Source organism: Colias philodice, chromosome 7, assembly GCF_061535455.1.
Source record: "Colias philodice isolate Cphi_HAF_F1 chromosome 7, ilColPhil1 Martin Lab GWU primary, whole genome shotgun sequence".
NCBI lineage: Eukaryota > Metazoa > Arthropoda > Insecta > Lepidoptera > Pieridae > Colias > Colias philodice.
The window spans coordinates 6,361,148-6,505,326 of NC_143092.1; the positions used below are offsets into that span (position 1 = coordinate 6,361,148).

At 32.8% G+C, this 144,179-nt stretch overlaps 1 protein-coding gene and 7 non-coding genes across 8 annotated transcripts; 2 read left to right on the plus strand and 6 right to left on the minus strand.

Moving 5' to 3' along the window:
• Window positions 1-41,748: 41,748 nt before the first annotated feature.
• Window positions 41,749-79,718, minus strand: LOC149487113 (uncharacterized). Its single transcript, XM_089697357.1, has 4 exons — window positions 79,231-79,718; window positions 45,725-45,784; window positions 44,262-44,336; window positions 41,749-44,173 (listed from the first exon to the last, which is right to left on the minus strand). The coding sequence occupies exons 1-4, from the start codon at window positions 79,357-79,359 to the stop codon at window positions 43,175-43,177; spliced, it is 1,263 nt and encodes a 420-aa protein (XP_089553483.1). The 5' UTR covers window positions 79,360-79,718; the 3' UTR covers window positions 41,749-43,174.
• Window positions 79,719-89,714: 9,996 nt separating this feature from the next.
• On the minus strand, window positions 89,715-89,786 carry TRNAA-CGC (transfer RNA alanine (anticodon CGC)). The gene has a single exon. It is a non-coding gene; the product is annotated as a tRNA-Ala (tRNA).
• Window positions 89,787-96,620: 6,834 nt separating this feature from the next.
• On the plus strand, window positions 96,621-96,692 carry TRNAM-CAU (transfer RNA methionine (anticodon CAU)). Its single transcript has one exon. It is a non-coding gene; the product is annotated as a tRNA-Met (tRNA).
• Window positions 96,693-96,765: 73 nt separating this feature from the next.
• On the plus strand, window positions 96,766-96,837 carry TRNAM-CAU (transfer RNA methionine (anticodon CAU)). The gene has a single exon. It is a non-coding gene; the product is annotated as a tRNA-Met (tRNA).
• Window positions 96,838-101,267: 4,430 nt separating this feature from the next.
• TRNAM-CAU (transfer RNA methionine (anticodon CAU)) lies at window positions 101,268-101,339 on the minus strand. The gene has a single exon. It is a non-coding gene; the product is annotated as a tRNA-Met (tRNA).
• Window positions 101,340-101,426: 87 nt separating this feature from the next.
• Window positions 101,427-101,498, minus strand: TRNAM-CAU (transfer RNA methionine (anticodon CAU)). Its single transcript has one exon. It is a non-coding gene; the product is annotated as a tRNA-Met (tRNA).
• A 79-nt stretch (window positions 101,499-101,577) lies between these two features.
• TRNAM-CAU (transfer RNA methionine (anticodon CAU)) lies at window positions 101,578-101,649 on the minus strand. The gene has a single exon. It is a non-coding gene; the product is annotated as a tRNA-Met (tRNA).
• An 83-nt stretch (window positions 101,650-101,732) lies between these two features.
• On the minus strand, window positions 101,733-101,804 carry TRNAM-CAU (transfer RNA methionine (anticodon CAU)). The gene has a single exon. It is a non-coding gene; the product is annotated as a tRNA-Met (tRNA).
• Window positions 101,805-144,179: the final 42,375 nt, after the last annotated feature.

The window sequence follows — 144,179 nt, forward strand, 5'->3', positions numbered from 1 at the left end:
TTACACTTCACGCGGGAACAGCGTAGAGTAAACAGTATTTGGCGGGTTGAGGTGTGAAGACCACCATTGGATTTAGAATAGAGTTGGATACTTCTGCTCGTACAGTCAGCAACGAAAGTTGATTAATTATTAAACCGGATGAATAAAACTTTGAAAATCTTATTATTCTGAGTGCAATCTGCATGTTCCGCCAGTTATATAATATTTTGTGCACACATCTTTAGTAGAAAATTAGAAGCTGTGTGAAATGCTTGTAAACACGGCGAAATTTTTTCTTAATACACAATATAACGAGATTTTCGTTTATAGAACTTTTAGTATAAGAAAGCATCACTTTATCATCAAACAAGAGATAGTCCATTAGTGAACATAGAAGCGTCTAATTGAACTATAGGTATGGCCTGCAGTTATTTCTATTACACTGTTAACAATATTAGCTCGAAATACGTGCACAGATCGAAGATCGGATAACGTCGATCAACACGTCGGATTAGTTGGGAATTAATTAACTAACTTATGTGAGAATATCACAAAGACCTTTAGAAAGTTGTTATGCTAGGTCGAGTGACATGAGCGCTGTTAGGAACAAAAGTTTCATAATTTTGTCCGACCGTGTAACTCATTTTGGTTACACGGGTCTTTATTAAGGTATATTGGACATCTGCCCTTCGAGGAATTGTTACAATTGCGATGTATATTATATTAAATTATGTATAATGAAGGGACGTATGAAATTGTTGGTATGCGAGGTATTTTATTGTAACAAAGTATAAAAGAAATAGGAGTTTGGATGTCGAATTGAGTCGAATTCAGGAGTTGGTACGTAAGATGGCCCTTTGATTAATGATAGAATTAAAAATTCTTCGTTTTCTTGAAGGCAAATAGTGAGCACTTTTCACTGAATAAATGCATTTATTTTACGACTACAAAATATATTGCAATTGATTGAATTGCATTGATTGAATTCTTTAGAACAATTATTATCGGTTTATGTTATAGCATTCGCAAATCCGCTCTATAACCGGTCTATATTCCTGGAACGTGTTTATTTTCCGCTAATATCCAATTTCCTATAATTCCATAATTTTAGTTTTCTGTTCAAAACAATCTACATATTATAATCCCCGAAATAAATATTAAAAATATTCTCTTAGTTTCAACACGATCAAATTGATCGATGTTTTAAATACTTTGTATTGCATTTACAATTACATACTATGTAGCCCACAGTTATTTATTTATGAGGTATCAGGCTAGGAATTTTTAATATAAATATTATCTGCGTATATTCGTTATAGCAGAACATAAATAAAGCGGTTCTGATTACGATGACCTCAGGCTAAACAAAACACAATTACACTGGGATGATTTATAGTGTTTGCTTTTAATAGTCGAGAAGCTTAATCATTAATTTGTATTTGATATAGAAAAGTAGAGATATGTTTGTGTGGCCCGTAAGCTTTAGTACGAGTGAGGCAATGTTTGTTTAAAAAGATGTGAGTAACATATAGATATACCTACATGTAGGCTCGTAATTATCTTGAATCAAATTATATAGTTCAAATATCATTCACTATTTTGTAAAAATGAACTTCGACGTCACGTTATTTTAGTCTTTTAATATTGCATCCTATTGCAATGTATAGAAAGGGCTTTATTTTACGTAATATCAATGCTATCAATTATTTCTGGCTAAATATCGTCATTTCACTGATAGTGATATCGATCTATTGTACCAATAATATTTCCATGCATTAAATCCATTTAATTTTATATATAAGAAGTATAATATGAAGATTATTCAGTCAGAGTGATTCAAGTAAAATAGAAATGAGTGGACGCTGAATTTTTATAACGGATTCTTCATAATAGCGTATCTTTTAGGGACTTCAAGTAAGGGTTAATATAAAGGGCATTTGCCCCACTAGATACGGTCGGATTAACCCTAAATTAGACGAATGAAAAAGAAAAGGAACGCTTGGGTAATTAAAAAACCAATTTGCCAGACACATCAGTGTAATAAAAGAACAACAGAAAGCAGGGTGAAATACAAAAGCTCGGCCAATTATTTTCTACGTCTATGTAAGTAAGCTTTAGTAGTTTAATTTTGTCGTTACATAATTTACCTTAGAGTATTTTTCGTGGACGACGCGACGGCTAATAAAATTATTAGCGAATATCTTTCCTTGGAAGTATAATTTTCACGAAGGGTAATAAATTCACTGGTCACCAAATTAAAAATAGGGAAATGTTGTCTGCTATACAAAAAAGGGATTACGTTTTACGGTTGTTTATTATCTTCATGATTTTTTACAAAAAGGCTGGTGTCAAATTATGAACTTATTTTGTACAAAGTTTTATATACCTATAGAAAAAGCTTATTCAGGTATTATGGCTTAATCTTCACATTATCCTACTCCCGTAATTCTATAAATAACAAATCGATATCTGAACTTCAGACAATTTGAAATATAAAAATATTTTCGAAAAATGTATATTGTATAACGATATTATTTAGTTTATCGCAGAGAGTATCGTTTCCACAGTGAAGATAATGCCTAAAAATCGTCCTTTTTATGTTACAGCTGTCTCTGGATCGTGTGATGCGTGGTGGAAGTCACCACTGCCCATGAAAATTTGTAGAAGTAATAAATAGTTTGGAAAATCCAAAAGTGCACGCCTCATAATTTTTTTTTAATAATTATTTTTTAATTATTATTTTTGTTTATTTAATAACAATTAAACCACATCGAATCAGACCCTGAAAAATGAAAAGGTTCTATTCCTGAGCATACTCAAGCGTAAGAGAAAAAAAAAGACTCGATTAGTAAAGTATTTCGGTCGCTATTGTGTTAACAAGAAAATCCTCACACGGACGTCCAAGAAAGAACTTTTTTAAACTGTTTTTTAACTAGTTTAAATAACAAAAATGACATCAAAAATATCATGAATGTTAAAAATAGTGTTTTTTCTTAATATGTGTGTGTATGTATTATCTTACAAGTGCAATGTATGATACATAAAGACATTTTAAGTTTGAAAAATCAGATGTTTTGCGCGAAGTGACAGTAGTACCCACCTCAACGCTTCGCTTATGAGGCGTGCAATATATTGCCGCTTTAAAATTATGAAGGAAAGATTGACGACAGGAATAAAGAACTGGGAAGGGTAAGGAAAAGAAAAGTCTTCCAGCTGCCCAATTCATCTTAAGAAACACAGTGGCATTTGTGTATTGGACACTGATTATCTATAGAAGCATGATGTTCTTCGCATGATACGAACTGCTGGTCCAATTTGTGCGGAAGCGTGCGTACCACTTATATTATTTAAAATTAAAAAAAAGATTTTTAAACCTTACCACCAGATTCATGGAATTTATTTATTTTCCATGGAAGTTGTAAAATTAAATGAAATTTTAAAACATTTCGTATATATCAGGATATTTGCGGAAGAGTGAAAGAAACATACCCAACAAATTATATAGTGATTTATAACCCTTTCTAATATAATTCTCTAAGAAGCCGCTAACCTAGCGACGGCCTCCAACTGTGAACTAGGTGAACTACAAATAATAACCAGGCACCCTGTGGTATTTATTCTATTGTTTTCGTGAAATTGATTATATTTTGTTCATATTTTATAGTTAAGTATGGATGGTAATAAGTACATATATGGATACTAATAAAGTTTCTGAATATTTGTTTAAATTCATGAAATATAGTTTTTTTACATCTTTTATACAGGTTTTAATATTTCCCAAAAAATTACCAGAAACTGGAATTTAATTTTAGTAACAGGTATCTGGCTTTAATATTCGGCACTAAAAACTACGTCTCATGAACACAATAAATAGCGACCTAATAAATATACCAAGAACAATAAATTACACTTATAAATCCAGAACCAAATTAGTTCATAGAATTACAGCGATAAAATATAACAATGAAAATAACAATTCTATCCATGAATCATTTAAATCACGTAAACGGCCTACAATCCTGTTGTGAGCGATTGCCTAAGTGCTAGGACCTAAACAGATTAAGGACGATTACTGTCACATATATGCGATTGCCTAAGTGCTAGGACCTAAACAGATTAAGGACGATCACATATATCCTCGCGCTGGCCCTCGCGGCGTAGGGGAGCGTCCCCCGGGTGGCGGATGGGGGGATGGTCGGTAGTACAGCCTAGCTACGCTACCGGCTAAGTCCGATGGACTCGCTGACCAACGATGGGTGTGGTCCTCCAGCAATATGGGGGTTGTGCGGCGGGTTAACACCCCTCCCACATAAAAAATCTTCGTGTTACGAAACCGAGAACGAGAAAAAGAAAACCCGATCCCAAGAACGACGACTCCAGGCATGGCATAAAGGATTTACGAATAGCTTCATGGAATGTCCGCTCCTTGTTTCGCCCGGGTGCCATTTACCAAGTAAATAGTGAGCTGCGTAGATACAGTGTAAAAGTAGCCGCACTTCAAGAAGTAAGATGGCCGGGCAAAGGGGAGTGTAATATTGACGACAAAGCGATTTTATTTTATAGCGGTAATGACACTGGACACCATACACACGGTACTGGATTCATAGTCGCCAAAGATTTTATCCATAATGTCATTCGCTACGACGCTGTATCTGATAGAATATCAGTACTTCGTATTAGAGGTCAATTTGCCAACATATCCTTAGTTAATGTATACGCTCCTACAGAATTAGCGGAAGACGATAATAAGGATCAGTTCTACGAACAGCTTGAATTAATATACGACCAATTACCGAGCTACGATGTTAAAATAGTACTGGGGGATTTTAATGCCAAAATTGGACGGGAGAATATATATGTCCCAACAATCGGAATACATAGTAAGCATGTGCACTCTAACGACAATGGGCTAAGACTAATAAGTTTTGCTTCAGCCAAAGCCATGGTAGTCAAAAGTACTATGTTTCCGCACAAGGATATTTATAAGGGAACTTGGCGATCCCCGGACGGACACACCATTAATCAGATCGATCACGTAGCGATTGATGAGCGTCACAAAAGAACCATTGAGGATGTAAGAACTTTCCGCGGGGCAGACTGTGACAGTGATCATTACTTGCTGGGAATAAAACTGAAGTTTAGAATAAAATCAGTAACAAGACATTCACAAACTGCAGATGATAGAATTGACATAGACAACCTAAAATCACAAAATATTAAAGAAAATTTTCAATTAGAATTAAGTAATAGATTTAAAGATTTAGATATTAATGATAGTATTGACACAGTTTGGGAAAATATAAAGAACACCGTAAAAGAAATTGGGTTTAAAGTATTAGGAAAGGTCAAGAAGAAAAAGCGGAGGAAGTGGTGGAGCCAAGAGTGTGAAGATAAAATGCAAGAAAAACGACACTATAAGGTTCTGGCGGAGCAAGATAGGCAATGGATTGGAAAATACATGGAATGCGGGTTACAGCTCAAGAAAGCAATCAGAAGAGCCAAAAGACGGCATTTTGATGACCTCATTCAAAATATGGAGTCATTTATACGAGCCGGTGAATCAAGGAAATTCTATCAGGAAGTCAAAACCACAAAAAAAGGATACCAACCAACAACCCAAGTACTGGAGGACGAAAATGGTGACCTCATTACTGATAGAGATGACATCAAGATGACATGGCGAGAGTACTTCCAGAACCTACTTAACTGCCCACCTCCTCAAGCTGAAATAATCAGGGAGACTGAAGACAACAAGGAAGATGTACCTGCTCCCACATTTGAAGAAGTGCACAAAGCAATTATGCGGCTCAAAAATAACAAAGCACCAGGTATTGACGGCGTGCCTTCCGAAATATGGAAGCAAAGTGGAGCGGTGTTTCAATCCAAGTTGTACGAAGTCCTTAGAAGGATATGGGAGGAACAGATACAGCCCAAAGATTGGAATACAGGGATCATCTGCCCAATTCACAAGAAAGGTAGCAAGAAGAAATGTAGCAACTACCGCGGAATTGCTCTGCTGCCAACAGCATATAAAATCCTGTCGTACATACTGCTGGACAGACTGGAACCCTACGCGGAAAAAATTCTCAGTGACTATCAGTGTGGGTTTCGTCGGAACCGAAGTACGATAGATCAGATTTTCCTCCTCAAACAGATCATGGAAAAGAGGTGGGAATATGCTCAGAGCATGCACGCGCTATTTGTGGATTTCGAAAAAGCTTACGACAGTATCGATAGAGGCGCCCTGTTCGCAATTTTAAAGGAGCTTGGAATTCCAACCAAACTGGTGGACTTAATAAAAGTGGCGATTGGAGACAGTAACATGCGAGTGAGAGTAGGCAAAGAACTAACAGAAGAGTTTGCGGTTTTTACCGGATTAAAACAAGGCGATTCTCTGTCGCCTGTGCTATTCAATTTGGTACTGGAATACATCCTGCGGAAAATGCTTGCATTGGACTGCGGAGTGCTACTAAATGGAAAGCATAGGGTAATTGGATATGCAGACGACCTCGCATTGCTTGGTGAAAACCGTGACGAAGTTAGCAAAGCCGCTGAGATCTTGAAAGAAGAAGCAGAAAAAGTCGGACTAAAAATAAATGTCAAAAAAACGGAATATCTCCACATGAAGCGCTATAGGGACACACGAACTCAGCGCCAAAACCTACAGGTTGGAGATACAACGTACACGGGAGTAGCTAGCTTCAGATATCTGGGTTGCACGATAACTGATACACACACCAGAGAGGAAGAAATTAAAATCCGCATCCAAAATACCCTCAAGTGTGGTGCAGCATTGCATAAAGTGCTCGTGTCCAGGCTTTTAAGTAAAAAAACCAAACTGCGGATATACAAGACGGTTATAAGACCAATACTTACATATGGTTGTGAAGCCTGGACCCTAACCCAGAACGAAGAGCGTAACCTTTTAGTTACCGAACGAAAGCTTCTTAGGAAGATCTTTGGTCCTATCCAACAAGAGGATGGAAGCTGGAAAGTCCGTAAGAATGCCGATTTAGAAAAACTCATGGCCGAGCCAAATATACTTGGGGAAATAAAATCACGACGCCTGCGTTGGCTCGGGCATGTAGAGCGAATGGGTGAGGAGCGAGGTCTGAAGAGAGCATACTTGGGTCGTCCGTCGGGCCGACGGCCAGTTGGTCGACCCAAGTATCGCTGGCGCGATCAAGTGGAGAGGGACCTGAGTAAGCTCCAAGCCAATGACAATTGGCAAGAGACCGCTCAGGACCGGGGAAGGTGGAGAGTTCTCGTCTCGGAGGCCAAGACCCACTTCGGGGTTTCAGCGCCACAGGAGTAAGTAAGTAAGTAAGTACTGTCACATATATTATCTTGTAATAGTTTTGATACAAACAACAAACCTAAAATGATTACGTTTAAGAAAATATCACTTAGACGAAGAGTGATTCTTCATCTTGTTTTGAAATACAATTGCGAGATAAGGTAATGCTAATTTTTATCGCTTAAAATCTAACTAAATTGCTAAGGAAAGAGTTTGTTTACAATTCATGTTTTGTTGGATTAGTAAGCGAGAAACATTTCTATCCATAAAACTCAAGTTTCATATAATGCAATTTTATTCAGATTTCCAATTATGCGGCCTCTCCGTGTCGTCTACTCAACTGTATAGAATATATTAACTGTATAACACGATTTATACCATACGATAGCTTGAAATATTATGGTAAGATCAATTGGAATCGCGTCGTTAGCGTCAGAATGATACTCTAAAGTATTTTGTTCTAATAAAATACTATCAGATTATATCTACGTAATCGATATCACGATCACCCTTTTCCCCAGCGGATCATTGTGGACCATAATTAGTTTTTGTCACTTCACATCGACAATCCTGTTTGGAATCTATGGCTTAGACCCCACCACTTATGACACAAACCGGCTCTTATCAAAGAGAATATTATTTCAAACGCCCCTGTCAACCCCGATGGGCTTTTGGAACCCTAAATCCAGTTTGTTATGAATGAAATTACAGAAATCGAATAAGGTAAACACAACAGAGAGCCAACAAAAGCTTGCTCGAAAAAAATCTAAATTGAATTCAAATTGGTTTCGTCGGGTATTAGGGATAGCCGGGGGGAATTTAAGATGCATACAATAATACAGGCGTAGTAATAATTTAAAGTAGCATTTGTTAGGACGTGTCGGGCCGTGGACGCTACGAGATCGAATCAAAACAGAATCATAATAGATTGTCGCTTTTTGTATAGGTACAGAAGTGCTTGCGCAAACATTAGTTATACGCGATTGGGGATAAAATAAGCAATGTATTTTCTTTTAATACAATTTTATTGGTTTTGAATAGATGTTTATTTAGGGAGAGATTATGTAAAAAAATCGACCACGATATCTGACAGTATGCAACTTTGCTCCAGTCATGAGCATACGAGCCAGATTTAGAAATATAGGTACTGAAAGCCCAAGGCAACATAATCTTATGTTACCTTGGGCTTGCTTTTCCGTCTCCCTTTAACAAATATCTATTTGTAAAGGGGAGACGGAAAAAGATCAGACAGGTTTCACAAAATTATATCCTGGACTATAAAGTATATTTACTAAGAGAGGTCACTTAATGCGGGAGAGTATTCCACTCTCTTTTATAAATTTTACCCACATGCACATCTCTTGATGGAACATTAAAGTTGTTAGTCTTATTGCGATTTAGTAGATTCAAACTAAAAGGCTGAAATTATTTAACGCGTTCAAACGACGCGAGTTCGCAGCCAAAGATCAACAGGTATGCAAATAGTACTTTAAAAATGTTCACTCCGATGCAGTATTTGAAAAATTGAGGGATTACTTACTAGTTAGAGCATTAACTCTGAAATGCACGGGTTACCTGACAGAAAGCGTTGTGGTTAACCGCCCAAAACGATTTGACTTGACTTCAACTTATTTTATAACGGTTTTGTTGAATTGAATTTTGCGGTTCTTTATTTATTCTCATGTATCGGAAGGAAATTTAAATTCGAGGATTACTAGTAACCTCATAACTCGTACCCTTTGTCGTACTAAAGGAAAATAATGTAATTCTGGCGCCGTATTCAAATATTCAATATAAAGTATCCTCTTACAGAGCGCAATAACAGTAATTTTTTAAACTGTAATAAAAGTATGACGGTAAAAATAAAAACATCGTAACTGATTGAATCCAACTACTCCACTTCTTATAATGCGAATAATATCATTCGTTTCAAAATGAGCTTTATTATTTCTACTTAAAGTCATAAAATAAAAAATACGATGCCATTTAAGGATTCGCAACTTAAGAATGATATTTACAATTATTTCTTTAGTGTACATTAAAGGGGATTCTGCAATGAACTAAATAACCAAGTAAGGTAGCGTCTCTGTGCTCATAAATAACCTTATCTCTTTAATAGCCAATTTCAAGAGCTAAAAGATCGTTAAAAGGAGGAACCATTAGCGTAATCATTGCTATAACGTCATACAAACATGCAAACTTGGAAACTATTTCATTTAGACTTTAGAGTGTTTAGTCCTATTTTTATTGGTTTTCGTTGGGGCGTGCTTAAATGCGATATTAAATCCACATTTAATTAAAATTCTTTGCCGGGCAGCGTAATTGCGTTTTTCATTAGTTAAAAGCAATATTTATTGTATCAAATATTATATTAATTTTCAACTTGAACTAAATGGAAAGTCCAAACCAAAATACCATTGATACATTTTATCAATCACTATACTATGGTTCGATTGACCTAAAAATATAAAACCATCCGTAAATGAAAAAACTTCATACGCAATATTATGATTTAATTTAATCTCGGGTGAGTATTATTAAATACTGGTGATGTTTTAGCAACGTTTTACATGAAACTTGTTTAATGGATTATGCCTCGTTTATTCAACATTTTCGTTTGTTTTTGAAGTGAAAACTTCTTTAGCGGCGTTGAGCACTTTTTCTGTAATGGGTATAAAATCTTAAACTCGCGTCAGGACACGTGACCTGATCGAAAAAGCGTAAGTCGGATACCATTCCAAAATATCAAACATGCTCAACGTTAATAATCAAGTTTTCACTTCTGCCGGCACTCCCGGAGTGCAACCCGTCTTTTTTTTATGGACTAGAGCTGAACATAACTCTACACGAATGACGAAACATACATGAAACTACCCCTAGCTTGTATGATGCGTGAAAACATAGAGACAGGCCATAATATAACAACCATAATGGTGGCTCTTCTGAATTCCTGACTAAATAAGTCTTCTTAAATAACGTATGTTATTACTTTACCTCTACATTGTATACTAAATCTATATAGCCTATTTCCAACAATGTTCTATTCTGCAAACTACTAAATGCATCAATACCCAGCTGGTGTGAGCACTGTACTGTATTTTTATTTGTTCCTAGCCTTAATAAATAAGATTTATTACTGCTCTGGAACAGCTTCGATCGCGCTACAAGCAATACGTGGCGTCACGTACATAGTACATCGGTTTTCTACGACTGACATGTGTCTTATTCAGAACTGGCATTTCCAATTTTAAGTCAACGTGTGTTCTTTTTAATAACTGGTAACCCAGTATGCAATTAGTGTTTACAATGTACGATAATTTTTGGCGGTTTGGTAGAATAAGCTGGGCCGTGGTGTACCCATCTAATGACGTAATTAGGCACAAATAATATATTTTAATTCAGATGTGATACGATTTTGATATTAACACAAGTTAGTGATGAAGACTTTTTCAAAATATGTAGTGATTTAGAAGGATTGTTTGAGTAAATATATAAACTCACAGGGTGATTTCCGCTTATACATCGAGTACCTTTACCTTTATTTTAGTATTGGATAATATTACGAAGTCAATATTATTTCGTTTTGGGTTTACTATTGGGTATCGATCATGCTTCGACACGAATTGAGTCACCTTGCATATAAAGCTTACACGTTTATATGGATTAGTAAAGTGGAGTGATTTGTGTTATCTATTTTAGTATATTGATATTCGTCGTATAGGTAACAAATTGATTTAACATAAAAACTATATGTATATCTTATAGGTACTTCATAATTAAGCAAAATTGTGAACCGAATATGTAAAATTTGCGAATAAATTTTATTTTATTTTTATTTTATAATGAAACCTGCATCCTTCCATAAATAATATATCTAATGTCAGTCAGTCATAGTCTGCTTTAATGTGTTACGATAATTAGTTGTTAATAAGGCAATTAAAAAAATATAGTTAGAGGACGTAAAAGTATCAATAAGAGTTATTTAAATTATAATACATATAAAGTGATTTCGTATTCAATACACCTTTCACATTTGACACACATTTCTTTGTGACGATAATGTATTAATCGATATTTTTCTTTTACGAATGAAAACAGAGGAACCCATTTTTATGTAAATAAACGCATACTATAATTTAACATTTTCATTCCATGTCCAAAAAGCTTTAAATTTATATGACCTTCATATGTGTAAATAAATCTTATCTGTAACAATTAGATTAACGTGTTTGTTATATGTATTCATGTTGATTTCGTGTTTATTAGTTCTAGTATCTAGGTAAATAGGTCATCTATTCATCAATAGCTTGTATGGATCGTAATAATGAAAGGTTAGACTAATATTCAATATCTATATATGGAATCGTTACTAACCCAGATTACACGGTGGATTCCATGTCAATTGTAATTGATACCTTATGGTGTTATTGTTTTGCTATACAGAAAAATAGTATAAACATTTACTGTACAATTTATATTAGAATATGCCACATTTTTTTAAACAAAACTCAAATTACAAAAATTTACCGTTTATTTTTTTTTCAGGAACACAGGCTCTATGAAGCTGAGAATGAAGGCAAAATTCATCCGTGCTACTCAGGTTCTTCACCGAGTAACTAGTAGTGATGTGGATAATGATTACGTATTTTGTATGATAAAAAATGTTTAAGATTTTAATAAAAGTACAAAATTCAAATATTTTTTTAATTGTATTAATATCAATTTACTTTCCAACATTAATAATATAATCATCAAAGAAATACTATCTATTAAGGCGTGTAATTGTTGAATTGTGATTTAGCAATTTGTCGTGACTAGTCAACAGCGACTGTGAAGACATTGATTTATTGAAACAAGACTTGCACGGCGACACTTGACTCTTGATATTAGTGTTGAAGTTAAACATAAGAATATTATAATGTATTTTAGGGGAGTAAAGAGAGATGATTTGCAATGGGCGTGGAAAATTTTTCTTTATTCACAAACATTTTGAGATGTTGGTATTGTTCGCTCTATTTATGTTTTATTTATTTTTCCACTCGACTATAGGCCTTTATATTTTATCTTTTAATCCAAATTCATCCTTGTTTGCGTATAAGACTTATAAATAGCCATCCAGTTTTTTAGAAACTTTCACGTTTATTATAAAAATATTATATCCCCAAGTAAAAAAAAATTGTGGAAAATTTCCACCCATCACCCATTCGCTCTAATCAAGTATTTAATACAAAATTCTGAACCAGAACGTATCCTTATTAGAATCAAATCAAATCGAAACCCACACAGATTCTAATTACTTTAGGGAAAGATAAATATTGAATAAAACGGAATCATATCTAATATAACCAGTGCAGAACTCATTCCCTACAATGTAAATATTTCTTACCTAATTGTAGCATTCATTACTCTTAGCAGAACTTTAGACATAATTGGCTCGCGTGCTATTTGCAATTTGCTGCGACTTTCTGATTTGAAAATTGAGTTTTTATTACTTCGCGAACTTCAGTACTAGACATTCTAGCCGCAATAGCGTTTTCATCATAATCTTCAAATTAGTTTGTTTTACTGGGTAATAAATTTAAACTTTCATAGCATGAAGTGTGTAATTAACAACTTATGTTTGAGTTGGGGGCTTTAGTTTCTCTAATCACTGTCATAATGAAGTTTTGTTCTAATCTTGCGTATTGTTCTTTTGCTATTTAACAAATGAAGTTAAGAATTACAAAGTAATTAAAATAATAATATAAACCATAACACAGTGATTTATCCATGTTTCTTTTACCTATATCGTAACTGCGAAATATGTAACTATATAATAATTACAATGAGGAATTAAATCCGAGAAAAAATTGATTTCATTGGTTATTGAAGTGAAAACTTCTTTAGCGGCGTTGAGCACTTTTTCTGTAATGGGTATAAAATCTTAAACTTGCGTCAGGACACGTGACCTGATCGAAAAAGCGTAAGACGGATACCATTCCAAAATATCAAACATGCTCAACGTTAATAATCAAGTTTTCACTTCTGCCGGCACTCCCGGAGTGCAACCCGTCTTTTATTTTAAATTTTTACACGGTCATTGAAATAACATTAAAGTTTACTACTCTACATAATAAATTATTTAGGTACTTGTTTTCTATTCTTTGCGTCGTAAACACGCCCAACCACGCTCGTAAAAACTCCCATGCATAAGCTATACATTATTAATTCCCAATGTACAGAAACGCTTCGACCTGACCCAGATTATTCCAAGCATTAAGCAGATACTGTACATAGAACTTGAACTATGAAATACCATACGTCAAAATCAGAAATTCCACTTTGCCCGCATCGGTTAACCGCAGCCACGGGCACAACGTATACAATACTACGCCTGACGTCTCATAACTAATGCAATAAATTATTATTTCAATATCGCATTGTGGTGGGTGAAGTCATTTCACTATACAAATTAAGATACCCTCTCCTTTTTAAATCTCAGGATTTTGACAAGATCTTACAGTTAAAAGATGATAATGGTAGAGAAACATGTACCTATCTATATTCGGTCGTTCGATTCGAATTCGATTGCGATGTTTTAAATGTTTCTTCCTTTGAACAAACTCAATATTTTTCAAAGAAATCAATGTTTCTGCGGTTTCTACGGAATCAGAATTGAACTCAAATTTGTTACGTCTAAATAAATAAATATAAAAAATCAATAAAAATACCACAGAACCTTATCTCTTTAATTTACTTTAAAATCAAAACCTAGTTTTATAATGAACATAAATTTACAATTCCAATAACTATAACCCCTTTATGGTATCACTTTTACACCACGGTGTCCTATCATTATCATTTATTCACAATAAAGCCTATATACATTAGATTGAAAGCCCCATTTCGTCCCAATAACATTAAACATAAAGCATCAGCAGGGGGTAACTGTGTCACCCTTTATATTCTTTTATGAGCAATTTACAAAAAATCTAACGCCGATTGCATTTTTTCATCCGACCAAATATTGATTTATCGTTCAATTTCTTTTATTGTTCGGTTGTTATACAAATACCTGATGTATAAAAATTTACAGTTTTATAATTGTTATATTGGACGTTAAATTTGAATTAATATTTTCATTGGCAATATGGGGAATAAATCATCGATGTTTACTAAGTTACCTATTCTAAACATCTAATGATAATAAATTAACTCAAAGCATGTGCTAAATTAAAACAATTCTATCTTCCTCGTCTCCTATGCTTTTTGCAGACTTTCATGTAAATGTTTAATGCGGCTAATATAGACATTTTACCGCACCAAGTAGGTATATTATATTCGGTAAAGGATTCTACAATGGCATTAAGATCATCCATAAACCATTTGATCTATTGCAATTATATTAAACTATACAAGTTTTTGCTCACGCCAGAATTTGCCATTTCACGACATTTCTGCATAATCATTTATTGAATAGGTCTTTAGTTCTTCACAAAGATATATGGATAATTTATTCAATAGTTATAATACTATAAGCAGATTTTATTTTAATAAACTCGTTTCTATGATATCAGATAATATTCGGATAAAAATGTCAGAGTAAAAACGTTTTTTGTTGTGGCCATCTTTGTACTGATTTGATTAAACCCTTTTCTAGGAATATCCCAATTACTCCCAATTCTTAAGAATTATTTTCTTTCCTAATATCATTATATTACAACGTAGGACTAAGAATCAATATTTAAAGCCCCACATTACAAAAAATGATATTAAAACCCGATATTATTGGCAACGTTACTCTATAACCCATGAATTATTCCATATACTATATTATTGTTATTTGATAGTCTACAGGAAAATTATCCTTAAGGACAAAGTCCACAATAGCCATATAATTCAGTAAGTGAACAACAAAATATGCACAGAATTACATTACCACAATCCAAGCCTCGGCAGCTTCCGAGGGATGTAATAACAGCAATTCGGCAACGCCAGAGGACCTCTCAAACGAGGTAGCTTCAGGAACTTATTATTATTACTGGTCGTCATTCCCTGTTATTTCCATCATTGCGTGCCATACTTGAATATTGAACAAATTGCTTGTCTCTATAAAGTGAAATTCAGTTTATGAAACACCCATTTCGCTTTGACGTCTTCTTTGAGATGTTAACTAGCTTATTTAGATTATTCAAACGTTACGTGTTCCATATTCATCTGTTTAATATTATAATTTTTGGCTTTGTATTTGTTTCCACTCGAATTAGGATAATTAGTTGAAAATTTTAAACACTTTAAAAAACCAACTGTCCAGATAGAGCACGCAGCCACTAAAGGGCTAATTATTAATCATTCACCCATAACTTTTAGTTCATAAAAATACCTAATCAAACATTCTTAAATATGCTGTTTAATATATTGATAAATTGTGATGAGTATCATAGCGTGCTATAAAATTAGCGTACATTAGACAACTTGTAGAGAAGTCAAAGTGCTGTATAATGATAACAAATAAACCTAAACATCACATTAATGTTAAATTTATGTATCGCTATTAACGTGATGAACGGTGTAGGGTAAAACTCATAAAAGTTTAACACAAGAAAGTTGAAGGAGCTAAGAGCCAGGCTATCAATCATGCTATCAAAAAGCACCTCTCTATAATATTTATTATGATAAACATCGTAAGAAACTTTATAAAGGTTTTTGACAGGTCATATTTTTGGTGAATTCTCGTTAAAGTTACTGCAATCTTTTAGATTTAAATAATTCACAGTGTGGTTAACGGATTTTACTTTATAGTAAAATGTTCGTATATTTAGCGGAACGCTTAGCATATTGCATACATGAAAAGATGCATTATTTCATAATATGGGACATGGATGAGAATTTATTTTAGGTGTGATACCTCAAATGTAGAAAGGGGTTATGCTTTAATACACAGTTTTAGTCAAAGTAACATTAAACATAATATAATTCACATTATTAATTATTGTCAGTAGTCAAAACTTATAACTTTCAGTATTTTATATAATAGTGAGACCGTAAAATCTACAGTGAAACTAACGGCAACATGTTTTATGTAAAATCATAGCAGAAGAGAATTTGATAACGTTTATGTAAATGAAAGCTGTGCTGTCTTTATCATGTAAATGTTTAGATTTTCGTAAGATTTTACAATATAAATGTATATATTCAATGGTAGGTCCTTATCTTAAAATAATCTTATAATTCTAAAACATCTTGTTATTTTTAATGGAATTTCTCACAGATATTGGATAGAAGTAAAATTATATAGCCCTAGGGCAGAACTCGGCTATTGAAATTCACAAATTCAAATTACTTTGTGACTAACTTTAACACAATCGCGTCTTGTACTAAAACACAACTTTGTATAAAGTTCCTTTTTTAATTTATTCCTATTTGTTATTTTAGGTATCTGAATAAACAAATAGCTTTTAGGATTCTTGGTATCAGTAATAATTGCGCTCGTGTAATTTTTGTTTGACCGAAGATCAGGGAATCGTTCTTAAAATAATAAACCTTGCTGAAATAATATTTGGAGGAATGTGAATCCACCATTGTTACGCAATTATATTAAATATGATAATTGTGAAAACATGTAAATGGACATTAAATCACATTTTACAACAGCATTTCAAATTGCAGGGTAAAAAACATAACAATTTAATATTTATAAGGACATTGATGTCAAAAACTGCAACATCCCGTCTGAGAGCGAGACCATATAACAATTATGTTCAGCCCCAAGGCCTGAGCTTGATCAAAAACCCCTTATTAAGATATCTTGGTCACATCGCCCATTACGCAATCTCGTAATTTCTCTGCTTGTAAGGGCGCGTTCACAGTTAACAAACGCGTGGCGATATCAGAGTTTCCTACAAGTGCCTGAATAGGAATTAGTATTTTTAACATGTTACCGTCATATAAAAAGGTTTCGAGTGCGATTTATGACTCATAAAAATGAAATATTTCTAAATTTCTAAATCTAATAATCTAAAGTTTTCATTTTTCTTTCGCTCTGTGAAATAGAAATTCTGTCCCTGGATAAGGTATGCATACACGTGTGAAACGCTCTTCTTATTAAAATATTATGTACTAGCGACCCGCCCCGGCTTCGCACGGGTGCAATGCTGATACTAAATACACTACAGAAAAATTGTGAACGTTGTATAGGTATAAAAATATAGCGGCCCGCTCCGGCCTCCGGCATCGCACGGGTATAAAATACATAGCCGGGCGGCCGCAAACGCTACGTCCTGCAATTTTTAAATCTGTAATATCTTCGAAAATATTCACTTAAATCATACGGTGTAAAGGGCCATATAGATCTATATTAAATGAACAATGTATCCATGGTATTTAATTGGTTAAGGATTAATGCTGTATTGGTTAAAATCGCTTCGAAAATTAGCCATTATTTGTCGTAAAAAGTAAATGACAAAAAAAAGTTATTGTGGGTTATCCATAAGAGATAGACATATACCATCGCGGACTTTTCTGTAGACCTTTTCAATGTGTATAATACTTAGTACATTATTTTGATAAAACTCGTAGGGTTCAGCCTGCGTTTGCAATGTAAGCGGAATAAATGTAATTTTTTACGACATCACATTAGAAACCTCAAAAATAACAGTACTTCTCCACTACTTAATGGATCTTATTATACATATAAACCTTCCTCTTGAATCACTCTATCTATTAAAAAAAACCGCATCAAAATCCGTTGCGTAGTTTCAAAGATTTAAGCGTACAAAGGGACATAGGGACATAGGGACAGGGAAAGCGACTTTGTTTTATACTATGTAGTGATGATAAAGAGTTTTCTGTATCAAATATAACAATGTGAGCGTGACCTTATCAAACAATGCCCAAAAATTAGCGTGAAAATCTGCTATACGAGTCTGTTATCTAAATCATCATGATTCACGTCCTTTAATGTTTAAAAATGCTACTGATTAAGAATTTATCTTCCCATCTTGGTTATATAAATTAAAAAAAATTGTAATAACCTATTATTCGTTCAAGAAAGTATTGAAATTATAGTTAAAATTTTATGTGTGTGACAAAACCATGGTGCTGAGAAAAATCGATTACATGACATACGCATATTGATTTGACTAATAACACACAAGCCGCCTCATATGCATTACAATGTAATAAAATATCACATACATTAATCATACGAAAATTAAACTATAGTTACAACAATTTCATAGTTGACATGTTGCGTGCTCGCCCCTGTCAGACGCCCAGTCAATTTACATCAAATTATATCAAGTGTCATTAACGGATTCCTATAAATTTTTATTCCAGGACACAACAAATTTGAATCATAATCCGATGGGAATAGAGAACAAAATTCTTTAAATTGCACACAGGTCCCAACAGGACGCAATTTGAATCGCTACAATCTAAAAACTGCAGCAAAAACCTGGTCCCACGAAAATGGAAGCCACAGATGACACTGAGGTGACTTTAATGACAATTTAATAGCTTCGCCTTTACTGTTAGAGAGAACATGTAATCAGCGCAAATGATAAGATCCCATTACAGCAAGCTGCCGTTTTTTCGATGAAATAAATCGTTTCGTAGAAATTACCGGCCTTATAATTTGGGTAGGACAGGCATTAGATTCTCTATAAGGACAAAATCATCTGTGTTTATAAAAAGCCGATTATTGTCTCTTTAGCCTAAGGATCCACAGTAATTGCCATTATCAAAAGGTCAAACGTGCTTTGCTTGATCTTTGAATCGAATCAAATTCCTCTTGGTCCATGCCGGGCGCTCATTTTATTAAACCACCAAGATGCGCTTCATAAAACTAAAGGATTCTAAATGTAAGTGTCCTTAGAATAAATTTCTCGTTAAAATAATGTTAGAAGGTATTCTCATAGCGGTGCGCCATTTGGAATAATGTCACATTTTATGCTTTAAAAAGTCTGATAAAAGATTTTAGGACAGATACTTGACGTTTTATATTCACTCCGAGTTTTGCTTGTCATGCACGGCGCTCTCTTTAGTATGCAGGACCGGTGAACACACTTATTAGTACGAAAAATCTCAGGAATCTCCCTTCTCTCGAATATGCCGAAGTTTTAAAGCTAAATGTTGTCTGTTCGAATTTCAAACTTCGCTTGTATCTAATGTTTAATACATAGCTGATATTGCTTTTGATAAAGCGGTTTAAACGAATCTGAAATTTAAAGTGCTATGGAATACTAATGCTTTCGGTTTTGCTTCCAACGTCATAAATATTAAGGTAAGAAACAGAAAAATGTGTATTTACACTGTTTTAAATATCAAAGATAGCGTAGTGGATTTCATGTTTAATATTTTTAGATCAGCGTTACATAAATTGATGCATAAATAAATTGTACATGTCGAATCAAAACAAATTATTCAAATTCGACCCTCATTGTTCTATGATGACCTACAATTTTTTACTTTCGTACATCATCGGTCTTGTTACTTCATTGAGAACACAAAATGTTAATTCTATCTTGTCGCATTGGCGTCGTATTGTTGTATAAAAGTTGCCTTGACCCGCCTCTTTTAGATCACATTTTGAATATTAATGACAAAAAAACTGATTCTCCTATAAAAAATGTATAAGTACCGGTTCTTATCGTTAGGTATTATTTGATAGGTCTATAGATATGGATCTATCCCGCATTGATTTATGGACATGATTTACAACGTATTGGTTGTTGGTGTATACCTTTTCTTTGTATAATTTTAATCCACATTGGAAGTATTCCGCAATGAAACGAACTCATTCCAAGCTCTAATTCCCAACAACAGTTCCACAACACTTGTCTTAAACGAACGTGCTGTTATAACAATTGTTTCGCCCGCAACAGTTCAGAATTACTGGAAGCCACACGTTTCTACCTTTTATAATAATTTAGCCGATAATGTGAAAAATACGTGCCTTTCGCCGTCTCGGAGTTACGTGAGTGGCGGGTTATTGGCACTTATTGCTCTCCAATGAACCCAAATTATAATCTTAATGTCGCTTATTTCGTCGACTCTTATTGCTTAAGAAAACACAGCTGCTGTTTATGTTATTCTCATCGGGATAATACAGTTCTGTATAAATTTTCATCTAGCCAGAAAATGTTTTTGTTTTCTTTGTTTATACTGCTCGTGTAAACTATTTCTCGTCTCTTGTGTATGCTGCTTCCAAATCAATGATCTGTGTCTGCACAAGTGTAATAAATTGTTCGAATGAAGATGATAAAACATTTCATATCTTGCAAGTCAAACGAACGCTGAGGTAGGTAGTCAGTACTTGCACTAAAATGGAATATTTCAATTTATACATTAAAGATTGACTTCTCTAAGCACTCAGAAGTGTCGATCCAACGATAAATCAATGATAAATGATGGTATTGATAAGTAACTTCGGAGGGGCACTCCAATGTAGGAAATATCATCTTTCAATCATATCTGCAGCAACTCTATTTCATTTACTGACGCACACAACTTCTGTTTGTAGATAAATAAAATTATTATTCCATTGGAAACCTTTAACTTTGGTTTAAGAGAAGTGATTTATCATACGCGCTTGGTTGCAGATACGGTAGAGCTGAGATGGGCATGTGTGCGTTAAATTATAAACAGCATTGTAAAACAGGGATATTACGGGATTTAATGGTAGTCATAAACAACGCGGTAAATCAATATGTTTTGTTTTTTAATAAAATGTACGGATATTATAAATTTTGTTGTTTTATGATATTTTGTACGCTGCTCTTTATTTAGTGGAAATATTCAGCGATATTTTATTTAAAACGTTTAAATATATTTTTGAATTTATAAAATTGTGTATTATAATTTAATTTATATCATTATCGAGTTTCAGTAAAACTGAAAACCATATCAAAATTTTATTATATTCAGGATTTAATCCCCGATTTCGTTTAAATTACCTCATGCATATACGAGACATATTACATAATTTATTAACATAAGTTTTGTTTGTATCTTTGAACATAAAAACACAAAATATATCGCATCTCTACATCTTACTCAAATCAAATCGCTTATTCGCATCAGCGATTTGTATTGGAAATCTTAGAAATATGACAATAAAGTATCGTACAATTTATTCAGAAACAATAACAATGAAAACGCTTTAACCGTCGGAAATTCTATACATATTATAACATGATCGATTTCAATTTATCTTTATAAATATTTTATGTCTATATTGTATAGGTATAATTAGCATAGATAAGCAATTTATAATCATATAAACCAACAAATCTAATACAAAACATGCCATATTTATTGAATAATGTTTTGATTATGATTACATTATTAATATTTTATTTGCAAAAAATATCCTGGACCTGATCGGATCCTGTAGTAGGTACTTAAATGTTCGGACTACAAAAATGCATTTATTAATAAAATTTAATTCCTTGTATTATGTTTAATTTTCTTTAGATTATACGCAGTGTTATCTACAACATAATATTATAATAAATAAGTATTAAGTAGCCTATATCGATAATCATCAAACGTCGACTCAATCGCCATCCTGTTCCTTACAAAAATATTTATCACTATTTCCTCACAATATCCACACTGTATTTTCCCGAATGTTCTATACATTTATGTATGCGCGTATATTAGAATATTCTACAGTTTTGTCTACAAAAATACTGCATCAAATACATCTGTAGCGAGCACATCGAATACGGCTAATGCATAAAATATGAATCGCCTCTTTGAATTTGTCATAACATAAAATTATGTCTCTCAAGTTTTTATTTTAAAGCTCTGGAGATTTAACGATGTCATGTTTTTCAACTGAGGCTATTGTACGATTCTTTGTTAATTATAGCGGCTTATAAAATATTAATTTTAAAATAGAATGTTCTTGAGAATGCGATAGAATTTGTTTTTTCTTGTGCTGTTAAATATAACTAATTGAGTGGATGGAATTTTAACTTCCAATGTTACCTATTTAATTAATGAATTCAGTTATTCTAAGAAACCTTGATATCAATTCAATCACAGTAAATTAAAAACGGCAAGATAACACCTCTGTTACTAAAAGTTGGATAAAAAGTATCCGCTTTCAAAATTTTTATAATTATTATTATTCACATACTTTCATCGTCAATAGTTTTAATATTTTTAATCCGTAATTTATTTTAGTTGTATCAGCAACTAGCACCGTGAAATAAAAATAAAAAAGAACAGGAAACCACTCAACATCTGTGTAATTACGTGAACCATGTATTTATTTTTGAATTCGATTGTCTTCACGACCATTCCGTAATTGTTTTGTAAGCATTGTAATTAACAATTATATTTTATGTTAAAAAATGAGAATCCACAGCACACAGGCTCTGCTAAGTGGCTGCACTTTGCTGATTTTTATTACTCATAACTTTTGACTGGTTATGACAAGCTGACCGTGCGCATGCGCTTTATTATCCCTTATTATTTCTTCAATAACGACAACTGAATTAATGAATCTTTGTTCTCTCGTATCTAATTTAAGCTGATCGCGCTCAAACTGCTATTTATACTTTTCAATGATAATTAAATGTGAATACTACATCGATGTAGGTATACAGCAAAAACATTCGAGTAGTTTTTTGTTATTTTCGAGAATAAGGATAAAATTGTTTCACGTGCTCAGAACTCTTGTATTCAATGTAACGAATGCAGCAAATTAGCTGTTGGATTCCGTTTGCTGTCATTTTCCTCGGCCGAATCCACATAGGCCGACTTACTTCGCGCATTAATTGCCTCGCCTCGCGAGGTTCTCGCTTATGTGGACAAGTCTTATGAAAGATACCTACAAAAACAGAAACATTCGATATAAAAAAAGCATAGTTACGTACCGTAGGTTTAAAAAAAATCTAAAAATATATATAATATGTGAAATCTAAAAATAGAGTCAAGTGTTGAAGGAAAAAACATTATTTATATATTCTTTATATCGACAATAAAATTCAAAATCTATGACCATTGTAGTGCTCAGAGTACTAACTACTGAACAATAGGTACTATGGAATAGGTATTGCAGGTTTTAAAGCTTCATAATATAATAGCTAATTAACCTGCCATACGTAAAATGCCAACTGAGTAGAAATATTTTATCGCTCTACTTCAATTTCTAAGGCGTGGAAAAGAATAGTTATAAAAGTTTTAGTTCAGTAAAATTCGTAATTATTTAAATTAATAATAATTGCTTTAAGAATTCATTTTATTTTTCTTAGTTTGCAGGGTAGCTGTGCCCCGCGGTTTCACTCGCAGTGCTCCGCTCCTGTTGATCAGCGTAATGATAAAGCTAGCCTTCCTCAATAAATGGGAAATCTTACACCGAAAGAATTTTTCAAATCGGATCAGTAGTTACCGAGATTTATATTCGCTTTCTTTTATGAAGGTAGAGAAAAAAATACATTATTATCGGATGCCAGTTCGTAACAGTATTTATCCTTAAAGTCACTTGCATATTTCTTTGGAAGTATGTCAGCTTCCGATTTCTAACAACAAACGTATTCAAAGTAAAAGCTATTTGTGGTAAACGCCATTCAATCCATGTTATTAAACACCATTGACATTGTGGGAATCAATAAATACAAACCTTTGGAAAATTACGCATTTCCAAGCATTCAATCATATTCAACAATATTTCTATACTACATTTATTTAATTTGTAAATTACTTCGAACAAACAGAAAATTTTACGGCTAATAAAGACGTTTAAATGTTTTATGTTTGTTTAGAACTCGATATTAAAAAAAATATAGATCGTTAATTTTCCATACTAAAGGTAATTGGTTAATAGAACCCTTGTTTATACACGAGTCACTAGTTCTTCAGTAAATTATGAGGTAAAACTATTAAAACGTTTGAAATATAGAGGTTCGATTAAGCTTGAAGAGTAAAAACCGGGCAATTAATAATTAGTGAAACGGCAGAGAAGTTATATTGACCGCATTCGTCGTAAAATCGCTCGATTTACGTAGTCATTAACATATTGGTATGGGCTAAACTATTCTATTTCGTATAAACAAAACACAAAAAAACCGTGCTTGCATGGTTAAAATTTTATGTATCTTTAGTTGTTGAAAGTTTATTTTAGGTTTAAATGGTGTAAAAGTTACGAAACAAGTTGTTTTCGTGGTGGTGAAAATGTGGATTGTATTGTTTTGTTTTAATAACGTATTCACCATAGAAATCTAAATTTGTTATTTAGATTTCTATGGTATTCACTATTATTTATATTCCTAAAATGTGAAGTTAGCACAATTACCTTGTCAATTGCAATTATGATAATGGAGTAATACCCTATACAATAGAATTAATAATTTTACTCATTTCAATATTCATCGATTCGTCACTGTAAAAAAGTTCTACAAAGGAGCTTCCGCATATTACGCCATTATTACGTCACTACATTGTATAATATTTATCAAATCTAAAGCTTGGTGTTTTCACGATTTATTTATAAAAAAATATACAACGGTTTATATAATTAATCGTGACAGTGAGTCCTGCCGACTCACGACAAAGAAACAAAAAACAGACAAGCGTGACTGGAGCAGTCAATGCAAAAATGAATTAAATCATCCGCCTTAGTAAATTTTTAATTTAGGTTACAATTCTAACCCATAGTTTTGATAATTAGGGTAAAATTATTGGAAGGTGAAGCGTTTTTTATCGTTGGTATTGTTTTGGTCGAATTAGTCTCGATTGGCTTCTTTCTAGTTTGCGAAAATAAAAACTATGTGGTTTTGATAAAAAGTCAAATCTTCTGTAATATAAGTTTGCGTTTTATAAGGTTTGGTAATGTAAATGTTATTATGTTTCACGAGCTTAAAACAGAAGAAGCCTTCTGAGGAAACATGATCCATAATCATCTTTTGTAGGTATTTTGGGTTACGGTTAGTATTCATTCCACGTTCCTTTTACGGAATCCCAAAAACAATTTGTAAGAGAATCGTCTTAATAACAAAATCCGGTCATAATGACCTTCGTTTTCTTATAATGGCGTACGGCAACTTTTTGATCGATTTCTTTGATAGAACAAGAACTATATTATAATAAAATTGATTACTGTCCATTAGTTTCGGTAAGAAATCACGTATCTTGTGTAATTTAATACTCGAATGGAGTAGCTGGGCTTTTTATTGGTATTTCTCGTATTTCATTACTTTTCCGAGTATGGTCTTGATTTATGTTTGGATAAATATTGTTTTTTCGAAGCTTTATTTAAAAGTGTAAAACGAGTAGACAATTATAGTACATCGTAATGTTGAATAAAATTATGTAAGTTATAATATTATGTTGTTAAGTATTGAATGAACGAAACTATACCTACTATACAAATATAATAAATAAATAAATATAATATAATAAATAATTAAATATAATATAATCAATAATTAAATATAATATAATAAATAATTAAATATAATATAATAAATTTAAGTTACTCTTTGTAGTCAGCTGTAGGCTGTAGCCTCAGTTCTTTTGTATTATATTCTACTCTTACTCTACTTTCATTATTCCTTCTTTCGCTAAGAAGTACATACATACCGTTCCCATCTAAAATTGCACACATTTTCAGCTACATACCTAAATAGAGATTTGCTTAACATTTTAAAACTAAATAAAACCATTCAAATAGAAACATTCCAAGGGGAGTCGTTTAACCAAAATTTGTCCACGAGTGCACGTAAAAAGTACAAAGTCAGTTGTTACCTTTAGCGCAGTGCCAAAAACCTACGATCTTTTGTCATCTCGTCACGTGCGAACGGACTATCTTCACTTTTATTTTTACCAGATCGAATGAAAAACGTGCCTTGAACAAACAAAACTGAACTGTGATGTTTCGCTGAGAAAGCTTCACGAATTTTTCAGGTCATAGATATTGGTTAGGGAATTATTAAAATATCTAATCTAGAACAGTTGAAAAATAAAAAACAAGACTTTCTTTTCAAATACAGTGGTTAACGTAGTACGTACTATTTTGTATGGAGTAATTGGGTCATGAAGGTACACACATCAAATTGGAAAAACCGCTTGTTAGTTGTTAGGCTAGGTCAAATAAAAATATGAGTTGAAAATTCAAAAAATTGAATATTTTAATACTCGATTCGCGCGATGAAAGCTTTCAAAGCTCACAATTAAGCGTAGCTGCAATGGCTAGTGGAGGCGAAATCCCCTCTAACGCTATCGTACTAGCCCTAATCCTGCACTGTATCTGAAACTACTAAAATTTCATGTATAACAAAATAGTTAGGATTAGACGCGATCACGTACGAAATTGCAAATATTTAGGGCATGGCTTAGTTGACCGCTGGTGAGGTAGCGCTTTGCAACCGTGAGATTTCGTTTTTGTCAGCGGTTAAAGTGTATTCGATTGTGTAAACCTTTACGTATAAGAAACCTATAAAAAATGCAAAAAAGCTATCCAAACGATATAAATTTTTCTTATTAATATCCTAAGAAGATACCGACATTATAGGCATTTATCGTTTTGAAAACTTTGTGCAAAATGTTGAGTAATTACACAAAATTGAACATAATTACAAAAGTGAGACGTTGTACGAAATATTATAATTCATAGCGGTTGTAATTGAATTATGAAATTGGATAAATGGAACAAATTAGGGCGTTGCAAGCCAGTAGAAACGTCAATTTATAAAGATCAGATCGAGATAAAGATTAACTGTTGGAATTCGAATCGTTGGAGCAAGTGCTTTGCACAATGCTGTTATTTATAAGAAAATACTATACAATCATCTAATCTATTTTTATGCAATTTGGAGAGATAAATCTAATTATTTGTGTTCGTAGTAATTGACAGACTACACTGTTAAATAAACGATCGGGGTCAGTGAATCACGAAAACTTATCTATGATAAAAAATAATATTATAATTACGTTTACTCATTCGATACATCTAGATAATTATTTTATGAACGAGCTTTTATAAGCATCGAGCTTTTATATCATGCACGGGTAAGCGTATTTCCAAACTATACATAGCCAGAACGCAACCATAGGAAACTGCTCGTGTATACTTTGGAATGCTGTTTTTAAGTTTGTTATTACAATATATACACGGATTTTGCGTACTGATCGCGTATACTTTGTAACGCGGATGCTTGCTTCTTCGTTCCAAACTATACACGATCAGTACGCAAAATATGTATAACTAAATATAGCTATTACACCACTTGCGCTTGAGCGAAATAATAAATATACATATAGGCAATCAAAGACTTGTACAATGTACAGCTATCTATCTACTTTTATTCTTCTTGATTGATTCAGTAAAATATGGAATAAAAATATTATTAGGTAAGCTTAGAAAAATAAATAGGTAACAGATATATAAGGGTTACCTATGGGTTAGGTTAGGTTCGTGTTTTTTTAACTATACAAAAAGAGGAGCCCCGCTTCGCGGGGCTCCGTCCCCTCGCAACCGTCTTCTTCTGGACTTAAAGATTCTTTCATTTTAGCACTATTGTCAATTGTAAGTCGTGCAGTATAGTCGGGTACGAAGACACAAGCATCCTCGATACAAAAAATATACGATCAGTACGCAACATTATATACACAATACACATGCATTTTAATAATAGATTTCAAAACAAAAATACAATAATATAAACGCGAGCAATGGAAAGACGCCGCGCTTACTCCGAAACATACACGATTAGTCGGCATGCGTACTGGCGCTGTATATTTTGGAGCGCTATTCTTACTTACTTCACTACAAAGTATACGCGAGTATTTGCGTACTGCTGTTGTATAGATTGGAAGAACTTTGTAAAAAAGTTATTTCCAAACTATACGTGATTAGTTTCACACCGTTGCGTACTGGCCTTGTATAGTTTGGAAAGACGCCACGGGTAAACCTTAATGATAAATTATTTAAATTTTTGTAATAAATAATAATAAATTGAATAAAATTATAACTACATTAATAATCTTGAAAAATTTGGTTAGCAATAAAACTAGAAAATTCATGCTATTATCTCCAATCTAATTTACCTTCGCTAAAGCTACGTCCACTAACAGATAATGCAAATAAGTGTCAACGCCAATGCATCTATCGAACAAAAATCCCCCGAATTCCCATTCCGATGATTAATTTGTCCTTTCTCTGCATTTGTACAGATTACGAATTCATGGAACGGATAAAGTCATGCGTCAATCAGCTTAATAAGCAATTCAAATTCTGTTTAATCCTATCACTTTGATGCATTATGTATGCAAGCTCACCTCAACACAGAATATTGTTAATTCATTATCTAATGTTATTTTGTTAATGTTCGGCTCTAATTAGAGTTGACAGTCTGGATAAACAAGCGTGGTTGATCGGCATAACAGTTTAGTCAAGTATTAAAATTGAAGCTTTGGGAATCAATTTTAAGTGTATATTTGAATTAGCATTGTAGCTAGTTTGTGAGTGTTTAGTTCCATTTACGTAAATCCATACTAATATTATAAATGCGAAAGTAACTCTGTCTGTCTGTCTGTTACTCAATCACGCCTAAACTACTGAACCAATTTGCATGAAATTTGGTATGGAGATATTTTGATACCCGAGAAAGGACATAGGCTACTTTTTATCCCGGGAAAATGACGCAATCCCGGAAATCCCACGGGAACGGGAACTATGCGGGTTTTTCTTTGACTGCGAGGGCGAAGCCGCGGGCGGAAACCTAGTAACTAATAAAATGAACGTAACTCCTTTTAATATGTAATAAGTATAAAAGAAAACATGACACACACTCTACCTAAAAGTAATGAAAGTTGTATACAATGCAAAAATTATAAAACACCAAACTATTAATAGTTACATTAAACTACCTCATACGATAAAACAAAGAATCCTTACATTAGCCACTAGCCAGCTAATCATAAAACGCTACTAAACTTTTAATAGATAATAAAAGCTCTTTGTCGCTCGATAATGTATAAAATGATGCAGCAAGCAACGTGATAACATAATTACTTATATTACCGGAGAGAGGACATTGGCCGCTCCTTATAAATCACTGGTTCCGACAAAGCCGAGTTTCGAGATTGTAGTGATTTTTAATTCGCCTTTTTTACTTCTGGTGTTTTGTGTACTCGAGTAATTACTAAATTGAAGCATTAATAGCGGTGCGTTGAACTAGCGGTTGAAATATAGATAATTGGATTTTTTACCATCTGTGTGAGGTTCGGTGTTTAAAACCTCCGAATTACAAGGCGATTAATCGTAGGTAGCAATCATCGCAAATTTTAAAACTTTGATTGTGGAATGTTATTAAATAAAATTATTAAAATTGCAAAAAATAACTAACCAACTTTAATAATTGACTAAATTATGTCACGTGTATGAGTTATCATTAACGGGTATTCACTAATATCTTGATTCAATATGTTTGAAACATAATAACGTTGATGTGATACACACAGTAAGTCGCTTGATTACATATCAAATTGATTTTAGAATATTACATATCGATATTCAATAATGAGTTATTTAATGATAAACAACTTGCCAATACTATTTTTCCCCAACAATTCAAACATTGTTGTATTTATAACGAGTAATACAGTTTAATATCAATGCCTGAAACTATATTGTAATAGTTACGAACCTTTATAGCTTAAACAGAATCGGACATTTAGCAAATCATCTCGCGCCGTGATGGGTTAGGGCCTAAGGTGAGAAAGGCTTCCAAGAACAACTAAATAATACTAGTAGATTAGCAGGTACATATTCACAACTAGTTTCTTGGTTATATCAGTTCAACCACGCACAATTACTTTGTAGAATGAGTTTTCCTTAGCGGTATTTTCAAATAGGTACCTACAACAGAATAACATTTTTAGTCGAAACGTCAAAACGTCGAAAGTCCTCCTTCTAAAACAAATTATTTCAGAAAAAAATAATTTGTTTTAGAAGGAGGATAAGGAGAAGGAGAAGGTTCAATGTAATCTTATTTTAAATGGTCGAAAATTTTGCAAGAAAATTAAAATCTTGTGTCACATTAAAAAAAATATACCTACCTATCACAGAGTGGAATAAAATGTGTAAATACTTACTTTATGAAGTATATTATGTAGGATTTCTTCTGAAATAAATGTTTGAGAACAATTATTGTCAGCTATGTGATTGTTTATCAAAACAGAAGCTCTACTTACTTGGTATGAAACTAAAAGTCACCAAACTTTCAATTAATTAGTAGTGGTCTATTATCTGAATTATAGACTACTATAGGTAGAGGAAAGTAACCAAATATGGAATACCATTTTGTTTTTGGGATATAAAAATAAAACTTTACATAAATTAAATCAGTTTATTGTTTTTACTGGTCAGTCATACATCTATAAGTAATAATTAACAGCCTTTAACGAAATATATCGGTAATGAAATTAAAATCTTACACAAAAAACAAAATCCCAAATGAGTAACCAAATATGGAATAGGTACCCATATATGGAATATAAGCATAAATCAACATAACAATAACAAAAATGTAATGAATATCTTTGAGATCAATTAAATGAATGTAACATATTGTGATAAATGAAAGAAGTTACGTAATTACTTGCAAAAGTCACAAATCCAGATCCATCTGGACCAGCACATCATAATGTGTTCAGAGCCACACATCAAGCATTTACTTCAACTTTCTCCACTTTAATCCATGGAAAAAAGTCTTGAACAGAACCTCCTGACTCTGCTGATGCATGTATGTTACATTCTGCATCTGCAGAGTCAGAAGGCACTTGGTCCATCAACTCATCATGCTCCACTACCTTCATCAAACTGGATAATGTCTAGTTCCTCAGAGCCTTTCTTCTTCACTATCATCCTTATTTTTCTGCGATTGTTTGTTTCTCTTAATAAAGTTAATAACGTTGAAAGAAGAAATAGAAATATAATGATGAAATAAAGTTGTCCTAGGGACTTGGAAATCCTGTGCCGCTTTCAAATACCCCATTTTCTTTTCCCGGACGAATTTTATAGATTGTGCCGTTTTTTTCTTCATCCCAGATTTTTCGTTAGGTTGATTATGAACCGGACATTCTAAAAACAAACATTACATGCAGTTTAAAAAAAATAATAGCAAGTTTATAGTATTCCATAATTAGACACCGACGAATGTCCATATTTGGATTTTTATACTCGTTCAAACGCTTCTAAATATTTTTTCAATTCACAATATTTTTAAGACAAAAGATCACAAAATGGTGAAATAAACATAATACCGATATACTAAATAGTGTAACACTTATGTAAACAAACATAATAGCCGGTAAATACTCATTTATTACTTACCTTAAAAAATTTCTGCATGGCAACAAAACAAAACACCCCTGCCACACGTAAACCGTTCACGCAACTAACTCCATGGTGTTAGTGCGATAATTAGTACACCAAATGAAACAGAAGATGGTCGAATGTTGCGATTCATACTTATAGTCTTCGAGTAATGAAGGAATTCCATATTAGGATACTATTCCATATTTGGTGACTTTCCTCTACTTATAAACAATTTTAAACGTAAAACTAATAATCTACACACAAATAACATATTTAAGCACATAATTTTTCCCCGAAATTCGATATAAACCAGTCAATTACTGAGTAAGATATTCACCAAAACTGTATACAGATGAGCTGTCGATAACTCAGTCGCCTGACAAGATTGGCATATATTTTGTCAATGTCGATCTGCGCTTCACGAAATCCCATTTTTTCAACGTGAATATCGAAAAAGGCAATCTGCTTTGATCCCTTAAAATTATATTAATTGTCCCCTGTAATTAACAATACTAACGCATAGATAATTTATACCTCTACCTAAATTATGCATCGTTTTATCTTATAAATCAGATTTAAAATCCAAGTAATGTGTCGTGCATTTTGTATGACTTGAGCCTTATTTATTATGAATTGCAAGTAAATGCATAGAGCGATAGCAACCGGCTAACCCCCGGGCGTATTCCGATAGAAAATTATTAAGAAAATTAAATGATCTACTGTGTACAGTATACAGATATGCCAATTACTGATAATATCTGTGTTATGTTGAAAGTGCGTGGGCTAGACGGCGTTTTCCTCAGCAATGTTTTTATCCGCGGTGTAATCTCTAGTTTTGGTGTTAAGTTGGTGTGTCGTTTACATAAACATCGGTCGAGCATTACATCAGCTTATTACAGCCAGCCTACGCTGAGGCGTATATTATGCAGTTTACATCAATAGCTTTAGAATAATCGTCTTGTATTTCGATTAACATAGGAGTTTGCATAATCCTGTAAGTGCATATTTGATGGTTCATTTTAAATCATATCCCGATATAAATAAAGTTTTGATGCACGTATTGGACGAGAAAATCGAAAGATATAGACAATTTGTGTTGGATTTGCGAAACATGGAATACTTTAGCGTGGGTACGATATTTGATGAGCAAAATGTTCACGTATTCACAGCACTTATGTAAGCTTTTTATGCTTTAAAAAGTTTATGCGTTCTATTTTTTAAGATTGACATTGTAAAATATCATTACAAAAACTTACAGGAAAAAAATACAGAAACGGAGGAGAGATAGAGAAAAATAACATTTTTAGTAATAATTCAATAGTGGCAATATATTAAAGAAACAAATTTTAATATGATGTTAATAAAACATCGTAAAACAAACACTTCCTTCATTCAGAAGCACATGCATCTGTCAATACAAAACATGTTTATATGCCTCGTTTCCTCCTCATTATTGTATTATACATTTACAACTATATATTTTTATTGAACGCAGTTCCGTTCCGAATCCGATTATTCCCTGCCCTTTAGCACAGTATAAAGAGAACCTTTAGTTTGCGACATTTGATCGCTTGTTAAATTAAACATGAATCGCCATCGAAAAACGACCACGCCTCGACACGCGGGCCACGGGACCGCCTACTACGCCCATCACTAATTATGAAAACCGGTTGTAAATGCTGTAATTAGTGACCTATCCACGCCACCTGTTGGTCGTAGTATAAGCGTTCAATAAAACGTTAAAATGCCCCATAACTTATACACACTATTTAACCATATTTGACTTTGAGCAGCTTCAATAGAGCAGTCTTTGTTTGGCTGATTGTTTGTTCATAATTTATGTAAATAATATTAAGGACAACAGCAATCAAGTACTATTTATTGTAACATGTAAGAAAAAAAAATGAAATGTTTTTATTTTTTCTAAATTAGGTTTTTAATGGGTCATTGACCTTAGAATAGAGTAATGTTTGACCTTGAAATACTACAAAATGTGTACGAATTAGCCTGTATTCAATAAACATCAGCTATTTGTTCTTCTCAAATGCAGCAAATACCTTTATTACCAGTGAGTTTTTTTAAGACATTAATATTCCATAACCAAACACAATTTATTATTTAAACAAAACGTGGTGCATACTTAAAGTATTGCTCGAACAATTTATAAAAACAAAACATTAATTAAGCATAAGCTCGAGGTGTAAAATTACCGTAGGTCTCCACATCAGATCCCTATCTCATATAATTTGATATCGGCAAACAGCTATGCATTTTGAGATAATATGCTTCTGAGAAATTATTGATTGATTGAGCCGACTGCTTATACTCCAAGCTCGTGAATGCGTCTTCTAATTGTGCCTTATGGATTTGAATTTACTTATCTCGGCTTAGCTCTTGGTATACCTAATAGTGCTTGCGAAATCTGTGACTTAATGTACGAATATATTATTGCATTGCGAAATAGAAGGGATTTGCTCGGAGGTTCTATGCCTGTAATACCCTTCTATATCTATGTTATATGTATACGTAATAACAAAGATTTATCGGTATATTATTATAATTTATCAAAGACTACTGTGGACGTTGTTTATAATAAATAATTGAATATATCCCATTTACCTACTTAGTTTCAAATATTTTACAAAAAGTACGGTCTAGAATTTCTCAAATGTAATACCTACTTTTGTTATTCACTTGATCAGTTAGTACTTCTTAAGCTCTATAAAACGTTGCCTCCTTGCCTTGAACTCAAACAGTATTACATATATTCTATGCATAATGCATATAATATGTACTGTTCAATCGTTAAACAGTAATATATCTTCTTATTTTCCTCATGCAAACTTCTAATGGCCCAATAAATTACCCCACAGAAAGTATCGACTGCAGGTGCACGTATCTCCTTATAATAAACGCTCCTTAAACAGTACGTAAGATACTGTAAGATAAAACTAATTCTTTTAATAGATCTTAAAATCAATATACAGCCAGCGGGCGAGGTATAATTACAGTAATTACACTGAAGACAAATATTTACCACTATTTACAAGGTGATGTTTAGCGATCGCCCACGCGTTGACAGCCGCATATTACAGTACGGCAGTGGGCACCTCCCTCGGGGTTTTCGCAGCAAATAAAACAAAGATAGCTTCGTGAGTGCAATTAGATACTTCATTACTTATAAGTCGTGATAAAACTTTAGGCTCGGCATCAAGTATTAGTTTGTTGCTACTTTTGTATGGTGCATTTTATAGTTGGGTAGTGTTCGTGACTGTTGTTTTCCGTTTTAATAAATCGTTGTGCAAACAGTCAATAATTTGGACAGGTTTTCTTTTTTTATTAAATTCTGCATATCATAAAGGCAGTCAAAAATTATATGTAGAGGCGGTCTTAGATTTAACAACCGTCATTTATTTATGCATATTTAAGAATATCATGTAGAAGTGAAAACTCCTATAAAGGCATTTTCTTTAGATTTCTGAACAAACCATAAAGTTCTGAACCATTAACTTAAAAATAGACGTATGAGGATACAGAAAAACTCCCTAATTTTTAAAGCACTCTATGGATTTAGCTCTTCATCGCGGTGATATCTACCTTTTGTAAGTGACGATTGAGCAGGGTTCACTTTCTTACGGGATGTGGGAATGTGTAGAATTTTTTGTAAAAAAATTTTTTGTTGGGTAGCAAACAAAATCTGACATCTGTTTGCATAAAACTGAAGCATCTTACCATCTGCTCTCTATCAATACGTGTATAATACATATTTGTAAGACGAATTAGAAAAAAAACTCCAACCAACCCAACCATATTTTTCATTTTTAAAATAATCACTAATGTACATACTATCTTTACAGGTACAAATTGGTGCGTGAACTTTTCGATGCTTACACATATTCACCGGGATCTAGCAGAACTGGGTCTAGCAGTGATTCGCAGTTGAAGATACACTTATGTAATTACGTTTCGAAGTGGATTTGAAGAATATTTATGGAATAGAGAATATTGTATAATAAGTTTAATGTATTGGAATATAATATAATGAAGTTTCCGTTGAAGCAAATTTTAATTTTAGTTCATGTTTCGAAGATCAGTTTTCAATTCGTAGAACTATTTGTTTGATAGCCAGTAAATAAAGTACCATAGGCCTTTTACGCGACAATGCAATATTACTTATGTTTTTGGATCGAAGGAATGTAGACAATAAATATTATGGGGCTATTATTCTTGGTATTTTGTACTGTATTCATAACGCATCGAATAAACCGGTTTTAATCCGGTTTTAACGGTCAACTTTACTGCAAAATAAAATTTTAAACGGTAGTCTGAAAAACAGTAGACGACTCCATCATAATTAAACCCGTCATAATATTTTTATGACATTTATTAATACCCATGAACAATAAAAAGATCCTATAGTTTATTTTATAATTATAAAAGTTTGTATATTTTAATTGTTTATGCTATTAATAAATAATTAGTTTAATAATCAAGATTGAATTCACTTTGAAGTAAATAATAACGTACTCGATTATATCTAGATTCTAGTTTCTTTTTCAGCCCGGTTTAACCCAAAGTTGGGTATAGGCCTCTTCATGTGCACGCCATTCCTTTCTGTTGGTCGCCACTCGCATCCACTTCCTTCCCAAGATCTTCACTATGTCGTCAGCCCATCTAGTAGGCTGACGGCCAACTTTTCTTTGTCCGGTCCAAGGACGCCATTCTAGGATTTTGTTGGTCCACCTGTTGTCACTTAATCTGCAGATATGTCCCGCCCACCTCCATTTCTGCCGAGACACTTTGAGTGCTATGTCTATAACTCCAGTTTTCTTCCTTATTGTCGTATTTGGAACTCTGTCTATCAATGAAATCCCGAGAATAGCGCGTTCCATCGACCTTTGCGCTACTTGGAGTTTATTCACTAGGTGTTTGGTTAGTGTCCAGGTTTCAGAGGCGTACGTCATTACTGGAAGAATACATTGCTCAAACGTTCGCCTCTTCAGGAAGGTTGGTATTTGTTTGTCTTTGAATACATCTGATAGTTTGCCAAACGCTGCCCAGCCAAGTTGAATGCGGCGGTCTACTTCCCTCGTTTGTGCATTCCTATCCAGCGTAACCATTTGACCCAAATAAACATACTCTTCTACTCTGTCGATGTTCTGACCATGTATTGTGATCGCAGGTGTAATGTTTTTGCTGTTACACATAAATTTAGTTTTGAGCATGTTCATTCTTAATCCAATAGCTAGTGAGGCATCATGTAGTTCTTCGAGCATAACTTTTATATCGTCCGGGGTTTTAGCAAACAGAACGAGGTCGTCAGCAAATCTCAAATGCGACAACATTGACCCGTTGATGCTAACGCCTTTTTCAGACCACTCCAACAGTTTAAAAACGTCTTCTAGAGCAGCTGTAAATAGCTTGGGAGAAATTGTATCGCCTTGTCTTACACCGCGACCAACTGGTATTCGGCGAGAAACTTCGTGCAGCTTTACTTGGAGGGTTGCACCTTTATAAATCTCCTTGAGAACTTCCACATATCTTGTGTCTACCATGCATCTTTGCAGTGAATGAAACACAGCCCAGTGTTCTATAGTGTCGAACGCTTTTTCATAATCTACGAAAGCAACACATAGATCCTGATTGTACTCCACACACTTTTCAATCAACTGCCGCACTACAAATATGTGGTCGATAGTGGAGAAACCACGACGGAAACCTGCCTGTTCTATTGGCTGTGCAGTATCAAGTTTGTTGGCTAGACGGTTCGTCAGAACTTTAGTAAATAGCTTGTAGGTATGGAGCAATATGGATATTGGCCTATAATTATTGAGTTGGGTTTTTTCCCCTTTCTTATATATAAGCGTAACCAATGCGTTTTTCCAAGGTTTCGGTGTAATACCTTCCATTAAAACCTGATTGAAAAGCCTTTGAAGTTCTAGCAAAGCCGTTTTGCCTCCTAACTTTAAAAGTTCCACAGGTACACCATCTTCACCTGGAGCCTTTTCATTTTTCATACTTTTAAGCGCCGATTTAATCTCATACAAGCTTATGTCTGGTAGATCTTCTGTAAAGTGACGTATCAGTTTAGCGCGTGGGCATTGAAGCTTCAGTGGCTCCACTGTTCTGGAGGTGTACAGTTTTTCGTAGAAAGTGTTTCTAGTTTATATCGTTCCAAATAAATATGTTCATTTAAATGTTTGAAATTTTATTTTTCCCAAAAATCCTATCCTAACACTTCACAATCCTAAAACTTAACTAATACAAAACAGTAAACACCATAAGTGTGCCAAGGTTCAATAAATTATTTAATGTATGATCAATTATTAAATAAAAATGGACCTTATACACTTTCATAAAGATAAATCCTACAAAAGAATAGATAAAGCCATCCATTGTAATAATAATATTTAAATACTTTTTAATGTAGACACGTGTTTCCAATTTCCATAGCAAGTACTTGTTTCACAAACAGTATCACAGTGAGTACACAGCTTAAGCCTTTAGAACTAGGCTCATGAAGGAAAATAACTATTGCCATTCTCACATTTAATAATCGTATTTCTTGTGAAGCTTGAATAATGTTCTAACAGTATTTGTACTGTTGTGTTCCGGTCTAAGCCTAAGATAATGTACAGTAAACAGTACCTAATGCTAATTATGTTCCGCTTCTTTATTTGAGCCAACCTTTATTGTTGATAATTACTGTGTAAGTGCAATGATTATGCAGAGAATATTCTTGTAATTATTATGTTTTGCTTGTAGTGAACATAAGAGTTATTTTTATGAAATGTTAATTTATTAGTTTAATTTTCTAATAGGTATATTAATTGTTTAATAAATTAAGTAAAGAAAATAGTTTTACTGCACGTCAGTTTAAAGTCTAAATGTTACTAAACTTCAATTTAAAATTATATCAATTCGAGATTGAATTATTTGGCCACAACAACAAAAAACAATTTCTCAGTAGGTATTTGTAATAAATAAATACAGCACCCTTAACAATGTACACCTATCGCTACATCTCATCCGCACGTTAAAATAGTCTATAATATTTATCACAACATTACAAATATTGCGAGCAATCCAGCCGTCATGAATCCCATGATAAATGCACTTCGCAAATACTGAGCATCCACCTGACACCCTTGACAGTCACTTGTACCAGTAATTGCGTAACGTATGTTTCCGACATCGCATCACAGGCTCGATGGTCAGGCTCAGATAAGTCTGCTACGGTTTGAGACGCTTGTCAGATTCGAGCTCAAAACTGGTGCAAGAAGGTAGTATCCCTAGCCTTAATCTGACTAGTCCTTAATATTATAAATGCGAAAGTTTGTTTGCTTTTTATTTTTCTTTCACATTGCATTTACAAAACAGGGAAGCACAAATATCAATATTTCTTACGTGTCACGCAAGTGTGAGATTAAAAAAATTACATTGTAATTAAAGTAACTAATCATTTTGTTATTGTAAATCATATCGTCGAACGGTAATATAAAGCAATTAAATTAATCTCTTAAGTACTTATATTGCAAATAAAAGTAATAGTCACTTAGCGAGACTATTTCAGTGCTATCAACACACGTTAACAAGAACTGTCTTATACCATGGTCCAGCAATTAAGATAAAATTGACATAAAATATGTGGATTGCGTTTTATATCTAAAGCCTATCTCTGGAGGAGCTGGTAATCGCCGGGTTATCCTGTACATTGGTTCTATCGTGTATACAACTTATCTAATAGTGGATCGCTTGTATGTATCATATTTATCTGTTTGAAAAAGCGTTTGCGATGACACAGTATCGCCGATATTGTATGATTCATGTGTATTACGTGTGGATATTATCTGCTGGACTATCGGGCTATTAATAAAGCCGATCTGTTAGCCATTTTGTTTCAACCCCACAAATGAATATAAACCTACTTTAATACATAATTACATTAGTAATATTAGTAAAAGCTACGATATGACTAAACGACGATAGCTAATTACGAATGTAGCGAATATACCTATATTATTATGTGAATAAATATATCTACCCGATGGTGCATAAACCATATATGTAGAAAATATCTATATTTTTATAAAGACGCATCATTTCATGCAATATCGAAATAGACAAACATTAGTTCGAACTGAAATTTTATTACTCAAAGAATACATTGCATTTTCCCTGAATATTCTAGATTAAAAACACGATCCTGAAATTGAAAGCCCAAAATGGAAAGTTTTCAAAGCTGTCCAAAATTCAAACTAATATTTGAGTCCGCACATAGTAAAAGTATTCCCAATTAAATATGCGGCAAAAGAATTCAAATTTGAGGGACTATTGAACACGAAAGTTACATGGGGAACCAGAAATGTGTTCAAGTTCTGCAATAAATCTTAAAAGAATGCTTTGGCCGCTCCCGAAAGGATCCTTGTGGGAGCGTTCACCTTCTATTTTCCCGTTATTTATGAGCAAATGCTTTATATGACCGTGGACGAAAAAAATAACTAAAATAGACATACGTACTGTATATCATTTCCAATACAAACATCGCTTTTGTTAATGAAAATTAATGGCTGTTAGTCGATTTCAAAGACTTATCTAAATTGATTTTATAATTCACCTTCGATTAGAATAAGTAAAAACAAAATCTCGATATCTAATCTCGGAACTTGATTTATGGGGATAGGAACACGAATTTGGTCTATTAAACTCCGAACGCGCGGGTTATCTACCGTTTACACGTAATTTATAAAAGAGCTTCCTTCCATTTGCATTTTCGAATGACCTTCATAATCACATTGTCGGTGGCTCACGCCGATTAGCTTAATGGATTTCTCAATTTAATGTATCCTTAACTCTTTAATTGGCTTTTAAGAAGATACGACCCAGTTTTTGTTGGTACGTAAGCGGCATGGGTACATTCTTGGAAAGATATTTTGTCATAAAATTGTAAAAGCAAGTTTGATTTTAAAGCTTATATCGATAGTTAAATGGCAAGATAGGTGGTCTTTGACGGCGTTTCCAGTTGATTGAATATTTGTGATTTTGCTTGCCGAAATGTAATCTAGTATTTTTAGGTGGTCTTTATATTTAAGCTTCTTTAGTTGTGAAGTGCAATGAAGCGTTTTAGCAAAATCATCATAAGATTCTAGTCAATGCAACTAAAACACTGAATATTAAATTCAAAAGAAAAAAATATATACACATACCAAAAACGATTGTTAGACTTGTTACAAAATACCAAAATCGTATTATAATCCCCAGATTTTTCCCTCTACAATAAAACAAGCAAAGCCCCGTTTCTTTAAGCCATTTTAGGATAAGTATTTAAGTACGTCTGAGTCTACAATTAAAGGGGTTCCGTATAACGTGACGTTTTGTTTGACCACCGAATGTTGACAATACGTTGACGCTAATCCCAGAACAATGGTCGTTTTATCCCAGCCTGTCAAATGATGCCCAAACGCATTCCCTTCTGAGTACCGTTAAACCTTTTAGTTAATATTCATTTTTATTTTCAATAAAACATTGTGTGAACTTTTTTTAAAATGTGGTTTTCAATAATTCTTGTAACTATTAACTCAATGCAGAAAGGAAAGAAAGAAAAAAAATTCTACTCGACGTAAATTCTATTAATTCTTTAGGATTTCTACTAAACAACCGCTAAATCTGTTTGTCAATATTTGTTCATAATAATTATATTTGATTACTGATTTATTCTCGCTGTAGTGATTAGCAAATTGAATATAGTGTAATTAATATTATGCCAGTATAAATCGCTTTGTGTATTAATAGCTCGGCCATATTCAACATAAATTTAATAAATGATCACTTGCTCTATATATTTTCTCTTTTTCGTAATTTTTATTGTGTATGTGAGAATCTGTGATTATTATGCTATCTTTATAAGAATTTAGTTACGGTGTGAATGAATATTAAATTGTGAACATTATAAATAGAAAGTCATGAGTACAAGTTACGCCTCAAAATCTACTTTTCTTTCTTTAAAATATCTATTTGTTGTTTTAAATATGCTAATAAAATAATGCCAACCGTACTTTAAATTCGATTATTCTGTTCTTTCTTATACGTTTCAACATTATTAAAATTATTTTTGAAAAGGAATTTCAATAACATAAGTAGGATCAAAATGAAAGAGAAGATATAATTTGGCAGACATATTTATTTATACTTATTAAAGTGTAGCTTCATCAATTAGCAACTATTTACAAATTCGGATGAAGGTTAAAATAAATTAATTTAACTAAGCCTAACTCTAATATGAATTTGGTCATGGGAAAACCAAAATATTTGTTTACAACACAAAATACTTTTGGCTTTTAACTTTTCACGCTACGAAAAAACAAGATAAGTAAGTACATGTCAAAGCTAACATCGACTTTAAACAAATTTCTACAGCAACAATACAAGGAGTAACTGACCGGCTAATCTAAACGATATGAGTATCGTTTTAATATAGTTATATATTAAAAACTCGGTATTAATATTAGATAAATTTTCTGTCGCCTTCAAGAAAAATATACTTTCTCTGGTACAATTTTTACAATAGATCCTTCATATTTACAAACACGTACAAGTATTTATTGCTGAAGAAGAAGACCTATATATAGGTCCTATATTAGGACGTCTATTCTATTGAAACGATGATAAGATCCTGATACTGATAAAAGGTAAGAATAGTGTTGTTAAGGAAACACAAACCGAAGGTAGGTCATATTTATAAACGAATTTATTACAACGTAAATTTTACATTTTAATGACTTATAAAACAACTAATGTGATAAATAATTCGAATATATAACACCGGAAACAATTATTGTACAAACTTTAAAGACGTCATCCATTTTTTCTCATTTATCAAATTACCAATAATATTTTAGTACTAAAGTACGAGAGTAACTAAGTATATACATAATATTTTTTATTCAGTAATAAGACTGTTTGACTCCGGCTTTACCTTCGGTTTGTGTTTAATTTAACACAGCTTTATTTATGGCATATCAAACACGTTTAGCAGAAAACCATACCGCAGCGTAAAATCTCTACGAACCATAGACAAAGTTAAGAACAGCACGTAATATTACATAGTCTTTGATTTTGCACACGGCACAATACAAAGAAACGGTGCAAATATTTAACACCTATAAAATATTTACAACACACAAATTCAATTATTATTCATAAAAAGATATATCGCTTAGCCTTAATATATTTACATCTAAGATTCCTGGTGTTGTCCTTACTGTGATTTCATAAATACATTTATAAGTACAATTTTTAAATTTACAATTTTTCTAAAACTACATACAAAATTTATATAGTATGATTTTATAGTTGCTGGTACAGTGATTTTCAACGCACAGAGTAATATAAATCACAAAAAATAAAAGTCACAGATATCCGCACCACCACAACTCTCACAAGTTCAAACTAATTTAATTTTATCACATTCGAAAATCCTTGACTTACTGACATTAGCACGGTTGCATCTACTCTTCAAACTATTAAGTCCATACTCTTTAGGAACTGAATGCCCGATCTTCTATTGCCAACATTTCATAGCTATGACGTCACACTACGACATCCCTAGAAGCGGGTTCGTTAGTGGGTGTTTCTGGAGCTAGTACAGGTTGAAAACAATGAGAAGTAGGTGTAAAATCTTCCACTAATTTTCTCTTTAGAACAGACGAGGATCCAACATAGACGTTGGTGCCTGGAAATGTACCGCGCCGCCGTCGCCTCCAAATAATAGCCGCTAGTACAGCTAATCCAAAAGCAACCATTGCGGATAAGCACCCAAGGACTAGCTCAGAGTCTGGGGCCCTCTCCGGGACACGCTCTCCTCTCATTGAACTTACAAGAACAGACATCAGTCGGTCACCTTCACTAACTTCGACATCTTGAACGCTTTCAGTTGAAACACGTTGCGCACGACTTGTATCAATTGTCATCGTTTCCGACTTTTCATTATCAACACCGGGTGTACGAGAAACAAGTTCTACTTGGATATGATAAATGGTATCGGGCCATAAAGATAACGTTACTCTTGTAGAATCTGTGAATAGATTTCCTTTTAATCCACCTCCATCTACCTCCCACGTTACAAGATATACACCTCTTGTTATTCTCGGTTCCCATGCGATTTCACCAATTACAAGAACTTTTTGGTGAATGAGTGAAATTTCTTTTAATATCCATTTGTGTTCATCGTGATTAGATGTGTTGCTATCATGAGCAACCCAGGTTTCATCTGGGCTGTAAATTGTAACGAGTCCTAGAGGATCGACTACCAGTACACGCAGTAAAGCGCCTTCGTTATTGGAAGGTACTCTGGTGGCTAGGGCCTGCGTTTGAATAATTTGCCTCCACGGGCCTTCAGCTGCTCGGCGCATTACGACATACACGAATGGGGTAGGCCTGGAAGCTGCCCTTGGAGCCGGCGGGGGCCAGCGAGCTAGCGCACCGCTCACTCGCATCACCCCTTCGCCTTTTGTGTGGATGACAGGCTGGGTCTGGGAAGCTCTTGCTGCTTCAGCGTGGAATTCACAAGCAACTTTGCAGCCAGGGAACTGTAAAAAACGACCCAATTAGTACATTGCGAAATATTAAACTTAAACTTAAACGTAACAATTAAAACATTAATATAAAGATACTTACACAAATGTCTTGTTCATCACAAACTGCTCCCCACACTTGATAGTTTGATTGAAGTAATTCGCAGTTTTCCCAGCACTGCAACAAAATATTAAATTAGTTTCTATTCAGGAATACAAACAACATTACATGAATAATACAGAAAATGATTTTTTCTTATTCATTTTTCTAAAGTCTAAAATAATTATCACATCAGCAGTTATTTCCTCTTGAGTATTAAACAAAATAACAGGTCTCTGTCAAATTGTTAGGTATCGGATAGCTTGCGCGTCGCGTGTTGATACGATCGTCTGTCATTACTTTTGGAATTGGGACACGCTCCCGCTCGTTACGACCAACAAAACGTTGAAAAATAGAATTACTTTACCGACAGCCGCAAATACAAAGGGAATCTTTTAATAACATTTGGATCTGCGTATTTTGGTTCATAGAAACTGTTGTAAACCTTTTAATATCAAAGCATATTATAAGACCATTTCGAGAGACTTTCTAGTTATATTATTGAGTTACGGACTGAACGAAGATTAATTAATCATAAAATAGCTTACGTCGATGACAAATATCTCTCATTAGTGTAACAATCGCCAGCGTTCGGGTGACGTGACATCTAGTAGAATCCCTGTGATGGCTAGCTCAAACATTTGTCATTGGAAACACTCATTAGTTGGAGTTGACGTTAACTTGACGCCCACTCTCGCCTCAGTAAGCTTTAATAATTATAAGAACCGGCAAACCCCGATTATTAATTACTGCTATTGACAAAACGTTCTGTCGCTTGGAATCCGCGGTGCGTTTGAAGTTAATTTTATTGATTTAACTAAGTTATGATTGAGTTGCTTTGACGGCTTTGCGTTTGTGCGCGACTTCTGAGTACGTATAATATATGACACTGCCAGTAAAATATTACTATTTGCTGATCCGCTAAATTGGTTAGTGGAGTCATTAAAATGTTACGATTGCTTTAATGTTAGGGAGTAGTTCGGTTAATATAAGAACGTAATAAAATCTACGTTAATGTCAACGCATAACGATTATTGACTGCGGTAATTTTATTGAGTAACTAGCTACATATTTTGCAACTATGAATTGCAAATTTACTTCGAGATACACACATGTTGTTTATTGGGTAAAAGATGTAAATAATGATTTGTATAATATTTAATTCTAGTAATACCTACTAATATATTCTAGCCAAAATGTACTTTCGTTTCTATGTTTAATTTTTTAACAGGCTTGGTTGATATATCCATGCGATTATAAGAGTTAACATTATATTATGCATTCAGCCTTTTACAAAGAAAATTATGGAAACAGTTGGTCAACAAATACTGCCGACGCCGGCAGCTTAACTCTTATAGCGACCACAGAAGCAATTCAAGCAGGCTTATTAATTATGATTAATGATGCGTCTCCAGTTTTAAAAATAAAAGAATAATACTATCTTCATTGTTAAATTTAATACATACCATAAAACAGTCGGGGCCTTGCAAACACGATGACTCCCCACCGGGCCGAGGCGCCGCAAACTGCGAACAAAACATTCAGTCGGGTTAATTATCTTTTTATATGCATTTTATTTAGGGTTATGTGTTAAAATAAATCCAGTGAAATGGCCAAATCATAAACGTAAAATAAATTAACGTTAAATTGAATCTCCAGGTAAAACCATCTCGTGTTACAATTGCAAATTAGTTTGATGGATTCAATGGTATTCGTTGCTTTGGTACAAAATTAAAGCAATTACAATAAGATTAACAAATAAACAAAGAAAAAGGTAATTTTATCTTTAATTTGAGTATTAAAAAATTGTTTACAGCCTATAACTATAATTGCATATTTGCAGCCAGGACATTTCCATACCAACATAAAATTAAAACGCATAGCATTTCGAAAAGCATACTTGTCGTGAATCATTCTTCACTTTCCCTTAGCCTTCACTTGTAGATAATTACATATAATTTAGAGGCATACATAACAATATTCAACAGCCATAATTGTCATATTTCAAACACGACATGTAGAAAATTATTTAGTAATTGATACAAATGTATTGCAAACATTAGAAACGCAGCGCATTCAAAATTACAAGTAACTTGACATTTATATTAAACATACCATTGAAAAGAGATTTATTATTGAAATGTGCATTATACAGTATAATAATTATTATCATAAAGTGCCAGAACGATATGGATTTCTGAACGTGAGCACAATGAATCACATTTCTTTAGGTCAGCGAAAAAGCACTTCCTAATACTATTTTGTTCTTAAATGAAAGTTCATCCAGACTTTTGTCATACTTATTTATGTATTTTGTTATCGATCTTTCATGCTGCTTGAAACATAATGTGTATCTATTAGGTATTCGAATAATTTTATCCAATAAATTTGATTTAATGAAAAAACGCCTGCCTAAAATATAATATTTCAATTTCATAAACATTTCGGCTACAATTTCTCTATTAGGTAAAAGCGTCGAGAGAAGGCAATGCACTCATACAAGTATATGATACAGTTTATCCTTACATTCTAACCGCAAAGTGCCACGACTAGCCTTTAAGTCCGTCTTGCGGTTTTATCTTTGAGAAGATGAACTTTATACAACTCACATAAAATAAGAACCCTCGAGTTCCAGTGTTTCAAACTGACGAGTATCTTGCGTACAAACAATACTCCATTTCAGTTGTTTTAAACGTACGTAAACTTCTTACATAGACCTCAATAGAAATACGAAATCGCTTTCAACGTTTTAATAAAACATGACATTTTAATGAATGGAAAATTTCTAAACAACCATGCTCACAATCAAGGTACTGTTAATAAAAGTTGCTATAGCCATCGCGTCAAGTATTGAAATTGTTTACAAAAAGTCTATTGACTCCGTAATGACTATTCAATACCAACAAATACAAAAACATAATGAACTTTCGAATTCTTAATTAGTATCGCACTTATATTTAAACTATATAAAAATGAACGTTTAATTATTCTCAGAACGAATACATTACTCGTTATCTAAGACGAGAAGGTTTAATATGAGAAAAAAGTCAGTAATGTATTTGATAACAGAAAGGCATCTGCCTACCGTCGTCGTTTTAATTGCTTGATAGGCGGTGGGGACAAAATGGGATACAGTGGCATCCATCTTGTCAAAACCATCAACATGATGGAGAGTTTTATAAATGCTTTTAAGAAAGGTCACGATGACTTGGACCGTTTACATTTTTTTCTAACAAATCGTTCAGAAGTCAACGTGAGTTTTGAATTTAGAATAATTAAAGTAAGCGTTATATTAGGTATTCATCTCTAATTGGAAAATAATAAAATAATATCATCAGTATAAAACTATCATTGTAGAGTCTAGACTCTAGGTACAATCACAACTCTCTGCAATTGCATACTAATGCATGTAATAAATCTGTCTATATGAAAGTACTGTAATGTAGGAAAAAATTCCTCTTGTAGGTCACTATCATTGCAGCTAATGACGCTAATGTCTACCAGTGGCCATCAAACGAGTCCGTCCGTTATTAGATGTAATCAAAGTAATTTTTCACACAATTTATTTTTTTCGAGCACGATACTACGCGACCGATGTGTTATTTCACGTCAACTAATGATAACAAAAAATGTACGAGAGCGCTCATGCTATTTATAAAGAAAATTACATTACCTTTTTTTTAGCGTGGAGTGGCAAGCAAACAGGTCATTGTGATGTGTAAATATAATTCAAGAACATTAAAGATGCGAGCGTAATGATAACACATGACAAGAAATACGTATTTCTGAAATCTCGAATGCCTTTTTTGCATTTTTACTTTCTGATTTCCGTCGCGATTAAAATTATCTTTGTTACGGAACAGATCTCATTAAGAAACAATAAACAATTTCACTTTAATAATATCGTTTGACATTTGCTTTGCCATCAAAAATGCGGCATAGAGATAAGCGATCGACTTCCGCCTTTCCAAGTACTCGAACTGAGAACTTTTAACCAATTCAATTATTACCAGTATTGTATCGCACGACTCGAACAGAACAAAATATGAAAGTTAAACAAAACAAAAGTGATGAATACACTTCGGCACAGCAAAGGGAAGTAAGTGAATAATGAATGACGGTGATCGAAATCAGTGTGGTGTGGCCGAATGGTATATTTATGTTAGATGCCGACTCAGATTACCTTTGTTCATCAAACATTTATTGAGTATTATTTAATTAATCTTCTATGTTTGACTTGGCGGACGACGCTCGAGAAAAATGGTTTAAACATTTCAACCGCTCTTGAATTATGTAATATTCATTTAAGTTTTAGATTGCTTTAGGGATCTTAGCTGCGCCCGTCAAAGTTAATATTCTAAGTCATCTATTAACGTCGTTAAAGGAACAAAATGTATACGGTACATTTTTAAATGGTTCAGGATAAGGCAACACTTAAAATTTGAAAGCCATTAAATATAATCGTTTATAGAGACCCGGGGCTGTACTCGGAGAATTAATCGATCGATGTGCACACACGGCCGTTTACAATCAATCTATCAACGTTTATGTAACGCGTAACTACTGATGATCTTCATTTATCATTTCGTTTTGTGGGTAGCTAGCGCTCTTGGGGGTCAACGAGGCCCGAATGCCTCACGGAACGTGCTAAGCAAATGTTCAAATAGTTCCTACATACTGATGCGTAAAAGTAATTTATGCCGAACAAGATATGGCATGTCGCCAATGAAATCTTTTTGCGCTGAATAGTTTCGCGATGGAACTTATCTAGCTTAATAAAATAAACAATTGTATATCTTGTGCGGAGATATGGGTGGGAACGTTAAACGTATAACAGCCTCGAGTGAGCAAAAACATCATGAATTATGATTTCGCATAAAGATAAAATACAATCTAAGCTAGCGCGCCAAATGGCGAAGAAAAAATGTAATTTTCTCGTGATACACCGACCGCGATGCTACCTCGAAACAAGGTTCTCATTCGTTTGATATAGAAGGGCAGGAACCTTTGTACAAATAATGATACCGACGATGTATCTAATTCAAATTATCATTTTATAATTTAAATGTTAATTCGAATGTGATTGTTTGGTTTCCATTCCGTTGTTTATCTATGTAAATCGAGCTAGTATAATTTCGAAGATTGTGTAACATCGCTTCAAATGATAAGATGTGGAATTAAAATAATATCCTGCACTTTAATAATTGTTCAAATTTGATTGATTGTTGGTTAACATTGTGTAATGTGTAGCGTAAATTAAATTCAAGCACGATACGAACGAGTGTTTCTAAAATAGAAAGTATTTTATAGGAACAAGGTACCTATGTATTAAGTAACTGAAAGGAAAGGTCGTTTGTATGAACTCTAACAGGATTTGGATCCCCATATACTAGTATTAACGTCTTACAAACTCGCAATAAGACAGTTATGTGAAAATATACCTATATGAAATTTTCAGTACCAAGAGAATCTTTCTTTACTTGCCTATAAATTTGAGTATTTTACATAAATTTATACTAAAGATGTACGTTTTAAAATGGTACCAAAATTACCTAGATGTAGGTAAAGCATGTAGTACTAGGTACATGATAATATAGAATTGTAAGTATTGTATAAAATATGTCCCAAACCTCCTAAGGTATAATTCTGTTCCTACCAAAATCTTTTACAAACAATTGAAACGTAAAGTATCTACAAATCCGTTCCAATTTTTCAACGACTAAAAGTGTTCAATATAATAGACTTAACTGATTTGAGAAATCCCTTGTAAAGTGTACTTAATGTGTCCTATACCGAGCGTACGCCACTTGTTATTTTATTTGATCTAAAGGTAAACTCTATTACCGAGAGCGTTTTTACAAGTAGAAATTGAATTACTGGTCCAAACCGTGTTCTTACTCGAAACTAGGTTATTGGATATCGAGTCGCTAAAATAAAGTGATAAATCGTATTCGGATACGTATTTACTATTTGAAGTAACTGGGAGTTTATTTGACTCAATTTTATATATAGAATATATTTTACAAAGTATATTTTTAACGCAATGTTTTATGTTATATTAAGCAGGCTTTTATCATCACTAGCCTACTACATAGTCATAACGACTACTCTTGAAGAAATTATCAAGATAATTTTCCGATAAATCTCGTCCTCACAATTACTAAAACCATAAAAAGCGGTCAATTCTGTCCAGTCGTTCGCAAGATGATCTTTCATACATGCGGTACTTGATTTTTATTTTTATCAGCGAAACCTCAGAGCGCAGAAACGAATATGACCGATTAATGAAATATACGTCCCCGTTAGCAATAAAAGATGACATCGACATCATTAGTCCCCGGCATGATATGAATTTTTCATAAAATATGAACTGGTACCCGCTCGCAGTACGCAGGCCAATCGTATCGACATGGATTCCTTTTTCCCTACTTTTTACACTCCAGACCCTTACAATTTTATCTCGCGAACACGGCCATAAAATGTCATTCGATATCGTAGACGTGTGTAGGAATTCATTAGTGTATCGCAACAAAGCGACGAACAATGATAGTATCGAACAAAACTTGGATAATATTTATATGTCTCTTAATAACGATCATAATGGCGTTTATCAGTCCTGAATTATACACATCCTGCCAATTTGCTTCAATACATTATAGCGCCATTAAGTTTTTATCGCCGAAGCCGTTTTGACCGACCGTATGTAATTACAATCCCGATAGACCTTTAACTATCTTAAATTCTTCGGTCCAAAACCCACTTTTATTATAAAAGGATAATAGATGCGTTTCAGATACGCATTACATGATTGGCACCTTTGTGCCCATAAATTTACCTGCTATATTACTATTAATTAGGCAATTACGTATTCTAATAAAATCGGTATTTAGTAATCTGTGTATAAATAACGAATACATTCATAACCCACATTTAGGTTGTTCACGCAGAGGAAATCGGAAAGCTCTGCCCACTACGGGTGCGAAAGTGTTAAGCGTTTAAATCAGGCTGAAACTGCGACGCCATAAATGGGCACAAACACGTACCAAATTTGATCATACAGCGAATAAATTAAATACGAACACAATCAAGGATTAAATTACTGCTTCATTCAGCATCCCACACAATTGCGCGTCGCGACACATACGCGACACTTTGCCGCAACCGCCGCGGCCGGGCTCTATGTACGTAGGTGCCTTAACATATAGTATTGTAGCACATTGTGTGACTCTGCGACCGCATATAAATGCGCTGAGAGCAAATAAAACGGTGCTATAATTTCAAATCATACGGACAGAGAATGGGTGTGGACGGCGCTCTCATTGTGTGGAAATGATGTAACCACTATTAAAAGTGTGGGCCGTATCCCCTTGAATATTTCTTGCAACGAAGACGTAGGGTCATATCGGCATTTTATATCTCGCTGGAGACAATAGCATACATTTCCAATAAGAAAACCCGCTTCAAAAACTAAGTGGTCGAGTTGAATTTCTAACTCCCATCGTAGCAATTCATAATGTTATTCCATAAACAAATACCGCCTACGCGCTTTATTATTCGAATAATATGTATATTACATCCAATAATGTCCCCGAAATATGACAATATCTCTTAAGGCTTATACATGCGCTAATAACCTTGACCATACTTGACGGATCTCAAACCTCTCCCGCTGCACCTTCTTTTTTCCTCGCATTTTGTATTTAAAAAGATACCAATCAGTGAAACAAAAAATCCTCGTCAGGGACTGTTGTGTAACTGATAATTTATTAAACATAAAATTTTCAGAGCTCTAAGTCAGCAGGTTACGAAGTTTATAGAGTATTTGCGGAAAAATCGATGACCACGGCACATTTTTTTTCTAGAAATCTATTAACTTTGGAAAAAATTCCTCGCGAGCAATTAAAGATCAAAGACCATCCTATTTTATATATTTTTTTCGGTATTGTGCTTTATGTTGTACCAGACTTTATAGAGGTTGAACATAGTCGAAATTGCCGGGTAACGCCTTAAAACACACAATCAAAAGGCTGTATTCGACATATTTTTATAGGTGACATGCTGTCACACGAGACACGGTCTATAAATTAATGTAGTTTATGTAAAAACAAACGGTCACCTTTAAAACACACTTTATAAGAATATTTATTAGAACAATTCTTTATCTAATTTATAACCAGTAACTCGTGATCGGGCTCAAAAAAAGACAGGAATATTAAAACAAAAGCGATGACGATTTCATTGCAATTTATATTCAGAGCACTTTCATAGATAAAGAGAATTATTCAGTTCCAAATTATTAAATCCTTTCATGGCTGCCTCGATCCGAGTATATTTCTATAAAATCCCAGTCACAAATCTGTTACTTTTACGAGAGAGACTAGCAAAGGATTACGAGAAACTATTATGTTCCGGTTAAATTCCAAGAATATTCCCAATGTAAAAACTTCTTTTGTTGATAAAAATCTAGCAAATGTTGCAGACGAAGGATATTCAAATATCTTTTTCGTATTTTGTGTTATTAGGTTTCTTATAATATCTAACTATTTACAATGTTAATAATGTTGAACTTCCTAACCGTAGAAACTATAAATATATCAAAATCACATCTCTATTTACTGACGGACTAATAATGAACAGTCATTTGTATTAAAAAAAGTTTTATAATCGTTTACTCCAAACTTTTAAAATTAGAATAAAATCATTTCAAACCAAAAACTTTTCGATCTAAATCACCGAAAATACGGCGTAGTGACGCCGAAGGACAGTTTAACCCTCGCTACGGATTATTTAAATCCCCGTCTCTGTTGTACTTATGCATAATTGATATTTTTGTCTCACTCTAGGCGTCAGTTTTTGTAAGTCTCACAAGTGCCACGGAGCATGCGACAGATGTGCGCTTGGATGCGGCTCGTAACGAACCATGTTTCGATCGGGAATCGGGATAATCAATCATACCTCCAATGTTTGACCGGTCACCGGATCGCTGATTTAGTAAGCTTGTGTTTATCTAACATTATCGACACGATAATCAACTTACCTATAATGAAAAATGAGGCTATAGAAAAGAGAAACTTGTAAACAATTTGATAAAGATAGATACGCTCGGAAATTAATTGTACATTCAATATGAGAATAAGTTTCTTGAGATGTGCGTCTTATAATAGAAGGTGAAATGATCTGAAATAGAAAATAAACGTTTCTGAAAAAGTATTTTATTATAAATATCATATACCGAAATAAAAGTATCTTCTTATTGAAGGGTATTAGAAAATGAGTATTCCCCAACTTGAAACTAATCTTAAGGTCTCATGCGTGCAGGGAATGTATTATGAATTATCGATGTACAGTTAGAATCGACTTCAATGTGCAAATTATTTTCAACCACCGCATGCAATTGGGTTATGATAATATATTTCAATAATATTGGAAACCGTGATTTTGAATTTGAATTAATCATGACGTCTATTTCAGTATTGTTTAGGTTATTGTTAGGAATGTAATATTGTGAATTGGTTAAATTGTGATTTGATAAATTTACTGCTGTGGATTTGAGTTGTTATAACGAGTAATTCTGTTTACGGTTAGATTTATCTGCTTTGTGTTCTAAAAGCTGTAATTGTGAAGGATTGGAAATATAATAGAAAATTATAGGGTGGTAAGTTTAGCAAATATACTTAGGTAACAAACAATATTAAGTAACCTATTCGGTCACATACTTAAATCAATAGGTATATAATTCATAAAAAATAATCACTTATAATACCACAAGAGCTTCAAAATTATCGGGTATTTTCCGATAGGTTCGTTGCAAACAAATGAAGGAGTCAAGTTTTTAGTCAAGGTAAAAAATACCGAGCGCGAAGCGCGAGTGATTTTTCCTGAAAAACTTGACGACTTTATTTGTTTGCAGGGAACCTTGAGGGAAATGCCAGATAATTTTGAAGCTCGTGTGGTATTCGGGAGATTATTTTTCCGTCCCAAATGTCGGCCAATAATTTCACAATTGAATTGAACCTGTCAGTTTGACGTCAACGACCAGAGAAAATTTTCAAAAAATTATCAGTATAATACCATGTAGGTAGTACCACGTGACGTCGAATGGTGCAATTCTATTGGTCGATATTTGGGTCGGAAAAATAATCGCATTTAAATACCTAGTTTTAATATTGGAGTAGGTAAGTACTAAGTATGTATTATTAAAAGAATTGCAATTGCATAAAAAAATAGAATATATAAAAAGTGTTTAGAAATATACTAGTTTAGAAATATTACAGTTAAAAATGATGGTAAAAAATATACATGTATGAGATTGCATAATAAATGTAACTTAAAATACATTAGACATAAACATTCAAAAACAAGACAACCAAACATCTTTTCACAATGCAAGCGGAATCAAACTGTTATACACAATATTATAGTATCAACAATAAATGTTAACAATCCAGGGTTGCGACTCACGTAAAACTATCATAAATTCAAACAAAAGTTGTTCTATTGAAAACTATTATCGCCACGACAACCCTAGCAAGTGCAACGAAGGCGTAAAAGCGACGTCGAAATGGTTGCGTTTCCTATGTATCTGATTTTAGTTGTGACACGTCGTTTATTCTACTTACGGTTACTTGCAAGCTTAGATCCGATCGATTTATTGCCCACTTCGCTTGTATAATAACAAATAAACAAACGATATTCACAATTTCTCCGTTCCAGTCTATTCTCCGTTTATGAAAGTTTTCGCTGAGATGTACCGTTATGTAACAAAAAAAGTTCTGGCCCATGCCAATTATTCTAAAAAAATGATAAGTTATGTTGTGTGAGAATCAGGCGAACTAATTTAAAGATAATAAATTTACCTAATCATGATTTTTTATTGATGATGATACCTACACAGTTGCACAATAAATTCAATAAAATAATGCGTCAAAGATATTAAATGTCATTTAGGTGCTTCATATTACATTTCAGAATGCACATTAAAGTGGACGGAATGTTTATTGAAGGAATTTTATTTATTCATATCTAGGTAAGCCGGATAAAACGTTCCATACCTAGCATTCTAACCGCGTTGACCGTAATTGCCTTAATTACAAATAAGCTCTCAAATTATCTCTCAATGTCCTTCATCTCGCCATAAATTTATGTTACCTGATAGAACTTTGTCTACATTCTACTTAAGGATTTATCAATCTTAAACGGGCACGATATCGCTAGACTTCAGAAATGAACAGTTAGTTTATCAACGCATTATATCGAAGCAGTGCTTCGATCGAAATCGGAGATGAGATACACACGACCCACATCAAACTAAAGCTCACAGTATCACTGATATCGACTCCACTACGCTTTTATTTTTAACTAATCTGGAACACTTTTTATTACAGCGTTTACGATCGCGGCACGGCTTAATTTTTATCGCGGTAATATTTCAAAAGTATAAAATAAGAGCAATTAAAGGGTTCATAACCGAGCGAGCAAATGGCCGCATTCTCTTACAAATATTTATATAGGCGGTCGAGTAAACAGTAGCGTTAAAAGCAAAGACATGCGTTTAATCCAAGACAAACAGGCTGAAAGAATTATACGAGAGGGACACAAACACGTTTAGGTCTCTTTGCTTGAGGGTAAATAGAGAGCGAGTGAAGTGAGGTAATCCTTCCGTGCAGGCGTGTTAGGGCCCGTTACGGCAAAGCACCGCGGCTTCAAATGTAAATGACTTGCTTAGAAACGCTCTGAAGGATTAAGCATCTGCATATGTATAGCGTTTGTGTGCCCAGGTATGTTGATATTACCGGTCCTTAATAGAGACATTTATTTTCATAACTTCGTCAATACGTCCAAAATTCTATCTTAGATATTCAAATATCTACGTGAACATAATATTTAGTGATAGTCTCCTTATGGTTATTGCCGATTTGCATCTTTAAATGAGCGGTTATAAATTTATATTGGAAAAATCAAAGGTCAATCATTATCAGCAACTCGTAATACTAAAAAGAGGCAATTTAAAAACTTCATTATATTTTTATGAATCGTTTCGAGAAAGAATAAGTTCTTATCTGACCAAAATGTATTACTGTGTGTTGTAGTTTTGATAGTAAACAATTTACGAGTTTGTACTAGACTCGTAAATTGTCAAGATCTTCTCTTATATGAAATGAGGTTTTATCGATAAACCATCTTCTATCAGAAATAAAATAAAACCGAGCAATACGTCTCAGGTATCGGTCTCAATAAATCAAGTGAAATTACTTCAAGAGCGAGTACAATGGAATTCTTAAACAAAACAAAATGTAGGTTTAGTTAAGTGCTGCAATAAAATGACCCCACGTAAATTCCTAACATCCTGGTAGCGATAACCCCCTTATCTTGCGATGGGAGAGCGTATCCTACAGTCGGGAGCTAACCAACTTGTAAGAACTTAATTTATGGCCAATTAAGGTAGTGTTAAGCTTAACAAACACAAGTATAATTCAAGTAGCTAATACAAGTTTAGCGAACTACTAAGTTTAGCTGAGATACATAAAATACTCCTACAAGGTAGTTTTGCCTCGGAGAGACTCGGACAACATGAAAAGTGGCCTACTTTAAGTTAGAAACTAATCTCTTAGCGTAATAAGTCTTTAATCAGAGCGAGTGATTCAAGAATTTCGTTTTAATTCCGAATTTATTGGTATAAATAAAGCTCTTGATTGAAGCGACTATAAAACAAAGGGATCAGAGAGTTTCTTATGGAGTCTTGGCCCTTTACTGCTTATTGAAACGACTTCCAAATAAGTCTAATAAGGATTTATGTGCATTAAATAGAATGAGGAATTTATTATAATATATCATTGCGATTAACATATTCTGTTGAGGATGTAATTTCGACACAATTCACATGTCAATCTGCACTTATTTTGATGGATATTTGTTTCAGATAAAAGCACCTGTTTCGAGTAGATATAAACTTTAGAATGACAAAGTTCGGGATAACGACCAAAAACTGAGCAAAGAAGCCAGATGCCGCAGACAGTTGGCAACAAGCGGCGGCGAGTTCTGTAAAAAGTTTTCTTTAAAAACTGAGTAATAGATCAATAAAGGTATTGGAGGAAGTAACGTTAAGGGAATATTTACGGCGATGTCCGTCGGTTCCGCGATAAATCTGAGCTATGCTTTGTAGTTGCCTCTGTGGGAGCTATTACCACTTACGAGCACACTTGATTTAGGTTGGCAGGATAACGGCCTAAATTTAAAAATGTGCTAATGCTTCTTTGAAGTGTTCTTAAACATTTTCTTTTGTAGGCAAATTTGTTAGGTCGCGGCTTACTAATCCAGTTAAAAGTTCCGTTTGTACAAAGATGCGTATAGCGTACATATTATGATCTACTGAATAATAATTTTAAATTTTATATTATTTACCTATGTTGAAATTTTGTAGACAATATTTAATTTATGTATTTAATATGTCTATATTATGCGAATGTTAACACTCGAAATGGCAATAGTAGGAAATATCATAAATAGTTAAAACAGAATAATTTTATAGCGTTATTTTAAAACAAGGTAATTTTAATAAATTCTGTCATAGAATAATATTAAAATTTACAAATTTATATTAATATTTATAATTCGAAGGATATTAATTCTTATCCATGTCTAATTTATTTCAAAGCAATACAAATTGTATCATGTCCACAAGATAATAAATTAAATAATTCAGATTTGCATATAAAATTAATATCTTTTTCGCGGACATATTTTTTCTATATAATAATATCTAACAGACTAGATTTTAACATCGTGTCATATTCAAGTCCTAATTTAAAATGTTATGTTCTCATAAATATTGAATATCTAATTTTAAGCTTTATATTTTTTTGTTCATACTAAGCTTGTGACTTAAAAAACCTATCTTGATTTGAAAACACATCTTGATAAGCTAAGAAATAAACAATTTATTATCAGAAAGTCATTAAAAATGTTAAAAATAAAATGCATCGATGTAATTCCGAGATAAACGAGTGACCATTGGAATACTACCTCGTCTATTGTGTACACAAAATTACCCAAAGTCATAGAAAGGAAGGGTTTGATTTTTTGTCGAAAGAAATCGTTACGGTACGATGGATCCAATTTATTGGAAGACCACCGTAAGCTTCTTTGTCGCATGGTCACGCTCGAATTTCATCTGATAGCAAGTGCGTCTGTACTTTCTAATTAAAAATACTAAAAAGCGGCCTGTGATGAATTCTCGCAGCTGTACTAAATACATAATTAAACTTAATAATAGGAACCTATAGAACATTTAAATACTTATTGGTACCTACGTGTCCCAAACATTTGAATATTACGTCAAGTTCATAGTTTAATATTCCATTTTGTTATGGTTTCTGGTATGTTGAATGAAAAATCATTATACATATTTTCATTACCTATAAGTAATATCAATAGTGTTCTATGTTTTTGTTTTTAAAACAAAATAACACACAATTTGCTATTTTTATGAAGATAAACAATGATTTGTAATATTATAACGTTTAGTTAACGTTAAATGTAGATGATTACAAATTACAATACAAATAAAATTTAACTAAATACTGTAAAAACAGTTATAAATAAAGGACCTAAGACTCAACATACACGTCAGGTAAAAGAAATAACGGAGCAGTGAGAAAGCGGTTTGCGAGTGCCTGAGTTACAAATTAGTGATGTCATTCAGAAAGCTAGATTTTACTTGTACTGTGTAATTGTTTATTTTTATTTATATACCTTTAATTAGTATGTTCTTATCTGTACATTATATTAATATAATGCATGTTATATTATGTTTAATTAGTATGTGGGAATCACGTGCCCTTAAGTAGCTTTTATTCTTTATGGATGCGATCAGAATTAATTCTCCTGTGTAATAAAAGCGTGGATAAGCAGATACATTTATTTAATGGTTGTTTATACCGTTAACGCATAAAATAAGCTCTTAAGTCAACAATAACATGCAAATATTATCAAAAGATAATGTGCTCTCCAACACTTTTTGTATGAACGTTAAAATTATCTCACTAATAATTTTCAAGATAAAACACACACTTATAACACTTAAATCCATTTTTAAATTTAAAACGTGAACAAAAAATGAGTACGGCACTTACGTTATCACAAAAACGATCAAGACTTGCATTACTCCACTTCAGGAGGAAAGTTAAAAGTATTAACATGCTTATAGTTAAGCCACTTGTGAGTAAATGCTAAAGAACAGCAAAAACAATAGAATCGGCATTCCCCGCGGTTACCCTGGCTTTCTTGTGTATCTCGGAACTCCGCCCGACCCGGTATAAAGGTTAGACCAGCCTATTTAAATGCTGTACCCATTATATTATATTATTTCACAAACTGAGAAGTACCTATATTTGTATTGATGTAAACAGTACCTTATAGGATTAAACGTGATGGATTTGAAATTGAGATTATTTGGAAACAGTAAATTCGATGGATTCAGTTTTGTTTTTGCTGACGCACCCGCTTCCAATAGCTTTTCTTGATGGTATTACTTCATAAACATTATTGCTTTTGCAAAATATTAAGTGAGCTGCACGTCAATATAGATAACGTATAATAAAGTAAATTGTATGCTTTAAAATATTATCGATAAATAATAAATTTGTGTACAAATATATATAATAATAAATAACCTTTATTAATATTATAGAGAGAAAATAATTTCTTGCTCTACATTTGTTTTAGAAAAATACAAATGTAGTTGTTAAATTATTACTTCACTTCCAAACAGCAATATTATCAACGAGTAAATTTACTTTACGACGCAGATGAAACCGCAAGACGTACCAATAAAGCGTAATGTATTAAATCAAAACGTCTCAAATAATCCAACGTATTATTTGCTCTCTTCCGCTCCAACTTGATAAGATATACGTACTAACAATGTAGATAATAAATAATATCCCATAGCAAAGGATATCAGTGATATTCAGTTGATAGCAAACAAAACTAAACCCAGCTTTCTTAGATAAGGCGGGCTCAATGTGACTCAGCCTGACAAATGGCCGTATCCAGTACAAGTTGGAAACACTAAGGAAAAAAGAATGTTTGTAACGTTGTTTTCATTCAGTTTGATAAAGACAAATGCGAAGTTTGCTATTAGACACGAATTGTAAACAGTTTGTTTTTTTGTCAATTCATTTTAATGGAAAAACAACAACATTAAAGTTTACCTTTATTGGCAGTTACGTTTTCTCTCTCGTGTGTAAACAAAAAAGCAAAAAAGCTCTACCAATTCATTTAATAAAGAAACTCAAACTAATACAGTACAACGAACATATTATACCCTCCGTCAATGACACCCTTTCACAGCCATTCATTCCCAAAGATATATAATATCAAAGCACATTTCGTAGATCGTCACTGACATCATTTCAGCATATTCAGCATCTGCTAGACTCATGTGGCGTGACTGCAATGCCAATGAGTTTTTAATAAAGTTCACAGTGATAATAAAATCGTAATAAACGTTTAACGACTGTCCTGGAGGTCCCGTCTCATCACGATAACATGGTTAAGTCACGTATCAAAATAATCAAAGTTTTATTCGACAATAAAACTCAAGCTTTAGTTTAATTAAATATACAACTAGCATTACTCAAGTGAGAGAACACTTGGTATTTTAATGGGATTTTAAAACGTGTGTACTGTGTACTTTGCATAAATTGATCGGACATTATTGAGCCATTATAGGTAAAATGGGCTACAAAACTTGTAGGTTCTGAGGCTTGGTATCAAACTACGTTAAATACTATTAAAAATATATTTCTCTTACCTATTGCGAAATAATATAAACTGTTGTAAAATATTATACATTTTATAAATTATTATAACACAAAAATTATATCCGAAACATCCATATCGTACCCATCGTTGGCTGTACATAAGATAATTTAACAAGCGGAGGTAATGAAGCAGTTTATCCGAAATCTTATCGGGTATTTTGCTTAAGTTTTATGAAGCTAATATAATATTAAAGCGATGTAACCGTAAGATGCATTGCCTTACCGCGCACCGGTACATGGCCAGACTCAATGTTAGAGTAACCCTGGTGACCTCTGATTTTATATCATTAGAAAATAGTGGCAGTGTGATCACTATCGGCATATTAAGTCTTGTACATCCGAGACTTAATAGATATATGATCGTATGGATCGTGACGGTAATATATGTTACGGTAGTTTTGCTTATAAATAATATCTATGGTGCCCATAGATGGTACCTGTTCGCTTGTTATCGACGTGGTAATAAGTGTGCGGAATTATTCCTGGATATAATTTAATAAGCTGGTTCTGTAAGAAAGAGCAATGATTTCTGTCTTGATTTTATACGTTAATATACTCACAATTTATATTTTCTTATTGACAAGATACCGAAATGAAAAAAAGGAATATCATTCATCCATCCTTAGATTTACCTATGTTTATACCTAAAGTTAAAACTTGTAGCATAGATGAAATCAATTATTGTCACAGGCAATGTTGGGTCTCCTATTATGTCTACGAAGTAAATCCCTGATCGTTATAGACGCCTGGAACAAACCTTTATTTAACCGCAATACGGATCAATTCTATCTACACATTTGTACTATTGAATGCCCTAACCTTTCCACAATAGTATGAACATGATACGTGTTATTAATACGGATAAACACAATCACATCCACTCGACCGATATTTGGTGTAAAAAGTCAATCATAAAGGAGCGAACCGCGGCCGAACAAAGGCTTAGCGGACACTGGACGCGTTCCATACCGAACAATGCACAAATTATAAACAGTCCACTTGCCTCCATACACGAACTCGCATCACTTCCTGTGCCACCCATTGTCACTTTTCAATACAATAACTTTTATTGAAATGATCCTAGAACGCTGTTGCCAGAATAGACGGCTATTTTATTTGTGGGTTCATGCGACATTGTTGGAGCCAATTTCAATTACGATTTCCGTTCTATCAAAGGAACGGTGCGGGAGTCGACGAAATATTTGCTAAACGTTTTCGGGTAGCCCGAATACAATATACCGTGCTCTGATCGATCCCTATATTGTCTGACAATTATGGCCGTGTTAATGTATACCTTTAAAGTTAACTGCTGAACGCTTCCGGTCGTTTCGGAATTTACCTGCAACAATGAAACATTTATTAATACACGTGCACAGATAATGCAAAAAATGCATCTGCTGAGGTCACACAACATTTCAGAACGCTAAAAGTTATTTCACGCTTGTGTAATGGTTATTACCTGTTAACAACTTAGCAGATGTGCAATTAGAGAAAGGATAAACATGTTACAAAAACATAACTCAAAAAGTCTATTTCTCATGGATTTTACAAGAAATTCCTGTTAACGAAGTGTCGAAAGCCCATAAAGCATTTGACATATACTACTATTCTTTGCTAGTGTGTAATTAGTATGTAAAGAGCGTCTCTACTTAGGAAGTCGTTAACGCCTATAGCATGGTATAGCAGGTCGGCCGATCATTATACATATGTAATAACTATTGCTACTCATTCGCGGCTATGATGGAGGTGAACGAACCCATTGTACCGTTATCTAGGGTCGGGACACTAAAATCGAAGATGTAGGACAATTAGTTCAAAAGGGCAGGCGTGTTTGTTTTTCAGTTGTTTTGTAATTAACCGATATACAAAATACAACATAGTATACCTACCAAAAAAAGATTATAAATTTGCTGTTATGCGTAGCAAATTAATTTACAGATACAGTATTCTATAATAGAGTTAAATATACATTTGCACGCCTCATAAGCGAAGCGTTGAGGTGGGTACTACTGTCACTTCGCGCAAAACATCTGATTTTTCAAACTTAAAATGTCTTTATGTATCATACATTGCACTTGTAAGATAATACATACACACACATATTAAGAAAAAACACTATTTTTAACGTTCATGATATTTTTGATGTCATTTTTGTTATTTAAACTAGTTAAAAAACAGTTTAAAAAGTTCTGTCTTGGACGTCCGTGTGTCTGTATGTGCGGATCCTTTTTCTTGTTAACACGATAGCGACCGAAATACTTTACTAATCGAGTCTTTTTTTTTCTCTTACGCTTGAGTATGCTCAGGAATAGAACCCTTTCATTTTTCAGGGTCTGATTCGATGTGGTTTAATTGTTATTAAATAAACAAAAATAATAATTAATAAATATTTATTAAAAAAAAATTATGAGGCGTGCACTTTTGGATTTTCCAAATTATTTTATTTTATAGTAAAAAGATTACAAGAACTGTGAATTTTGTTTTAATTTTGTAACTTGAAATAATAAAAAGAAGCATGCGTCCGTTTCCAAATCCTATTAATTATTATACAGAGTCATAATGTAGGTAAATAGTACCTACCACAAATAGTTTCCCAAACAATCGATTTGTAAGCGAATCACGCAGTCAATTCGACCAACGTGACGATTGCGCGTGACTCGACGTATGTGCCCGCAATACAATTCGAATTAGCCATAATGTATTATTAACATAATCGGTAATGGAATTTGTTTGATGATTACCGCTAATATGAGGAACTTAAGTAGTAAACCAGTTCTACGGAGACGGTGAAAAGGTCAAACTAGATAAGCATGCATTTACTTTGTAATCATTCAAAGTTTCTTTGTGAATAACAACTCTCTAAATTGATTAGTATAAAAAGAAACATGTTTATATTTTAATCACGAGAATAAAAATAAAAATCAGAATATTACCCAAGTAACCAAACTGACTAAAATTAAACAATGCATGTTTCAACATAAAAACCATTGAAAGCAACGTAAACTGAAAGCCCACAGGGACTGAGAGGTTGAGATTAAAAATGTAAATCATAGTAAGCCGTGCAAATTATACCTAAACAAACGTGTTCGCATGAAACGGAATCTAAAGCCTTAATTAAAATAAAACCTTCAAATAATTTATGCAACGTTGCGTAAACGCTGCACGGGATAACAATAAGAATACCTCATTCCAAAGTTGAAGTCACATAAAGTTGTGGGCGAAAGAGACAGTTTGAAAAAGGAACAAAGTATCTTTTTTTTTTTAATTTAAGCAAACAGACAATGAACATACGCAGCTGGCGGAATGCAAAACGATTGTGAATAAAGTTAAGGACACAATATGTGATGCAGCCGAAAGAACCCCGCCAGTAATTTATGTTGAAAACAATGTGTTTCTGCGTATTTCCAAAATTTCGAACTTTTAACGCAATTTATTTTAAAAGACAATTTCATTTAGGTGTATTATCTTGTTCAAGTCTCGGATAAACTCTTTTGCTCTAGTTCTTACCAACTCCAAGAATTACCGCGATATAAATTGATAGTGTAAATAAAACTAACTTGTGATACGATCAGTAAACGAGTGCCATTCATACTGCTTTTTTTTTCTAGATAAGTACGACAGAGTCCGATTGCTCTGATAGGAGTTACGGCATCAGATAATCAAGTCCGCAAGCGACTTGGAAAGGAAACGCAATGTTTGAGACGTATTATTGTTGTGACTACTGCGGACCATAAACATTGGCCACCAAGCCTTAATTAACAAGGAACGGAACAGTAGACTGCCTCCTATTCCGTTCGGGATTTATAAAACTGCAAATGCCACTAGGAAAATAGAGCGTGGTTCGTTTATTTAAGAACCCATTACTCTCCTAGATAACAATCGGAAGGGAGTCGGTAGTATTAATCTTACAATTAAGACAACCACGAAGCGACGATTTCAATTGACAATCCTTTTGTTCGATGGCACGAAAGAAGGCGGAACGAAAACAATAGGAGGGGGTGTATTAGTGTATCATTACAATCGTACAGATGTGTCGGTGCTATGTGCCATCGACACGAGTCATGACTTGAATAATAATTCGTATTAATCAAAATACCATTGTACCAAATGCATTTGGTAATCACGACAATTATTGTGTTGAAATATATCCAATAGCTAGGTTAATAAATAATTAACATGTATAAGTAGCTATTTTGAAGTAACAAATGAGCAATATCAGCATACAGTTTTAACCGTTATATGAACGCGTGGAGGCTGCCTAACTTAGACATTTCTCCATCACACTCATCTTCACGTGTTCAATAATAAAAATGTCAATTTATCACGGCGCAAGCTCAGAACATACTTAATAGTCAATTATGGATAGGAATTTTAGAAACACGGCAGGCTTCGCGTAAAATAAAGTTAAAAGGTGCTTACTTCGTGCCTAAACAGCGGGAAGTCTCGTATATATTTGTATATAAACATTTGTCAAGCGAATTTATAACGCTATTACTGATTGGAAATGATGCAAATTAAAATACTTTAAGTAACTATAATATTATGGTTATATCGATATATATAATATTTATTTACAAGTTTTATTAAGTCGTCCTTATAAGCAATAATTAATGATTTGCATAATTTTATTGCGTTATTAATACATATTTAAAAATTAATTTTTGACTTTAATGAAATTTCAATACTTTATTACTTTAATACAGCTACAAATATTGGGTTGATGACGTTAGGAATTATTATTTCTCCAAACATTTTTTTCGTCGGTTCGAACGATCGATCCGTTCTAATTGTAACATAAAAACAATCAAAATGATTGCAAAAATGTGCCCAAAATAAATACCCAATCAAAAACGTTACACTTTCATTACAATTAAACAATAGAAAGTCAATGGAAATAAAACAAAAAAACATTCAAATGTCGTTAGCGGCTATTGTGTTATTCGATATTTTTACGACTTAAGCAGCCATACTAGTGCGCGCTTTGAGGTATCGGCTTCGAAACACCGTATACGAAATCGCTTGTGGTATGTCATTTGGAAAAACAGGATACTTTGTTCCATATGACTAGGATTCGATTACTGTGGAATTTTCGAGATGCGACTAATTTAGTATACCTGTACGTACTATTTAGATACAGAGGATTTCAACTTTGAAGACCAGATAGCATTTTGTATAACTTTTGGTATTATTATGCTAATTTGAAAAGCTCTTGTTTTTAGATTAGTATCATCTTTCATGGTAATTTGCTCACCATCAATAATACTTAAAAGTTTTAAATAACAGAAAACAGAAATATTTGGCTCTACGCACATCTAAAATTAAACCTATAGTGCAATTGAAATATTCATAATTCTCCCATTAATAATTTCATCAAAACATATTAGCATAAAAATAAAGTTCGACAAGATAAGGCTAGACAAACTTAAAAAAAAACACCGTTTTGACTTGTAAACGATAAAGATTTACAAGTTCTCTAACAAGTTCAGATTATCTATACTAATATTATAAAGAGGAAAAGTTTGTAAGTATGTATGTATGTATGTATGTATGTATGGTTTTCACGCAAAAACTACTGGACCGATTTCAAAAATTCTTTCACCATTAGAAAGCTGCATCTTTACTGAGCAACATAGGCTATATTTCATTTTCAAAAAAATTAGAGATCCTTACCAAAAATGCAATAATGTAACCCAAGGTGTAAAAAAATCCTCAATAAAACTTCTGTCATCGCATGCGCTGCGGAATCTATTGAAGATAGAACAAAAAAATGTTCTACGATATTATAGAATGGATCAATATCTACAAGAAAGTCCGCGATACCATATGTCCATCTTCAGTAGTTATGTTACTACAACAACTTTTTTACGTTTTCAATGTAAATAGAAGCGCCGACAGTAATCAAACCAAGTTATCCATACACATATATTAATCCTTATCCCATTAAATGATGTTTTATTATAGACTGTTTCAATACCAGCAAAATACTTTTTAAATGAAAAGAATTGGATATTTCATTCAAAAGATATAACGAATTTTTAAAAGTGTCAATCTACAGAAAATAGTAGGTATACTGTTCGAACAGGCCGTAGTGCGGGGGCCACGGAGGAATTCTACCAATATGCGTCTTGACGGAACACAGTGGGGTTTTGGTCGGTAGGAATCCGACATAACCCACGGCCCCTCCCCCTGAGGCCGTGGGTATCTATGAAATATTTCCCCACTAAAACAAAAAAAAAAAAAGGCCGTAGTGCGGGACGGGATAAAGGTGATTTTCATGTGATTAAAAATTAAACCTATAGTAGACTTTTCACTGTAACGATATCGCTATCTATGCGGGTGAAACCGCAGGGCATTGCTAGTCATGTATATTTATGTAAAGCCTAGCAAGATAACACTGGATAAGCAATGACAAGATTAACTCGATTCCCTTACACATGATACGTATCTGGAACAACAAACTTGCTCATTGATTAGTTGCGGTTAAGTTACAATAATGCGCAGGGTTTTGCGATTTCAACCACGTCGGGCTTTATTTATACCGATATGCGTATACCACCCGGCTTTAAACTAGATTTAAATTGATCTTTAGGTTTATAATTCAATACAGTACAATGTAGTAAAAGCATGTAGCTAGAATTTGTATCTAAATATATTTACCTACCACACCCAATATTAAAAACACTCGAGGAAAAACATCACGAATCCAAACCATATATTTTATTAGACATTTTGTGACATGATACATAAATTCCACTCCATATACAGACGTGTATCTTAAATTTGTCTCAAAAACTGAACAAAATAGAAATAAAACCGAAACATTTACACCGGGAAAGTCGTGTCGTAAATATTTAAAGAGAATCTCAAAAGACGTGTCAAATCATCAAGCGGGACTCCCCTTCAAAGAGCGTATACGAAAATGTCAATTTGTTTACGAATTACGCATAAATTCGTCCCCGAAGACAAGACATCTCGTGCGGTGATCGCTGTTGCGACATTTCAATAAAATTTACGGTTCTGACTTAAATGGTATGTCCGATGAACGAAAAAAGTGTACTCGTGTGTTCCGCCTTTATTTTAGACGTATCAGCTTCGTTAAAATATCTCAGAACAGATAATAAACCTGTCGACTGTAACTAAATAGCGATGGGACAGATGAATTATTGATTAATACAAATAAAGTCAGAATTAACGATTGTAAATCGATACAAAACTTATTGAATAGCTTCGAACTATATCGCCTCGTTACCATCGTCATTTGGGAACGGCGTATATAATTAATACGGTCAAGTATATTGCACCGTGTAAAAAATTGGGCACCAAAAAACCAATTTAAACTTTTATGTTTGTTTATACATGGGTCCCATTTTATAGTACCATAAATTGTAAGAATGAATGTGACTTGAAAAACATAACCTTTGCAATTTTATGTAAGCCGTGAAATTTCTGTGAAATTTACATCGCAAAACAATAAAAAAGGAGTTTTATATATAGGCACTTAAAGCGAATATATTATTGTAGCGACATTATACATAACTAAAGTTACGAAAAATTTAATTAAACTTTTAAGTTAGTAAGATTTACGATTCGTGTGAGTTATTGGTTCCTTATCAGCCCTTCTGTCTGTAGAGATATTCCGCCATTATAAGAGTGACACAAAAAGTTGGTAAACAATGTACGACTAGGGTGGAATCCAAAATTAGTGTTCTCCCTGAGTGGCGTGGCCAAATGCACGCAACATTGATATGTGTTATTGGCCATGACAACTGCGTCTACGAACACGAACGTTCGTATTTTTGTCGACTTGCCTGTCACCATTCGTTCGTGTTTACCCAGATGAAACTTTAAAATAAGCATTCGACGGAGGTAATTTCGGTTAGAATTCGGAAACGAAATTAGTCATGAATTTATTGCTCCACCATGAATTACGGGTGACTTGAGATACGACTTAATAATGCCGTTAATGTTCCAACTATTTGTCTTTTAGTATTTCTGGAGTGGGTAGCGATAATCATTTTGTATCGAAATGAAATGAAATGTATGTCTAGACTTGTACAAAAAAAAATTCACCTTCTTTAAAATGTTATCTATCGACAAGCTCTATTGTTTTGGAGCATTCAAAAATATTAAAACATTATTGTTAATACACTCGATTAAAAAAAGTACTTATTCAAATGCGACAAATAAATATACTTCATATCATATATACATATTACAATATACCTACATTCGTCCAATTTTTTATATAAAGTACCTATGTTCCGATCTCAATTAACGGGGTAATCCATTACGAGGGTAGGGTCGTTTTTTGTTCATTCCGCGAACAAAGACCTTTTCTTGCGATCCATTAAACTTTCTAGAAAGTTACATTTATATTTAAAAAACTAACAAGCCTCATCTGGTTCACATCAAAAGAATGATGTTGACGGACTTATATAAATGTTACTCATATTATATGACAACGTTGTTAATTTGTTGCATTTTACAAAAATATAAAAATATATATATATATATATATTGTATGTGTATCATAAATCAATAAAAATGAGATTCTGATTCAAGTTTACGTTTAAATTAACTACCTAATTAATTATCTATTGGGAAATGAAAACTTAACGTACTTTACTTATCTTTCATAATAATTATAGCTATTCTTATTTCTTCGTACATTCGTATAAGCGTAAAAGCCACGCACCATATAAATATACCTATATTTACCAGTAAAGTGCTTACAAATATTTCCCTAAATAGTAAATATAATTAAATACAATTGCGGCGGTTTTGGTATTTAATAATATTAAACACGTGCGTAATTATCCCTTAACCAATAAATATTTACCGTGTATCTCAATTAAAATACGATGTACTAAGTAAACAATTTTCAAAAATAATGCCACAACTCAAAACGACATTCGAATTTAAATTTTATTATTCACCGCGGGTTGTTCATTTTAAATACGACACTTAAAACTAATAAAAAACCTACCAAATGGGCATATTTCATTATTTTTTCTCTAAAACAACGGGGTGCCGTGTTTTTGTAGGTTGAATGCTCGTCCCCATCCCACGCGGTCGCCTATCGTTCACACTTTAAGTGAACTCACAGTAGTTGGCTTGCGCCTGAATAGCTACTTGTAGAAGTGACTACAAGCCTTGCAATTCTATTATTTTTATGAAATTTTACCATGATTATAACGCTTTAGGTTTTTGGCGCTCTTTCTGCGCAGTTAAAACTTTGAAGTTAAAATCTGCCTTGAGTAGTATATCTTGAATAATCTAAAAATACAGTAAGTGAACTAAATTATAGATACCTATAGAGCGTAATGTATTATATTCTTCACAATACACAAATGTGTACCGTAACTACCCTTTTCTTTAAGTGTATACTAGATATTACTCAGAACATTTTGAACTGCGACTAATGACTATAACGTTACTAAGGAAAGCTGTTAGTTTACAAGACACGATACAACTTACAAGACTACGTTATTTGAATATTAAAATGATCGTAGAGCATGTTTAGTTAGGAAGAATAAATAAAAATGTATATTTTGGTATACTGTCACCATGTGAATATTAAACGCGAACATTTCAAATAATCATTCAAATCTATGGATGGTTTTTTCTTGTATCGACACCTCTAGGAATTTTGATCGTAAGATCTCGGCTCTCGATAAGTGACGGTCCCTCCATCAATTTCGTACAAAATATTTGTTAAGATCGAATTGTTTTTATGGCTTTTAAAAGATTAATGCGGAGATAAAAAGATTTGGGGCGACTAAGATTGGATGGAATTTCGGAGACAATAAATTGTGACACCTTATTTGGTTACGAGAATAAAACGTTTGTTTTATCGCCGGATACGTACATGATTAATTAGGTAGAAAATAGTGTATCCCCACTTATGTCCGGCCACCCCTTTATAAAGTTTATTATGGCGTTATGCGTGTACGCATCGTGTTGGCCCCGCCTTCGAGACATCCTACTGGGCTTTGTTTAAAATTATGAAACTACCGATGCGTGAACACTCGCTGTACTTCATTTCAGACACTTGTGAGTTGTGACATTATAATAACGCTTGACAAATTCGAAATAACCTTTCCTTGCTCATACTTTTATACTTTTTGTTTTACCTGACATTACTTCTTGCAAGCAATGTTATTGTATTTGTTTTTAAATGCAAACATATGCACGATATACATAATATTATGTTGTATATCTGAAATTCTAAGCAAAAAGATATTTAGTTTATTGACTAGATAGTTAATTTGTCTAAAAGTTTGGCCTTAAAATTTTGTACATACTGTAAAACCATTAAATAAATGAAGTTTTATAAACTTATTAAATCACCAATATCTATATGAAATAAATCGTTATACTTGTAGACTAGTTTGTAAAAACATTTATTATAAGCCCGTAATAAATGATTCAAATTTTTCATCTCAAAGTTGGGCAAACGCAAGAGCGATTAGCCGATCGGACGGGTCGGGAACAAAATTTACGAGCATTAAAACTATCTCCATTTCATCGCAAGCTTCAAGGCTTAGTCCATGCCTTTACAGGGCAGCTGCCTTTAATCGAATCCCAATCAACTTCGGTACGAGGTTAAATGTATAAAATATGTAATCAAAACTACCGCGCTCCAACTATTAAAGTGATAGTCCCTATTATATATTTTGTTAATAATCCCAGCAATACGGCTCATGTTTGTGTTATTTATGGTTGTAATTTCGATGCTGATTAGTTTTTATAATGATTAAACATTCATTATCTAACTGCGGTATAATGATTGTTACACAGTTCTTATAATGAGCGATGTATCGATGTTATAAATATCGTCTAAAAAGAAAAGAGTGTCAAATACGGAAGAAAAAACGAGGATCTCTTTAATAATAAACAAATAGGACGTGTGATAAAGTGATAGTTTTTATTGGTTTTCAAAACGGATCCATTTAGATACGTAGCGAGACAGGCCATTCGGTATCGTGCCTGATCGATCGTGAGAGATAAGGCGAGATCATTAATTTGTTAAAACAACGTAGGTGTCGTGGACTAAGAAAACGGTAATGTCAAAATTTGGACAGCGACACAATGGAAGAAGGAGGATTAAAAGCGAATCGCTGTAACAGTAGCGGGCACATCATTTATCAGAGTCCTACTGACTTCAACTTGAATTGTACTTTAAAAATATTTACGTACAGACGTATAACGAATAGCTACATTATTCTTCTTATAATTTATTTTTGGTCTGTTTTACTAAGGTTGAATATTCAAGACTTTTACATAGGTAAGCCATGTAAACCTAATTAGTATTTAGGTTCTTTTGAATTTTATTTAAGTTTAATTTAACGAGGTAGAGGCAATTTTAAATGCAAAATTTAAAATATTTTTATACCTATAAGAAAGAAATTAGCTGTAATTTAATATTTTCACATATAAACCGACATAATCTTTTTTACACATTTCGTATTAAAATAAGCCAGTGACACGCTAACAAACAATAATTCAAATCAGCATGTTTCGTACAGATAATTAGGTGACTTATCAAAACCTGCGGCCCAAGACCGATTGTATATTGGAATCCAGTCACGGCCGCATTAAGGTTCTTAAATCACTGAAGGATATGCGTTTTTTTATCCAAAACGATCTTGGTAGGATTGTTCTTCATTTATTTATAAGACAGACGAAGTAGAGAATTTTGTATTCCTTGAACGTACCTGCATATTCATAATCATGTTAAATATTCCGGATGTACAATATTCTAATTTAAATTTCGATGTACTTATCAAGATCATAGGCTAAACATACATATTGTAAAACTTATTAATTTTTAAAATACCATGGGTAAGATTGATAAAGTAGGTAAGAATTGTGGATATAGAAACTTTATATTTGAATTGTCATTAAACGTTGTGAGGCAGCTGTATCAAAAGTTTACACAAAAGAGATATTTCCAATTTTTTAATTCATCCAGCTTTTCAAATATTCATTGATACTTTATATCAATACCTAAGCGATGGGTTCTAAACGTATTTATATCAATTTCTACGACAAGGTGTTACTGCAGAGTTAGTGTCAGCTATATTCACAACTATCGAAGTTTTATTGTTATTTTGAATGGCAAATACTGGGGCAAAACCGCAACCGTTACCCATAATAATAATTTGACACATGTCAAACGTAATTCGTTTATTAAGGAAAAAAAACAAATTGCATGTTTGGGTATACGTTACGCAGTACGCTGCATATAATATTTTCTTACTTAATTGATCTGTGAAGAACTTATCTACACCGACTTCAACTATATATATTTATGAGACGTCACTTGTGTCACAGTGTAAACAAACACATGATAATTCTATACCTACTTAATGCAAATGCAGGTTTCACAATCAAATGAAAATGTACTCTTTCTTATGTAAAGCTTCTTTAGCTTCTCTTCTACATGTAGCACAAGCTTTACTGAGCTTTATCGTCGAATTGCGTGACAATATACACTACATCAAGTTTTAACCAACGGTACGTCATGTAATTCCCAGTAACGATGTGTTTCTTTTACTGTCACATAGCGCCGACCTGTTAACCATCAACTGGTAATGTTAAGTCGTATTTAGTATTAAATATCGGCTCATTTGCAACTTTTCATCTGCATGTGATTCTTATGTATGGCGTGTTACATGATATACAGTGGCGGTAGTATACGGCATTCTTAAATACTTATTTGATGAGACTATAGTTATTGGGCAGTAGTGCGGTGAGTAAACGACTCTTGCTCTATGCAAAATCATTGAACTAACTTAGGCACATAAATTGTAAACAATTAAAAAAACATTGTTTCGACGCTATGTTAAAATATGTATAGAAATACATCGATAAATTTCAATGGAAATGCAATCCACCAACAAAACCAGTTATCGATATATATCGACGACAACTTCACACCAAAGCGGATTGTAACATCAGCTTATTACCACGAGACAAATAAATTCCATCACCTTCGTTATCTTAGATCTTTAGGAGAAATCCGAAACCGTAAACATGCGCTGAGCACACAGTGTTAACTATTCATTCGGCGTGTCTTGGGAATATATTGAACAAAAGACGGGCACAGCATCCGACTACACTATTTCTCACTACTTCGGTGCGATGTAATCAGAGAAGACGACGTGTCGCGTTTATTTATGTATGAACGGGGCGCGGGCGAGGGTGGCCCAAACGCGAGATACAAACAGAATAATATTGATGACACTCCGCTACGAGGGGTCATGAATCATTAATCGTCCGGTCTCTTCTATGGCTCTATTACGACTGCCTCGTCGGATAAGCCACCCTTCACGAGGTGAACTCGTTGCAACACGTACACCTCTTCCACTTGCCTTCTCCATAAATTATGAACTCGCATATTTTTATGACGAGGTGGCGCGCCTTTCGCAGCACCTTCAGGTTGTTATATTTTCTAAAAACGCGGTTTTCCATGCGTGAATTTTATGAACGTTCTTTAAGAAAAACCAACTTAGGATTCTTTAATTTTAACAAAATTTTTCACAATATAATCAAAGTTTATTTTCATTGTCATAATAAATTGAAAAAAAAATATATAAATGTTTTCAATATGGGTAGGTAGGTACACTTACTCATAGAAAAATGTTCAACTAAGAATAAAAGACATACCTACCAGACTACCTTTTTTAAAAATAATTTACTGACAGCGCAGACTTTGAAATGATAATTGATCGTTAAAATTGACACAATAAAAAATATAAGAAGCAGGAAAACAACTTCAATCAAAAATAACACGTAAAAGCTCAGAGCGGCATTACTCATCTCCTCTAATACCTGTCGAACGTTGAATCGTTTCTTTTCACTTAAGTAATCCCATCAATGTCGGCTCAGTTTCCGGTTCATTCTGAACACAAATTATCCTTTTTTATAACCTTAAAAAGGATCGACTCAAAAAAGTTATAAGTTTTCGCCAGTACAAAAATAAATCCTCTGTAGAGATGGAAATAATTACGGCGTATTGAATATTTCAATATCAATTTTAACTTCACCAACATCTGCGATGTTACGATCAAAAACGATGATCCTCAAACAAAAACCGAAGGCAATTTAAGTTAATTCAGTAAGCAACAGACATGGCTACTTCCAAATGAACTCAAACGTAACAAAAACAAAAACAAATCGTGGACAAAAACGCAGGTCATTTCGGCGAGGACTTGTTTTTTTGCCCTAAGCGCCCAGAGGACGTGCATCCGAAACCTTAGGGTTTTTTTGGTCCACTCAGAACAAAATTTCATTCCTCTCATATGAAACGATAAAATAATAATGCTCGAGTCTCAGTGGTTTCGAAAAGGGACCGTAAGGGGATGCCGGAACGCTCCTAAATTTCTAATCGAGATTGTGTTTTGAGATCACCGGGTTCGTTCTTTATGGCCTCTTTTTGCAATACTTTAAGCTTCAAGGTGAAACGGATATTATTCTCGTCGATCGGTTTTGCATAACTGACTAGTTCGATATCTGATAGCCTTTTGATATTTTATGAATCGAATAAATCAGCCCTTTTATTTGGTATTAGAAGAATAGGTTTAAGATATTTCGTACCATGCATACCGTTTAAGATTTATTTTCAGTGGTTCATGTTCAGTTAAACTTGCATATTTCAATTTCATAAAAGTACAAAAATTAGAACTGCGAAGAAAATAATTTTATATTTGTTGAAAGGAGCTTTTATCCCCCAGATTGTCTATTTGACAAGGTAATTCAACATTCTCATTTGATGTCTTGAATCTTACAAATTATAGAAATTTTAGAGTTTGTTATTTTAAGCAGTAGATAGGGCCAGTGTTATACAAATTACATTATCTCAGTAATAAAACATTCCCAAAGTTAACATGACAAGTCAGTTCTTAGACATAAGCATATCTTTATCTTGCTACTTATGAGAACATTTTAAAATTCATCACGTGTACTCAGACTTGCCATGGAGGCACGTTCTAACAAAAACTCTCGAAAAGCTTACAAAAGAACCAGAAAAACACAAGTGAACATATTTAAAAAGGACTGAGTTACAAGAAAAAAAATCGTTACTGACGACAGTGCATGACAATGACGCAATCTCAGATGTTGTTTTATTTGAGTGAATTTTTGAATCTAGTCCAACAAGTTATACAATACGTGGATGAATTGTTTTATAATTCAAATATTTATCGAACGTGCGTATTTATGGTGTACTTTATAAATACACTTCATCTAAAATGCATTGCGTTAAAAGCCTACATAGCAGGTACAACCGTACAAACAATATGCATCAATGCGTTAGTCAGAGATATTATACACTACGTTATTCCTAATTTTTAAATCGATGACGTCACGTCTTATCATTTTCAGATAATTGGCGTATTTCACGAAAGGATCATCATGCGAACAAAAGGCAAGCACTAACTGCCTATCCTTCCGCCCTCGGATACATCACGCACGTCCCTTCACAAATAGAGTAAAAAACCCTAATGCCTCGCCATTGTGTTCAATCTTAGCAGGTAGACGAACAAAAAAGGACTAAAAGCAAGGCGTTACGCAAAAAATTGAACTGTGATGGAAATCAGGATTATCAGCAGATGTCAATTTTTGAAACGTGCGTGATATGGACTCCTTTGTTAGCAACGTACGATGTTTAATCTGCAAACAGCGATAGCTTACGTAAACTGACGGATCAGGTAGGTCGTGAAATCAATTGACGATCTTCTGTCGGCAAACTGTGAGGAAGGTTTTTACAACTCAAAATAAATTTGAAGTTATCTTTACGCAGTAGCTACCGAATTCTTGGAAGCCTCCTAAGTTATAATTATGAATAAATAAATGAAATAAATAATAATAAGTTGGATCCTTTAATAAACAACTAGATCAAAAGAAAATCAATAACTTTGTAGAGATCGCTTGTCGAAGTAATGCCAATAGTAGAGATAATATTAAAATTGATATTCAATAACATTCTTGTTTACTGAAACGTACTCCATAAGTCAACTTCAAGAAAAGGTCAATTTAGAGGGAATTTCAATACAACGACTAATTTATTTACAACGTTAGCCGTCTCGATAGCCGATACTTTATGTCCCATTGAAATCGAACTCCCGACTTAAGGACCAATTCTCAATTCAAAGTTTTTATTTTTCTTTAAGCTTTTCTTGAATTATTTCGTCAATAACTTGAACACTGGACCTTTGTTTGTCTACTCATTGTTGTTGAGCTTAAGTTCCCTTTTAATTTGGTTTAATTTTAAACCTTATTGGGCGATTTAATGATACATATAATGGGTACCTACTAGATGCAGTTCTTTTTTTAAATAATTTTTTTAAATAATTGTGATTCATGAAAAATGAGGGTCAGAATCCACATAATGTGCGATATCTTCTAATTAATCTCTAATTACCATTATTACGTATTAAACAAAAAGCGAAGATTTTCAATATGAATAGGTAATTTCTTGTTCATAATATAATCTTAATATTATATGTATAATAAAACTTACAACAGCCATAGTGATAATATTGACTTATCATAATGTAGAATTATTGTAATATAATATTATAGCCTACTTCGAAAGTCAAATAAAAGCTAATGGTTATTCCAATTTGAGTTACGAATAACATTTATGGTTGCATTTCCACAGATAACCAACCTGTTTCGAATGGCTCAAATAAATACCGTAACCAGTCTAGATAAATAGTATCGTGAAAGTTAGAATAAATTGTATACTTCTTACTTACTTATCCTTGTGATAAGCATTTCTCACTTAATTGCGTTTCCGCTGAAATGTAGAGCTAGTAATATTTTTTATATCAAAATAAAAATAGCAAAGAAAACGTTTGTCATTTTTGAATACAATGTTTTAAAGACATGAGTAAAAGACACCATTAAATATTGAGTAAAAATTGTGACTATTAAAAAGAATTCTGAAGGCAGGCACCATGCAGGCATCTACGAAATGTAAGCATACCATTTTTCAGAAAAATATTATATATAATACAAACTAAAAGCACATAAATTGATATTAACAAAATAGATATGTCACGAGAAACACATTTATGAGAAAAAAAAATAGTTGAATACCATCTATGATTACGCATCTATTATTTCTGAGAATATAGTTATAGTATGAAAAAATATTCAATAAAAACAGTTCTCCAAATTCAAAGTACCTATGTTTAAGAGCGAAATAAATCTATTGCATGAAAAAGTGATTAGTTAGAACTTAGAAATAACCGTGATTTAACTAAAATCTACAATGTATTGCAACATGCCATAACTATAACTATAGTATTGCTGTTTTTATTTTAGAAAATTTTCATAACAAGCGTGAGTAATGCTTAAATAAATAAAAATATGCCCCTAATTTATGCACCTAATTTTCTTTTTTCTTTTTTTGTTTATGTTGGCCAAGATTTTTGATAGCAGGCTCATTTCTTGCATAGGTTGATCCATATGCTTTAGAAACGAGCTTTAGATGTTGCGAGTACACATGTACTTCTTACGATACACGATTTTTTCAGTAAGTTAAAAGCACTTTTAAAATAGGTGCAAATTAACTTTACATCCTATGTAAGATTAATTCATCATAATATATAAAGGCCTAAAATAAAATCAATTTGTTTAGGTCATTGTAATGTACACTGTACCGGTCTCTATATCAATTTACTTACAACTACTATAAAGGTACTCCTCTCCTCGACTTTCATTATAAAACATGGAGCTATATCAATTTGCAATATTATGGTATTGAAAACCATAATTTACTGTTTCAAATTATAGCAGTCCGTCGGGACTCCGGGCATTGATAACTTTACGTGATTGATGGTAACAGAATCCAATATCATACGTAATTTGCTGCTATAGCCATTATAATAAATAAGGATTATTTATTATTAAATTCGATAGATACTATACAGCTTTTTATACAGCTTATACACAATATTCTAACCATTGATTTTCACGCCGTGGTTGGTCCGGCTGCGAACGGATAGCTAGCAACAATCATTTATTTATTACCTACGTGCTTTTGAATGGCTATAATCAAATTGATGGATAGTGATTCGATGTGTGAAAAATTATACTGTTAAGCAAATAAATAATGCGAATGTGATTACATCACTGACCTTTTGTAAGCATGTCGCCCGGCACTGCGCTACTCTCAAAGGAGATGAAACCTCCTCTTCAGCAAATACGGCAATCCATGATATTAAAGCAGAAAACAAGGAAAAACTAAATAACATTTTGGCACACATTTTCTTTGGTATCTCCGGTATAATGAAGTCCAAGAAAGTCCTTCCTTATCATAAACGGCACAGTAATCCAAACAGTGATATTATCATAATAATGTCCTTTCTTCTAATACAAAAATTCGCGTACTAATTTAAGTTCACGCACGTACAAAATCCGAAAAACGTTAAAGTTTTTAAAAGTTATTCTTATTCATGATAATAACTAAAACACCGTAAAACTTAACGTAAAGTGTGTACTAATAAAACTAATAATTTACGAAACGAGCAGAAATAAAAATTCACAACTTAATAGTTCGCTATAACCATCTCCCGTGCAGCGATACACACAGCACCGCGGTCGAATGCGGACTAACCACCCCGCTTGAAGAAGCTCTATTCCTCTCCCCTCTGATAGTTAATTTTTGTACCTCTCTCGCTCTAACGCGAGGGTTCCCCGCCTCTCTTTCACTCTTACTACGCAAAACACGTAGATGGCTACTACGTATGACGCTTTCTCTGTCCTCTCTACTAGTGCATATATTTTATTCTATCTCGTTTCATCTCGGGCGGTTTTACGTTGTTTTTCCTTGATGCAGTTTAACGGATGGGAACGTGGTGGTTATTGTTAGACAAAGACGGTGGTAGTAGAAATTTAGGGTTGTTCAAAAGGGGTGACAAAGAATCGGGCTAATTCAGGGCTTGAGTTTTTATGTGAGCTCGGGCGGTAAAAAGTATCCCGCCTCTCTCATTTGTTCAAGTTTATGGTTCTCGCGTCGTGAAGCCATATTAATGATATTAATGGCTGCCGCATCAACAATAACGCTATTTTGTTATGAAAGAGGTTTATGAATTCTTAATTTGTTATATAGGCAGTAGGCACTAACGGAGATTTATGAATCAACATTTGAATAACACAAAACGAGGTCGTATACATTTTATTTGAAAAGGACCAAAAATCTTCGTACGCTTTCATGCAGAACAGTAAACATACATATCCGCACAATAGTCATTATCTTCAGTCCAAGAGCAGTATTTTCGCGAGCACCAAAGAACTCTAGACAAAACCATTTGCAAAAAGATTAAATAAGAATACAGTGTACGTGACAGCGCACAAGCTTTTCTTCGTAAAGGCATTTTTCGTTCTTTTTCTGTATCTCTAGGCTGTTTCTATTCATCTCGCTGTCTTTAATCTTCCAGTTTCAAGCCAGACTTTGTCTAGACAGCCTAACGGACGTAGACTGCACAATTCACATAGGAACAGGACGAGGAATACTTATCGGACCTACCTCATCGACACCCGTATACAATTTCACATGTCCTATTTTTTGTCCGAAAAATGATCCTTCAATAGATAACTATTGACCTTTTATAAGCTTTTTGCTTTAATTGCTATTGACGCATTTCTAAGAAAATCAGTCAAGCGGAGTAATTTGTGTCCTTCATATTGCCGATAAGTTCTTTGAAAGTTAGCCAGGTATGATAGAGTTTTATTGATAAAATTATGGTCCGAAAGTTTTAATATCAATGTCGAATAGACTAGAAAAAATGCTAAATTGACGTTATAACCTTATCAACGTGACCTCAACTGAAATTATCGACAAAGTAATATGAGATCGTGCTTTTATGATTTCATCTTTATTTAGCGTTCTTGAAAAGTATGTAAGGTGAAAATGTGCTTAAGTAATTAATTAGGCTGAAAATTAACAGGTTGTTAAATAAAGTTTGGATTTCTATATTATCGTTTACAATAGGTAATAGCGTTATTCCAAAGCTAAGAAAGCTCGATATAATCAAAACGAGTACTACTAATTTCAGCAAACATTGCTAAAAATGATAGAATCCGGCCTAGCTTTACTTATTATTATTCCACAGATATACAAACACCAATTGCCTCATGTATTCTCTATCGGAAGTTTAAAAATAGACGAATTCCACGCATTGTGCCTACGCGATTAAAACAAAAAATATATTGATAGGTACGTCGAAAATTGGCCAACGAAAAACGGTCCATAAAACATTGACGCGAAAACAGCAATAAAGTTTGAACGGCATAGTTCGTTTGTTCCCTTAAACAATCACGTTTATTGTACAGCGGTTTATAGGCTACTAGTGACAATCCGCAATTGTGCGGAATGTCGAAAGGTTTATGGCGATATAAAATAAACAAAGACAGGGTCAAGGATAGATCAGTAATTAAATAGAGAAGGCATTAAAGACGTTTATGGAGTGGCCTTGCATTGCCATACAAAAACTACATTTTCGTAGCTAGCTAGAAGCTTAATATATTTTATTAAAATTACTTTCTAAGAGCCTATTTGCATCATTGAAACAACTTTTTACATTAAAACATCACTTTAATATTCTGGTCGTAGTAATGTATACGTATATAAACTTTAAAAAGCTTAATTTTTTTAAGCTTTACACATTTATATTGATTTCAATCTTAGTGCCTATCATCATAAACATCATTTAAATATTCTGAACTCACTAATGTGAAACTTTACTTAATAAATGATTGTATTTTTTGATAACTTTATTTTACAGAGGTAACATAAAAAATATTTATTTAAAACACTCTGTAGCTTAAAATAATTAAAGGTGCAGTAGACCATATTATATTTAAATAAGCTGTAATAATGAATGTAATCTGTATCCTTTGTTGGAAATTCTTAAATAAATAAATAGCCTGATGTGATGTGTCGTTAGAATCGTCTTCATCATTATTGACAAAAGAAGAAAGACATGTCAAATGTGGAATTATTAGAAGGTTATTAAAGAAAAATGTAGAGTTAAATATAATTTTAATTATATTTGCAGTTATTTATCTATATTGTCATAATTTAAGTAAACATAAAAGACATCGTGTACAATGTAAGGGTGGCAGTTTTCAAGCAACTGTGTTGGCATAGTTAACTCCTACATGTCGCGTAAGTACAACCATTCGCCCCTAAGCTCTACAATACTGTACATGTTACTTGCCGGGACATCGAAAGCTCTAATTAGCTCCCTTGTTTCTAGACGAAATTACTTTTCTTTGCACAATCTGATTGTGCTTTGTCCGTTGTTTGTCTCTTTAGACGGGTATCAGTTACGAGAGTGCAGTGGATTTTAATCATATATAGCACTAGCTTTGCCGCGCGGTTTCACATGCGAACTCGCAAAATTCAGTATTTGTTTAAGTCATGTGTTCTGATGTATAATATATATTACTTTATGGGTTCATCTAAATCCATACAGTAGCTAGTTTATTCGTGAAAGATGAATAAACATACATATTGTCATACATCTAGCCTCACAAACTTTAGCCTTTATAATTTTAGTAGGCTGTAGAACACTCGTAATAGTATCGTTTTCTAAATATAATTATTATTCTTACCTTAATAAAATAATATTATAATTCCTTTTGTAAAAAGATTTTCTCTTAATGATGAGTGTCTCATAATATATGTATTTAGAGCAGAGAGAACATACGGTTGATATTCTGTTGAATATTTATAACGTGTGCTGTTTTCTTAGTTTGACTAAGTGTTTGAAAAAGAGTATGATGATATAATCAGAATATATTCCTCTTCACTTTAAAAATATTAATATTCTCGATTATATTTAGTAGCAAGATAAGGGACTGAATAATATTATTAACTTGATGGCTCATTTATGAAGCTGTTAAACTAAAACAAGCAAAACCATTAATTGATACACACGGAACCTAATTATCCCACTAATCTTTATTACAAAATAATCTTATAAGTTAAACATTATCAAAGAAATTTTATAACAGCGCTTTACATTGAAAGTGCAGCTTGCCTTGCCTCATAAATTTCGATTCATTAACTAAATTAGTAGAAGTTGGTATCATTCCAACAGAATACTCTACCTTCAAACTTGTTTGTGCTTTAGTGCTTTAATAAATTCAATCTATGTTATTATTATTGTAATGAAACTGTTATTGTAACTTTAATTTTGATAGAACTTAATGTTTTATGTCTTATAATCAAGAAATATAAATAAACTAGCGGATGTATGGTTGTAACTTCGTTTATGTAGGCACTTTAAGCATTTCCGATACGATACAGTTTGATTTGAACATAAACTATAGCTTAATTTTATTATAATTGTTTTACGAACCTAAAATCAATATAAATTTTGATAAGGAATATTATGTATAGATTTCAACTTCTTTTAGCTTTAATTTTATGTCAAATGGTTACATATTTGAAATTGCAACAGCATATTTTAATGAAAACATCTTTTATTCCTTAGTCCGGACACAGGGGAATACAAAACCAGACGGCATCTTCATTGATTATACAAGATATGAAGATCGCTATGTGTTTCTTTGTAAGTTTTTGTTCAATTTTTATTGAAATCTATCCATGTCTGGGACATACAGATAGATTTATAAAAAATGATAGAGCGTCTCAAAGAAAAAATATATATTTTTTTTAATGATTGGAGATTGTAACAACATTCTTATTTGATAATACTTTAAACTTTTGTTGAAAGGATATTAATTTACTATTTTTTTGCCCTATTTTGAATTAAATGATACATGCATTTGTGCATTGTGGTAATTTTGTCCATTTCATGTTCTGAGTTCATTACAATATTTTTGTTGTCAATGAATCATTTTCATTATACATATGAGCTAACTACGATCAATGTGCATAATATTCAATACTTAATTACTTAAATATACATATAAATATTTAAGTAATTAACACATTCATTTCACTTGTAAATTATAAATAACAATCAAACTATCTAAAATATTTTATTAAATACGAACAAAGGCTACTCTATGGATTTCTGTTCAGAATTGTCATTATAATAATGCATTCTTTCGTTTATTCCTTCAGACTCAGCGTTTTATTTCGCGAGTTCTGAAAAGTGCAGACTACAGACGGTTACAATGTAGATTTTTTCGAAATCCAATCACAAAATCTCATTACTATTATTTTCTTTGCATCAAATCACATAATATTTACTGCATGATGCATTAAAAATTAAAATGCATGGACGATTTTCTTTATGATCATGAAATGTTCATGTCTCTCTATAAATGATGATAAATGAAACAAAACCTTTTCGTACATTTCGTCTAAGGCTATCGATTAATCGAAAATATTTTTATAAAATTAATTAATAAGCTTATAATATTCAACCAAATATGGAAATATTGGGCTATAGGTAGAAGTCGTTTACGACGGGAAACTAGTGTGGTACTGTTACTCCTACATAAAAGATCGAAATCATTTATATATGTTTTCTGTACTTCGATTATAGGAGGATTTATGATGACGTTTGATGTAGCTTTCTCTATATTGTGTCCTATTATTTCTTCAGTTTCAAAGTAGTCTGATAATAATGTTCTATTTATTTATATAGATATTGATATAATCCGCAATATTACAACAGGTAGATTGTCTAGGGTTGAATGTATTAGGTAGAGTCATGGTAAGCCAATCAAAATATAATCAAAGTAAGTATAATTTTCAACCATCTGGCAATATTCAGGAATGTATGGACAAGAATAAACAATAATTATGAAAATAACCTGCGGAAGTTACTGTTGTTTATTAAGAACTAGGTTTCCGCCCGCGGCTTCGCCCGCGCAGTCAAAGAAAAACCCGCATAGTTCCCGTTCCCGTGGGATTTCCGGGATTGCGTCATTTTCCCGGGATAAAAAGTAGCCTATGTCCTTTCACGGGTATCACAATATCTCCATACCAAATTTCATGAAAATTGGTTCAGTAGCTTAGGCGTGATTGAGTAACAGACAGACAGATAGAGTAACTTTCGCATTTATTATATTAGTATGGATTCATTCATTGTAAATTTGTATTACAGTTTTGCTGAATTGCATAATAAGATAAAAGGACCAATATAATTATGGTAGGTGAGTGTGAATCGAATGTGTAGGATTACTGGATTAGTTTCTAATAAATATAATGTTAAATTTGATGATAATATAAATGTTACATAGAAAAAAATATTCATGTCAGAGTTCATTGGATGTGATTTAAAATCTGGATTGTAGGATTCCTATCCCGAGTGAAAGGCATGAAATCGATCTTGAAAACCTTACCTTAGAGAAGCTAGGTTTGATAAATATATCTTCAAAAAGCCAGTGTTATTTTGAAAGGATCAATTCTCTGTTATTTGATACATTAGGATTAATTTATTTGTTATAACTATACAGAACACCTACGCAGTTAGCCTCTGTTAGTGAATTCAATATTTTTTAAAAAACAGCTCTATATTATATGAACTTTGGTATTTAATTTCATATTTAATAGAAACAGCGTCAGTATTAGAATGTATACTTCATTAATAAGTAATGACTTCAGAGTGAACATGGCAGCTTGCTCTCTTAAGCCTCTTTTATTTAAATATGAAACATATAATCTTGTGTTTAAATAACTTATTAAGTATCTATGTATCTTCTTACTTTAGAAATGTTTTATTTAATGATTAATTATACAGTCTAAGGACTCTTTAGTATTTATGTTATGATTGGCCTGTTTTGTGATGTAAAATATGTACAATACAACCTCTGAATTTCATAGTGAATGTCTGACATAATCAAATCTCAAACATTATAAAACTCTTTATGAGAAATAACACCAAAAATGATGCTTCTATTAATATATATTATAAGTTTCTATGTAAGTAAATGTTTTGTTGTAAAGATGAAACACCAACCATCTTTCCTTGTTTAACCTTTTTATTACATTTTTTATTCTTTTAACGAAACGAGTTTTGCAGCTTTCGTATTCATAGTTAGAACAAAAAGATGTTCGGTTTTTCATTTTGTCCCGGGGTTGTTCGTTTTATGAACATAGTGTACTATTCTGCAAATTTGCAAAAGTTTTTATACACCTTTAAATTATTTTAGGAGCGTTTTTATAGACGTCACAGACACAAAACATTTCACTTCGTAATGATACTAAAAAACAGTGTCAATTTAGGGGAACAAAGGCGGATACCGTTTTTCGCAAACTTTAACAATCACTTAGCAGAATTGAGAATGTCTTTAGTTTACAGTAGTTTAAGCAAATAAATTGCGAAGAAAGTTTCGACTGGAAGTCATAATAAAGATGTTTAATCTATAGTACAAAGCAACGCAACGGTTAGAACTCACCACCGTGGAAATTAACTCTAAGAAAAACGTGTTTCATAGTTCGAAAGTTACTCTGAGGTATTCTTTGTGGATATAAAAGAGTTTGTGGCCTCAAAGGAGACGATGAGCTCAAGACTTAACTTTGATTAGAACTTCCTTAGTTTCTTGCGAGAAGTTTGACCGACGCGAAACGTTACGTATTGTATACTAACACTTCTTGTGAAATGTTAAGTTAGAATCGTTTGGAAACTATGACGTTCAAATGTTATTTGGATTACGAAGTCGAAGTTACTGGATTTGTTATAGAGAATATACACTATACATAAAAATAATTGTGCGCTATAAACTCTCTGTTATTATTTTCTACGTTATTAAAAATACACATTATTTTTTACGAACGTCAGCTATTTTCATCGGCGTTTTATTTCACAAGGTTACTTAATAAATAATTTTTAAAGAGCCAACAGAAGCGGATACTATTTAAAGATGCTATAAATATATCATTTTGTTATATTAAAATTTACTGTTGAGTTTTTATTTATTTGGAAATTATAATTTATCAACAAATATAACATCATCTGATTAAGCTTTTATTGTCTCTACTTGTCTTGAAATAGGTATGGAAAATATTACAATGTGATATTTTTTTACAGCTAGCTGCTAGGTACCGTGATATCGTCCTCGTAGTCAAATAAATTAACAGTAAATGGCTTATTCGTAGCAAATGCGCATCAGAATGGATCTTTTCATGGAAATTAGATATTTTTCCAGATAAAAAACCAATGGCTTATTAATTAACTTAAGCACAATATTATCTAAATAGGTACTCATCAAATGTGATCTTTTGTGCCTTTGAAATCTAACATCTTGGGTTTTGCATTCATTCAAATTTAAAAAGATAATTTATTTCATATTTCAGGTACACAAATTGCTTTGGTGAATAATATTAGTTTCTTCAAAGCAAACAAGAAAATAAGACAACGAAATATCGCGGTAAAATATAAATTTCATTCTTGGGTAAAGCTAGTATAATAGGTAAAGCGTATTTATTTATGTTTTAAATATAATATTTTCGTCTTGCACTAAATAAAGATAATAAAAAGAGCACAGTACTTAGCACAGTAACCATCAGACAGTATTCTAAGTATCTTCGGCTTTGTTTAATGGAGTTTCTTTTTATTACTAGAAGTTTTTACCTCAAGGATCTTTGTGTTTATTATCCTATTATAAGTATAACGAGAACAGTTTTAGCGGTTTTTATTTTGACTCGAGTTCTTCGCGTTCTTAGCGGGTGCATAATTAATATGTGAACTACTTTTCAACGGCATTATAAAAACCTCATTTAAAATGTGCTTTGAAAAGTATGACAATATGCATTATGAGCATTTTAATTTTTTAAGCTCGATGTTGTTGAGAATAATGTAAGTTGCCTCTGTCTTTATGTAGTCGTTTTGTTTCAACATTATTTTTTTTAATTATAAATAAATTATAATTTATTTATAATTAAAAAAAATATTTTATTTGAACAGTATTTAACACAATCTATATATCATTTGGAATAGCTGCAATGAAAAAAATACAAATAACATTAAAACCGACATAAATTATTTAATTTTACATAGGTATAAGTCACCACCAAAATACCCAAGTTTCACTCAGTTCATAAGAACGAAAAGACAGAAAATTTTGTATGCAGAGCAATCATAGACGTCTGGGATATGCAAAAAGCTCAATATTGAATTCCTATTCGTGCTCTAAAGTTATGACCTGTTTTATAGAGAATCAATAAAGCTATCGTAAATTATATTTACAATCCTACGTGTAACTAATGCATAATTCAAAAGAGTTTTGTTTAAAATCCAAATGTTCGGATCCGACAAAAGTGATTTATCAAATAATATTGCCCGACACCCGTGTCATAGAAAAGGAATAGTGGAAAATTTCATAGCAAATATATTATTGTAAATATGCAGGAAGCGCTGAGCTTCGTACCAAATGTCAGACAACCAAAACTGATCCTACAGTTTCTGGGAAACTCACCCTTGTGTCGGACATAATGTGGATGCAATTTCCATAAATTTTACACACCGTGAGCATGGTCCCCAACCGAAAAGATTGGACGTGACCGCATGATTATGGCTGACGGTGTAATGCCTATGTTATGAGATTGATGGCATTGGAAAAACACATCTGTCCTTGTATGCGATTTTACGTGTGTGCGATTTATTTGTTTTGGGTTTACAATGAAATTTTACACAAGTGTAAGTAATCAAAAAGAGTTTATAAAAATTAATTTAGTTATAATTTCAAAGTTAATTTTTAACTCACAAAAAACGCCACATTATTCAGTTACATTCATGTAACATTATTCTATTAAAAAGTTTAATCGTCTGTCTATGATATCAAATTAAACCATCATCTAATAAAGGTTATTTGGTAAAAAACTGGTTCACAGATCAACAAAGTGGAATACTGGTGACTATTGGCGAAAATTATTACCTACCTTTGCTAATAGGCATACAGCATACACAGATTAACTTCAATTTTATTTCAGTTACTACTTACATATCCTAACATTGCAGCAAAGAATTTCAGATAAAAACCATTTCTTAACATTTTGAAACAACGTAGAAAAATGCTGGCTTATAACACTCTAATGCGGTCGTAAAAACTTGACATGTAGATAAAAATTCCCTTTGTCGATCGTCGGTATAGTAAAAAGCAAAAGCGGCCACTAATCAATAACACAGCCATAGAATTTTGCCCGGATCCTTGTCATCCAGTAATACAGTACATACATTATCCTAGAAGAAACAGGAACGTGCATCCGTATACAAAATAAATTATAAAAAGATCTGGAAGGAGACAAGGCTTTCTTCAACAAGTCGTAAATTTAACGGCCGAAGGATTCCTTATTTCCCTCGGCTATTCGCATGTTAGCAACTATCCCTTTATGAGGAACAGTAAACTTTTGTTATTAATGCAACGCGCCGCAGTTTTAGTGTTATTTGAAAGTGAATTTTGTCGTTACAGAAAGCCACATTCCTTGCGAATTGGTTTTGAACTTTAATATTTTATTTTTATGTCCGAAAATAGGACAAGATTGTTTTGCGCTATTCCTTTTAATAACTAAGTAATATGCATGTAAAAATAAATAAAAAAGATATATTACTGAGGTCTGTAATTTTATCCACTAGGCTCGTCAATATTCACTGTTCATATCGTCTCACACGCAAAAATAAAAATATTATTTTGTATTTGGAGGTGCTGGGATTTGAACCCAGGACTTTCAGCATGCGAAGCAGACACTCTACCACTGAGTTACACCCCCGATATTGAAACTTGCGAAATTACGCAGTGCATTGCTCATAATTGTAGACATGTTGTATGAAGTACCTACAGTGAAAGTGAATATTATAACCCATTCAAAGGTGCATTCAGTGCAGTATATTATAATAAACTTTATTGACCACTAGTGTCGTGACGTCATCATTACATATAGCTGTCCTTGTTTAACCAATGACCATGGAGTTCGGCGACCAGTTAAGAGCCAATTAACATTTCTGCGACGGCCGTATAGTCTACGTATACTGCATATTATGACTGCCCTATTTATTAAACTTTCAAAATTAAAAATACTTTAAATAATTAACAAATTAAAGGACCTTAAAGTGTCAATTTATTATTTGTAGTAATATGTAGAGCAAAGTAACTTGTTAGGTGTCAAATTTTTTTATGGAAGAGATTTCGAAAATTATATCTTTGTAAAGCAATAAATGTTTCAATAATATGAAATTTCTGTAACTAGAAACATAAAATTTAATATTTAGAAGTAGGTAGGTTATGATGATTAAATAACAACATCGAGCTAGACGACTCTATATTACTGAAATCTTCATTACTGTTAATTCTATTCACTGAAACACTATTACCAAACATTTATTTGATTCTTCGTGAGTTCGTGGAATTGTTGCAAAAATACCTTTGATTTTAATTATAAACCATGAACTTGATCAACTGAAGAGAAAAAAAAGGGACGATCTTATGATTTTAGGTATGTTATGGTATGATTGCGTACTTTTGTAGTCATAAAGTGAAACATATTTTAATTTATATGTTGTTAAATTTAAAATATAATACTATTTTCCCCATTGATAACTATAACATCCCACAAAAAACCATTAGACGGTACTGTATAAACGTAGACGCAATCAAGACGTAGTAAACGTTATCTTGTGTAACACCCTTAATTAACGCAGGTACACCATTTCCCATTCGCCTCAGAAATTGCTCCATTGTCCGAAATTTGTAACGTGGTAGAAACGTACCGTAAGGGAATTATGAGTATAATTTAATTAAAACACAACAGCACCTTGATGCCAATTAGTCACACGATCTGTGGTTTGGGCGTCATGTAATTTGATAACTTAATGGGTTTATGCCTGTGAGCCTACCTCCCACTCTGGAGCGACCAATCACATACAAAAGCATTACGCCTTAGAAGGCTTCACTGACTCATAGTTACACTTAGAGTGATTCAGTGTACCGTAATCTCCTTATGAACTATAAAAATGCGGTACTTTTAAGCGGTTTAAATGTGCGGTCGTAAATTATTAATCTGTCTACAAGTTTGGGTATATAATTATTTAATTTATTTATATTATCCTTGATTAGTTAACATATAAACATGTTTTCGTATTAGGTGGTTTTAAATTATACTAAAATATAACCACATCTATAGAAAAATAAATAATACTTTCATACTTAAATCAAACCCATAAAATATTGTCTTCAGCTCACTGCTTCGCTCACGTGGAGTTCAGTTTGTTTTAGATTGTACCTACGTTGAAATTCTTTATAACAATCTTTTCAATAGTGCGGGTAATATACCTTGAAACACACACACACACACAGAGAAATAATTTCGCATTTAAGCGACAGTTATTTCTAAAACTGGAGTAGCCTAAACTCTGTTTGTATTGTTCTTAAACTTAGGTATTTTATTATATCTGTATGAGAAGTGTAAAGGTGCGTACAGATTATATAACATTGATATAACACGTCAAAATGTACTGAAAAATGTTATAAAACCATGTAACATTGTTAGACTTAACAATTTTTCAGTGCATTTTGTCGTGTTATTATAACACAATGTTATATAATCTGTACGCACCTTAACATATTTATATATACATACTTCATAAATCACTATAAAATGAAGAAGTTTCATTTAAATGTACATTTCCGGATGGACCAAAAAATTGACTAAAGTCCATTGGGCTACTTGAATTGACGCTGAAGTGCTAATAAGATCCTTACGTCACTGGACTGAAGACTTATTATTTTTACTAAAAGATAGCTCAGCGAGAGATTTTCAATATAATTGCCCTGGTTCCTTCAAGGGTCTGACATTTCAAAGGGCAGTCAGTGACATGCTCATTGTCGGAACGCCCAAGGTTCACTTTATTCAAAGATTTGCAGTTTTTTATTTAAATATTTTAAATTGACTTTGCGGTACTCGTTAATAAGCGTCATTCATAGATTTTGATCACATTTCACATTGTATCTGACGTATTTCTTTATTTATGCCAGAATTGCGGTTTTAAATACTTTATTTATGGGACCGTATTTTACGATTGTGGGTAATTAACATGAGGGCAAAAGAGAGGTCTTGGGTTCTAACCCCGGAAGAGATTAAAATCTAGATCTGCAATACGGCTATGTATAAGGAACTCATCTCTTGATTTTATTATATATGCCATAGGCATCGTTCTTATCTTGAACTGTTTGATTAGGTACTTACCAACAATTTTAACCTTTATCTGTAATATTTTGTTATTACAAGATGGAAAGCTCAATATCTTATTTTTTTAAGAAATATTAAATGACTAGAAAACTTATGACGATAATACTAATCTTAGTATGGACAAAATTAATAAGCCATCACATAAATAAAATAAATAACATAATCAACAGAGCTTCGAGCTATAAAGTTTCATAATATACCTATGTACTTCAATATTAACAAGTATTGCTTTTTTTATAAAGAACTCCGAAGCTATGTCACCCTATAATTATTTTACAAAGAGCCTTAATTACATGTATAAATTAAAGATTTAAATTTATACACCCGCTACACAGGTACCACTAAACAAAACAACCAACCGCCTACGAAAAGCTCTACTACCATAACTTAGATCTGATCTAATTTAGTTTTATTTGTGCCATTAAAAACAATTTGCCTTAGTCTTAATAAATCCATTAGAAACTTAATCATTGTTTATATTACCCGGCTTTATTACTTAATTACTCAAAATTAATTTTTCAGTAAAATCCACGGAAAACTTTCATTATGCTCAGTGACTTTTTATTACGTTAAATTATGGGTACGTTATAATTTCTTTACGATCCATGTTTCAATAGAAAATATTCCAATGGCAATAAAATTAAATCGTAACTCTAAAATCTCGTAATTAGTGAAACTAATGGTGGTAATCGACTTCTTTATAGAAAACGAAAACTTTTTATACAATAATTTTAATTAAGCTATTAGATTTTATTGGTTTCAATCCGTATTTCATAAAAAATAATGATTTATGAGTGTAAACAAGTTTTGATATGTTTTATAAATTGTGCTCACGTACTATCCCGCGATCGACGAACCAAACAAAAAAGTCGAAGCCTATACAAATATTATAAATAAGTAAGATTTAGAGATATTATCCATAGTCTATAACATGTTCACGTTTCTAAAGAAATCGTATGACATGCTTTACGAAAAAAGAGCAAAGCTGAGAGCATTCTGTGGAGTAACTTGATATTGCTTATTCGGTTGTTTTCCGGCTGTTTGGGTATAAGATTACAAGCAATTTATTTCAATATGGCAATTGAATTTACGAAGCTTTCAAACAGTTTGAGAAGTATTTTATAGCCATCCTTTATTTTGCCTGCATTCGCTTGCAGAAGTCAATAAAGTTTTTGCGATAGAACAAAATATTGTGTAGGTAATGTTTAACCACAATAAATTTTGATTGACGATTATTTTATGTCTTTCTAGTAGATTTTATTACGGACAAACAATATGTTGGCTTTGTAATCAATACCCTTGGCTTGTGTTTAAACCGTAACAATATAAATAAAATTAAACGACTGCTGCTAGTTTATAGTTATATAGTTTATCTTATACTGTTCCTTTCTAAATTGGATTGAGGCCTATATAACTACATCCTGCTTTACTTGTTGTCATTCAAATAACCAATTATTTTATGAAGTTCAATGAGATACCTTTTCACTGTGCTAAGATATATTAGGCTATTGTAAAATAAAAAAAAATACAATAACTTAGGCTAATACATCACATTATACATTACTAGCTGCTCCGCGCGGTTTCACCCCCGTGGCTCCACTCCTGTTGCCCGTAGCGTGATGAAATATAGCCTATAACCTTCCTCGATAAATGGGCTATCTAACACCGAAAGAATTTTTCAAATCGGATCAGTAGTTCCCGAGATTAGTGCGTTCAAACAAACAAACTCTTCAGCTTTATTATATTATTAGTATAGATTGTATAAACTCAACTTTATAAATTAACGTGCTTTTTTATTACTATTCTTAGCTTTGTTATTTATCTATTTGCATTATAAATGCTCCATAAAATATTATGCATAATCCAATGAATACAGAAGCAGTTAAACCAAATTCAATTTCGCTAGAAGCTAGTGGCACATTTTTCTTCACATCCAGGACATCAATATCGGTACAATTATCGATAGCCCGCGACCAGATTGCAATCTCGATAGGTTAGTTTAATCCACAGATTTATTGCCCTGGTCACCGCACTTTAATCCGTAGAAAAACTCGCTTTCGATCGGGGGAATGGCTTTTGCATTTTCTAGCTCGATATTAGAACATTAAGAATCATTGAAGCCGAATACCATCCAATACATTGTTAGTATCTAGGTATTATTCATTGCATTGTTTGAGATCATAACGTAATAATTAATACTTACAGCCGTACAAATAAAAACTTGCTTATTCAAACCTTATGCAATGCATAGATATGATAAGAATAAATAAAGAATAAGGATGTCATAATTTCTTACAAATAAATTTGGAATAACGTCGACGTAACTATGCTCACGCTATGCAATAGGCGCGAAGCGGCAACGTCGCAATTCATTCACAAAATTATGAAAAACATTGAAATTGTCTACGGTCTATCTACGCCTTGGTGCTGTCATTTTGCTGACGCTCGTTTGACTTCGTCGAATTTGTTGTGAAGTTTCATCATACGATGTTCTGTTTATTTATTTTTTAAATATTTATTGGAAATAATTTAAATATATCATTAAATATGCAAGCAAATGATAGATAACGCTATCCAATATCTGGAGAACAGAAGATAAACCCACCTTGAGATAGAGAGTTGCCAAATAACTGGTACTCAAAACATACAACTCCAGGCTTAGAAGATTTATATTTTCAACGAAAGTGTATATTATTGTGATAAGTTTAGAAATAAGTTTTATGTATGTATGGTTTGGCGCATGTTGCAAATAAATAAATCATTATAAATATCAAAAGAGTTTTTCATAATTTCGTATATTTTGACATTTCATACAAAATTTTCCATTTCAATAGGTACGTAATGAAATTATTAATTTGCTCAACTTTTTCTACTTCTCGTATTACTCTCATTGCTATTATCTCAAATTTAGATTGAAAATTGCTTCTAAAACTTGTAAAACACATCACAATGTACTAAAAGATATGTTATAACTCGGTTATGTCAGACTTATACTAGGGTGGTAGCCGTAATAAGGACGGAATAGCATTAGTATGAATACTTATTACGAAGTTATACTAGGTTACATTTATTTCGTGTTTATTTGTATGATTTTTCCTTATTCTTAGTTAATTCTTTGCATAAAATGTTATAACTCGTTTATTTGTACGGCTGTTAGTGTTTTATTTAAACTAGATTTTCGCCCGCGGCCGTGTCCGTGAAGTCAAAGGAAAACCCGCCTAGTTCCCGGTACCGCGGGATTTTGGGGATAAAACTATTCTTTGTGTTAGTCCAAAATACCAAATTTCATGAAAATCGGTTCAGCAGTTTTTGCGTGATCCTTCACGTAACAAACAAATAAACGTAAAAACTCTCTCGTTTATAATATTAGTAGGATTCAATTCCAATTATATTTTAGATGCCTAATGACCTAGTTGTGAATAAAGCACTTCATGTATGATACACGACCTAAATGAGCAATCAGTTAATCACTAATTCCCATACACGTGTTTAATTCCCTATTTTATATTCAAACCGCTCACCAACATTGTATGTTCAAAATTTTCTCACCGTCAGTAAACACCGATACACTAATAAGTACTACCAACACAAGAACGCGTCTCTTTGTCTTACAAATTACTTTTAATTAACGCACATTTCGTTTATCCGGTATCGAATATCCCATCCAGAGCCTTATTAGAACGATTACAAGACGGACGAGCACAAATTCTTTTGATCTATTTTTGTTTGATATACCATAAAGTTCTTTCAAGTTCATTCTGATTTGAGATCGATGTTATAAAAACGGAACACATTTTACACGCAGACCACGGAACTAATATGTGATTGAAAGTGAAACGCGCATAATATAATATAGGTAGTTTGTTGAGTAAAAAATAGCAATCCCGTGCATGAAGGAGCGTCAATAAAATTTCGGTTTAAATATTCATCAGAGCAAAAACTGCGTACACAGGGTCTTCAATTTGATGGCTTAATAAGAACCGATGTTCGGGTCTTACAAGGACGGAAATTGGTCTCGCAAATCGTTCACACAGCATGCGCTGAACAAACTCTACAGACAAAAGGCTGTAATTATTTATCATGGCTCGCAATTTCAGTTCGAGTTAACAAGACCGACGTTTATAAACGTAAATTATCAATAACGTATCGCCTGCTTCAAGTCGAATGTTTCGATGATTAATAGAAGTTAAATGTGATTGCAATAAAATGTCCAAGAGCAGTAACCGGCTTTTGATGTGACTTTATATTTTATTCATTGGTTTAAATATTTTGTTATTTAAAAATTGATGGCTGCACGTACCTATAGATAGACAAGTAAATGTGAATCATGTTGTAGCCTTTTTGGAATCTTTTTACTACAGCAGAGTGGCGCAGTGGAAGCGTGCTGGGCCCATAACCCAGAGGTCCGTGGATCGAAACCACGCTCTGCTAAGTTATTTTTTATTAATTTGGTCACCCTAGCTTATAAAATAACAAACTTCTAATATTCAAGCATGTATATAGAAGCAGAGTGGCGCAGTGGAAGCGTGCTGGGCCCATAACCCAGAGGTCCGTGGATCGAAACCACGCTCTGCTAAGTTATTTTTATTGTTTTATATCAATTTGGTAACCCTATCTTGCTGTATAACAAACTCCTTATATTGAAACACAAAGATATAAGCAGAGTGGCGCAGCATTTTATGTTAAAAAATAATCACTTTTTGAATAAAAATAATCAGTTAAGAAATAGCTGTAGATACTTATTTTTGAATCAACTGTAGTGTAAAAAATACAGTTTATTTTATTATTTCGGTAAGCGGATTGGAATAAGCCTTTAGTTTTCTGCAAATGCAGTTACATAAAGCATTGTTGTTAATCCAAAATGGCCGCTACAAGAAAGTAGCGGATTACTTATTATGGTTGTATATTATTATCTTAAATAACTACTAGTAAAAAAGCTTTTTTAATAACTGTTAATATTTTATTACTTTCAACTCATGGAAAAGACAGATAAAGCTTAGGAAAGTAAGTTTATTTAAATGACACATTATTATCCTATACGATATACATAGAAATCCCATAACAGCAGCTATAGATGCAATATCTCTATCGGGCAAACTTCAAAGAAGCTCAAACGCAAATTAATGGATTTTAACATACACAAAAACATCATATAACCATTATTCCGAGACAACTCTCATAACAAGGCCCAATATTTGGACTAACTGATTACTTTCTGTGTCGGCTTCTCACAATTACGTAACTTTCTTACCTGGAACACAATATCGGCAGTTTTATTAGACCAGTAATAATGTTTACAATAGTGATGTTCTATGGGATTACGTAAGCAATTTCACGGAAGGTTTTGACATATTTTAAATGCGGCTTTATTGTGTTTCACTCGATTCTTGCAAGTTTTTTTCCCATGTTTTGTCTGTAAAGCGGTGTTTGTATCGGAGGACCGTCATTATTGAAATGTCTGCTTCGAGACCACCCGTGACATACGGTTGAGGAATTGAGAAACCTTGTTAAAGGTAGTTATGGATCATCCTTTAATGCACCTTACTTTAAATGGTATAATGAAAATCCTTTTAATACTATACAAATGTTTAGCAGCAAGAGGATTACATTCATTCAGGTTATAAGAATAAAGAAAAGATATAATAGATTAGTTATTAAAGCTCAAGCTGTTTTAGAATTTTGGATGGTAAATAAATGGAATGGAAATTTTTCGCTCTCTTTGAAAGCACTGATTGCCCAATTATTATAGACTTGAAATTTCGTAATTCCTTTGATCTATATTCCAGACGCGGTCCGAAAAATTCAGTTTGCCTGTAAAATTATGGAGTAAGGTCAATTAGATTAGACTTTGCGTTGTTTGTATTAAGTAGTTTTTAATAAAAAGATAAAAAGAGAGAAATATTTTAATCTCATGACAATGAGATAATTTGTTGTGGGATGGAATGAAAATTAATTATCATTGGATTCTTTATCAGAACACTAGTGAGTTTTTATTTATTATTTATAACCGTTAGAAATTCGGACACCACTTGCCAAAATAACTGAATAAATTCCACAAAATATTTATATCGTGAATTAGCAAACAGACCACGCAGCCTGTGTGGCACAGGATCGTTGGTGGGCGCAGTCGAGACTATTCCAAATATTTCACAAATTACAAAATTCTCCCAACGATGTTAGATCGCGTCGTCTCACGTCCTAGTCTCTATCAACCGATCATTTCTTTGAACGGCTTAAAATAATTGAGTTGGTTTTTAGACTTCCAAGATTCGCAACTCCCTATCATAGGTTTTTACACAATTGATGAGATGTTCGTTTCAGGTCCATCGAACAAAGTTATTTTAATCTTATAAGGTCTGCTATGTTGCCTAAGTCTTTAAAGTTTTATAATTTTAATGTTATTGAAAACAAAGAAAATTGTGTTATTGGCATTTTTATTTGAAGATTATACTATCTTGAAGATCAAACACAGCTTTGAAGAGCTTAATTTTAAAATATCGTAAGACATCGTATCTATTAAGGTGTAACAAGCAATATTCCTTCAATTACTACGTTCATATCTAATACAACGCTGCTACGGGTTGGCAATAAAACTTCAATTCTATGACTAACCTTATTTATATCTCGAAGGAGTACATTTGGCAGCAACTTGATTACGGCATCTATATAAAATTGTGATGGAAGTTTTCAATAGCCGTGTTCGAGATAAATCAAATAACGCTGGATTCGCTGTCGTTGGCAAATGTGTTCATTCATGATAGCGCGTTGCATCGGAAAGCTGTAGAGATGATTCAGTGTTTGCAATATCTAGAGCGGAATCTGTCTTTAATGGTACCATATTTTAGGCCTTTTAAGGGAGCGGAAACTCATATAATAGAATGCACAGATTTAAGGCAAAACAACTCACAGGTGTGTTGAATTGGATTAGAAACTATGCGAAAGAACAAGAGCTACACGCGATTGTTTATTATTGCGATATGTATTATAACTGGTATAAAGTCTGTAAAACTTAAGGCATTTTTAATTAGGAATGTTCTTCTACATTAGGATAACGCAATAATACCATTAATTATAAGTATCCTATGTGCCAAAGCATACTTCTTTTCAGTTCAGTCAACTTCTATTCAGTTATTTTTTTTTACTCATAACTGCAATATAAATTCAATGAAATTCATAAGTATGTGACTTCATAACTCGTGTGCCATATGAATGAATAAAACACACTAGGATAACAATACTTATGTTTGAGTCGGTTACGCTTCTACACAGCTAATTTTAGCAGTGGCATGAATGGATTCTTCTAGTGTTGTCTGCAGATATGCTTGTTCTGTCAAGCTATTATTATATTCCTATTGGTATGTTATAGAACAGATAAATTTAACTTGTGTGTGGTTCTTATTGTTTGCTTGTTTCTCATAAGAATCAAGATTTAGGTAAAATTAACTTTATCTTTAAAATCTTAAAATAAAGGTACTTGAATATTCAAGTATATTGGCTTTGTAAATTCCTTTGCCATTGTTTTGATGATACACATACTACTTAAATATGGACATTTATAATAATGACTGTTAAGTACCTATAAGAAACAATAGTAAGAATAGAGAACTAAATATTAATAATTGATTGTTTGCCATTCACTGCAGAGATTTTCCAAACAGGTGGTAAATTATTTTTATCGTGTTCAAAAAGGCATTACAAAGACGTCTAGTCAATAACATAACATTGTATGTCCGAAAATTAAATCAAAATCTAGCAGTGTAGCGTGAAGATCGACCTAGCATATACCTACATACCACTATTGAATTTATAGTTTCTATACAGTTTGCTATATGTGATAAATTTTCAATTTTCCGCTGCACGCTACACAATCCAGTTAGTGACGGACGTGGACAGGTTTCAGCGAAAATAGTCTTGAATATATTTGACCGACAATGCATTCATTATTATACGTCGCATCTGTTCATTTGGACTTCAATTTACTCGAACTATGCTGACGTAGAACAAAGTTAGGGCTGGTTATGTCGTTATGTTTTAGACTCAAATGCGAAGTGACAAATTATGTTTGTTTGAAGTAGCGTTTATGATATTATATTATGAGAAGTCGTATGTTGTATGTTTGTAGATATGAACATAATTTCACAAAATATGTCGTTGTAAATATCGTACAGTAAGTTTCAGTAAAACAATATTTATTTGCTACAGCCTACAGCCTACAGCCTACTTTTCTTTATTGGCATGTAGATGCTAAATATGGCTATTTTCTATATTTCATTTTTTTGATTATATTGCATTTCTATTAAAACAAATCTTTAAACATTGAAATGCCCGCACAAAAGCAAAAAATAAGTACTACTAAACTGCATTCAAATCTTAACCTTAAAGCGCCGCTCCAAAGTGCATATTCCAATGGCACTGCATGCATTTCTATTTGGAAAATCTGCAGCTATTCATCGCTTGTCCAACAGCTATTTTATCAATACCCTCATCTATCCATCGTATAGCCAACCGCCATTCTATCCCGAAGCAATCTTAGAACAAAACCAAACAAGAATTAAACATCACTGTTCGACGACCGAAATAGTGTTGGACTGCATTCAAAACTCCAAGGAATTACTATAGTATTCGTTACATCCGTCCATTCAGTAACTCAACGCCTTTGTTACCTATTATAATAGGAATTTTCAGGATATTAAAATACTATAAATCTCTGGGACGTTTGAGACTTTTGAATAAAAGCGCACATGAAATTCGTTAAATTTATTTTAGTCCCAACTTGCTTGTATACGAAGTTATAACTTCATTGGAACTATTTCTGGTCTACAAGGTAGATAATATAATATGCGAAATGTTTTTGATAAATTATGCAAGTTAAACGCTTGTAGTGTAGTTATAAGTTATATCTATAATAACACTAACTACAGCATTAAATAACACAACATGTTCAATAAAAACTTTTAAAATAAGTAAGCTACGGTATCCATATTAATTAAAAGCAAAAAAATGACTTAGCAGAGCGTGGTTTCGATCCACGGACCTCTGGGTTATGGGCCCAGCACGCTTCCACTGCGCCACTCTGCTTACATCTGTGTGTTTGGATATGAGGTGTTTGTTATACAGTAAGGTAGGGTGACCAAATGGATAAAAAATATAGATGACTACATAACTTAGCAGAGCGTGGTTTCGATCCACGGACCTCTGGGTTATGGGCCCAGCACGCTTCCACTGCGCCACTCTGCTTACATCTGTGTGTTTAAATGTGAGGTGTTTGTTATACCGAAAACTAGGGTGACCAAATTAATAAAAAAATAAAGTAATTTAGCAGAGCGTGGTTTCGATCCACGGACCTCTGGGTTATGGGCCCAGCACGCTTCCACTGCGCCACTCTGCTTACATCTGTGTGTTTGAATATGAGGTGTTTGTTATACAGAAAGGTAGGGTGACCAAATGAATAAAAAATAAAGATAACTAACTTAGCAGAGCGTGGTTTCGATCCACGGACCTCTGGGTTATGGGCCCAGCACGCTTCCACTGCGCCACTCTGCTTATATTTTGAACACTGAAATACCAGAATGAAATTGATGGCCAAAAAAGAAAAATATAGAACTGCTCTATAAAACAACTTTTATTACAATATGTAAATATTTTTATATGAGACTCTATTTCAAGTAAAAATATTACGAGAATTCACATTAATTTTACCCTAATCCGTACGTCTATCATTGCCTTAACTAAATCCCTGGCATCTCGCATAATTTATATACAGTAGGTACCATTTTATTTATTAATGGTATTCAGCTATATACACTTACTAATTATTTTCCACAATCTACCATACCTCTTTATAAAAGTATATAAACATTAATTACTTGAAGGAAGAAACGATAAACAATAGGCAATATACTTTCCCCTTAATCTGATTCATATTATTGCAGTAATGCAACACTTCACGCGATTTTATTCCAACTAGAGAAATACCGCGGCGATCATTACACAGCATAATATTATTTCTTATAGAATGACCACAGGCCTTTAATAAGAAGGGAAATATTGTATCGATTAATTATAAATTTTTATAGAAATATATTCTGTACATTAGGTATATTTTTAATACAAAATATTACCACTTAAAATTTTCATAGCTATTTTTTTTTAATTGAGTTTATAATATTTCTGTTTCCATTGTGATAGTGACACACCTCCGCTTGTTGTTCAAAAATAAACAAATAAAGTTCTGTCTCTAAAAAGTGTGATAATATTAGTAGTAAACGCTTCGAGGACTTAGATAAACTTGCTCACTTATAACATAGAATAAACAAGTAAATACATCCATAATTTTATTAAGAAATAGTCGATTACCTTTGTAACTCAGTAAATCATTGTTTCCCATATATCAAGACAATAATTTTGCACAACAGAACAACAGACAGACCTTGCCCATTTAAAACTCTACTCTTAATGGGTTAACCTTAAGTGGCATCTCGTTGATCTGCAAAATGAGGTGTTAGAATGTACTAAACGAATGATTTATCGAGTCGGCTCGAGTTAGCATTCGCTTTTGATGCTTACGCTAAATGTTTCGTGCAAAATGGAATTCTAGTTTCACACGCAACAAATGTACTCGCTATCTGATGAACGAAGCGCAGCTACAGGATAATTAAGTTGAGAGGCTGGGTTATAAATTACGAAAGAAAATATTGTATTCTGAAATCGAAATCGCAAGTTGGTTGGCAGTTCACGATTCGTGATTCGTTTTGTGGAATGATATATTATAATTTATTAAATACTCTAACAATAAAAAAGTAAAGGATCTAATTGGTGATGCTATAAGAACGAATTAAATTAAAATTGCAGCATTAGCACACTCAAAAACGCATTTTATCGCAATATCATTTATTATAATATATTAAGATTTAGATAAATTGCATTTTTATGTTGAATTAAGAGAGATAAGCTTAATTTAAAAGCACGTGCAAGTCGCATTTCGTAAATAATAGCAGATCTCTAAACAAGACTAGCCTACATCCCTGCGTGTCTTCGATTCTAGAATCGACATCGCATAATGGATGTTCGTTCCGATGGTCACCACGAATTTACACTTACAAATATCATTAATTCATATTAAATGCAATCTCGCTTGTTTACACGCAAGACCCTGTTAGTAATTTGAACTAGAACGTTTGTAAGGGAGATACAATTTAAATGATGACTATATTGTTGGACAAACTATTGTTTTACTGTTTAGAGGATATTATGACAGAATATACACTTTACACATGTACCTACCTATTAATGTATTTTTTTATATTTATTAAAATCAAAATAGACGTGTTAACCCTTAATTTAAACAAAAATTCATATCATTCACCTATCTTTGCTATTTGCTTTTAGATTATGACGATAATAACGTAGGTACACACATTAATTGGCGGTATAATATATCTGAATCATCATTGTGACATATAGGTAAAGCAATTACGGGTCTTGATTTTGGTATAATTTTTATATTACGCTAAATAAAATTGTGCGTGGTATGTGAAATATTCGCATTCTAAAATCCATTATTATAATAATATTTACGATAAAACTTCACAACTTCTTAGAAATAATTCAGGTAGCCATATTAACCGCGTAATTTTTAAACATCGTGCTTGCGGGTCTTTAGAATTAGGCCAACGTATATTTCTGAAGAATTCATAATGATCTCGGGTGGAACATGCACTTCGAATGGAAATTGAGTGAAATTACGTAAATTAGTCGAATTATCGAAGATGGTTACCGTATAGCATCGTCGGTAAACATTAAGTTCTGCCCCCCGGCGAGCCTCGCGTGACAGGAGTAAAATAACAATATTCACGAATAATTACAAAGGCTCAGGTTTTACGCAAAATGAATGAATATTTTATGCAAATAAATCATTAACTTCACCAAAATTGATATCTGTGTATTAATTGCGTGCGATATCGTGTTTCTATATCGGAATAATTGGTTTTCATATCAATTTCGATGTTCTTTGACACAGGTTTTATCTATCATGTTATTAGGGAAGTTAAATACGTTTGTTCATTTATGAAAAAAAAAAAGTTATTGCCTTGAATAACTTTAGAAAGGTATTGAATATAAAAACTTTTCTTATGGCACTGAAGGTAGCAGCTATATTGTTATTCGATACATTTAAAAGGAATTAAAAATTAAAAAAAAAAAAAATCAGCAAACAAGTTTCTGCATTATACCTCACTTCAGAGAAACACAACAATCCGATTGAAACCGTCATCACCCGATCAAATTAATCGCACAATAATTTTCGCATACGTCAATTAAAATAAAACAATACGTTTAGACCTTAGCCGGGGGGATTCTGTTACATTCTCTGAACTCTAACAATGGTCGCAAGATATGTCCACACAAAACAACACCCATATTAGAAGAGCCCACAAAAGGAAACGGGAAACCACTGATTCTGTGATACGATGTGTAATGAATGCTTACTAAAATAAACGAAAACTAACAACCCATATATTTGTATTGTCGCCTCGGCGTACCTGTTTATGGTGCTTGGTTTCGGGTAATCGTATGTTTAGAGCCTAATGCAGAAGACTCTTCTGGTCATCAAAATATTAAATAGAGTTTCGTACATCTTGAGACATCTGTTCTTTGAAGTTGCTCTACATAACTACTTTTAAACCGAAAGCTTTCAGCATAGATAACATTTTTGAAATATATTTATAGCTATGCCACAGCTATGCTTCTGCTAGTACTTATTTGGTGTCTTACATTTCTGTATAAAAATTTAAGATATTTATTGCAGAAGTGTTTAATTCTGCGACAAATATAAATCTTACCTTGGCGCCAATGAAAAATTGTGTAGATAATATGTAAAAAAGTTTATTAATTATGAAAGAATAATGTTACTAAGTTAACTTCTTTGATGTCACAATTTATCTATACAACGTCAGAATGTCATCAACTTATTCACCCATTACCCACACCCTAGGGCGCTCATTCCTAAAGACTCCAAACTTAAATCGATTCGAAGAGCAAATCTTCAATTGCCCAAAAGTCCGAGTCGAATCCATTAAAGTTTTAGAATTTCATACTTTTTTGTGTGGTCTGATCATTTCTGACGAAGATTTACTTACAAGTGGCGGCGAGGGATTATAACCCGTCTCAAGTTTTGAATGAAAAAGTTTAATGTAAAGATCACTGACAAATTTGTAACAGAACAATGAATCGGATATTAAAGTATCTTCTTTCATGACACGGGCGAGCGGATGGGATTTTAGACTGCGGACATGTTGTTGTCAATCGAACTTTTATTTCTCCCAGACTTACATTAAGTGTATCAATTACCCGTACCTATAAGCTCCTGCAATCGAACCAAAGCTGTATATGCAATAAGTCGTAAATTAAACACAATTTTCTTAAAGAACAATTCTGAAATGCAATAAAACAGTAATACGCAATATGCTAAGAACGAATAACGGCCATTTAATATCTAGTACTAATATTGAAAAAGTTATTGCAAGGTGGTCAGTCGAAAGTAATATATAGCCCGTTAATTACGTACTATGATTAAAATAACGATTTATTCGCCGCTAATGAAGTTGTACTTACGCTGTATGTTTGTAAATGATACATTAAGCGATAAATTTAAACAGGCTTAATAAATAATCTATATGATTCTTAACCGGTCGTTGGTTATCCATAAATCCATAGCGTAATATCATGGGCTTGAAAATTGCAGGCTATATTTTATCTAAATGTAAGCTTACTATCAACGAGCATGGATTCAGTATATGCTACTGGCTAGTATTTGGGATAACTTTTCATAAACCGTAATTCTGTTTATATTTTATTACTTCTTTAATGGATGGCCTGGTTATTAAATAAAAATAACACGTATAATATATTTCAATATCAATCATAAATATTTATTATACTTTTATAAAATGTATTCGTTTATACACAATATATCAAAAATTCCTTTAACGATTGAAAAGTTTTCTTAAACATTATGCGACATCGCGATTCTATTCATAAACTTGTTATTACATAATAATAAATGCGCATAGTTTTGAACTTAAATTCGGAAATCATCGCTTGTATAAATTCTAAAATTTTGTAGACGTATATATCTTTAGGCAGCTTATTACTTCACTTTCTTCATCCAAAATCGCTAATCGCGTCTCTCGTCACCATAACAACGCGCTATCACCAACCGCTAGGCCCTCAGTGTTAAACGCACACGTCTCCTTGTATCAGGTTACGGTACCAAAGGCGTGGGCATTGACAAGACTTACGTGTTTTGTTTTGTTCACTCGACCATCGTGGACGTTGACTTTCCTCGGGCATCGATGTGACGTCCGCTGGGATCACTTTAAAGTTTAGGACACCTGTCAATGTCAAAGCCACTGAGCCGTGTGGGCATTGAAAGGTGATCTAGCTATGGACATCTAATTATTTGTGGTGTGTATTGCGTTAATGAGGTTGAGTAAATATAATAAGCTAGATTAGCCTAGATATCAATGTTATGTAAGACGTGAAACAAGGAAAATGTACTCATTAGAGATAGAAAACAGTAAGAATTGTCTAATATTCCTACGTAAACGTGGCTTATAATTTATTGTATTTTTCAGTTCCAATTGACATAAGCAATATATAGTATGATGCCATACGAATTAAAGTTGTATGAAACCAATCGACATATAAAAGTTTCAAATCATCACAATTAACAACCACACACTCGAATGACTGTAAAGTACGGAAAACGATTACGATTAAACTCTACAATCTATCTATTCAGAACTGAGCAACGACCTCATAAATGCAGATGTTAATACAATTACAAAATTATTTACACTCATGATGAATGCGTTTATAAGTACAATCGCACCCAAAGATTCCGAGTAAGGTGTCACACTCGAAAAATAATTATGTGTTGCGAGTGCATCATGCTGCGGCGACATGGCCCTCAACTTTGTATTATGATGTTGGTCATTACTGGTACCATTGTTGGCGAAGATACGCCAGCTGATAGCACCAACGAGTTATGTATGGGACGAGTTATTTAACGCTTGTCGCGTCGGATGGACCGGATTACGGGATTATGAAATTATTAATACGTCACAGTTGTATTAAGTTCCTTTTGTGCAGGTGCGCTCGGAATTATAATTGAGTTAATCTGTCTAGTAAAATCTAAGCTGATGATGACATTAACAAAAAAAATTACAAATATTTATATAATTGTTTTGGTTCCTTTTCGATCTAGTGTGAGACTGAAATTAAATAAAGTATTTGACATTTCTTGAATATGATTAATTCTAGCATTAGCACCCTTATATCGAAAGTAGAGCTTTAGAACTTTGAGAGATAAATAAAAAAACAAAGTAAGAATTTGTTTTACATGACGTAATAATATAACTTTATAAATAGAGAATACAGTTTCATAATATTATGTAGATATTAAAAAGGAACTCTATCCATAAATGTACTTGTTAGACTCTATACCACCACGAGGCGCCACTACCTACGTGCGACAATTCGTAAGCTTAAGTGCGCTACACAAGTACCTATTTGAACTATATTACAATACCATAGAGTCTATAATGCTCTGAGAATATTGGAGTTTGATTTGTCTAGGCGGCGTTTTACTAGAGTTGAATACATATTCGGTTATTACGTTAACATCGCTATACTGTTAGGAAATAAACGTGAGTAAAATGTAATAACGTTATATTTAAAATACAATTTGGTACACATTTTACTTTATTCCCTTGTGTTCTATGCTTTAATAACATAGAACTTTAATTATAATAACAATGCTTACATAACCTCGCTACATTTCAGCTAAGAATTTGTTATTTTAGTCTGAACTTTTAGAAGCTTGTAGTTTATTAGTAGGTACCTTACCGTACTTGCTCATAAAATTATAATCTAGCTTAAATTTTGGACAAAAATATAGAAATGATGTGTCTGTAGCTTGTAGATATTATCTCTATTAAAACTCTTCATATCAAGCTTACAGAAACTTTTAAGTTTTGTTACTATATTACGAGTATCCCACAGTTCATAAAATCCTAAGTAAGATTAATTATCAAAAACACACTTGAAGAATGACGCTCATAAAAAACGTCGTGTAATATAAGTCAGGTCACTTAATAAAATCCTTCTTACTTATTCAATAAACGTTTACAGTGTGGGAGCGATATATAACCTACTTTGTTCTAAATATAATACGGTTATTTGTCAATGTGTATTCTGGAGGCTAAGTACATTTTACGGTACTTTATTCAAGACATTTATAAAACCAAATTTAAATACGAAAGTTATTTGATTTTTTGTAAGCCTGTATCGTGTACCTACACTATATCAATTTAATGTTTGAAATAAATGATTATGCTTTACCAATATTTTCCAGAAAGCGCGAAGCTTAAATTATTCTGTAAGTTATCTTAACTTTTGGACTGAGTCAAAATACTTTATTTTCTTTAATAATTAATAGGATGATAAATTACTTTCGATACAATTGAAAATTAGAACAGTTAATTCGCAATATAATCGTACAATATAAGTCATTATTTAAGGAAAAGAAAAATATTTAATTTACATCCAAATAGCTCATAAATTTATCTCAGAACCCAATTTAAATTCCCTTACGTTTCTTGCATAGCGAACAAAACATCAAAAACAACAGGTACCGTAGAGCCGTCTACTAAAACAAATAGGATTCAATTTTTATCCTTCCCGTAACGTAGGAGCGTATTACATCTAAATTTTACAATACGAGCGGCTTTCACAAACAAATTCTAGCCATTCGTGGAACAATTTCACGCCCTATTTTATTCCTACGAAATTTCACAATTGAAAATCGACCGTAAAACCGCCCGGGCTTTGTATTTTGAATTTTATCGTTGACTATTTGAATTCTAGTTTATATTAGTTTGATAAATGTTCATTATTTTCATTTATAAACTATTTATTTAGGTTCAATAAATTATGTGGAATTGGAATTTTCTAGAAGCCTTTTATTAATATCGCTTTCAATAATATTATATTTTGTGTTAGAGATACTTTCTGGGAAAGTTGTAATATTAGTTTCTAACTAACGAGTACGTATTTTACTATAAATAAAAAATACCTACTTATAATTACACCAATCACTGTAATTTTCGTTTTTAAATAAGATAAATATGAGTTCGGAAAGTATTTTCATTCTTAAGCTCAGAGAATGTATTCTTTTAAATTAGAATTAGACCGACTTTGAGGAAAGTTCTTTGTTTTTACTCGCTAACAAGCTTAAGATGTCACTTGCAAAATCGTCCTTTTTCCTTAAAATGGGAAATTTTATGTCAAGTTTTTAAATGTTTATCTTAATTTTTTTCATCATCAAAAACCTTTACGTATGAATAAAAAATTCAAAATTTTAAATACTTATTTTTAAAACTTACATAATATTTAAATTATTGCAGTTTTATCACTTTTCCTTCATGGAAACATGAATTACGTTTAAATCAAGACATCGCATTAACGTTGAATTTAAATTTCATTTTCATTACAAATCATAGCGCGTAACAAGAGACCATAGTATCTGATGAAAAGGCCATATTTGTGCGGTAACATTATAATTTAAAATTCCATATATGAAGAGAGAATATATCGTCGTCTTTTCTTTCCTGCGGAGATAATTATTTTAGTAAATATCGTGCTTTTAGCAAGCGACTCGGCAATCTATCAAACAGCTGGTCACAAGGCTGCGTAATATGATACACATTGGAATGTCCACAAAGAAAATCACTTAGTGTGGAGTGGCGTCCTGCGGCGTGCATTTACTGGACCCTATATCAAATAAAAGGTGATTTTTAAGTTAATTTAAAACGATAAAAGACGGATGACGTTATGTTTCGGATGCTCTATTTTGAATGTCGTGATATAACGTTACTTTATACGAAGATATAGGATGGTTTATTTGTGAATTGAATTGGAGTATATTTTAAAGAAAGATTGTCTTTAAAAATTGTTTATAGTCTTATGAACAAGTAATGTAAACGTAAATCAATCTCAATAACTTAAAAAATATACTTTCAAAGCTGGATTAATAAATATCACATAGAACTACGTATATAAACCGGCTAATAGGGTTCGCCCTATATCTTTCATCAGAACTTATTTTTGTCATAAATTCAATCAAATGTAGCCAACTTTTACCACTAACGGTTCCAAGGGTCTATCATCGTAAGAGGCATATTATTTTGATATTTATGTGACTAACATAAGATTTCGTTAATCATATCTTATTACGGATAAAATGTTGTCTAGACCCTAGAAGTAGGCTTATTCTCGAATATCCATTATTTACTTATATTATTCTTCCTTCTCATAGTTTTGTATCCATTTATAATATAAAAATGTCTAGATGTTTCTCATCAATTACGAAAAAATAAACAAATAATCCACACTTTCTTGGCTATATTTAATAATTCAATAAATAATTTGCATAATTTTTTATGGCCAGGATTCGTATATCTATAATCAGTTGTGTATTTCTCTTGTAGGTATAACTTTTTCCCATTAAAAACATTAAATATACTGTTTAATGTTTCTAATGGGTCATCATTATAACTAACTTCAAATTGAAAACCAAACCCAATAATAACAAATAATCGAACGATTTGATTCAATTGCAATCCCAGACTCCGTTATCATTTTATTAAATAAAGATTGAAGCGATCCATTTGTACAGATTTCTATTCGCTCCAGTATTTCTTATGCAAATCGTTTCAACCATATCCAGTGTGTCAGGCTCAGATGCAATCGATTCGTGTATTCAGCCTGACACACACGAGTACGACACATGGACCGATATCTTCTTTAATAGATAATTCTATTAAGATGCGGGAAATCGGTTGAGTGAGAGGTTTTTATTTGTAAGAAGGATAATGTTAGATGTGCTTAAGGATAGAAAGCAATGTTTAGTCACTAACTTATTTGGTATCGTATTCAATATCATATTATGTCATCATGAGGAACAGACATGTCGAAGAATCAAAAGTTTGACGTATGTGCCATCCGCCAGCCAGATGTTGGCCATCGTGGTGTATTTCTGATTAGGGGATCAGAAATACACCACGATGGAAGGCCCGTGTCCCAGCAGTGGGAACATAATGGGCTGATGATGATGATGAAATCATTTTTAGACAAGGGTTAATAATAGAGTGAATTGATGTTGATAACGGTAGCAAAAGAGAAATCATCAGAAAGATCTGTGCGTAAAAGCTTATTTACAAACATGTCATGCAAAGAAATCTCAATCCCCATGCACCTCACATTGAGTGTACACATGGTTAATTCAGCATTGACCCCTTTTAGCTTCAAACAACTGGGTGGGCTCATTCCCAAAACGACGACAGAATTATCGAGAATTGCCCTTTAACATTGACAGTCATCAGCATTTGGGCGGTTAATTGCTTCATGAAATGTTAATTTTTATTGCCGTATTTTAAAGCAATTTACGCCGCAGGCTGTCAAATATAATCAAATACGATTTTAAGTAGGCACTCGCTGCAAAATGAAAAACAATAATACGACTCGAATAAAGACGCAATGTAAAAATGATAAATAAAATAATGTTATTAAATAACAATCTCCTGTTTCAAAATTCTCGAAACTCGAAGTCATAAATTTGCCATCTTATTACGAATAGCGGAGTATTTTTGTAAGCCAGTGTTAATAAGTGATTTATGTATTTATGATTACATTAATGTAGCTTTAAGAATATTGTCAGACTAAAATTCGTTTGCTTAGTATTTTTTTTATCTAATTATGTTTCAATACACTTTTTAAATGTTTTTTTTATACCTAATCATACAAAAAATATATGCTGTAAGTAAAAAGAAGCTTTGATTTGTGTTATCGTGAGAACTACTATTAACAAATCGTGTAAAATAATATTGGTATATCTATATATACAGCTACAGCTATATATTACAGCTATCTGTAGGTACATACCTACAAAACGAATTCATTTTGCTGCATTTCCTATGGGTATAAAGAATAATATCATTAATTATTTATTATCAAATAATAACTGTTAAAAGGGAATCGAAGTAAGGGCAGATCACGGGTACGGGTTATGTTATCATATTGTTCAGAATATTTACCTCAATCAACGTAGGTAATGCTTCAGACTTTACAGGCGTTAGAGGGCTTCAATTAAGGGCTTTTACTACAGAGTGGAACAAAGCATGCCTAGGCTTCTAACTATCTTGATATTCAGACAAAGCCTCCCCTTATGAGGACTTGTCGCTGATTGGTTGTGCCACCCCACACTTACTTGGCGTATAGGATTACACGTCGCACTATTCAAAATAGTTCCTTCAATATATTATTATGAAATTTTGCATATTTAGGAATTTAGATTCAGATTTTACTTTTTTCAAGTTTTAAAGTAGGTATTCTCTTTCTGCTGTGTATCTGTAAATACAATTCATACTGTCTTGTCAAATATAGAGTCAAAATAATATATTTGGTATTTACTGTGCCCATATGTATTTCATTTCATACACCAAGATCGGACTATTGGTTTTTGAAAAAAAACTGAAAGGGAATTTCTATCTTACAAAATTTCAATTGAGTGCACGCCAAATGAATAAAATCCTTTATTTCTGTGCTTCTTGTTAAGCATTTTATTTACAAACATTAAATCCTTGTTCGTTCAGTCACATAAAGTTTAATGATTTCTTGAACTATAAACTTTACGAGCATAGAAAGGTCAAAATATTGCACGATGTCCTCTCAAGGGTTTGTCAAGACAATTGACTATTTATAATAGTATCGATTTGATCTGAACCTTTATTTTATCCGATATGTCAAGAAACAAACAGTTGTATTCTGTCTCTACCATTATATCATTCATTTATCATTTTTGTATTCATATTTTCAGAAATATTGATTACAATGGAAGGATCAATAATTCGATCGATCAAAAATTTTATATTTCATGAAATATGCTATTATTATTTAAAATAACATACCGACTAGGTTACTTTCATATTATGTATTATGAATATGAAAATACGAAATACTTTTAAAATCACATAAGCAATGACATTCAGACACGAATACCACACTATGTCGTGATCGAAAGAAAGAAAGATCTTTTGCTGTTTTCGCGCCGACCGCGACGTTGCGATGCTACTTTAGACTCTACGATACGATTTTTCGTGGTATCGCCGTATATCGATACGTCTATCGAGACGACCATTGTACAATTTCAAGGACTGCCTACAATTTTATTTCAAATATAATAATGTCTTGTATCTTATGCACAAGATAAATTACTTAATTTTATTTGTAGTCTAAGCTATTTATTCCACAAATTAAAGTTATGTGTTAAAATATATTTTGTATAATATGGAATTGTCGTAGCACTGTATTAATTTTAAATACAATTATAGCCATGGAAATATTGAAAAAAAAAACGGTTTTTGTTCCATAATTTACAAAGCTGCGGGCGGAAAGCTTTTACTAAGAGCGTATACGCACTATGCGGGTAGCCGCATTGCGGGTAGCCGTCCGGCTGACCGCAAGCACAATTATGTACGTAATATTCATTTCTATGCGCACTGCGATGCGGCTACCGCAGACCGGACAGTGTGCATAGAAATGAATATTACGTACATAATTGTGCTCGCGGTCAGCCGGACGGCTACCCGCAATGCGGCTACCCGCATAGTGCGTATACGCTCTAACATTCATCGTACTACTAATACCGTATCATATGTAATGTAGTCGTATGTCGTATCGTAGTCGTATACAAAAATGCGCCTTCTCTTATCACTAACCGGCGATCAGGGCGGATCGATCCCTTGATTCGACTCACGAAATTAAGAAAATCGCTCATGGGGATATTATTCTTGACGCTACAGATAACATCTGCTCCGGATAAGAAGATTTACGTCGTACTTTCCTTGGTTTTTTGTACAATTTGGCACTAGTTTTGCTTTGACACAGTTTTGTTTTATCTCGATGTGCTTTGACTTGGTAATAATTAGCTAATGTAAGCTTTTTGCTTTGTGGTTTGTGTACAAAAATGATATGAGATGAAATATCGTGTAGACAAAAAGCATGCTTCATCTTTCAAGAGAGATTATCATTTAGGTACAAACTACCTACACAGTTCGTCCATATAATGCAATTTAATTACTCTTTAAAATGTTGAAAAGTTCAAATTATTTATGTCATTCAAAAGGTTCTCTGATCCTTCAAAGACTCAAAGTGTCTCATCTACTCGTGTACTACAATTAAATTTAATTAAAATTACTTTTAATAGTCGTAACTGTATTTTCAAAGAATTCTTGATCTTTACGGACAAATGTAATTACAACCTGTACTTAGTTTCTAGTGGAGTCTCTTCAAAGCAAAGTTCCTTTTTTAGTTTTCTTGTTATCATGAAACACGTTTGTTATAAACAAATGAAATAACTATTGTGAATAATTATTAAGCCACAAATTAACTATTAAAAGTAAATCCCAAATTGGTACATTATTATTCGACGAATGAGTATCTTGTGAGCCTGCTATCTTTTCCAATAGGTTAGGCAAAGGCCAAATAGTATACGATGTATTAGAGCTAATTATTATCACATAAAATTTATGTGTTCCTTTTCTTTATTCGTCTCAACTTTCATGCTATTTTGTTTGGAATTGTTTGTTCATAAAGTAGTCGTATTTATTTCATATATTTTGTATTATTGTGTTTTGTAAAAAAACCACAATTTGTCTATTATTGGTTGTACCTTGTAATTGGTGTTTTAAATTTTGTAATATGTATTTAATTTTAATAACAGCTGCAAGGACCCTTTTACTAATTAAAAAGCCGTCCCAAAAAACAAACCGTTCCTTACACCTGTCACCAAAACTAATCCTTAATCCTTTTTCACAAATCAACTAAAAACAAATCATGACATCATGACTACAGTACTTAACAATTAATTCAGTTCTATCAATCAGATCTAAAAAGGATAGCGACTCAAACCGGTTTCGACCGTGGGTGGTCCACTAATTATTGCATCGGCTACCTTTGGTGACAAATCTTTCAATGATGGGACGGATGGCGTATTAATCTTTTGAATAACGCTTCAAAATAGATTTGGATCATATAGAGACGTGATGGTGAAACAATATCTAACGGTGAAGTCCATCACCGTTTTATATATATTTTTAATATAGTTTTGAAATTTCGGGGTACATAGCTAAATTAATAAAAAATACAACCAAAGTAGGCATGTATCTGATGTTATATTATGATGAAAATATTTTCACCCATTGAGCCCCGAACGGCCCGATCGGTCCACGACACGATAGATTTTCTAGTGTGTCTGTGATTCCGGGGCCTGAGTTATTAATTATTGTGGGTCATTGTTAAAATTTTAAAGATTCAAAAATAACATAAAAATTAGTACAGTTTGAATTCGCTTTCTAAAAACTGTAATTCAGGTATTGGGGTATGTTTTGCGGGATGTTATCTAGAAACAACGATTTCAATTTGAAATAGTTACTTATAGTATTTGTTTCTATTTTATACCGCTGTGTTTCATTTTATAATTATTTCGCAGATACAGTTTGACCTTTGTTAAACACCCACATACATACACATAATATGAATCTTTATACACTTGCATGTTATTTATTAAACTTAGGTATTAATAATGAAACGGTTTTCTTTCTTTAATGTGGGAACACAATGTAAAAAATGGAGGAGGTAGGAGGCAGACAAAGATATAACCTACGGTCGCTGCCCGGAGGGCGTCGGGGCGCGTCTGGAGCCGATGCTGGACGTGACAGCATGCGATCCATCGGCGACAGGGGGCTGAACAGGAGAAGCCCTCTCCGTAACAACACAACAAATGAAAATCCCTCATCATCTGCATCATCCCCAAAATCCTTATTTTCCTCCCTCCAATCATCCCCAATCTCTTATACGAATCATCTTTCGCCCTCATCATGCTCATCTAACTATTCAAGTTCTATAACAACCGAGGATGTTGTGCAGGAGGCAACCTGTGCCGAAATACCTGCACCCACCAACGTTGAAAAACGTGCCCGCAAGAAATGGACAGATGAAATGAATATCTTTATCTTGCGCACATATTTTACTCTTACTTTATTAGAATCTGATACGAACACATATTTACCAGCATTACACACATCATTCATACAACAGTTCCCACAAATGCAAGTCAGCAGACAACGTATAGGCGACCAACGCCGAGCTATTATACGCAACAACTTACTTAATCAAAATAAAGTACAGGAAATCCGTAGAGAGGTTGAAGTATTTTTATCAAGTCAAAACAATTCTACTACTCCAGCTAATCCCGTTTCACTTAACAGAGAGAACTCAGGCCAAAGAATGAGATGGTCAAATGCAATAAACGAAAGTATAATGTATCATTACTATGCAATCACTAATTTAGAAACCAATAGAACGTCTTACATTCAACCTCTGCATCAAGCTGTAATATCTAAACATCCTAATATTTCGCATGTATCCGAACAACGTATATCTGATCAACGTAGAGTCATAATTAATAACAAACTCATATCTGATACCCGATTGCAAGAAATAAGAAACGAAGTAGCTAGTACACTTTTGCATCTTGAGCAACAACACGAACAAGATGAAATCACTAATGAAACACCAGTTTCCTATCAATATATTAATACAGCTGCTAGTATTGAAGGAGTTTTAACAAATGATGAAACAATTCTTTCTCGCAATTTACTCGCAGAAAATGAAGCGGAGGCCCATAAAGAAACTTCAATGTTTGTTTCTTCAGATGTTGAAAATACTTTTATAAATACTTTAGATATATTTAAGAACACTGACCCTACACAAAGACCATCAATCCCTAAGCAAAAAATTACCAAAAAACTAGCTCATTTAGTCAATTTCATTAATCACACCATACTACCTAAGTACTGTCGAGAGGATACAGACTTTCCCAACCTCCAAGAAATTATCTACTCCGCAGCATACACAGCCGCTACACACAATGGATCGAAAATTAGAAATAACCCCATTCATACACCACATAAGCATAAAACTCCACTCTGGCAGGTTAGATTGGAAAAAAGAATTGAAGACTTCCGAGTTAAAATTGGCAGACTCACCGAATACATTAAAGGAAACAGCAGCCCAAGATTAAAAAGACATATTGAATCGATTAAACGTAGCTATAAAATTCACTCTCAGCATGAAAATGAAAATACAGATCTTTCACATTTCTTAGATACTCTGAAGCAGAAACTTAGCGCTCTGTCCAGTAGGCTACGTAGGTATAAGCAAACTACACTGAGGAAATCTCAAAATACCCATTTCACTATGAATGAAAAATCTTTCTATAGGAACTTTAATCAATCTTCTTCAGAGACACGCGACGAGTTAGATGAACTACCGAATCCTGAAGATGTCCATGGTTTCTGGTCAAATATTTGGGCGAAACCAATTCAACACAACCCCGCAGAATGGATTAAAGATGAAAAAGACAGTCTTACCGACGTATTAGACATGAAATATGAAGATGTCTCTATTGAATTGTTTCGGTTTGTCATAGGAAAGACACACAATTGGAAAGCTACTGGATCTGATAAGTTACACAATTACTGGTATAAAAAATTTACTGCCGTCCACCATTTGTTATTAACTCATATAAACACTTTTATTAAATCACCCGAATCAATGCCTAAATATATTACTCAAGGAATAACCGTCATGATACCTAAAGACAAATCAGACCCAAAAAATCCCGCAAAGTACAGACCAATCACATGCCTACAAAATATATACAAAATTATCACTTCATGTATAAGTCAAATAATGTATCAGCACCTAGAAAAATATAACATAATAGCAGAAGAGCAGAAAGGATGTCGTAAAAGGACTCAGGGATGTAAAGAACAGCTTGTTATTGATTCAGTGGTTTCAAAGCAGGCATACAACAAGAAAAGAAATATATATACAATGTACATAGATTACCAAAAGGCATTTGACTCGGTCCCCCACAGTTGGCTTATATATGTACTCGAACACTACAAAATAGATCCTACACTTATAAATTTTTTACGAACCATTATGAATAATTGGCAGACAGTTTTAAGACTCCACACACAAACTAAATTTACAGAAACAGCGCCCATAAGTATTCGCCGTGGTATATTTCAAGGGGATGCTCTTAGCCCTCTTTGGTTTTGTTTAGCATTAAATCCGCTTTCTAATTTATTGAACAAGGCTAATGTAGGTTTCCGTTTAAAATATAACAATAATCAATTCATACTTACACATTTAATGTACATGGATGACATAAAATTATACGCTTCAAATTTAGCTGAAATCAACAAATTAGCAGATATAACGCAAGTTTTCTCTTCCGACATACAGATGAATTTCGGTATTGATAAATGTAAGATACAGAGTGTTAAACGAGGTAAATTAGAATCGAATTCATACACTTTACATAATGACGAAGTTATCCAGCCAGTAGACAACCAAATAGGATATAAATATCTAGGCTTCTACCAAAATCAAAATATTCTCCATAAACAGGTTAAAATCGAAATTGAAAAATGCTTTAGAGCTAGATTACATAAAATATTGAACACACATCTTAACGCTAAAAATATTGTCAAAGCCATTAACTCCTTTGCTATACCTATCTTAACTTACTCTTTTGGAACAATTAACTGGTCTCAAACACAACTAATAAAGCTTCAACGAATTATAAATACTTTAAGCACTAAATACCGTAAACACCATCCAAGATCTGCAATAGAACGTCTGACGCTACCTAGAGCCGAAGGAGGACGGGGTATTATCGATATACAAAACCTACATAATAAAATTATTACTAATTTACGTTCATATTTTCACAAAAAAACCTTAGATTCCATACTGCACAAGGCTATCTCTCACACCGACAAAAAACTCACACCTCTAAACCTATCAGACAGAAGTACCCAAAAAAATGAAAAAATTAGAAAACCACAAGAGAAAATAGATGCATGGCTACAGAAATCTCTACATGGCAGACACCGACGCGATTTGATGAATACTGACATCGACAAGCTGGCATCGAACACATGGCTCAAACGCGGCGAGTTGTTTCCAGAGACAGAAGGTTTTATGATTGCCATACAAGACCAAATAATTGATACGAGAAACTATAGGAAGTTCATACGGAAAGACCCAAATTTAGTTACAGACCAATGTAGACAATGTCACAGCGCATCCGAAACAATCCAGCACATTACAGGGGCTTGCAGGTCGCTTGCTCAGACAGACTACAAGCATAGGCATGACCAAGTCGCATCTATAATACATCAATATCTGGCCATCAAATATAATCTCATCACCGAAAAAGTATCTTACTATAAATACACCCCTAAAATAATTCTAGATTCCACAAACTACAAACTCTACTGGGACAGAACCATTATCACGGATAAAACAATACAAAGCAATAGACCTGATATTACCCTCCTAGATAAACGAAACAAAGTTGTATATTTAATAGATATCGCTATCCCTAATACACACAACCTAACATCCACATTCTCCAACAAAATTGCTAAATATACTGATCTCTCCATTGAAATAAAAACTCAATGGCGAGTCAGTACAGTCAAAACGGTCCCAATAGTTATCTCCACTACAGGAATCATACCAAAATCACTTCACTTAAGCCTCAAAACATTAAGCATTCATAGTAACACACATATTCTTTTACAAAAGGCCGTTATTTTAAACACGTGCCGTATAGTTCGCAAATTTTTATCTTTAGATTAATTAAGTTTGTCTGTTTGTCCCACCCATTAAATATAAGCTTGTATAGGCATCTTTGTTTGGCCAAAAGCCCGCAAAAATGTTCGAGTCCTCGATTATGAGAGAACTTATAAAATACAAAAAAACATAATAATAATAATAAATTCATTTATTTCTTTCCAGTACATGTACAGTAACATAATAACATTAAACAGGCAACAGGTGTGGAAAGCTGGTGCCCATGGTAGGTGTAAAACCTGTAATATGGGTCACCAGGTCTCCACCACTCGGATGAACAGAACATTATAGTTTAGACAAATATGTATGTAACTTAAAAATCAAATTACTTTAGTTACATTATCAAAAGAAAAAAATATATATAAAATAAAATAATACAAAGAAAAACTAAAATTAAACATGCAAAAGTGTACCCGGATGAAGTATGAGTGATTGTGAAGATTGAGTGAGTGTGAAGTGTGAGTGAGTGTGAGTGAGTTTGAGTGCGTGTGCATCTGAAATCTTATTGTGAACAAATTAGATAAATGAATCTAAAAAGGTCTCAGTCTCTGCATATGAAAGTCCCTTTAGCCAGCTATCAAGTAATATTTTCAGTTTGTGATAATTTAATGAATGTACAGATAGAATATTTTGGAGTTTATTATAAATGTAAGGGCCAAGAAATAAAAAGAATCTGTGACTGAACGATGTATTTAATCTAATTGTCGGAGCTACTATATAATTGCGACGCTCAGTAAGGGGATTATAAGGAGTGGAACTGTGTTGTTTTAAAGCGGTTTTAAGAATAAACAATTGGCGAACTGTTAGTACTTGAGATAATTTGTATAATTCTGCTGTTGGATATAATCGAGGCTTATGAAAGCAAACCTTCAAAGCTGCCCTTTGGGCACGTTCAAGCTGAATTAGATAAGATTTATATGTACCACCCCAAGATTCAATTCCATACAAAATAACAGACTGGCACAGCGCTATATATACCATTTTCATAATTGAATTGTCAGCTGATGAGCGTAGTTGCCTAAAAATATACATAAGTTTTCGTATCCTAGTCCCAACAGTTTCTATATGCTCCTTAAAAGCTAGCGAGGAGTCAACAATGATGCCGAGATATTTGATAGATGATACTCTTTCAATAACAGCTGGATTCGATGGATTCGTGATAGAAGGAACCAAAATTTGGAGGTGATTAGTATCAGATATGTCATTGCGTATTGAAAAAGTTACCAATTTTGTCTTTTTAACATTTAAGGTCAGCAAGTTGTTATCTAGCCAATGTAAAACGGAGTTGAAACCTTGCTGTGCAAGATTATAAGTTTCAAGCCATGATTTAGACGAGAAAGCCAAAGCCGTATCATCTGCATAAGAGAATATTACACCATTTTGCAATCTAATATCACACAAATCGTTCACATAAATTAAAAATAGGCTCGGGCCGAGGATGCTGCCTTGTGGCACGCCATAAGAAATAAGGTGCTCGGAGCTTGTAAGAGATCCAATTTTAACACATTGAGTTCTGTTAGTGAGGTATGACTCAAACAGCGATAATTGAAGATCTCTTATTCCAAGGGCCTCCAGTTTAGACAGTAAGATTGGGATCGAAACTGTGTCGAAAGCTTTAGCAAGATCCAAAAACAACACCATACATTTTTTTTTTTGTCCATTTGTGAAACAAGGTGATTTACTAAGTTGTTAACGGCGTCTGTGGAAGACCGATTTTTACGAAAACCATATTGATTAGTCGAAAGAAGTTTGCGAGATTCTAAGTAATTTACGAGTCTATTGTTTATAATTTTTTCTAGAATTTTGGACATAGCTGGAAGAATGGAAATAGGTCTATAATTTTCGACACAGTTCCGGTCCCCAGACTTGAAAATTGGAAGCACTAGGGCTTTTTTGAAAGCGTTAGGGAAAGTACCGGTAGTAAGGCATAGATTGAAAATATGGGTAAGTGGGGCAAGAAGAACTTTAACATGTTTTTTTTAAAAAAGCAGACGAGATACCGTCCCATCCAGGGCAGGAGTCACTCTTGATACAATAAATGATATTCTGGACTTCATTGTCATCCGTCGCTAAGAGAACAAAAGATTCAAAGTGGTGAGCAGGAGCAACGTAACTATGCTGTGAAGACGGGATTGCTTCCGCTAAGTTTTTTCCAACGTTGGCAAAATAATTATTAATGGCGCAGATAGAGGTATACTCATTTTTAGATATTAGATAGTGAGCTGTAGATTGCGGTTTATTGGAATCAATAACAGATTTAATGACCTTCCACAATTGTTTACAGTTTTTGCCTGCCTTAGCAAATTCAAGTTTCTCATAATCTATCTTAGCTTTACGTAATAACGCGTTACAAAAGTTGCGATATCTCTTATAGGTCAGCTTCAATAAATCATCATTTGGCGATTTTTTATGTTTTTTGAAAAGATTATCTCTATGACGCATGCATCTCAATAATCCTGGAGTTACCCACGGTTTGATAGGCCTACGTCTACGGGGTAATGAAAGGGCAATAGAGCAGGATAATATAACGGAGGTGATAATTTCTATAAATACGTCTGCCGCCTGATTAGCATCTAGGGTCGAAAGAACAGGGTGAAAGTCAATTGAGTTTAGAGCAGAAGTTATTTTATCTTCATTTATTTTGGTGAAAAGTGAGTCATTTGCTTCTTTCCGCTTTTTTTGTGATAAACACAATACAATAGCGAAGTGGTCTGTAACAGTTGATTCCAAAACAAAAATCTTTGCCGGAGAACGAGTCTTAATGTTGGCATGGTCAAGGCACGTTAGTCCGTGAGTAGGAAAAGAATGGCCCGGAATGAGACCGTGGTGCCCAAGAATTTCGAGGTAAGATGATGTGTGATTGGATGTATTATTAGGCCTAATATCAATGTTAATATCACCAATCAACACAATATTCCGATAAGATTTTAGGTCAGCTAAAACTTTATCCAACGAGACTAGAAAATTTGAAGGATCTTGAAAAGCATAGGGTCTGTATAACGCTAATATAACTAAGTCACAGCCAATATATATAAGCAAACAGTTAGCTTCGTCAATATGAAATTCAACGATTTTTACATCTTTTATTGTGTTTTTATAATAAACTATAACCCCGTCGTTTTGATTAAAGTTACAAGAAGTTGAATGGGAGTAGTAGCCATCCAGATTTGGAATAATAGGATTACAAGATAGCCAACATTCAGATAAAATAATAAGATCACACCATACTTTTACTCTGTCTAGTAAAGTCACAAGTCCCGAAAAATTCGCCTTGATGCTACGTATATTTTGTGATAATATTGTAAGGTTAAGATGATTATTATCAGAAGACAGTAAGTGGGAGCAATCCTCAGGGGAGCAAGATATAGCTTCGTAAAAGGAGGTGTCGTCCAAATTATTTATGTAGTCATTAATCGCCGCGAATTTGAAATAAAAATATACACAATGTATCTATAACAAAAACCTCAAGACAAGACGCAATAATTTTAATAAAAATAAATAATTTAAATCGATATACAATATAAGTTTTAGTTAGCGGTGTATTATAAATGGTTTTAATTTTACGTTCCTTAAAAAATAACACTATATACGTTACATAAGTGACGAACACAGTAAGAATGCAGATGAACATTAGGCCGGAATAAAAATTTGTCACTAGAAAATAGTAATAATTAATCCTTAGGCATGAGTTTAAGACGGAAATTTGGTAAAATGCAATTTGTGTAACAAATAAATAATTTGGATATAAAATTATGTTATTCGAGTAAGATGAATAAATACTCACAAACAGGTCCAATAACTTATATCGATAGATTTTTAACATAAACTGTTTCAAGTTATAAGTATAGTTTATGTCATTTTCTGGTATCAAAAGTCTAGTGAAACGACATTTATCTTTATGCAACTGAACTTTGAATAAAAAATAATTAACGAGGTAACAACTTGACTTACCAGAAATATCATGATTTATAAAATTAAATCTCAAGGCCCCGTAACCGTTGAACACACATGATGAAGATGACTGAATTTTAATTTCCATTAAACACAAAGCAAATGAATAATCTATAATTGTTATGTTTAGTATCAAAAAATAATCCATAATTAACTTTTTTGATTTTTTGCCAAACATAATATTATACCACAGCATTAGTGAAGAGATCGAAATCTGTTTTGGATGTTTAACAAACTGCAATACAAATAAATAATTTAATAACACTTTAGTGTAATATATATGTAATGTCACCACAAAACTATTGAAGGCTACAAATAATATTATAATGCACTCAAACTGTAAAGATAAACGCTTGTTTTGAGTAATGAAGAAATTTATAATTTTACGATTTGTGTAGTTAAACATGGTAGTTGTATTCTCTGTCTTTGCAATAGGGTACAGAATGTAATAAGTAGCTATGCGAGTTAGTGTGGGTAGATGTAAAATAATTTCATAATGTAATGAGTAAGTGATAAGGCTTTGGATACACTGAGAAAAGTACATTAAAAATATATCTAAGACTTTAAAATACATTATTGGAAAACTAAACAATACAAATGTAAATTGGCACAAATAATAATATAGTCAGGTTGATTTTAACTTTAACAAATCAGAGTCCGTTTTAATTTCATAGCGAGGGTAACCTTCAGATTTACGCACAAAAATTCTTCCCTTATTTGTCCAACAGAATTTGAAACCTAATTCTTTAATTTTGTTACGCGCCACAGCAAATAGCCTTCTGTCTTTGTCTGTTAAACTCTCAGATACAAATATTGGTGAGCTTGGACCGGGTAGTCCAATAGACGAGGAGGTTAATTTTTGTGAGTTATCTTTGTTATACTGTTTCACTGCACTTAGAATGCTTCTTTCTTTCTTTCTAAAATTTATTTATCAAGCGAGAATTGTACCTATCATCTACAATCTTCATCACTACTGATCATTGTTTAAGCATGCACATATGGGTGACAACAATTATTTTCGTCTGGCAACATTATGGAAGTCCGGGGACTTTCAGGGAACAGATACTGATCGTGACTTTAATTGTACGTGGCGCTAACGTAACGTTTCATCTACAAGACGTGTCTTTGCCGGGCGATTACATGGCTCTGGTTTTTAATGGATAACCAAAATTCAAAAATATTTTTGTAGCTAGTAAATTATTAAAAATAATAATACTTACTATGATATAATTTTTTCAATCAGTTTGATTGTAAACTTTTTGTTTACACTTTTAAGGTGAGTAATTAGTAAAAACTTCTGCCTGAACACTGTAATTATAATTTATATATTGCCAAGTTAGGGTATCAACAATTTATACCCGATTAAATACTTTAAAAAATATGAATCCTATATTCAAGCAATTACATAATACCTACTGCAAACTTAACAAAATAAATTAACAAAATGTAAAATAAAACATTATCTATTACCTAATTTACATTACACCCATACAAATAGAATATAATATTGCCTTTAATGGAGGCAACTAATTTCAGATAATCGTCCAACTTTTGTAACTCCAACATCGATTGTTTGCTGTCACGGGCTATTTAACAGAGGAAGACAGTTAAAAGGGGTGCGACCTAATATCAGATAATTGAAACTGTCGATTGATAATGATACTTATTTATTAGATAACTGCTTATGAATTAAGAGGCTTATATTTCAATAAAATGATCATTATAGTCAACCCCGTTTATTGTTCTTTAGTTTGTTAACGTATTAAGTTTTTACTAACGTTTATTTTTTCACTTGTTTAAATAAAGGGTCTAAATTTGAATATCAATTGCATTTCCTTAATTTATTACATACTGAATTTTTTATTAATTTGTTCTACGTTTAAGTATATTCAATACACTGAAATTAAAACATGCTTTACTGTAAGTATAAAAAATGTATTTTTATCATCAAAAGTATAACTAATTATTTCTAACGTATATCAAATTTCCAATACCTCTACAATCTACTTACAAAAAAGAACTTACAAACTTAGCGCACCATAAAAAAATTGAAAACAGCAACATGTAGGCGTTGCACCGCATCACTTGTGTCTAATTTAGGCCAAGTTGATTTGGTCGTTTTCTCATTACACCGAATGCCCGGGTGGCCGCCACTTGACAAGAGGAAATTGTCCTCAGGGATGAATAAAATTTCATTCGCTCTCAAATTGTTTCGCATTAATATGCTTTATGAACGACACTGGCTGTAAAAGGTTCTTAGAACAGTCCTTTGATTTCAATGTTTACAGACACCTATACGCAATTATCTTAAAACAGCTTTCTATTGTGTTTTATTTTTCCGCCTACAATTTAATTTAGCAGCCTGTAAAATTCCTTTGTTATTTTTCCTCTTTATTATTCAAATATCCACTATCTACCAAATAACACTTTCATTTTGATAAATACATAACACAAACGTAATCAACACTTTTCGTTTAATGAAAATTACAGTACTGACCACTGTAAAGGCTGTACTACTTCTAATAATTAAGTTAAATTAAATCCACTGAAACAGAACATTTAAAATACTGTAATGTACGTGCATTGTAAATGTGGTTAATTTTATAAAATTCGATCAAAGTTAATACGATATTGGTTATGCATGGAAACACAATCAGAATTAACAAAAATTGTATTATTTTTGGCAACCATTTCGTGGATGCAATAATCAACGCTTAATGAGTATAAATATTTTTATTGGTATGTGCTGTTTATTAATTTATCACAATAACAAGATATCTGAAAAAAAAACAATTGAATAAAGTCTGCAGTATTATAAGTTTATGTTGATAACTAAACCTTTTCGATCGTAGAGGCGGCAATTCTATGAAGAACTTTTATATAGAGTTCAGAGTAAATTTGCATAGATTGCTGATTGAATCAGTACTTTTTTATAGAAATAAAATACATAAAACATTGTATTTATTTTCTTTTTACATCGTATAAAATTTTACTAAGTCAATAGTGCTTTAACCTAGAATATAATAATAAATATAGGTAGAAAATCCATTTTTTTTAACAAATGGCAATCGATTATTTCTTGGAAATCAAAGTAAATTAATATATTTAAATCATATTAATACAATAATTAATAAGCCGAAAATAATAACGTACAATACTTTTAATTTCGTTGAATTAAAATTATTTCGTTTCGAGTAATTAAAACGAAATGAATTACACGATTCTAAAGATATAAATTATGTTAATATTGTCTTTGTATGAAGTCATCAGACCGGGAAATTATAATTATCCTTATAAAGATGGATGTTGTTGAGAGATTTTTTCTTCTAATAACATTTTTAATCATTATTACATATCAAATCTTTACGTAAGTAGGTACACACAAATATTAAGCCTCTAGCTGCGCCCCGCGGTTTCACCCGCGTGGCTCCTCTCCTGTTGGTCATATCGTTATGATATATTATAGCCTATAGCTTTCCTCGATAAATGGGCTATCTAACACCGATCGAATTTTTCAAATCGGACAAAGTTCCTGAAATTAGCGTGTTCAAACAAACAAACAAATAAACAAACTCTTCGGCTTTATAATAGTATAGTATAGATTCAAACATATTTCGTCAAGGCACGTAGGTATCATTCAGTTCTATTTCTGTTTTCTGTCCTATATTTCTTTTAGGCAATATCACTACTGGATTTAGTATTTCCAAACACAATATATCACTTCTTACAACGTGTGGTTGTCAAGATACTCTGACCGCTTATCTTCCTGTACGCTCCTTGGTCGTTATTCAATAAAATGTCGCCCCCATACTCCGTGCGGGGTCACACTCCCGTACCCTTGTGTCCGTATTAGCCCTTTAAATATTATAGATTCGTGGGAGAGTAACAATTGCAAGGAAAAAGGGATTACGAGAATTCTTAATTTGAAAATTAATTAAGTTTGCTGACACGTGGGTTATAGAACAAAAATAGCTTACAATTCTCGATAAATATATCTAATTGAGTACATGGAAGTCATGCGGTCCTTGGTTAAAAAATTTAGGTCGCTCAAGCTCTCCTTTAATAAGTACACTAATAGATATTACTGTAGAAATATATATTAATGTGTAAGTACATGTTACAGTAGGGACGATTATACTTTTATTCCGTCCTCAGAATTCGATTTGTAATATGTAAATGATTGTTATGTTTCGGGAATATGTTACAATAATAGTTAGACTACTAAATTAGAAATAATAACCCAAGAGCGTCAATCTACTTGATTTTCTAATATGTTCAAATAAATTGAACGTCATGTTTAATTCATGATCTCCATCTTAGCTCTTATTTACCCAACTCAAAGTTAATGAAGTCACAAAACAAGCCACGTTATTATTAAGCAAAAGCTAGTTCCATGTATCTAAGAATGTAAGCGGACTCACTCCGCTATCTAAACCACACCTACAATATTTATAAGATTGTTTTCCAATCCACGATAAATTGTTCCTGATAACAGTACCTGTTTCAAATAGTTAAAAGCACTTTTGAAACATTGGATTAGTACAATACATTTCTCTGTTTGCAATCGCGAAATGGAACATAAAGTTTTCAATCGACATTCTAAAGACAATTCGACCTGTTCGCTCGGCGTACATTGCGTTCGGGATGCCTTAATTTATTCCTTCCTAGTTGGCTTTGATCGCGGAGAAATAAAAGGATTCCCGACGAACGATGGGATTGATCCGAGTAATATCTAATAATGAGACACATAAGCCGCCCTCGATCGCCTCTTCGCTTATTGAGTCGGAATTTTCGATTAGTCTGTGATTGATTGAAGCGACTTGTCTTTCAAGCGACGTGCATTTTATGATCCGTTCTACTTCTTCAATCACTAACTTTAATAATATAGTATATGCGCGAATTGTACATTAAATGTATACGATGGGACTATAAACAAACTGGATTTAATTGGTAATTTGTATTAGCTACTTGTTGAGGAAAATGTATTGGATGTAGATTTAGATTTTATGTTTATTTATAACAAAATATCAATGTGATATTGTGGATTTTGGAAAGGTCAGTCAGTACTTTAAAGATTAAAATTTAAAATAAATTCACGATGCATTTTAGCACGATGTTTTTCCAACTTTTAATTTAACGAAAATTTGTTATTGTAATCATAGCTTTGTCTCATCACTAAAATATTTTATCAATTTGTTTAATCACAATAATATTTCAAGAGTTAAGCAATGTGAAATTGAAATAAGTTTATCAAAAATCTTTAAAAAACAGTAAAAATTCAATTAGACACTACCTACTCTCAATAATTGTCCATCTATAAATTTGACCCATTCTTAACAACTCAAAGTTTCATGTAGGTAACAACGCTATCCGTTCTATCTGCTATTCCTCTCTATACTTTATAATATCCACATGAGCCTTAATGCAATTTGCGGTAATGTATCCACGACCACGATACGGCTCCGTCGACTGCACACGTCACTACAATTTCGTAGTTCTCTCGAAAATATCGGAATTGAACGCGCGCCTATTGGATTGAAGTTATAACGCGATTTTACGATCAGTTTTCGCTTGCTACTCATTTAAGCGCGGTAATGGCGTTAAGATCATTGTTTGTTTCAATAATAACGTTGGAAGGAAATGCTGTTACTTTTATTATGTTTGGCGCTGTTTTATATATTACTTGCTTTCCGCTCGCGGCTTCGCCGCATATTCAAACGGATTTCGGGATATAACATATTCTATGTTCTTTATCAGGTCGTAAATTATCTTTTTACTAAATTTCATTCAAATCGGTTCAGCGGTATAAGCGTGAAGAACAGACAGACTAACACCTACTAACACCTACATCCTAACTAATATCATAAATGCAAAAGTAACTCTTACTTTCGCATTTATGATATTAGTTAGGATTTTAATCGCAACGTTATAAAATATGAAGATATTTATAAATAGTGTATTTAATTACTTAAATAATTTACAAATTCAATTTAACATCATTCGAATATAATATCCCTTTCTATATGTCATGTAGATTTCTATAAATATAACTGTAATATATCTTAGTTTCTCATGATACAATTTCACATGATAAATATTCAACTTAAAGGATTTGTAGACTCGAAATATTTTTACGTTCATCCCATTGGGTTTACGATCTCTTAATGTAAGCCGGTTTAACATTATATTGCTTTTATTGCTCTATTATATTTTGGATTTGAAGAAAAATCTTGATATTTTACTATATGTTATAAATACTGCTTATTATACTTTTGTAAGGTCAATTGCCGGGCTTTCTATCAGATAAAGTTTTTGAAATAAAATGCCTGATAGACATAAACGAGTAATCGGATCTCCTAGTGTGTAGAATAATTCTCATATTTAAGGTTTAAGTCAAGTAACGCCCTTCTCTTGAACTTGCCAGAATAAAATGGAACAACAGTAGAAGACAGTTATATAAATGTTCCTATATATTTTACGATGACACAAACACAAAAAAAGTTGTTGATCACTTTGGTCTTAAGATATAGAGGACTTCTTCTAGACATATTTTAAAATATTTTGCATTTAATTTAATAGTTGGGTACCTATCCACTTTGATTAGTCTCATTAACCCTGCAGTAGTCGCGTGGTCTACACGTGTAATCCAGTGACACAAAATTGCAAATTTTTAAAAAACTTATAGCTCCAGTTCCATAAAAATGCCATGCAGATACCATGCACATGCCATGCAAATGCCCTGCACATGCCATACAAATGCCACGCAAATGCCATGCAGATGCCATGCAAATTACACAAAATGCTCTGACAAAATATCTCGCAAATGTTTTAAATTTTAATATATTTTTTTATGAAAAAAAAAATCATAATAGGTACCTACCATGTCAAGTAGAAAACGCAAAAGTGTGAAAAATTAGACGTAACTTCATGTTTATTTTTATCGAGTCAATTTTAATATTTTATGTTTTTGATCAAACAGAATCCTTGAAAATATCATCTAGTTTGATATAATATATTTTATTTTTTAGATTTGGTCTGGAATATTACACGTATCATCTAATAGAAGATTGGTAATTTTGCTTTATACACATCCTTTTAATATGGGGTGACGTGTCTACTCTGCTTGAATCCTCTAAAAAATAACATCCGGACAACATGGTCTAATTTAGCCTTGGTGTCAGAACAACCTTGACACATTTTATCCAGATGTCGTTGGCAATTTTGATACAAATAACATATCAAATTACGATATAAAGGTGGTGGCTCATCCCTGTAGAATGATACATTTTTGCAAGCAATTATTATAACCTACTCAAGTGATTAGAACCAACACACAGTTTTTTTAATGTTTAAAAACTTTTTTAAGTATGTTGGAATTTGAATACTTATTAAATAGATTCTATCTAGATATTAGTAATTTGGTTACAATTAGTACCTATTTTATTCGTATTATTACTTTATGTGTGTACGTGTGTGTGTCTACCTATACAGCCGTTCAACTCAATTAACTTAACGTCCCTATCCATACGCCGTAATCAACCAAAAAAATTACCACAAAAAAACTGTTGCTCAACTTGTGTTCACAATATTTTATTATTAAGTAATGTATTTGATTCAGAGCCGTCCAGATTTATGTGTAGGGCATTTTTCCACAAAAGCACGCGAGGTCAGCTTAAGAGGGAGGAAACGACTTTGGCCTAATCCGCTGACTTTTATTTATTCAGTGAATTAATCTCAGCGTGCTCGGGGACACAAGGCCTTGCTTCCTGTCACCCGATCTACCACCGGTTCTCGATCGTAGTTGAAGTCGAATACAATCGAAATAGTCTGTGACGATGTTCAATCGATTTTTGAAAACGACACCTATAGTAAAAGCAATTTATTTACATTTTAGTATCTATATCTAGGTATACTTTAAAAGCGAACGATATTATACATAATTAAAAATTCAAAATGGAAATTTACTTTGGCTTATAAATGTTATGTAAAAATGAACAATTTTAATCGGCTTTCGATGCTGACCGTACATCCAATCAACTCTATTGTATCCATATTAACTATTGTTTGGTTTTAACAAGTCAACAAGCTATATGACAAATAGGAAATGCAAATAATGGATACATGTATTTGCTGTTTTTATCGAAATTTCCAGTGAATGCGTTTTATTATAAACAATTGATGAAAATGTGTTAAAATATTATATTAAAAGCAAAAAACAAAAATGTTACATATTATATTTTATTTTATATTCGGATTCGTATATATATTATGTACCTACAATATTGAACTAAAAACAATCACTCAATCTTGAAGATTTACCTAGTAATTGACGGAATAAATTACACTACTAATAAGTTGTAATATTAAGTATTAATTTATTTCAAGAGCCTAGATAATGACTAATATAAAATGTAGAGTCCTAATAAATGTGGTTTAAAACACACACATAGAAAAAAAACTCGCAAAGGAATACGGTTCATAGTAACTCGGTTCAAAGCAATCGCATTAGGCCACAGTAAAGCCAGGCTAAAAACAGAACCGATAGTGTTCCGTGGGCTTCGAATGAATTTCTATTCTTCAACCACGCAATATTTTATTTCCGACAGAAACATTTACTTAAATATTGTTACGATTAATGGGTGCTAAGATTAATCTGAATACGTCGTGTCGGAAAATCACAGGCACGTAAAGAATTTTTTGTACATTTTGTAACATTGTTTGAAATGGGACTTCATCTTTTTATTAAATGAGGGCTACTTAAATCATTTATTATAACATTGCTAACAATTCCGCGTTTAACGCACATTTAATGTACCTATTTTCTTTTTTTATTACCATTGATTTCATAATACGTAACGGCTAGTATTAAAATAGCGTCGGATTTTTTAACATATTTGGCAAAATATGTAACAAAATCTACATTTTGGAGATGTAACTAATATTCATCAATAAGAATTTTGGTTCTGAAGATGAAAATATTATGTAGTCCATTATTGAAATTAGTAAAAACTAGGATTGGACAAGAACTGAAAAAAAATATTTTGCTTAATATTAAAAAAGTTATTTTATAAATGACCAGAACAAAAATAACACTATAGATGTAATAAATGGCAGGTATTTCATATTTTTAAATCTATTCACATTCATATCATTTTCCATACTAAGACGTAGTTAAATTAAAATACAAACATTACTGAAATGAAGTATATTTGTTTCAACTGTTCTCCTAAAATATTGTACAATGTACAGTCCCAAACTAGGTTAACGTCTAAAATAAAAATTCTACGAAACGCTTGTAAAGAGAATGGATTGTTGTTGTTGATATATTTATTATCACAACTGAAAACGGGAATCGAAAGCTATTTCTGAAAACTTTTACGGATTTATAGATTTGTAGTGCTTTAGTCGTGGGTGGTCTATTATTTTTTGCTAAATTAAAATAAATCTGAACGTATTTTAACCCTTAACTAGAGTCGTGAACAATTGTTACGTGTGTATAGTCGTGGGTCCATTAGACCCATGTATTTTTAAATGGTCATAATTACTTATTTATGCATTTATTTATGTAAATTTAAATAAAATATGATATTTTAGTTTATGAAGAATATATATTATAAAAATCAACAATTAGAACTTTTATTTACTTAACATAATTTCACTTATAAAATCAGTCGTTGTTTTCTTATACAACAAAAAGGCGTCTTACAAAAATTAAAAATCTCAACAAAATTTTTATTTTTTTTAAATCAATTTTTTTTTATCTTACTAAAAAAAGTATGTTGCTTCCTAGAAAAAACAAAAACAAACTAAAAACTCTTATATATAAAAAAATAGCAATCCCTAATTACGTGCAAGATTTACAAATTATATTTGCACAAGTCATGCCTATGGGCTCCCTGCATTTAGTGCACAAATGTACAGTTTTTGCTCTTTTGCCAGGCAAACAGAATGAACATCGCTTCCTTTTATTTCTATCTAACAACAAAATCTACATCATCATCGGAAAACTCATTATCTGATTTAGTTTCTGCAATACGGGTAGGTGTTGAGTTTTCATCGGAGTCTTCATCATTTCTTAACAATTCTTCATTTAACCATTGTTCTAACATCTCTTCGTTATCAACACATACACTTCTGGGATTCTACATAGCGATAAACTAAATAAAAATACAATAATAAATTTAATAACGAAAATAAAAAAGATACGTATCTATAGTCGTGGGTCCAGTGGACCCCTGTAAAGGTCAGTACCTACCTAAGGAGTACCGAGCCGAACACGTCTGTCTCACAGGTTACGCTCCGGCGTACTATAGGAAGGTACTGAGCAGTGGGAGGTTCTGCGGTAAGTGCCGTGGAGTAAACGAGACTTTAAAAACTCAACCTGGGTCCATTGGACCCACGACTCTAGTTAAGGGTTAAAAACTTGAAATCTAACCTAATCTATAAACGAGTTGTCAATTTTATACTATGATATCATTATTATGATCTAAGGGATGCTATTGAATATTTTTTCTACACGATAAAAGGCAGCATGTAGAGCTAAGTAGGTAATTTTATGTTAGTGTTGCATGTAATATATAAAAAGGATTAATGCAACACTAACATAAAATTAAATACTTATAATTATACCTCTTATAAACCGAAGCCTAATCAATTTTACATACATAATTTGTAACTGTGTCTGACAGATAAGATAGACAGAAGCTATTCAAAAGCTGTGAAACTGGCCATTAATATAGTGTAAGTCCCGTGTGCCCAAGTCCCAATCGTCTTTCTAATCGATTTTTTATACATATATATAGTATAAGCTATAAGTAACTGATGCGTTCTATCAGTCTAAGATTTTTTCGCAAATGAGGAGTTACAGGTCTGTCTGATCTATTATATTGTCTGTCTGTCTGAGTCTACGCCTGGTTTATATTTAAAAGTTGATTCGAGTGCGGCTTTAACTCAAAATATTAGTTAATAGCGATGCTTGTTGCAAGTAAGTTTATGATATACAATATATTTATTCTAAGTTAAACTTAAAGAAAATAATTTAAAATCTGAGGGGAATTTTGAAAACATAAACTATAAGTTAAGCACTTCGTTGCTTATTTGTTTTGTGTCTGCATAAAACTACGTAAAGATTATTGTAATATACATGTAAGCCGTGCAATCCTATGCCATGTAATATTGCGATCGATCCACACCTCTACTCTATAGGATCTTGCGATATGGTCACTTCACTAACAGTGTAGGTGTAGGAACACCTTAAACCTATTAAGGTCGTAATCCACTATGCGCCTCAAAGCGTCTACAAGGTGAATTAGCATAGCTATGGATATCTTCTATGTAAATTTTATCTTCGCTCGGTTTATCGATCGTGTCTCCTATAACTTTTTTCTTTTATATCCTTGTCTAACCTACCTCCTTACTTACGACTAAGCTACTTTTATTAAGACTAAAGACGTAATGAATTTTTTTTAATAAAATAATTAATTGGCTTGACGATAAACCATAGATACTATACGACATTATTTTGACATTCCTACGACATTATTTTGACGGAATAGGTAATAATTAGGAATGCAAAAGGTATCATGTTTCTTCTTTTGCTTCTCTACCTTGTCTTTGCAAAATGCCTTTTACTTAAATATGTACCTAATTTGTTTCCATATTAAATTACTTACCTATATGTACAACAATAGACGTACATTGAATCAAAGTCCACTGATGAATTTTGCCAAAAGAATTCCCCTACAAGGGTTTTAGTCTTATGGCGTATCCGTAGGGTATAATGGTATGGGTTCTTAAATCGGGTCGGTAATCCTAATTCATACACTTTCTTTTTCTCTACAATACAAAGATACTTTTGCTAAGAGCACACGTCTTGGGTCTAAACACAAGGTATCCCTTGATTCTTAATTAATTAAAACGCCAGGGCTTTTCGGGATGCCTATTTATGTGGAATGCTTGTGTGATTGAAAGAAAAAACAAACGAAGGGAAATAAAAATGCGTTAAGACATACTTTTAAAATATGAATATAATAAGATTACTTCTAATTTCCTTAAATAACTACAGTAAAGTACAGGCATTGCACTGTCGATATACTCAACCCAAATAAAATTTGAAATACCATTTTGTTTATCAGCCAATCAATTGAAACGATACCTGTAAGTGTAACGTTTATTTTAATTTAAATTAAAGCTATTTGAGATTAGCGATAGATATAAAAAAGATACACAGATATGGCAGAAATAAAAGAAAATAGCAAAAACAGAGCGTTCCGTGCAACCTTTTAAACCAGTTATTTAAATTAATCGAGATTTCGATTAACAATAATGCCCGCCTTATTTTGTACAAGAATCCAAATGCGATTATAATACCCAAATAAACTTTGCGATTTTATGAGAATTGTTTTCAAGACATTTATTGGGCATACTTATCGGACTACTTTAATAAAAGTTCAAATATATACCTTAATGTCCAGCATTGGTTACGGAAAAAAGTTTATATTCATATAAATACGTATTTTTACTGCACTCGAATTAACGATTTAATTAATTCATTAATTTAAATTATTTTTCGGCTTCGTTTGGCACAAATATTAGGGTAAATTGAGTTGCAATTTCCTAAGTGCATATTAGCAGAATATTATTAAAAAGCGACAGTATTGAATTTATTCGAATGACATCATTAAAAATTAATAACTAATAAAAAATTTGTCGTAATTCTCTTCCTTTTTCATGACAAAAACAAGAAATGAAAAAAATCATTCATTCAATTTTTCATAATCAACATTTTTGCTGCCTCTTTCAACAGTTATTATAATATTTGGCTTTAGTTTTTTAAGCATTCATAATATCTGTTTATACTCATATTCAAACATGTTACCACTCAATATGATGTATTTTAACAAACTGTTATGTTCCCACTTAACACCATTAAGACATTAAACCCACTTGTACTATCAAAAACAAGGATCAACTCAAAGTGGAATCATTTGTAACTGACACAGGAAGTATTAAAATGTTCTTATGTTTTAAAAAACACGTGCATACACTTAGAAGGGAAAAAAATGTACTGGTCAAGAGCGAATATGTTTAGGGGTTTAATTTTCACATAATTAAGAATAACGTTATAATAACTGTCTTATGTCCTTGATACTATAGATAACTGTCTTATATTCTGTGAGTTTTATTTAATAATGCCACAAAAAAGTATCAAGTTGGTAATTATAATACCAAAGGTAATTTATTTTAGAGAGGATCGATGGTCATATAATAATATGTCTTAAAAATGCTTATAAATGAAGGTTGAGATAAAGTATGCATACTGAAATGTAAATTAAAAAAAAAACTTTCTACAGAAATTAAGTTTTGTTTTTATTTTGTTTCAGACTAGTTTTCTTCACGTGGCTCCGCTCGAAGGCTCTACTGGTTGCCTCGCAGCTGCCTCTTCTATCGAAAAATATCTGAAAAATAAAAATATACCTATTTAATACTAAGCATTTATTTAACAAAATTCTCCATTATCAACTCGAACCTGAACCATCTACAATATTTTCAGTCATTAACCACTGCACTTGAGGGTATCGCAATTTATCTCAAAAAATTATACAGATACAACGCATCTTCGTGAACCGTAGATACTGAATATATGTATTGAAAGTGTATAGGTCTAATCTCGAATCAAGTAGCAACTAGAATTACTTTTCATTTATAGCTTAAAAATCATAGCTCACAATTTAAAAGGACGGAAAACTGTAATAGACTACAAGCCCGAATATGAAAAAAATATGGGTCAAATGAACCACCAGGGGTCATATCTAGAACGAAAGAAGAGCAAAAAATAATAAGATTCATCACTATGCCGTCACTTGTAAGCTGTCCAACTGAGTGCAGATGAGAAATGAAAAGTACAGGTAGACTCGGTAAATTTTGGTCATATATTTTTGTACGGCATTCTTAACCATCGATAGATCCATTAAAAATAATAAGAAACCGCTCAGTGCCGTACAAAAATGTTGGTCCACCAAGTCGGAATTTTAATTTCATTTCCGAGAGTTACCGGGGGTAAATTTGGTCATTTGACCATGTACGGCATCTGTGTCATACTATTGCTATACTGCTTTTAATCCATTATTCCGCAACGCCGTACAAAAATCATGGGGACAAGGGGAAAAAATCGAGAGTTGCAATCCCCTCTCTTTCCCCACTCCAGGGGGTCATTTGACTAAGTACGGCTTCGGTTCCAAAACATTATCTAGCACTCAAAAGTACTATTAAAAGCAATGCCGTCAAAAAATAATTGTTCTTTTAAATGTATACCAATAATCATCTTAATTTCATCGAATTCTTGATAATATAAAGAGCTGTAAGGTCATTTGACCCTGTACGGGAACTTTTTTTTTAACATGATATTGTAAAATTCAATTGTTGTATAGTATTGCCGTTCAAAAGAAACCGTTCTAAAAAAAGTTATAGAGAAATGCAAAACCAGAAATTTTGTTAAAGTTTAAACATCGTAGATTAATGAAATATAATAGTTTTCTACACTTTATTCGTTGTTTTAAATAGTATTAACATAGATAAATTAGGAAAAAACGATGCCGTACATTTTTGTGCAGACCACATCTTTTAGGCTGATGAAAGCGACGAAAGCTACAATTGCTGTTTACAATTGGGTGCTTTATGGCCATTTGATACAGTACGGCATTAACATATTTTTACCCAACTACGGCAAAGCAAAAGGAGGGTTATGGTTTTGACAGGTCATGTATGTATGTTCATCTATTCCCTCGTAACTTCTAAACTACTTATCAGAATTCGACAAATAACATATCATTAGAAGCATCTGAATTGTTCACTGGATAACCAGCGACCAGCTAGCTAAAGGCTATATGGGGTTTCACAAAATCTAATGTGGCGCCCTCTAGCGGACAAAACATACAGAGTAAAAAAATAAAGTTAAGATAAATATGCCGTGTTTGGTAATATTTGAAAGCGCTTTACTTGTACATTTTGAATATGTATATAATACTAGCATTTGCTTGTGACTTTCCCTGTATTCATGGGCTGATTGCATATAATTCACATCTTTTCGTTCATAGCTTTTTTATTAGTTCATCAATTTAACGGAGTCCATTCCACTTGACTCCGACTTTCCAAGGTGATAATTAACCACCTCGAGCTTCTTAATATTAATGTATATTTATATTTTATTATCAAAATATAAAGCAAACATTTCGTTATATGGATTTTTTCTTTTTCAGATTTTTCCCCTTTGAACCAACGAAAATGTACGGCACATGAAAAAATATTATCTATGCATAAAATACTTTAAAAATAAATTTATTTCGTGTTGTGTCAAATGACCCCCTGGAGTGGGGAAAGAGAGGGGATTACAACTCTCGTTTTTTTCCCCTTGTCCCCATGATTTTTGTACGGCGTTGCGGAATAATGGATTAAAAGCAGTATAGCAATAGTATAACACAGATGCCGTACATGGTCAAATGACCAAATTTACCCCCGGTAACTCTCGGAAATTAAATAAAAATTCCGACTTGGTGGACCAACATTTTTGTACGGCACTGAGCGGTTTCTTATTATTTTTAATGGATCTATCGATGGTTAAGAATGCCGTACAAAAATATATGACCAAAATTTACCGAGTCTACCTGTACTTTTCATTTCTCATCTGCACTCAGTTGGACAGCTTACAAGTGACGGCATAGTGATGAATCTTATTATTTTTTGCTCTTCTTTCGTACTAGATATGTCCCGTGGTGGTTCATTTGACCCATATTTTTTTCATATGTGGGCTTGTAGTCTATAAATTCATATTGTCATAGTAGCTGTGCCGCGCGGTTCTATGCGCGAGAAAATTTATTCTAATACATACGCTACATCACTGCCAAGTATCATCAAATTCCGTTCTGTGGTTTCGCGTGTAATAGTAACAAACATTCATACATCCATCCATCCATACATACAAACTTTAACGTTTATAGTTCTATCAATCATAATCACCATTTAAGCAAATAGCAATCAATTTAAAATAGGTCATTTGGCGAAGATATATTTCGTTTACGAGTATAACAGTATCAAAATATGCTTTTGGAGCCAACTAAAATTTAATAAACACTATATAATTTAATTTAGAGCTCCACTCGTGCGTGGATGATGGCCAATAAAAACAATTTTATAGCGTTTTTATTATGATGCATAAGCTTGAATCACCTATAATGGTAGTATGGCATATGAAAAATTATGCAAGCAGTTTGGCAAATACAATTTTGCTAAATATTTTCTCTCTATTTATCTATGGAGACATAATTCTTCACACATGATAAATCTGTCTGCGATATCTCAAAGTTTGTAGGCGGATTCTTTCAAGTAGTCTAGGCGGGTTATCTTAGAACCTTTTAAGTGATAAAAATTACGATTGATATACAAGAAAAAGTGGTTTCAAAGTTCGTAGTTTGAATAACTGTCTGCTATAAATCAATTTTCTTTTATCTGAGGGTTAAGACGGTTAACTATAGTATAACCCTTACCGGCTTTCGTTTGAGTTTTTAAGGTTATTACTTATTAATAAATAATAATTATCATGTAAGTAAAGTTACTGGAAATTACAAAATACGTCTTACAGAATAGTTTTGATTATTTCCACATTCCAGGTCTTATTTCAGATTCAAAGCAGATTTCGTTAAAAAAATTCCCCCACAACCTACATGAAACTCAATTTTAATAAAGAAATGCTATTAGTTGAAATACATACAATACACCTTACAATACACGGGAATGGGCAAAAACTTATTTATATGTTTATTTCAAACATGATCGACTTCAAAGTATAATCCTGACATTATTTATTCAAGTACATTACTTTTTTAATAATTAATTCTTTATATTATATAAAAAAATCACAACATCGCGTTTAAACTGTAAAAGAAAGTAACGGTTTTACAATTTATGATGAAATAACAGCGATTTATTATTTTCTGGTGACATCACGGAAGTAGAGCTAGACATGAAGAAACCTCTTCCTAAAACGGAATCCCTTACCGATTACGGCACGTGAGAACTATAATAAATAATAATTTGTAGATGGACGGGGAATGTATAAACTGTCTATAAAATATAACGGAGGACTTTCGAGCACGCGATTTAATTATAGTTTCTTGCTTCTACTCTGCGTTGTTATGATTTGATTTGACCATCATGATCGTAAATAACATAGAGGAAATTGTTGTGAATCCATAAACCATAATTGCATGAATTATTATTTATCTACCTAGTTATCAAATCAATTTTTGCAGTATTGATACCTACATGTATTTCCAAAACTAAAGTTCTTCAAGTCTATAGATTCTTCTTAATATAATAACGGGAATTTATTAATAAATAATAAGCAACTTCTTTCATACCATATTCATACATCGTACCTACGTGACACTTCTATATGAAAGAAAAAATAATAATCTAAAAAAAGCAGTTCTACTTTCCCAATACTACGATTCAGTTAAGTTTTAATTAATTTTTTTCATATATCGATCGATGACTTTTATAAAACTATTTAGAGTACTTACTAAAAACAAGATGGCACTATTATCATTAGGAAGTCGCAATACCACCTGCATTATTTATTTCGTATTATTAACTGCATATCGTCCAAAGATGGCTATCGGTTTGCCCGAACTCGCGCGCGCTTCAAGCACGATACCGATCGAACTGGTTCCATTGTTGGACGACACGAGTTTTTGTTGCGAGTAAAATATGGTGTGATATCGTGTTTGGTATGGAATGAAATGGTATGTACTAGCTATACGCTCTTCATATAAACCCTCATATTGTGTCTAATATTGACATCTTAGAGAAGTTAAGTATTATTACTTACAAAATGAAAATGAAATATAGTAAAATACTTCTTTTGACATAATTTATTTCTTTCTTTGTGAAAATTTACATCTTAATTGGTTCAGTAGCTTTAAAAATTACAGATTATTTTATAAAGTAGTAACTTTCATGTTCAGAGTAGATAATATGAATGAATATAAAATTGATACAGCTAAGGATAGTTATTTAATTAAATTTTTATGAATAAACTGTTTTTAAAAATTATCATGTTTTTTGAAGTCTACGTCAAAAATAATAAAAACTTTTCTATACTTATAATAAATCTGTAGAGAGGCCAATTCTGTACTTACATGAAATATATTTTAAAAAAAACTATAAAGGGGTGATAAGGGATCGCTACTGATGCCAAAAATGCAATCAGTAAAATTTTTGTCTGTCTGTCTGTCTGTCTGTCTGTCTGTCTGTCTGTCTGTATATTCGTTATAGAAACAAAAACTACACGACGGATTTTAACCAAATTTGGCACAATTATTCTTCATACTCCTGGGCAGGTTATAGTAAAAGAATCATGTAAATCGGTGTAGAAACACCAAAGTTATACATGAAATACGCTATAAGTCATCGCGCGTGAATACAGAATCATGCAGCCATAAGGATTATTTTTGTGTATCAGTTGCCGCGTTCGACGCGCTTCGCGGCGGGAGCTATAAAAAGGCGGCGGGTCTGCACCCGTTTCGCGTTGTCATGGCATCACGTGCGAACGGCTGAACCGATTTCGATAATTCTTTTCTATTATATTCCTTGAAGTACGAGGATGGTTTTTATGTAGAGAAAACGTAAATATGTACCACGGGCGAAGCCGGGGCGGACCGCTAGTATTAAATAATATCGTTCACAACAACACAATGGAAACAAGCAAGCTTCAACTTCGCACGCTCATAACTCTTTTGCCGGAGCAATTATATTTAAAAATATTGATTTCATCTCCTTGTAATAAACTTTACTCAAAAATACCCCTTTTTATTATTATGTATCACTTTAAAATATGTAATAGATAGTAATATTGCTTCTATTTTTTTATCAACATAACGGTGTTAGCATTCCAATTGATAACTTTTTCAATTGCTAATCGAAACAGAGCTGACAAATTTACGAAATTTTCCTATGTGTATTCGCTATTACATAAAACTATGTGCCCGCTTTGTCTCTGCTCAGATATTATTATCTATTTGTAAGTTTCCCAAGAATAATATAAGCGATCAGCCGTTCTTTAGTTATAAGTGGAGTTAGTGGAGTAACCTCCCGAACTTTATTTTATTTTTTACATTGCTTTGTGATTTTTTTGGAAAAAAAGAAACAAACGGTCAAATAAAGTCCGCTGGCGCTTCAAGCGCTTTATTTATTTGAGCTGGCTCTAATGTAGTCACGTAAACCTTCTTCAGTCATCTCTTATTGCGACTGAATATCAATCGGACTGTGATTGATTGGAACGAGTGCCGGATTGATTTTTAAGTAGACCCAAAGGAAGAAAAAGCTTTAATGAATTGAACATTCGATACAAACAAGCGGATGAAATCCTTTTCATGGGGATTTGGTAGTAATACGATTAAGCGTCTACTTTGAACCAGAACTTCATTTTCTTAGCAGTTTTTAATTAAATGAAGCTTTGGAAAAAATGATGGAGAATTTTTTTTTAACTAAATTAAAGTCCAAACAACTTTAAATTTATTTCAAATTGAATATACCTAGTACATTGAAAAGTTACTCGTAAATTATTTCAATTTATTCCTCAAAGGTCATTGATAAACATAATAAGTATTTTCGGAATATTTTTCGCAAATAAAATCGAAATAAGTATTCTTTCATTGTTGAATAAATGGACGATAAAATTAAATAATTATATGCAAGTTAAGCAGATTCCGTTGTTTTACCTTTTGATAATATTATTTATAGATGTAGGAGAGGGAAAGGGAACATTAAGATATGTATATTATTTATTTCCCCTAGAGCCACATAGGTAAGGTAGGTAGGCTGAGAATTAACAGGACGGACTTTGTTCGTTTATGGGATCTACAAGGAATTAAAGTTTGCTAAGACTAGATAAGGCAGAAGTACTTTTATTATTAAAAATACACAATGTCTTTTTTCTGGTGTGGCCTTATAAAAATCTTAAATAATAAAGTTAAAATGAATACTTTTTCGAGCATACAACTGTTGCTTTTCGCTATATCATAATTATTCAATCATATGAAATCATGTATTGCTTTCAACTCTGTTGTAAGGTTTCATTTA

What these genes read in the sequence shown, in the direction of transcription:
- LOC149487113 (XM_089697357.1), bottom strand. Translation starts at nt 79,359, where the DNA reads ATGTGTGCCAAAATGTTATTTAGTTTTTCCTTGTTTTCTGCTTTAATA. An exon ending in GGGCGACATGCTTACAAAAG is followed by an intron (nt 45,785 to 79,230) that starts GTCAGTGATGTA and finishes TTTTGTTCGCAG; the next exon opens with TTTGCGGCGCCTCGGCCCGG. An exon ending in GTGATGAACAAGACATTTGT is followed by an intron (nt 44,174 to 44,261) that starts GTAAGTATCTTT and finishes CGTTTTTTACAG; the next exon opens with TTCCCTGGCTGCAAAGTTGC.